The 130360-nt window shown below is 37.5% G+C and overlaps 5 protein-coding genes, 2 long non-coding RNA genes and 1 pseudogene across 11 annotated transcripts; 5 read left to right on the top strand and 3 right to left on the bottom strand.

Annotated features, from left to right (window-relative positions):
• Nucleotides 1-13754: 13754 nt before the first annotated feature.
• On the bottom strand, nt 13755-17281 carry LOC132132336 (HMG domain-containing protein 3-like; annotated as a pseudogene).
• A 2551-nt stretch (nt 17282-19832) lies between these two features.
• On the top strand, nt 19833-25713 carry LOC132132852 (uncharacterized). Its single transcript, XR_009429095.1, has 4 exons — nt 19833-19880; nt 20122-20240; nt 21155-21286; nt 25603-25713. It is a non-coding gene; the product is annotated as an uncharacterized LOC132132852 (long non-coding RNA).
• A 2987-nt stretch (nt 25714-28700) lies between these two features.
• On the top strand, nt 28701-45547 carry LOC132132851 (exosome RNA helicase MTR4-like). Of its 2 annotated transcripts, none has more exons than XM_059545379.1 (5): nt 28701-28756; nt 34237-34347; nt 35141-35329; nt 39241-39404; nt 45318-45547. In XM_059545379.1, exons 1-5 carry the CDS (start codon nt 28751-28753, stop codon nt 45337-45339), a joined length of 492 nt encoding a protein of 163 aa, XP_059401362.1. In that variant the 5' UTR covers nt 28701-28750; the 3' UTR covers nt 45340-45547. The 2 variants fall into 2 exon arrangements, with proteins under 2 accessions (XP_059401362.1, XP_059401361.1); XM_059545378.1 differs by lacking the exon at nt 45318-45547 and adding an exon at nt 39489-39591.
• A 4759-nt stretch (nt 45548-50306) lies between these two features.
• LOC132132850 (phospholipid phosphatase 1-like) lies at nt 50307-62974 on the bottom strand. 2 transcript variants are annotated; one of them, XM_059545375.1, is made up of 6 exons: nt 62621-62974; nt 59490-59644; nt 54173-54453; nt 52596-52653; nt 50851-51027; nt 50307-50658 (listed from the first exon to the last, which is right to left on the bottom strand). In XM_059545375.1, the coding sequence occupies exons 1-6, from the start codon at nt 62676-62678 to the stop codon at nt 50539-50541; spliced, it is 849 nt and encodes a 282-aa protein (XP_059401358.1). In that variant the 5' UTR covers nt 62679-62974; the 3' UTR covers nt 50307-50538. The 2 variants fall into 2 exon arrangements, with proteins under 2 accessions (XP_059401358.1, XP_059401359.1); XM_059545376.1 differs by lacking the exon at nt 59490-59644 and adding an exon at nt 56069-56220 and having other exon boundaries at nt 62621-62972.
• On the top strand, nt 56160-56705 carry LOC132132853 (uncharacterized). The gene is made up of 2 exons (XR_009429096.1): nt 56160-56299; nt 56657-56705. It is a non-coding gene; the product is annotated as an uncharacterized LOC132132853 (long non-coding RNA).
• A 7096-nt stretch (nt 62975-70070) lies between the features above and the next one.
• On the bottom strand, nt 70071-102815 carry LOC132132556 (chondroitin sulfate N-acetylgalactosaminyltransferase 1-like). Of its 2 annotated transcripts, none has more exons than XM_059544976.1 (9): nt 102494-102815; nt 89698-91161; nt 85025-85241; nt 83797-83898; nt 75861-76039; nt 73820-73914; nt 73222-73303; nt 70189-71913; nt 70071-70146 (listed from the first exon to the last, which is right to left on the bottom strand). In XM_059544976.1, exons 2-8 carry the CDS (start codon nt 90473-90475, stop codon nt 71624-71626), a joined length of 1743 nt encoding a protein of 580 aa, XP_059400959.1. In that variant the 5' UTR covers nt 90476-91161; nt 102494-102815; the 3' UTR covers nt 70071-70146; nt 70189-71623. The 2 variants fall into 2 exon arrangements, with proteins under 2 accessions (XP_059400959.1, XP_059400960.1); XM_059544977.1 differs by having other exon boundaries at nt 70078-70164; nt 70208-71913.
• A 3003-nt stretch (nt 102816-105818) lies between these two features.
• Nucleotides 105819-108960, top strand: LOC132132124 (voltage-gated hydrogen channel 1-like). 2 transcript variants are annotated; one of them, XM_059544403.1, is made up of 6 exons: nt 105819-105977; nt 107037-107241; nt 107330-107434; nt 107552-107783; nt 108077-108189; nt 108274-108960. In XM_059544403.1, the coding sequence occupies exons 2-6, from the start codon at nt 107065-107067 to the stop codon at nt 108328-108330; spliced, it is 684 nt and encodes a 227-aa protein (XP_059400386.1). In that variant the 5' UTR covers nt 105819-105977; nt 107037-107064; the 3' UTR covers nt 108331-108960. The 2 variants fall into 2 exon arrangements, with proteins under 2 accessions (XP_059400386.1, XP_059400387.1); XM_059544404.1 differs by lacking the exon at nt 107330-107434.
• A 9338-nt stretch (nt 108961-118298) lies between these two features.
• On the top strand, nt 118299-127547 carry LOC132132246 (protein phosphatase PTC7 homolog). Its single transcript, XM_059544592.1, has 6 exons — nt 118299-118801; nt 122419-122598; nt 123601-123799; nt 126109-126232; nt 126778-126907; nt 127020-127547. The coding sequence occupies exons 1-6, from the start codon at nt 118600-118602 to the stop codon at nt 127076-127078; spliced, it is 894 nt and encodes a 297-aa protein (XP_059400575.1). The 5' UTR covers nt 118299-118599; the 3' UTR covers nt 127079-127547.
• Nucleotides 127548-130360: the final 2813 nt, after the last annotated feature.

The raw sequence follows: 130360 nt of genomic DNA, 5'->3' as shown, positions 1-130360 counted from the left end.
ATAGGTTCTTTGGCCAGTTTATAATGATGACTTAGACAGACGTCACACTGATTGATGTATTTCTCAATGTGCACATTAATTCCTGGCCAAAAAACAGCTTGTCTAGCTCTTCTCTTGCATTTTTCGATACCAAGATGTCCCTCATGAATTCTACGAAGCATGTCGTGGCATATTGATACTGGAATGACAATTCTGTTAATTCTCAACAGCATGCCCTCAACCACATTCAGTTCTGCCCTTAAAGGAAGGTACTGTGGACACTTGCCTTTGATCCATCCATGTTGAAGGTAAGCAATAACCCTCTGTAATTCAGCGTCCTTTGCAGTTTCCTCTGCGATCAATTTTAACATCTCATCTGAAACTGGTAACGCTGAATACACCATACTCACATGTCTCTCAACTTCGTCCATTTTGCTGATCTCCGAAGATACTGGTGATCGAGACAGTGCATCAGCCACAATGATATACTTTCCAGGTGTATAGACTAGATTCAGATCATATCTTTGTAATTTCATCATCATGCGTTGAATTCGAGGTGACATATCATTTAAGTTCTTTTGAATGATGGAGATTAATGGTTTATGATCAGTCTCTACTGTAAAAGTATGTAATCCATAGACATATCCATGAAATTTTTCACAGCCAAATACTAAACCCAAAGTCTCCTTTTCTATTTGTGAATATCGTCTTTCAGTCTCTGTCATAGATCGAGAAGCATAGGCCACAGGTCTCCAGGAATCCTCAAAGGCCTGAAGAAGCACCGCCCCCAATCCATCCTGAGAGGCATCTGTAGAGATCTTAGTTGGTCGTGTGTGATCAAAAAAAAACAAGGACAGGTTCAGTAGTAAGAGTCTCCTTTAACTGCTTCCATTCTTGATCATGTACTGAAGTCCAGACAAATTCCTGATCATTTTGTAACAACTTTCTCATATGGGTAGTTTTAGCTGACAAATTTGGCAGAAATTTTCCCAGGAAGTTCACCATTCCCAAAGCACGCAGAATTCCCTTCTTATCCGTAGGTGGAGGCATATCAAGGAGGGCTTGCACTTTTGCTGAATGTGGCTCCACACCTTTTGCAGACAGCTTGTCCCCTAAGAACGTGATCTCTGTGACTCCAAATTGACACTTTTTCTGATTGAGCTTTAAATCATGTGCTCGAACTCTTTCCATAACTTTTACTAATCGCTGATTATGTTGTTGAATGGTGGACCCCCACACCACAATATCATCAATATATACTCGAACACCCTCTAGACTTTCAATAAGAGTTTCCATGGCTTGATGAAAAATCTCAGGAGCTGATTTGATTCCAAAAGGAATACTCCCAAAGGGAGTATTAAATGTACAATACTGGCTACTCTCAGAATCCAATCGGATCTGCCAGAATCCTTGAGATGCATCTAATTTGCTAAAAAACTTAGCTCCTGACATGTCACTAATGATCTCTTCACGGGTGGGTATCTGGTAATGTTCTCGTTTGATGCTATCATTTAGGTCTTTAGGATCTAAGCACACTCTTAAGTCACCATTAGGCTTCTTCACACAAGTTATAGAATTTACCCAATCTGTAGGTTGTTCAATCCGTTGTATTAATTCTAATTGGGTCATACGATCCAATCCCTTTTTCAAGGCCTCACGCAGAGGTGCAGGGATCCGCCGAGGAGCATGAATGACTAGAGAAGCATCATCTTTCAGTTGTGTTTTATAGGTAAATGGCAGTGTGCCTTGACCTTCAAACACATCTGGAAATTGTTTGACAATGTCAGTTATATTGTCACAGACAGGCTGTAAGACTACGGTTTCCTTGTTGACTTGATACACTCTTTTAACCAAATGAAGGTCTTCACACGCTTTATCTCCTAAAAGAGATTCATGACCATTGGGAACTACCACAAACATCAAACTCTTCATCTTTCCTTTTATTTGTATGTTTAGTCGGCATATTCCTCGCGTTTCAATTGGTTGTCCATTATAGGCTTTAAGGGGAACTGTACGTTTTTTAATGAGAGGTTTTTCTTTCAGTGCTTTTACATCTCTGATGTTAATTAAATTAACTTTTGCACCCGTATCTAATTTAAAGGGTACTACGGTCCCATTAGCCACAAGAGGAACAATCCACATCGAATACTTGACTGAATCATCACTTGACACACACGTTTCAGCATCCGGATTTACTTTCTCTTCAGAAACCATGTTCACATAAAATGAGTCGCTCAAATCACTGTAATCTGCCTCCTCCACTAAATTCACTTTATTTTTCCTCTTAATGTCTTTTGAAAAACACATTTTTGCAAAGTGGTTGGGGCCATTACACTTAGAACATCTTTTTCCGAAAGCTGGGCACTGTCTGAACTTATGTTTGGTCCCACAGCGCTTGCATGAGAATGTTTCATTGTCATTATCTCTGAAACCTCTTGTGTTACCTCTTCTCTTGTCTCTGAATGAAATGGCATCAACTTCTACACTGGGAAATGACATAGCGGCTGTGTTAGTCCCATCAAACTGCTTCACTTGCTGTCTCGCTACTTCACTGGATTGACACAATTTGACAGCATAATCCAAGGTGAGTTCTGATTCTCGTAACAATCTTTTTCTCAGTATCTTCTCATAGATACCAAAAACAATCTGATCACGAATCATTGAATCTCTCAATTCATTAAAGTTACAAGTCTTTGCCTTTATCTTGAGATCAGTCAGAAAGTAATCAAAAGCCTCTCCTTCATGCTGCACACGTGTTCTGAATACATATCGTTCATATGTCTCGTTCTTCCTTGACAAACAATGAGCATCACATTTTTCCAGTACCTTATCCAGTTTCTTCTTGTCTGCCTCGTCATCAAAATTAAAGGTGTTATAGACTTTCACGGCATCAGCTCCAGCAATGGTAAGTAACAGGGCGATTTTTCTTTCATCCACAGCCGCTTTTTGTCCAATAGCAACAACATACAACTCAAACTGCTGTTTGAAAGTCCTCCAATGTGCATCAACATTTCCACACAGCTTCAACGATCCCGGTGGTTTAATGGCATCCATTGGGCTTTTCAGACCCCACTCCTGGTACCATGTATTGTTCCAGAGACAACAAGTAAAGATATAAAGAATTGATGGTACTTGCGTCTTTATTCCGGGTGTTGTACAAAGCATGTCTCCATTACCAGCCTTTCCTCTAGGGAATGCACTTCATCTTATACAATACATTACTGCCACCTGCAGGCATCAATCAGTACTCATCACAATAAATACTCATTACAGGTGGGATTGACCGACTGCTCCGCCAATGACAAAAGCGCACAGGATACGCAAACAGGATGCACAGATTTCTGTCCACAAGGCGGTCCCGTCGCGGTCCAGTTCTAAAATAAAGGTTACCCACTTGTCGCTGAAATTCACCATACAATTGCCAGCACCCACTGAGTTTACCACTGATAGACCGGCGGTGCATCAGTGTACACACTCACCTCACTTTCCTCAGCTGGCGACTCACTTTCCTCAGATGGCGACTCACTTTCCTCAGCTGGCGACTCACTTTCCTCAAGCAGCGAACGACTCACTTTCCTCACGCAGTGGACCACTGACTCTCTCTTCATGTAGAGACCGAATATTACAATTAAAGTGACTTCAATAGTGCATCCAAAAGAATATTTAGATATTATATTAAAATATTCAGAAAGGTTTACAGTGTATTTTTTACTTTTATTAAAATATTTCAGTAAAATTATAAATAATTGCCTATTACAAATTTATGAATGCATGGTTAACCTTTTTCTGCAATCACTATAGGCTATATGTATTGAGACGTTTTAAAATCTATATTTTGTAAAAATAAACCTGAATTATAATCTAAGCATCTGTATTTTCATATATTATATATATATATATATATATATATATATATATATATATATATATATATATATATATATATATATAACATAAATAAGTAGGCTAATAAATATATAATGTTTAAAACATATGATAAACTATTTGTTCTCCACCACATGCTAAAATTGATACTGTGTGTGTGTGTGTGTGTGTGTGTGTGTGTGTGTGTGTGTGTGTGTGTGTGTGTGTGTGTGTGTGTGTGTGTGTGTGTGTGTGAAAGAGAGTGCTTTCTGCATTGAGGATATTCTGTAGTTTGGGTAAATCTTTACTGGATTGTCTGTACCCAATCCTTATCTTCAAGAATCGGCTTAAAACACATCTCTTCCAAATGTATTTGACCTTCTAACTTTAACACTCACTATTCTTAAAAAAAGAATAATATTAAGCTTTCTATTATTTTGTATTCTATCGGTTTTCTTTCATTATACAATTAACAAAGGCAAAAAAGACCTCTAACTCTAGCTTGCTCTATTCTTTTTCTATTCAATCTGTTATCAGTATTTCTTTATTATATTATTTAAAAGCCTTTGTTACGTGTAAGCTAACTGAGACTTGTTATAGCTAGGGATGGGCGTTTTCCACAAATATCACATTCGAATATTTGAGCTCACAAAAAACGAATATTCGAATATTCGTTTATTTAAATTAAGTTTAATGAGTCAGACGTTATTTTTCAGCAACATTTGTTTTTGCATTTTGAACAAGCTTACAATAAGCTTGAACATTACACATCGTGTTTTGTAGCTGAAAACCTTTAACAATGCATGCAAACAAAGAAAAGTACAGATTAAAAGCAAAAAAAAAAAAAAAAAGTGAACAAAGAAAAAACGTAAAGCAGCCTGTAGCAATTAGGCTATTGTACAGAATGTAGCTTACACTTAACTTTTAAACTGTCAGCAAATCTTTTTTGCTTTTTTTCTATTGTTTCAAATGTTCTTGTTAAGAAATACGGGCATGTAAACATGATTGGGGGAAAGTCGGCACCTTAGTCTGTTAACAATAAGGCCGGCCACGGAGAAAACGCGCTCTGACGGCACAGACGTTGTCGGGACTCACAAATAACGGTGTGCTAAGCGAATACGTTTTGTGAAGCGCTTCGTGTTTTCGTTTCACCACTGAATGGGATCCTCATCTGGTGGAATACATGGCTCCAGCAAGAACTGTTCCCACTCGTCTCGGCTGGACTCTCTGTAATAATCGCTGGAGAACTGGCTCAGCCTTTTCCGACAAGTGGGCATTGCATCTTCTTCATCGTGGCGACTGCATCCGCACCACTCGCATCGAGGAAAATGTTCTGATAATGTTCAAAAAAGTTTTTTTTTCTTACTTCTCTCATGTTTTCATCGAGAAACCTGAGATGTTTGTGCCGAGGGTCTAGGGCAGACGCGAGAAGAGGAGTTTTCACTGCATTCTCCAAGTTAGCGGTGTTTATTCGTTGCTTGAGAGATGCCGCAACAATGTTCTTGGATCACTTTCTGTGATTCTCCACGGCATACTTGAAGTACTGTAGAAGACCGCAGTTCTTTTAGGGGGCGTTCACATATCGCGTCTTTTGCATGCTCAAGTTCGTTATTTCCAATGTAGGCGCGCGGTATGCGGAAAGTAATGGAAGCGACGCGGTCGCGATGCGCACGCGGTGCGACGCGGTCCCGTTTTTTCCAGGCGCGTCCGCACAGCATCGAGTTAAAAACATCTCAACTTTCAGAATGCTGCAAGCGCACCGCGGGTCATGTGACAAGAACTAAACATTCAGCTTCATCCTTTCCTGTAACAACGTTGAAAGCTCAGCCAAGATGAAGGAACAGCTGATCATAGCTGTATATGGATTGCCATTTTGAAATAAATTTAGTAGCAGAGCTACTGAAAGCGATTTTTTTTGTGCTGCAAATCCATTTATCCTTTGCTGAAATTTCCGCGTCTTCATGGAGAGAACGCGTCGCCTCAGGAGCGCTTCTGCCCGAGCGCTTTGGAAGGAGAAAGCGGCGCGCATAGCCTTTTCCACGCCTTATTAGGCGCGATATGTGAATGGCCCCTTAATCATTCATTAATTATTTTTTGCTTACATACACCTTCAAATATGCGTGGAGAATCACAGAAAGTGACCAAATTAGGTTTTATTGTGAATTTTTTTTTTCTTTTTGCGAAATTCGAATATCATTTTTATTTATCGAATAATTAGAGCAGAACGAATATTCGAATGTTCGACTATCCGTGCACATTACTAGTTATAGCACTTGTATATTTGTTGTTTTTTATTGCTTCCATTGTCCTCATACGCTGTTTGTGACGGATTGAGAGGATAGAGCTGACATTTTGAGTCACCGACTTTGCAAAAACCCAACAAAAACACGTCCTAAGAGTCCAAAAGCATTCACTTCGCAATGAAGCCTGTTAGAATTAATAAATACAGTTAGAATGTCCTTATAATTTAAGTCATGAAAAAAAATGGTGTACGTTTTTATATTCATTGAACATTAATTATTGAGTATCAGCACGTGCGCGAGCACAAATGTGCTATTAATTGTATAGCTACAACAGCGCATAGGAGCGCAACTGCCCGAGCGCTTTGGAAAGAAGGAGAAAGCGACGCGTATTTAGGCGCGACATGTGAACGGCCCTTAACACAGTGTTTTGTTCCTTGAATCCATCAGATTTTCAACGAATCAAGTGAGCCAGTGATTCAACAGTCCATTCAAATGGACTCTTTTGTTTCCTTTCTAATAGAATCAGCCGTTTTGAAGGAAAAGTTTGATTTGAACGATTCAATAAATAGCCTACTTAAAACCATGGTTTTGCTGTCACCTACTGGCGTTTTTATTGTCATCATTATTTAACAATGACAGGCAGACAAGGTGCAAGTGTGTATACTGATGCACCGCCGGTCTATCAGTGGTAAACTCAGTGGGTGCTGGCAATTGTATGGTGAATTTCAGCGACAAGTGGGTAACCTTTATTTTAGAACTGGGCCGCGACGGGACCGCCTTGTGGACAGAAATCTGTGCATCCTGTTTGTGTATCCTGTGCGCTTTTGTCATTGGCGGAGCAGTAGGTCAATCCCACCTTTCCAGTAAATACGACTTGTGATTGGATTGTACGTCAGCAGACAGCAAAGCATTGGCCAAGAGCAGAAGGCCCTCCCTCCAGGCTTTTTTTTAGTTGCGAGGTTGCGAAGCTTCATTTTCGCTCAGTCTGAGTTTCAGAGTTTCAGAGCAGAGCTGCGTGACAACGCTGCCACAAATCACGTGAGATGCAAGCTCGCAACTGTGTGCAAGTATAGGTCTCTGCGGAACAAATAGGGGGCGTTTCCCCATTTAGGGGTGTTTTCATACAGGAATTAGGCGTTTTTAACAATCCAATCAAAAAAGTACGGAAGCCCTGAAAAGCCACACATCATTATTTTTTTTCTTTCGCGTTTTTCCGCGATCAATGATTTTTTTTTAAATAAAGAAATAAAAACTAATGCTGCATGTCATTTTGCAGACGTATTGAAACATTTTTCTCAATGATACAACATTTAATTTAGGAATACTTAGCTTAAAGGAAATGTGTGAGAATTTTAAACCAAGTCAAACCTCAAATCAGTAACCGCTGAAAGGGAACTACGTTTCAGTATTATTGTACTTTAGTCAGACAAATAAAACATGCAAAAGGCTTTAAACTATTTACTGTGACAAAATTACAAATAAATAAATATCATTCAGCATAGTCTATTCAAAGAAAACTATTAGCTTTAATTATTTATAACCATTTTTGGTCCATCATGCCTTAACAGTATATTGTTGCGCTTAAAAATATTTAAATGGCACAGAAAATGAGCAAAAGAGAGCGAGAGGATTATGTATTTAATTTTATTTACAAACAAATGTCAAATTGTATTTCCTCAGTGTAAAACTTTTTCATAAAAGCTATAAAAGTGTGACATGACTGCACTTATTAACATATGAGCACCATTAAAGCCTAAAATACCTTAAAATACCTTCCTGCAGAATAATTTAGACAGCATTTTACATTTGGTGTTTACTCAAGTTATTTATAATTAACTTAATTAAATGTTATTATATATTAGTATTATTATATATAAAAAAATCCTCAACATATACAAATATAGAAGCACATGATTGCATTTGAACTTGCCATATTTTTACAGAATAAGCTTTATATGCATTACTGATATTTAGCTGACCTTGTGAAATTGATTATAATAAAGAAAATGTTGACCTGAAATGATGACTCCAAAAACTTTAAACATTAGGATAATTTTATTGACCACGTAGCCACAAACTTATAACACTTAAAACAAATAATTATTTTAAATGCAATATTCTTAGTTGAGTGTAATAAAAACACACTAAAAAGTATATAAATTAATATTCAAGAAATAAAAACCTGTTAGTATCACTTTATTGATTGCATAGCTACAAAACTAAACTAATTCTTATTTTAAGAACAATATTTTCTAAAAGGAGAGTAATAACAAAAGAAAATAATTGAATCTAATCTGAAACATTAAATGTTTTCTCCAGCCTATGCTCCAGCCTCATAAAAACAGTCGCTTCCACAATATCCCTCGAAGTCATCAGAGGAGTAAAACCCCTGCAACACGCCTCTTTGTCCTCTCCCTCTGTAGCCTGCTCCATAATGCTTGTACAAGCTGTCACACTGTAGGTATCTGGATATTGAGTAAGGAATCCTGTACAGGGATCTGAAGTTCTCACTAAATGCCTTCCAGTTCACCACACCTGATAAATGTATAAAAAAAAAATTCTGCTGATCTCATTCACAGGCAACTGCCTTTAAAGTGCAACAATGTACTGACCACTGTTACATGTCAATTGTGAAAGAAACAAACAGAGCTTCCATTTACCTAACAATGATATCAAGAAAAATGGGAAGGGTAATAAGACAATAAAACCTACTGTCCAACCACCGAAAGTGAGCCTCTCGTCGGAAACTTTCCATGCACACGATGTTGTTGAAGCAACTGCATGTAAGGGCAAGGGTGCGGATTGCAACATCACCATCATGAACCACAACTTCCAGCAAGATTGCTCGAAGAACTAGCAGAGGAAGCTGTGGAAGAACAAAAGTTGTGGTCATAATAATCCAACTGCAGTTTAAAGATTGAATAAAATGGCAAATACATGCCTGCTGTATGTTCAGGGGTGTGTCACTGGTTGCAACTACAAAGAAGAGACAATATAGAACAGCAGTAATTTGGGGAAAACAAACAAACAAAAAACATTTGTAATCAATAATGGAGCCCCTCAAACAAAGTAAACAATACCAGTGTCTTGTCTCTTGTCAGCCCCGATTCGCCTCTTTTTTTTCTTTGCTGGCTTTTCGTGAATGATCTTGATGAATTTGTGACATAAAAATACATTATTCAATATCAAGACAAATAGCGAACAATATCAAGATTGACTGCATGCAGGTAAGACCAATTTAAAATATCACCAATTGTAAATACATTTGGCCATCCAACGGGATAAATCCGTGGTGACTTGACTTGGTTCCTGAGGATCAACTGTGATTTGAGTTAGTTCATGGAGGTTAATGGTGACTTGACTTTGCTCATGAAGATCAACGGTGACTTGACTTTGCTCATGAAGATCAACGGTGACTTGACTTTGCTCATGAAGATCAACGGTGACTTGATTTGGTTCCTGAGGATCAACGGTGACTTGACTTGGTTCCTGAGGATCAACTGTGACTTGACTTGGTTCCTGAGGATCAACGGTGACTTGACTTGGTTCCTGAGGATCAACTGTGACTTGACTTGGTTCCTGAGGATCAACTGTGACTTGACTTGGTTCCTGAGGATCAACTGTGACTTGACTTGGTTCCTGAGGATCAACTGTGACTTGACTTTGCTCAGGAAGATCGTTGGTGACTTGACTTGGTTCCTGAGGATCAACTGTGACTTGACTTTGCTCATGAAGATCGTTGGTGACTTGACTTGGTTCCTGAGGATCAACTGTGACTTGACTTTGCTCATGAAGATCGTTGGTGACTTGACTTGGTTCCTGAGGATCAACTGTGACTTGAGTTAGTTCATGGAGGTTAATGGTGACTTGACTTTGCTCATGAAGATCATTGATGACTAGACTTTGCTCATGAAGATCGTTGGTGACTTGACTTGGTTCCTGAGGATCAACTGTGATTTGAGTTAGTTCATGGAGGTTAATGGTGACTTGACTTTGCTCATGAAGATCAACGGTGACTTGACTTTGCTCATGAAGATCAACGGTGACTTGACTTGGTTCCTGAGGATCAACGGTGACTTGACTTGGTTCCTGAGGATCAACTGTGACTTGACTTGGTTCCTGAGGATCAACTGTGACTTGACTTTGCTCATGAAGATCGTTGGTGACTTGACTTTGCTCATGAAGATCACCGGTGACTTGACTTTGCTCATGAAGATCACCGGTGACTTGACTCGATCCTTGAAGATCACCGGTGACTAGCCCTGGCTCTGGAGAGTCCACTGGAACCTGACTCGACTCTGGAGAGTCCACTGGAACCTGACTCGGTTCCTGAGGATCAACTGTGACTTGACTTGGTTCCTGAGGATCAACTGTGACTTGACTTGGTTCCTGAGGATCAACTGTGACTTGACTTTGCTCATGAAGATCACCGGTGACTTGACTTTGCTCATGAAGATCACCGGTGACTTGACTCGATCCTTGAAGATCACCGGTGACTCGACTCGATCCTTGAAGATCACCGGTGACTAGCCCTGGCTCTGGAGAGTCCACTGGAACCTGACTCGACTCTGGAGAGTCCACTGGAACCTGACTCGGTTCCTGAGGATCAACTGTGACTTGACTTGGTTCCTGAGGATCAACTGTGACTTGACTTGGTTCCTGAGGATCAACTGTGACTTGACTTGGTTCCTGAGGATCAACTGTGACTTGACTTTGCTCATGAAGATCAACTGTGACTTGACTTTGCTCATGAAGATCACCGGTGACTTGACTCGATCCTTGAAGATCACCGGTGACTTGACTCGATCCTTGAAGATCACCGGTGACTTGACTCGATCATTGAAGATCACCGGTGACTAGCCCTGGCTCTGGAGAGTCCACTGGAACCTGACTCGACTCGATCCTTGAAGATCACCGGTGACTTGACTCGATCCTTGAAGATCACCGGTGACTTGACTCGATCATTGAAGATCACCGGTGACTAGCCCTGGCTCTGGAGAGTCCACTGGAACCTGACTCGACTCGATCCTTGAAGATCACCGGTGACTAGCCCTGGCTCTGGAGAGTCCACTGGAACCTGACTCGACTCTGGAGAGTCCACTGGAACCTGACTCGACTCTGGAGAGTCCACTGGAACCTGACTCGACTCTGGAGAGTCCGCTGGAACCTGACTCGACTCTGGAGAGTCCACTGGAACCTGACTCGACTCTGGAGAGTTCACTGGAACCTGACTAGACTCTGGAAATTCAACGGTCAACTGACTCGACTCTGGAAGGCCAACAGGAACTAACCCTGACTCTGGAAGGTCAGCAAAGACTTGACCTGATTAGACTCTGGGAAATCAACAGAGACCGGACTTGACTCATAAGGTTTAACTGTTGTTTCACTTGACTCTTGGGTGTTAATGGTGACCTGACCTTGTTCTGGACGGTCAGTGGAGACTTGACCTGACTCTGGAAAGTCGACGGGGACCTGACTTGACTCTGGAAATTCAACTGAGGCAGCCATCTTGTGCAGCGGCGCTGGGCTGGCGGCCATCTTGTGCAGCGGCGCTGGGCTGGTGGCCATCTTGTGCAGCGGTTTTGGGGCTTTAAAGTCCTCTGCCTCTCCCACCGTGAAAGGAGAACCACATAACAAGAGTGCATAGTCCATTGTGTCCCTTAAGCTGCAATTAAACTCCCCTCTAGGCAACCGTGATTTTACTGGTTCATTGAGTCCCAAACGGAATAAATCCTTAAACCAGACTTCATCGTCTAGAGGAACTCGATAAACCAATTCACAGAACTGTTGAACATAGTCCTCAATAGATCGATCTCCTTGCTTAAGATCTAACAGCAGGTCAACTGGATCTGTGGTTAGGCTGGATTGGTGATATGCTGACATTGAAACAGGAACCGATACCTCAGTGACAAGGGGATACCGGGCTGCTGGATCCTGGTAGGGCGAAGTCTTCTGTAACAAGGAGTCGGAGGCGTTCGGATCCATATGCAGCATTTATTCCACAGAATGGTAATACAGGCAGAGATCAGGAATGGCGTCAGGTGTGTCAGGGATAACCAGAATCGTAACCAAAAACAAGCAGAGATCGGGACAGGCAGCAGAGAATCAGAGTCAGAATACACAGTCCAAAGGTCAAAACACATGAATAACAAACACAGGGAAAAACGCTCGGAAATGTCAGACTGGCTAAACAAGACTTTGCATTGAGTGAGAGTGAGTGTGCTGATGAATGAGGTGCAGGTGTGGCAGGGTGATTGTGATGCAGTGACTCATGGGTAATGTAGTTCGGGTGTGGTGCAACAGTATGAGAGGTGCTAGTGTCCAAGTGACATCTGGTGGTTGATGGGTGGAATGGTCCTGAGTGGAGTGCCCTCTAATGAAGTTCATGGGCACTCCATCTAATAATCGTGATAGTCTGACTATAGTTTGGAAAAGCACAAGTTTATCAAAACAAATAAATTGCAAACTTACGGAATATATTTTAATATGGTTGGTAAACCCACCTCTGAGAAGTCAAACGTTCCACCCAGGGTAATATAGAGAGCATACTGTAAGATGAATGAAGTATTATTTACTGCACATGTGGGCTAAATTCTGACATGACATCTGCAGAACCAAAATAACTATTACTCCTACCATTAGTGTGAAGACAACTCTTGTCGAGGAACATCCTAGACATAGGTATACATGTGTGTACAATACAATGTATAAATTAAGGATTTGTAACCACAAAACAATCTGAAATAATTTCTTTATTCTACAACCTTTATCGCTAGACACTATATTACCTTTAGTGCAAAATACAACATACCTCAAGGTCCTCAGAGAAGAACTCAGTCCAAGGCCCAGGACAGAGGCTGAGAGCAATTTCTCTGTCAAAACACATTTGAAAGAAGAAGAAAAGAAAATAAGTTAAGATTTTTCCTACATACAGCTAAACAGTAAACAGGGTTTTAAAGAACTACCCTGCATAACTAAATTTGATAGGGAGAATTTTTTTTTAACAGAAAATAGTAGAGGCAGGTTTAACGGGAACTGTCCAACCTTTACTTTTTCCATGGCTTTCTTCTCATTGCAAATATGCACAACATTTTGGTAAATATTTTTTTAATTTTGCATTTCTTAAATTATATAGGATGAGAACAAAGTCAATAGAAATAGGAAAAAAAAGAACAGGACAGAAAAAAAAACAGAACTGAATGTAGAACCAGGCTGAACCATAGAACATAATTTTTTAGCATTCTAGGGAAAACCTGTATATGGCAATGTAAGTGCCATCACCAAAACCTGGGCTTCTCAGCGAATTGAGAACATACAATTCACTCAATTTTGGCTTCATGATCTGAAAAATTTTACCATGTGTTAAGTTGTTAGAGAATGCATATCATCAAGGAATAACATGCAAAATGTAGCTTTTTCCACTTTGTACGACAAATGGTTGGTTAAAGTAATGCAACATCTAAGCAGACTCACACACAGCATCCAGTGTCCTGGCACATAAGATGGAAAGACCACAGCATCCTTGCTGCTAATTTCAGGCTATATGTATAGTGAAAATATTTTACACAAAAGTGACTTAAATGTATGCAACATATTGAAGACATTCCAGACCTGCTTAAAACTTAAATCGTATATACAGGTAAGCTGTCCAGTGGATTTGCACAAATAGGAGGTAACCAGGTCACAATGACATGGCTGTTAACTGGATAGATGTCCACATTCTGGAAACAAAAAGGGAAAATGTTTGTTTTGAGTATTTTATCTAAATGCCTTTATTTTTGCTTTTTAGACTTAAACCTGTGAGAGGGCAATCCGTTGCAGAACACAAATGCAGGAATTCAGCACCTGTGGGGAGGGGGTGGATATCAATTCTACTTTAAATAGGACTTTCATGGTTTTAATATGGTTTGTTTAATATCTTTAATGCCAGCGTTTCTTACACTTCCTTCAACCTCAGAAAGTTCTGTCAGAGTTGTAAAGTCTTTCTGTTTTATTACTGTAGAGCCCACATATGCCACTTCATCATCCTTACTTAATGAAATAGCTTGAGTCACCTGTCATGAGATTAGAAATGTTAAATTATTGAAAAGTAACCTGTTCCTAGTGCAAATCTATCCAACTTTCTAATAGACCTGGCATTGCACACAATGAATATCGCTGGATCTTTGACATACTGTATTACTTGCGTTCCTCTATTGTAAGTTGCTTAGGATAAGAGTGTCTGATAAATGCATAAATGTAAGTTTAAATAAAAATGTCAAATTGAATCATAATGGAGGAGTGCAGTTAGATTACCAGTTTACGCTGTGATTGATTCAGTGGTTTTGCTCCAGCAAGCTTTAGTAGGTTTAATCAGGTGTAGTCTGGTTCTTTCAGGACCCCTGTTCTCCTTATCTAAAGACACAAAGACAAATTGACATATTTTAACTGTGCATAGCCATATAAAAATTTACGATTCAAAGTATACATATATTGAACTTGCCTACAACCAGACGTCCAAGCTAATCTTTTTGGAGATTCACAGTAGTTTTTGAGTGGCACTTTTGGATTTTTTTCAGCATTGATTTGTTTTTCTCCTCATTCTGAATGTGCAAAATATTTCTCACAAAAAACATGTGAGTGGTGGGAGACATCATATTCAGGAAGTAGTTATTCTTCCGCATTCCAGAAAAAGGCTGTTTTGCGGCTTGTGTGTTAACACGACCAGCCAACTCTGGAACAAGCTGGATCTTTCTGAGTGAGTCTCGCACATCCTTAGAATTAGATTCGTGGAATTTGTCATATAGGGCATAGTGATCTGAGGATCCAGTCACTGGATGGCAACTGACATCTTCATCCAACTTCTTTTCATTCAGTCAAGGTAGGCTAACAGTAAGGGTTCCACTCAGTGCAGCCCTCAGATTGTCTTCTGTATCCTCTGCAAGCCGCCCGTCAAATGGTGCAAATGGCATTGCTTCTGGTCTCCGAACATTGGCATGGGTGGCCAGACCTCTGGCAAAATCATAAATACAGATGTTTGGCATGTGTTTCTAAGAGAACAACATGTCAGAAAAGTCTCTAGGACTTTCAGCACGGATGAGACATTTCACACTGTAAGCCACACCACAAGGGCATAAAATGACTGCCCATCCACCTGAAAAGAATAGTTTATTTAGTAAATGGAATGGAACTTAATACCTTTCAGAATATGTGCTTTTTAACTCTGAGCACAACAAATACCTGATGCTCCCCAAACTTTCTGAAATATTTTGTCATATGCAGTTCTGGTTTGCATCTGTCCTCTCAGTCTGGATAGAAGATCAGTCTTTGATCCTTGAGTACCAACTCCACAGGCCTTGCAAAGTTCTCGAATGTCAGCAACCTGTTGTTGGATCACAAATATATTTGATACTAGCGTTACAATTATCATTGCCACTGTAAAACTAGTTATTTGTATGTCAGTGCTAGGCATGACTTGAAAGTAACAACTAATTTAGACCTGTGTGATAATGAATTTTTTTGTTTATCTTCTTGCCATCATTTTTAATTGCAAAATGTAAGTTGAGTTGTTTAAGGTGTAAAATACCTTTAGCTTCATTAATTCATCACTTAGTCTTACCTCGGTTATGTCCATTTCAGTGATGAGGTCTTGTGCACTTGTGCTGTGCACTTTTTGCCACTCTGTATTTAACACAATTGGTGCCTTGCGTGTGTATCTGCCGATCCAGGGGGCCCAGTATTCAAAATTGGGTTTTATATTGTAAGGATTTCTGTCCCCAGCTAAGATCATACAGGAAACAAAGAAACAATTCAAACTCATGAAATGGGACTTTTGCTTGGAAGGTTTTTTTTAGAAAAATAGTTCATGGTCATTTGCAATAAACTCTTTACCCTATTCTAAATAATGGCAACAGATATATTTTGCCTCACTCATCCAGCTGCACACAGCGGATCTGCATGATGTGAAGAACTCAAAAGTATTCATAAGAGACTGACTTATTTAGTTGTTTAAATTCTTGTTCATAATGTTTAATTAAAAAAGCTATAGTAATAAACTTACTTTTCAACAAGCCAGCGGCAATCCTCTCCATTGAAAGAGTCTCCCAGAAGTCTTCTGAATTCACCTCACCATTGTAGGTTTCATGTGGTTCACTTATGTCACTGACTGGATAAAGAAAATAAATTACATTTAAACAATTTAGCTGCAAACTAGAAAATGAAATAAATAAACGTGTGACTTTTTTACCTGGCATGCTGAACACTCCCTTTCTGTGTAAATCTATCACAACAACTGGAGGATGATGACCACATTTTAGACATGAAAAGTTATAATCATGGTGGGTCAGTGCCTCAAAATGTAAATATGCATGAAAAAACTCTGAGCCCTTGGGTAAGGCACATGTGACGTCCTTTGCAAAATGGAACGCACTCTTCCAACTGACACATGAGCCTTAGTGGGAATAAACATAAGAACATGTATCAGTGTTAGTTCAGGATAAAGTCTTAAGACTAAATGTCGTTTCCATTTAACAAACAACTAACTTAAGAAACAAAACCTGCACAGAATTCCTTATGAAAATGCACAGAAAGATGGTTAGCAGCAGTTGATCATTAAAATTGTGAAGCCCATGCATCCAGTCCTGGTATCAGTAAAACATACCACAATTACTGCATTTCTTGCAATATGTGGATATTCCTGATGAGGTAAAAAAAAAAAACAGACATTAATAGGACATGTAAAATGATCACATGGCAATTATAATGTACTGCATACTTTAACCTACACTGCCCCAAATACTGTAGCAAATGCAAACTAAATTAAAAAAAAAATACTGCACCGTAACAAGAACCAAGGTCTTAATGAATATTCACATATATATGTAACAACTGACAAACCAACAATGCCTACCAGTCACTACACCAGTGAGCATTGCAACTTTAGCATTTCTGGTGATGAGGATAGGAGCACTGAGGCGAACAGGTCCAGGGCACTGAGAGCAGAACTCCTCCTCAGGAATAAGATGTTTAGGAATATCTTCCTCCTTTACATCTTCGGTAGAAACATCTTATAGTGTCTCAGGAAGCTTTTTATTATGGTAAATATATTGTACCATCTGCTTCAGGCCTTCACCCTTTGGAGGATATTCCCACTGTTGGCCAGACATCATGACGTCCTCATGTTGTGATGGTTCACTCACTGCCTCAGCTTGTGGCATTGTTGTGAAGAGCTGCCGCTTCATTTGAAAGAGACACCATTTTCCAATACTCTTATGCAGGCATGATTTTCTACCTTTGAGACAAGGACAATGCCAAGTGTTTGTCAATCTACTGTAATGTGAAACCTTTGGCTCATATACGGATATATAATACTTGTAGTCAGGGCCTCCCAATAGTAACAAGGCTAGCAAAGGTGGCACCTTTACTTTTAGCCTGATCTCGCTGTTTAAGGCATTGGTTTTTCCTTGTGTCACCAAACCATTTTTGCTCAACCATCTCAGTTAACAAATCTTCTGATAAATCTTCATTAGGTGCAATAGCACTGGAGTAGTCTACTGACCTTAGATGAACACACGGTGTTACCAAAAGGTCACTCCTTTGTGCCATTTCAGCACATGTGTTGCAGACATCCATTTCACACATAACCTTCTGTGATGAGCCCCAAATTTTTTTTGCCACATGAATGGGGATACAGGGCCCACGAAACATTTTAGCCACTACATATATCCCATTCTTTTTATCAACACACTGTGCTGGTAGATGAGAAGTTGAAGTTATGGGATTTATGGCTTCATGTTTACGCTCAATGTGTTTTTTTTTATTTTTTTTAATTCAGACTTACTCCACAGTGAGGGCAACTCACAGTGATTTTCTTTCTCTTAATCACTAGTGGAGCCGCTGATTCTACTGGATGAGCGACTGGTTGCTGTAAAGATGTTTCTTGTGCTGGACGAGCGACTGGTTGCTGTAAAGATGTTTCTTGTGCTGGACGAGCGACTGGTTGCTGTAAAGATGTTTCTTGTGCTGGACGAGCGACTGGTTGCTGTAAAGATGTTTCTTGTGCTGGACGAGCGACTGGTTGCTGTAAAGATGTTTCTTGTGCTGGACGAGCGACTGGTTGCTGTAAAGATGTTTCTTGTGCTGGACGAGCGACTGGTTGTTGTAAAGATGTTTCTTGTGCTGGACGAGCGACTGGTTGTAGATCAGCAGTAAAAGCAGATATGGGGTGTTTTTTGCAAAGATGCTCTTTTAAGACACCTTTATTTATGTAGGTCTGTGGACACTGACAGCAGTGAAAATGTTTGGCCTTTTGACCACAGCCAAGGCCACAGCTGTATATAACATAATCTAAAATGGAGGTTAAAAAAATTTAATTGTTAATACACGTTTTAAACCTTTTACACGTTTAGATACATCTTTTATAGACATTTTTTGAAGCGGTGCTTACACACTTACCTCCATGTTCAACAGATCTTAGTTTATGTCCAGCTATATGGGTCATTATTTGATGATACTGGCATGGCTTGTATGTGTCACATGAGCAGAAAGGGCATGTGAATAACTTAGCATCTTCACGGCAGCGCTGTGGTTGAGGATCTTACCTCTCCGCTGAACTGTTATGTGCTGAAATAGCACAAAGATAAAATATCCACACATTACTATTTAAGACACATTCTTACCACAACATTTTACTAAAACAATTTATAGCATTCTAAACTGACAAGGTAACTACCTGGTTAAACTCGATTTACAATTGTGATTTAGTTAATTATTTAATTGAATTGATTCCTGAATTGACTAAAATGTGTGACAGGAAAGTTAAGCAAGCTATCATTATCTACACTGGACGGCTAAAGCAACACAGATAGGCCTATATCAGTGAGAATAGAACATGTAGGCTAATAATGCATGATCCTAGATTGTGACTAAAAGTAAATTGTTTGGAGCTTTTAATAACTTAGTGGGGTAGCAAGCTAGAAAAGTAACACAAATTAATCAAAAACAAATTGGCAACAATACACTTACAATCATATGTAGGCGATCTCTCATAGCAGACGGCGCTTGTGCTTAATTTCCGCGACACTTGCTACACTTGGGTTGATGGAAAAAGTGCATTTGGGAATCGCCCACTCAATTTGAGCAAATCAGAGAAAGAGAGTGGAAAAACCTATTTCAGTTTGAAGACGCCCAGAAATTGGGAAAAGCCTCTTTTTGTTCCGCAGAGACCTCCTTTTCACTGTGTGGGCGTATCTCCGCAAAGTGGGTGTTGTAAACTCAGCTCTGAAAAAATAGTCTGCAATAGGAGTGCAAATGTAATGTAATAAGTTTCGCCCTTTCGAACCTCAGTTTTCAGAGTTTCAAAACTTTTTTTCACCTATTCGCACACCAGTTTTCAGATCACTATTTACAAGGTTTCAAATCTTGAAAACAAACTATACACTGGGAGAACAGTGACAAATTCGAAACTCTGAAAAAATGATTGCACAACACAATCTAATACAGTGGGAGAACACTGACAAATTTGAAACTCTGAAAAATTATTTGCGCAACATCGTAAAAAAATGTTGCAGTTCTGAAGAAGGAAATCTCAAAAACAACATAATGTTTGCAGAGATTTTTTTTTTTTTTACATTTTGCAAGCTTGCAAATCTTATTTTTCGATCTTGCAAAACTTTTTTTTGTAAGATTTTGAGTTTTCGAACACTTATAGTTTCAACCTTTCAGACCTGTATTTTCAGTTTTGAATCATGGCAGGATTTAAATCCCATAGTATTCCGTCATCAGAAATGAAAGTTATGCACGCTCGTATGATCTCGGGTGTGTGCCGTCCTCTGTGTTACTGAATGGAATTTGTGTTCTATTATCTGTCATGGGTGTGGTATTGGAGCTGTCATTTCAAGAGTGGCGCCTAGATGTAATTCAACACTGATCCTGAAAGCTGGACTATCTGTGTGTGTGTGTGTTGCATAACTTAAAAGCCACAAACAGCAACAAGCTTAAGAAAATATGCCTATTACCATTGCAGTTATATAATCATATTTTTGTTTATCCTTGACAGGGAGAGTTCAGAGAAGACAATTTTAACACTGCAATGCAGGTCCTGAGGGACGCGGGGGACACGGAGGGGCAGTGTTGGAGGCAAATGGGACCCCAAAGGCAGGAAGGGTGGAACCAAAGGTTAGTATTCAACAGTCAACATCGTAATAAATCAGAAATAACAGTGATTTCCAAGGAGAAAAGTTGTTAACTCCAGCAACTGACACCCACTTTCAAGATCCAGTCCATTTCTGAGGATTAAAAGTAAATTTGACCTAGCATTTTGTTCTTTTAATTTAATATCCTGTTTTACATGAAAATATAATTTTATGTATGTAATCTGATATTATTCATGTTCATTTTAAGGTTGTATTGTGTATTATTGTGCAGTGAGGGGCCCCAAACCCTCAATTTGGACACTAGTTCAGATAAATAGTTATCCTCACATGAACTCCCATTGATTTGCTGTGAATCTTGCATATTGATTAAATGGTACTGTTTACACCAAATATTAACATCTGTTTTGCGTCATCTGGTCACAAATAGTCAGCTGAGACAGATTGTTGCTGACAGCTTGTGCTAAAATAAACAGCACAAATCAATCTGAAACATTACTCCCAAACTTCATCTCAACTCACCACAAATATGATGTTCTGAGCATAACCCTCATCATTTCAATTAATCTGAAGTTCAGCTTGATTAAAATTAACTTAACTTCCTGTCACTGCAATTTGAAGTTCAGCTTGATTTAACATGAACTTCCTCTTCTGGTCAGGCGTATCAACAAATCACAGTAGGTGTTTTAAGAAAACAACACACAAAATCATTAAATTAAATTTATTTTAAATGTAACATGAATTTATGAGCAGTATTTAAAATGAATATTCCTTTTGAGATCACATTTAACTGTTAATAAACTATTAGTGTTCAGTGTCAAACATTTATGCTTTTATTTTTGGCACTGTCCACTTGTGATCAAATTGCCTGATGGATATTAATATTGGGAACATGCAGGCTGATGTATTTCATAATTGTTTGTTTGTTTTTTCGCTCAGGTCCATCCAATGTCTTTAAGATTGTGAAGATGATCATTGAAAGGAACTTCCAGCCAGTGATCATCTTTAGCTTCAGTAAGAAAGAATGTGAGGCTTACGCACTGCAGGTGTCCAAACTGGATTTCAACACGGGTATTAATGATATAATAATTAATAATGCTTCTTGCTTAGACTATTACTGTTGTTCTTACTTAATTTAAGGTTCTAGATGATAGATATCTTTCAGTCACAGCTGCAAGGACTGATTCTTAGGTTAAACTAATCCTTGGAAAGAGGAGTAATGTCATTTTTGTTCTTTGAAGAAATATTTTTTTGTTTTTCATTTTAGAACTAGAAGGTTATCTCGCTCTTATTGCTCAAATATGGGAGCGATGATGATTTATCTCTCTATATAATTACAAAGAAAGAATGCAAATCATGGCCAAAAAACGTCCGTAAAATAGAAATGAGCTCAGCTTTGGGATGCTTTTTGGAGAATTTTTCATTTCTGAAACGGTTACCGGGAGTTCTTTATCGAGTACTCATTTGTTTGAAACAGAAGCCAAACACATGAACGTGGCCCTGTTGACGTGTCGGGTCTTCTGTTCTCTCTTGTGGGAAAACGGACAGCATGCACAACTATAAACAATCTTCAAAAGGGTCACCACTTCCCATACTGCTTCGATTTGCAAGACCTAATTGGATTTAGTTTTTAAGGTGACTGATGTGGTGCACATAGAAGTGTTGCGTGTTTTGAAATGGCGTGGATTTAAGACCTGACTTGGCTTTGATGGTGTATGGGTGAGCACTTCGGCCTTCTCTAGCAGTCATCCGCACAGCTGTTCCTGTTTTGCGAGTCTTGCTTGAGGTGGGGAGAGGGTTTTCATTGGCTCTATCGGAGCACATGTCATCATAAGAGCTTTCCGGCTCAAGTGTGATTTTATAGAGGGTTTCCAGAAAATTTTCATAATTTCCAGCATGCACAAGTGAAGTTGGGTTTCTAGTCTTTTGAGGAGTTGTTTATGCAGAGATATTGTGGTCTGTGGTATTGATCACATGTGATCACAAGAATTCGACGTAAATTGAGACATGTACATTTAATCAGTTTAGGAAAATATTATCCTTCATAAAATAAAAAATAAAAAAACAATCAATTAAAGGCAGATATCAAAAATATGCTGATAAAAGTAATATCTGATTAGAGCACTGATAAGACTGCTTCAGAATAAATTGCATTTGTGCCAAAAAAAACAACAACATTTTTTTCCCCAGACAAGTCCTTGTTAGTTAGTTAGACACATACAGCAGAGAATTGTAAGACGTTAAAAAGAGTTAAGTTCAATAAGTTGCAGAAACCATCTCTTTGTCGTCTCATCTTGTCTGACTCACACCTGAAGCATGTGCACACATGCATCTCGCACAGCGTCTCTTCACTTCTGCCGCACACATGCATCTCACACAGCGTCTCTTCAGTTCTGCCGCACACATGCATCTCGCACAGCGTCTCTTCAGTTCTGCCGCACACATGCATCTCGCACAGCGTCTCTTCAGTTCTGCCGCACACATGCATCTCGCACAGCGTCTATTCAGTTCTGCCGCACACATGCATCTCGCACAGCGGCTCTTCAGTTCTGCCGCACACATGCATCTCGCACAGCGGCTCTTCAGTTCTGCCGCACACATGCATCTCGCACAGCTGCTCTTCACTTCTGCCGCACACATGCATCTTGCACAGCGGCTCTTCACTTCTGCCGCACACATGCATCTCGCACAGCGGCTCTTCACTTCTGCCGCACACATGCATCTCGCACATCGGCTCTTCACTTCTGCCGCACACATGCATCTCGCACAGCGTCTCTTCACTTCTGCCGCACACATGCATCTCGCACAGCGTCTCTTCAGTTCTGCCGCACACATGCATCTCGCACAGCGTCTCTTCACTTCTGCCGCACACATGCATTCCGCACAGCGGCTCTTCACTTCTGCCGCACACATGCATCTCGCACAGCATCTCTTCAGTTCTGCCGCACACATGCATCTCGCACAGCGGCTCTTCAGTTCTGCCGCACACATGCATCTTGCACAGCGGCTCTTCAGTTCTGCCGCACACATGCATCTCGCACAGCGGCTCTTCAGTTCTGCCGCACACATGCATCTCGCACAGCGGCTCTTCAGTTCTGCCGCACACATGCATCTCGCACAGTGGCTCTTCAGTTCTGCCGCACACATGCATCTCGCACACCGGCTCTTCAGTTCTGCCGCACACATGCATCTCGCACACCGGCTCTTCAGTTCTGCCGCACACATGCATCTCGCACAGCGGCTCTTCAGTTCTGCCGCACACATGCATCTCGCACAGCGGCTCTTCAGTTCTGCCGCACACATGCATCTCGCACAGCGGCTCTTCAGTTCTGCCGCACACATGCATCTCGCACAGCGGCTCTTCAGTTCTGCCGCACACATGCATCTCGCACAGCGGCTCTTCAGTTCTGCCGCACACATGCATCTCGCACAGCGGCTCTTCAGTTCAGCCGCACACATGCAAAGCACACACACGCACAGAGAAAGTTTCAGACAGAGCATGTTTGTATGTTCACATTGATGTTAAAATTTTCTGATTTGTGACATTTACTTTTTATGTAATGCTAAACCAATGCTGGTCACTTTCAAAAGTTATAGTGATTATTCTCCAAGAAAGAGTATGAAACAAATTAGTTATAGAATTTTCACTTTTAAATATATTTAAATATAATTGACATTGATTTTATACACTTTAAGTTATATCGTATTGCATATCGAATATCGCATTTTTTAACAAGGTATCGCAAATCGCATTTTTCAATATTGCACAGCCCTAGTTTGTTTCCTCACGGGAACAGTTTGGGAGGAAATTATTCATGTCACTTGCTCACCAATGGATCCTCTGCAGTGAATGGGTGCCGTCAGAATGAGAATCCAAACTGATGTTTTAGCTGATAAAAACATCTCAGTAATCCACAAATAATCCACACCAATCCAGGCATTAAGATGTTTTGTTTAGGCATTAAGATGTTTAGTTGTCTCATCTGAATCCAGAGAGAAATATGCACAGGTCAAGCACATCTTACGAGTGAAAACAGTTCAGTTGTAAACAAATATGTGGGCAGATTTTGTCACCGTTTAAAGTTAAAATGCCTTGTTTTTTTCTTACCAACATTCAGCTTTAAAACAAGCTAACTTTAACAGCCCATGCTTTCCTTTTAAAATTAATTATGAAAATGTTCTAGTCTTTTAACAGCAGCACAGGGACACTGTGAAATGCAAGTCATTGTCCAGTGGGATGTATTTTAACAAGCCAGATATATTAATAAAAATTGAAATTTTTGGGAGACATTTTAAATAAAATGGTAGTAATTTACACCAAACACAAAATTGCTTATACATCTATTTTCATGTTTCTCACATGTACCACGTTAAGCTTTAAATATGTTAAAGGTTCTACCATTATTAACATCCAAATTTGTGAGGTTTACTCTTTTAACAAAATATTCACTTAAACTTGTAAGCGGTTGCTTTGTTAATTGATGGTCTGCTGCACAAACCACAGTAAAGTCAGGCAGAACGTGTTAAACTTGTTTGAGGTGTCTGGCTGTTTTAGCAAATCCCAAAATGGTTTCAAGAGGCTCGTAAAACGTTGCACTCTCTCTTTGGGTTCTCCTGTTACTCCTCCACTTCTACATCTCAACAGTGCTGTCATCCATTCCCACATTGCAGGACAGCAGTATTTGGCTCGTACTCATGCAGTAGAGGTGCTGGTCTCAGATCACGCTGCTCTGTCAGTGTGAAGATAAACCGATCCTCCATCAGAACTCCTGCTGTTGGAGGATGAGCGATCACAGAACTAGTTCAGATATGCTATTTGTTGCCTTTATGAGGAACAGCCCATCCTTCAACTTGACCCTTGTCTGTTTGTTCTCAATGACTTATTCTGACTTAAACAACAGAGCTGTGAATTACCATTCTCTCTCATTATATGGTAGAGATCGGCTCAGACTGTTTGTGTTCCATACAAGGAAGTAAGGGCGAGTAAACAGAGACCCGACGTTTCATTTTTAGGTGACCCATTGCTTGAAAATGTTGTACTTTTTGTTCCTGTCTTGAAAAATCGGGTCTTGGTGTTAATAGGGTTTAAGCTGGTCTTGATTAGCTACACTATGCTAATCTGCCTGAGCTGTGATTAAACGCAGTGCTAACGTGACCTGGAAGAGTCAGGTTCCTGGAGACCTGGAGAGACCCGGGTTCAAATCCACTGGGCAGGTGGACCAATGTGTCCCTGAGCAAGACACCAATGTGTCCCTGAGCAAGACACTTAACCCCTAGTTGCTCCAGAGGCGTGCGACCTCTGACATAATTAGCAATTGTAAGTCGCTTTGGATAAAAGCGTCAGCTAAATGAATAAATGTAAATGTAATGTAAATGTTTCCCAACAGGTGGAGCATGTTCTACCGTTGCTGAAGAGAGGAATTGGTATTCATCATGGCGGCCTGCTCCCGATCCTGAAAGAGACCATTGAGATCCTGTTCTCTGAGGGGCTGATAAAGATGAAATCCTTCAAGTGACTGGAAGCACCTTTGTGTAATGTTGGATGAACACGGAGTCATTCATAACTGACAACCTATTTCAATTTTTGCTTTGTTTTGATTGGTGTTGGGTTTTGTTTTTTTCGGTATTGTTTGGTTTGGTTTGGTTTTATTTTAATACATTCACTCTCCTTTGGTTTTTTATTTTTGTTTTGTTTAGTTAATTTTTATTCTCTCACCCTCATTCCGGTATAAATTGATTTAAGGTAAATGAGGAATGAAGCAGTCAAGCTCCAATAATGACACTGAAAACCAATAAATATAGTCCATACAACTCATGATCTATAGTCCAAGTCTTCTGACGTCACATGTCAGCTTTGTGTGAGGAACATGAAAATAAAGTCATTATTTACTCTGCAGAAGCTCCATGAAAAATGCTATTTTAACTGACCACCTAAGAGCGTCCAGGTGATTCTTAAAAAAAGTTGTTTTGTGTTTTATGGAAGAAAAAGTCATGGTTCTGGTTTTTGGGTGAACTGCCACTTTAAGACACCTCACTAGTATCTTTGCCAAAGTTTTCATCATCTTCAACATTTTCAACATCTATCTTTCTGTCCTTCTTTAGGCCTTGTTTGCAACAGAAACGTTTGCCATGGGAATCAACATGCCTGCAAGAACCGTGCTCTTCACCAGTGCACGCAAATTTGACGGCAAAGACTTCCGCTGGGTAAATCACGAATGTTATCCTCTGTCCTGCTTCTCACAGCAAACACTAATCAATTTTCCAAATGCATTTTCTTGCCTCTTCGTCCACCGTTGCACAGAGAGGACACGGGGTCGAGGAACAGTGCCGTCCAAGCTGCCACGTATTGTTTGCGTGAGTGTGAGGCAATGACTCAAGCTGTTGTGAATAAAAGAGGCCCTTGGCTTTTATACTTCGGCAGAGAGCGAGTGAGCGATGGAAGCTGCCATCAAAAACGTTTTGTAAGAAACATCTGGTATCCATGAGTCTGCCAGAAAACACACACTCGAGGTTTTGGTTAACTGTTCGCAGGCACTGAACCCCTCTCTGGGACGTTTAGCAGTTAATAGATGATGAAACTGATCTGGGGTCAGCATTGGGTTGCTGTAATATAGCAGAGGAAGGTTAGGAGGGGTTATCAGGCAAAAACAATGTTTGCAATGTTTGCAAAACGAATGTGCTGATACGTTACATTGTTTGAGGCTGGTGCCAGATTGATGTATCAGAGCCGTACCAGTAAGGAGCATTCAGATGGAAACCTTATCGTTTGGGCAACTGCAGTGTTTCCCCAGAGCAAAGTCTATTAACAACCATTATGTACATCAACAGAGCGCCCAACGTCCTGATCAATGGAAAACATGAAAATCAATACAGAGAAATGTAGAAGATGAAGTATACACTTGATGGTCAAAAGTTTAGGCTCAGGAAGATTTAAAAAAAAAAAATTAAAAAAAAATTCAGAAAGGATGTATTAAATCATTATCATTCTCAGAAATGATAGTAAATGCTTGTTGCAAAATAATTCTAGTTCAAATATGCCTTTCTTTTGAACTTTGTATTCATGAGTCAGCAAAAGGGTATCACAGTTTCCACAGAAATATGAAGCAGCACAACTGTTTTCAACAATGATGATAATTGAGCACCAAATCGACATATTTGAATGATTTCTGGAGGATCATGGGACACTGAAAACTGGAAAACTTGTAATTATATTTGTAATACTGTTGTAATGTATTTTTGATCCAATTGCAGTCAGGAGACTTTTTTTTTTATGTAGGGCAAGTGACTTGAAATAGATTTAGCGTGAAATAAAATAATCTCTTGTTTACTTAAAAAAATAAAAATAAAAAATAAAACTCATCCCTAGTTATTTTAGAGTTTCATAGCAATTTGTTTCATTAACTACAAGATTTATATAAACACTAAACATAAAATGGAACAAAACGGGAATAATCAATAAGAATAAGTGAATGTGATGCACCACACTTTTGGGTTTGTTCTTTTACAGTTGGTTTACTGAAAATAACTCAATTTTACTATTAACTGCATACATTGCCTTGTTCAGTATAATTTGATTTTGTAGATAATGTTCAAAAATAGTGTTTACCGTATTTTTCGGACATTAAGTCGCACCTAAGCATAAGTCGCATCAGTCCAAAAATACGTCATGATGAGGAAAAAAACATATAAGACGCACTGGACTATAAGTCGCATTTATTTAGAACCAAGAGCCAAGAGAAAACATTACCATCTACAGCCGGCAGAGGGCACTCTGTTTTCAGTGTAGGCTACAGGAGCACTGAGCAGCATAGAGCAGCATAGAGCACCCTCTCGCGGCTGTAGACTGTAATGTTTTCTCTTGGTTCATTTCTCTTGGTTCATGTCAAATTAATTTTGATAAGTCGCACCAGACTATAAGTCGCAGGACCAGCCAAACTATGAAAAAAAAGTGCGACTTATTGTCTGGAAAATACGGTACTGTAAAATTATGCATACTATACTGCTAAATAAAAAGAAAATCTGTATATGCTAAGGTATGTTTAATCAATTAGCATGTTTTTTTTTTTAAGTACAAACAGTTTTTCTTTATTTTTTCCCCCAAACACTGCAGTAAAGTGTTTTTGTTTTGTTTTGTTTTTTTCCACAAACCCTGCACATTAGAACACCTCTGAATAGTATATCCAGATGTCAGGACGTGCCGGCAGAAGAGGAATGGACGAGAGGGGAATAGTCATATTCATGGTGGATGAGAAGATGAGCCCAGCGGTGGGCAAACAGTTACTAAAGGTAACACACTGTAATGAAAATGATGACTGATTAAAATTTTGCGTGAGCTGCATGAGTAAAGCATTTCTCCAGACATTTTTGTTCAGGTGACAGCCAACACACTGACACAAAAACTCTCTGATCCTAAACCTATTATCCCCGTCGAAGCCTTGGCATCCTCTGTAACGGGCTGTTATTACAGCACTCTTTAACATGAAAAATGCAGCCACGGAGGCAGCCAAACCGGCAGGCCCAGGAGAAAAGGGCGAGATGCAGGTGAGAGAGTGACACTGGGAACTTGATAGGAAACGTGACCCTGAAATGCCACACCAGATTAGATTTTATGTAGAAACAAAGCTTACCTCAACCATGTACAGGAAGCCACCAAAGTAGACAGATCAGAGACCAGGGGCCGGATTCACGAAAATCTTAAGAAATTAAGAAATTTCTTAATATAAATTCCACAAAGTTCGTAAGAATGTTCTTAAGTGCAATTCTTGAAAAATTCTTAAGTTCTCAAATATATTCTAAAGAACATCTTAATTTTTTTCTTAAGAAGTAAATAACAGCCGTTATCAGAATGAATACATGATGCGCAGCTTAACTTACTCTTGTCTTTTTGCGCTTCTGGTAGATTACCCTAAAAATCATAATAAGCATGCACCATAGACTGTATATTTTTGTTGCGACTTTGACTGGCGCTCAGCTTCACGTTTTTAATGCGGGCTGTTTTTGAACAGATGTGCTCTCATCTGAGTGAACGCTTCTGGTATAGGAGTCCGCGCTTCTACAGCAAATGCATCATGCACATTCATATGCGCTACTGCCAAAGATTATGTATTTATAAGCTCAAATTAACGGCGTTCAATTAAAGCTCCCTATCTGACTCGTTTTAGACCTGCTAATGAGTTTTGAAGTCAGCAAAAAGCAGCGTCACACACAGGCTAATCATGAGCGATCATGTTTACATTTACAGTCATCGCTGTGCCATCAGAAAACTTGTGCACATCCCTAGTCCTCCTACATTATGTATTATATGTAGAATTAATTTGTAAATAATTTGTATTGTTTGGGATTTAAGACAAGTCTGGGGCTGTCCTAAATTTATAAAGTTATTTACGATGATTATTAAGAAGATTATTTTCAAGAATTTGAAGTCTTCTTAGGTTTTGTCTTAAGAACAATCTTAATAAAAAAATTAAAAACATTCTTGAGAAAAATTTTTGGGAAATAAAAAATATTATATAAAATATAATATATAAAAAAGTTAGAAAATAAGAAGAAATTGGTATATAAGAAGAATTTCATTCTTAAGAATGTTTTGTGAATCCAGCCCCAGAACTATAAAACCTGCCACCTGAACACATATACAGGTGCATCTCAATAAATTAGAATGTTGTGGAAAAGTTAATTTCATTAATTCAACTCAAATTGTGAAACTTGTGTATTAAATAAATTTAATGCACACAGACTGAAGTAGTTTAAGTCTTTGGTTCGTTTATGTAACGATATCAACTCTAATAATCATCGGGAAGAAGAAGGCGGGAACCGGCGGACAATCAAATAACATTTAATTTCAAAATAAACACAAAACACGCAAATAAAAACCAAAACACAACTAAAAGCCCAGGCCTGGTCCTCTCTCGTCCTTCACTGTCGTCGCTCCAGTTTTATATCCTTCCATCTCCTCCGTGGGCCTCGAGACCGGTGGGTCGAACAGGTGTAGTTCATCTCCAATCACTCCACCGGCCTCGCTCCCATGTCCCTCGGCCCCGCCCCACTCGTCACAGTTTAATTGTTGATTATGATTTTTGGCTCACATTTAACAAAAACCCACCCACGAATATTAACATTCATCTGGGAAAACAGTGTAACGTTATTAAACTAGATTTGTAATGTAAATCATTTAAAACCTTTGCCAACACAAGAGAATAAATCAACCTATTTCTAAATATGTCATGTATTGTACATCATGATTTCAAAATAAAAGTTTCTGCATGTGGCCAAATAATATTAAAATTAAATGAATTTAAACAGTTTAATCATGCTGGAAAGTGTCACATCCCTAGTTTCGATAAGCGGTGATATAACTCATAATTTTCCAAGTGTATGATACAGCTTTCATTCTTCAGGTCAATCATATATTCATGAAAATGAAAACCAATAACTCTGCCATAGTATCCTTTCAAATGTCAAAGTTGGTCACAGTCATTGCATGCCTGCCCCCGGGAGAAAGTTCAGGCTCAGGATTCTTGTTTGCTTTAACCCCTGGTTACATCCCTGTATGCTACTACTTTCTGCTGTTGTGTCAAAGTACAGTGTTGTTTAGATAATAGTCTAAGATAAAAATGTTTTTTTGTTTTTTGTTTTATTCTGGTGGTTAAATACATTTTGGTCTACCAAAATCTTAAAAATGCCTTCCTGAAGGACTACCAGGGAATATACATTTTTTTGTGAGCCCTGTAATCATGTTGACAGCCTTTGGGCTAATCCAGATTCTGCAGACTTGACCCTGTTTTGTGGAATATGGGGACTTTTTTTTTTTAAAAAGATGTCAGATGGCTGGAGCTCAAAATGCTGGTGCTGATCGCATTTTTACAGCATGATCTACTAGAGAAATTTGTCTGTCACAAAGCACCTTGTTACAACTCTGATTGCAGGGTTTTTGTCATTTTTCCTTTCCTCAAATATTAAAGGGATAGTTCACCCAAAAATCTAAATTATGTCATTAATAACTCACTCTCATGTCGTTCCAAACCCGAAAGACCTCTGTTTATCTTCGGAACGCATTTTAAGATATTTTAGATTTAGTCTGAGAGCTCTCAGTCCCTCCATTGATGATGTTTTTCTTACCTTTCTGGACATGGACCGTATACCGTACACACAGTTTCAAAGTAGTCCATGTGACATCAGAGGGTCAGTTAGAATATTTTGAAGCATCAAAAATACAATTTGGTCCAAAAAATAGCAAAAACTATGACTTTATTCAGCATTGTCTTCTCTTCCGTGTCTGTTGTTAGAGAGAGTTCAAAACAAAGCAGTTTGTCATATCCGGTTCGCGAACGAATCACTCAAAGTAACCGGATCTTTTAGAACCAGTCGATCAAATTGAACTGAATCGTTTTAAACGGTTCTCGTCTCCAATACGCATTAATCCACAAATGACTTAAGCTGTTAACTTTTTTAATGTGGCTGATACTCCCTCTGAGTTAAAACAAACCAATATCCCAGAGTAATTAATTTACTCAAACAGTACACTGACTGAACTGATGTGAAGAGAGAACTGAAGATGAACACCGAGCCGAGTCAGATAAGAAGAATCGAGGAGCTGATGATACTGCGCATGTGTGATTCAGCGTGAAGCAGACCGACACACAGAGCGTCTGAACCGAACTGATTCTTTTGGTGATTGATTCTGAACTGATTCTGTGCTAGTGTTATGAGCGCGGGTAAACCGAAGGCTTGAATCAAGGGCAATCATCGCAAATGACGCCATTATACGTCGAGCGCAAAAGAACCGGTGAACCATTTTCTTCAACTGGTTTATTGAATCGAACTGTCCGAAAGCACTACTGGTGATCCGAAAACCGATGCAACCGGTTCTTGACTCGTGAACGAGTAATTATCTGGCTCGGCTCGGTGTTCATCTTCAGTTCTCTCTTCACATCAGTTCAGTCAGTGTACTGTTTGAGTAAATGAATTACTCCGGGATATTGGTTTGTTTTAACTCCGAGGGAGTGTCAGCCACATTAAAAAAGTTCACAGCTTAAGTCATTTGTGGATTAATGTGTATTGGAGACGTGAACAGTTTAAAACGATTCAGTTCAATTTGGTGAACTGGTTCAAAAAGATCTGGTTACATCGAATGATTCGTTCGTGAACCGGATATGACAAACTGCTTTGTTTTGAACTCTCTCTCACAACAGACACGGAAGAGAAGACAATGCTGAATAAAGTCATAGTTTTTGCTAGTTTTGGACCAAAATGTATTTCCGATGCTTCAACAAGTTCTAACTGACCCTCTGATGTCACATGGACTACTTTGATGATGTTTTTATTACCTTTCTGGACATGAACAGTATACTGTACACACAGCTTCAATGGAGGGACTGAGAGCTCTCGGACTAAATCTAAAATATCTTAAACTGTGTGTAATGATAAAACCTTTCATATTCATCCGGAAGAAGGAGGCGGGAACCGGCGGACAATCAAATAACATTAATTATTCAAAATAAACACAACACAGCGCACCAGCCCCTCACGGACGACTGGTGCGCACAAAATAAAACCAAAACACAACTAAAAGTCCAGGCCTGGTCGTCTCTCGTCCTTCACTGTCGTCGCTCCAGTTTTATATCCTTCCATCTCCTCCATGGGCCTCGAGACCGGTGGGTCGAACAGGTGTAGCTCATCTCCAATCACTCCACCGGCCTCGCTCCCATGTCCCTCGGCCCCGCCCCACTCGTCACATACCCCCATCGCCCCTCGCAGGCCGGGGGGTACTCCCGAGACTGCGCTCTACTCCCCCCCCCCTCCCTCCGGGGGGGACCGCTCACGGGGACCTGCGGGAACCTGGGGGTAGGACAGGCGAGGCGAGAGAAAAGGAGATGGAAGGAGGAGCGACAGAGACGAGAGAGGGGAGAGAGGAGAAAAAAAAAAATCCGGTTCCCAGACGCACTGCTGCTCGGCCATCCACCAGCTGGGTGATCTCCTCCGCGGTGCCTGGCGGTGCCACTGGACTGCCCTCGGCGGACGGCACGACACTCCTCCGCCGCCCGGTGGACGGCGACGGCTCCTCCGGTTTTGGGCAGCCGGCAGGAGTCCCCTGTTCCCTGCTCCTCCCCGTTCTGGCGGATGGCAGCAGGCTCCGGCCACCTGGCGAACAGCGCCGACTCCTCCGCTCCCTCACGGACGGCAGCCGTCTCTCCACATCGTGGGCGGCCGGTAGCGAGCTCGCCCGTCCCCGGCAACTCGCTCCAGCCCACCGCCTCGAGCGTCCATGGCGGCATCCTCCTCGCCTGCTCGATGGCACCGCGGATTCCCCACAGCGGCGAGGTATCTTCAGCAGCGCGTCCCTCCTTCTCCCGGGCTTCGGCACCACTGTAATGATAAAACCTTTCATATTCATCCGGAAGAAGGAGGCGGGAACCGGCGGACAATCAAATAACATTTAATTATTCAAAATAAACACAAAACAGCGCACCAGCCCCTCACGGATGACTGGTGCGCACAAAATAAAACCAAAACACAACTAAAAGTCCAGGCCTGGTCCTCTCTCGTCCTTCACTGTCGTCGCTCCAGTTTTATATCCTTCCATCTCCTCCGTGGGCCTCGAGACCGGTGGGTCGAACAGGTGTAGCTCATCTCCAATCACTCCACCGGCCTCGCTCCCATGTCCCTCGGCCCCGCCCCACTCGTCACACTGTGTTCCAAAGATAAACTGAGGTCTTACAGGTTTGGAAAGACATGAGGGTGAGTTATTAATGACATAATTTAGATTTTTGGGTGAACTATTCCTTTAAGCGATTTAGCCGGAGCTACAGAGGCTTGAGGCTGGATGTCTTGTTTTTCTTCCTCATCTCCGTGGGCTTGTAAACTCTGCTTTATGTATCTGCCGGTGCTGCTAAATGCGTTTAGATTCAACCCTTTCAGCTTCTCACTGGGGTTTTGGTCAAATATGGCCATGGCATTAAGTCCTTCGTGCAGAGGCAGCCAAAGGAGGTTCGTCCAATCAGAACTGTTTGTTTGTCTTTCAGGTTGTTCCTGTGATTCTTCATCTCATCACCTCCATTAGCTCTGTGTGCCTCTACATCCCCAAAGACCTGCGGCCGTATGAAAACCGGCAGAGCATGCTCAAATCCATACAGGTCAGCACACACACACACATTTGGGTAGATATGTATTGATATACTATTCACACTATTCATTTAATTATTTTTTTTAAATGGTCATAGTTACATAAGTCAGTTAAAATGTAATCACCTCCCCAATATCGGTCTTCACAACCTTCCTGCTAGCGCTGATAGTCAGAAGACATTCTGCTTGAATGTGTATTACTGTCAGTCTGTTCCTTCACACCACCTGCCTTTCGTGTAAATCTGCCATCAAACCTTCTCAGTGACAAACTGTAATAAGTCTAAACATCTTATGTTGTTTGTGATTGTGGTTGCTGAATAAATGTTCTTACGCAACCTCTGTGCCACATGCTTTTTTTATTTATTTTATTAAAAAAAACTAAAATTAAATTAATAAATAAATAAAAAGACTAAGACAGGTATCCAAACCAAACATCCTTAAATTAAGATACATTCACTTGAAATGCAAACTGAACATACAAAGTCTTGTTTCCTGAGAAATTGAACAAATATAGGTGAATTTATGCTTAAACAAGAACAAATATCTGCTACTGTATACATATAAACATAGAGATACATTCATATAAACCCCTACCCCCACACATGTGCATTGTTACATCCCAGATAGATATATAGATAGATAGATAGATAGATGGATCGATATAGGAGCAGCCGTGTGAATTTCTTTTTCTGTTGGATCATCTCAGCCGTTCTCCTAATGGAAGGTGTTGACTGATGGTCATTATAATCATTTGAGAGGTTATAAAGATAAAAGCACATGACTGCTTATGTTTGTGGTTTCCAGGAGGTGCAGAAACGTTTCCCAGATGGCGTTCCTCTGCTAGATCCCATAGACGACATGGGCATCAAGGATCCAGCGCTGAAGAAGGTCATTCAGAAGGTGGAGGCGTTCGAGCACAGGCTGTACACGCACCCCCTGCACAGCGACCCCAATCTGGAGGCCGTTAACACTCTGTGTGAGAAGAAAGCACTGGTGAATCCACTATAAGATGAGTGAATGTGCAGGAGTTACGGTGGGACTGATATAAATGTCATTACTTTTCATGGATCCAACCTTTTTCTGGTCCGTGCTGGAGTCGCAAATGTCATTTAAAATATGGCTCTATTGTATAAAGGCTCACCAGAAGGGGTTGATGTCATTTCCTATGGCTTTAGTTTTAAAGGGTTGCATTCGCACTGACCGTGTGTACTTCGTACACGTATACGAAAAGCGACTGAAAGAACAGAAAGGAGGACTAATAGTATATTGTATTAAGAATCTCCAACGACAATGGCAGTGCTACATTTGCTACAAGTGCCTGCACTTCTGCGTCCGTCCATCTATTGTTGTTCATCATACTTGTGAAATAAGTTGACGAGATGTTTGGAAAAGAAAATGGACAAACCATGACAGTGTGCGCAGACAGATGAGACCTGAACAGCACACGTTGATATCTGTGTTTAAACTAAACTCATTTAAGCTTTGTCAGTTTAAACATTTAAGTGCCAAAGGACACAAGAAGATTTGTGCGTGGGCTCATCTGAAGCATGCAAATATTAAGCTCTCTCTGAAGTATTGTGTTTAAATGGACAAATTCACACAAAAATGGTCAATGTCCGTCTTGGTAAGTATCCTACAGAAGACATCCGAGTATCCGGCTGAACGTAGGCCGACTGGATCAGTGCATTCTCTTAAAGTGACAGTCTTTATATTAATCAAACAGCAACAACACAGAAATCACTCACTGCTCTTGATTAAAAAGCTTTTGTAACTTTAATAAAGAATAATCTTTAATTTATAAAGTCAAATATGCAATGGCGTTTTACATTTGATTACTTTAATTTCTGTACCTAAAAACTAATGCTAGACCTCCCTAAAAAAAACCAAACTGAAAATCACTGTTTACTTTATTTGTATCTTTACTCTAGTGTATTTATTTGTGCTGTTACTCGTAGTTAGATAGAATACTCTTTTTTTTTATCTTTTTTTTGTTTTTGTTTTTGTATAATTTTTCTATAAACATAGCACATACCGAACCGTTCCGACATAGTGACGCTGTGTTTTAAATCATGGCGGGTGAGGGCGTTTTCGAACGTCTGGCCAGTCAATGTCTACTTACATCACGCTTAGTACAAGTTGAGCTGGTTAGACCCTGCTCCGGAGTAGGAGCTAATTTGGTTCTCAGAAAAGGCAGTCCGGTACTAAAATCGCACCCAGTTCTGGTGGTGTGAAAATGCCCGAAAGTGGGTAGTTCCACAATTAGTTCTGGTACTTTGAAAGGCATTATTAGTGCAGGGTGAATGGGTGCTCAAATCGGATCACAAACAATCATATGGCCCCAAAGTCACTCACATTGTGCAACGGCATTAAGGGGATAAGTGTTTTTGTTTTAATACGTTCCCTGCAGACGTTGTGCGTGGCTTATATATTTGTTGTTGGTGTGCGTGTTATGGAAAAAAATGGTCAGATGCATTATGGGGACTTGGGGATATCTCTCCAAACCAGATAATACCTTTGGTTAGATCAACCCTGTCTTATAAAGATCTATAGGGATTAACCCAGAACTAAACCTTCAAAGCAGCCAAGAGATACTAGACATTGCCTAATGCAGACAAGATGGGCTTGCAAAGTATAAAATGTTTAATTAAATTTTTTATTGTGAGTAAATTAGTTTTTTTACATAATGTGAAGCTTTAATGTTTAAATACTGCAAAAATACTATGATACTTAAAATATATACTGTTTAAATTGTATTACTTATGAAATATTTAAATATACTTTGCTTGTAATTATTTGCAGTACAGACCAAAAGTTTGGACACACCTTCTTATTCAAAGAGTTTTCTTTATTTTCATGACTATGAAAATTGTAGAGTCACACTGAAGGCATCAAGGGCTATTTGACCAAGAAGGAGAGTGATGGGGTGCTGCGCCAGATGACCTGGCCTCCACAGTCACCGGACCTGAACCCAATCGAGTTGGTTTAGGGGTAAGCTGGACCACAGACAGAAGGCAAAAGGCCCAACAAGTGCTAAGCATCTCTCGGGGAACTCCTTTAAGACTGTTGGAAGACCATTTCAGGTGTCTACCTCTTGAAGCTCATCAAGAGAATGCCAAGAGTGTGCAAAGCAGTAATCAAAGCAAAAGGTGGCTACTTTGAAGAACCTTGAATATGACATATTTTCAGTTGTTTCACACTTTTTTGTTATGTATATAATTCCACATGTGTTAATTCATAGTTTTGATGTCTTCAGTGTGAATCTACAATTTTCATAGTCATGAAAATAAAGAAAACTCTTTGAATGAGAAGGTGTGTCCAAACCTTTGGTCTGTACTGTACATTATTTTTAGAAATTATTATTTATAATATTAATTTTACACTTATTTTTTAATACTTGAATATCGTAAAAAAAACTGTAATTCTGCACATTTACTGTGTATTTTACATTGCTTATTATATTTATCTTTTTATTTTAAATATTAGTAACACTTTACAATAAGGTTCATTAGTTAACAGTAGTTAGCTGTATTAGTTAACATGAACTAAGCATGAAAAATACTTCTATAGCATTTAATGATCTTAATGTTAATTTCAACATTTACCACTACATTATTAAAATCAACAGTTGTATTTAAGATTAGTTAATGCACTGTGAACTAACAAGAACAAACAATAACTGTATTTTCATTAACATTAACTTAATAGATTAATAAATACTAAATAAATAAATACAAATGTCTGGCTCATTGTTAGTTCATGTTAGTTAATACATTGACAAATGTTAACAAATGAGACCTTATTGTAAAGTGTTACCAAAATATTTTATGCTTTGATTATATACTGAATTATTAAATCATTTAAAATTACTTTTTTTTTTTTTCCGTCTATTGTAAACCTATGTTTTTGAATGCGTTTGAGTCTCTTGTAGAATAGGGAAATAGTTTCTGGTTATTGTGAAGTACAATCGCTCATTGAGCTCATGTCTTAGTTTGCATGAATGTAGGTCATGGCATTTAGACCACACATTAGCTTTAGTAATATACAGCACAGCATGATTAGTTAATGCTGAAGTATGTATTGTTGATCGTTGGATGTGGTTTTTGGAAGAGTGAGAGATTATTGCCTTTTTTAATGAAAACAATTCAGCTCTTCTCAGTGTCCTGTTTTCAGTCTGTGTCTGAATCACTTTAGAAAGATCTCAGATAAGCCTTAAAGTGGATAATGGCATTAGAGCCACTCACACGATGAGTCTTGTAAGGGCTGAATCAGCTGCAACATAGCGGACCAACACCATTAACCTTTCTGATTCAACTTTTAGTGAAATTATTTAATTTTAGCTAGCTAGTTTTTACATGATTTAGATATATAATCCTCTCTGTCAATACAGGTCGGTGATGTCATTCTGAATAATGCAATTGTCATTACTCTAGTTAAAGGAATGATAAAATATAGCACACCAATGATAATGGGATTAAGTAGTTCTGAAGAGGTTCTGAATAAATGCAGCATTTATAACTTTTGACTAGTACTGAGTTGCCAGTGCTGTTATACAATAAGACTAGTTACATTTTTTCTTTTAAAGAAAGAGTAGTAATTTCTCAGGAATCCACTCTAAATTACTTTAAGGATATTGAATGATCTTGAGTAAAAACAGTACTCTGCAGTTTATTATTCCTAAATTAGACTACTTTTTGCCATGTTTTGTGCTTTTTAGACAGATGGTGGAGCTCTGCATACACTGGCTTTGTAAGATGCTTTGACAGTGTAAATTCAGTGCATTAATACATTACACTTACATGTTTACACATGTCATTTGTTTGTGGAGACCTAAAAGGGTGTATGTGTGTGTGAAATTTAAAACAGGAAGTGTCTTTTCTCACTGTCAGTGTGCTCGTGTGATTCAGATTGCAGGCGACATTAAAGTAGCGAAGCATGACCTAAAGAAAGCATGTAGCGTGCTGCAGATGGATGAGCTGAAGTGCAGGAAGCGTGTGATACGGCGCCTGGGATTCGCCACTTCCTTTGATGTCATCGAGATGAAAGGCCGTGTGGCCTGTGAGATCAGCAGGTTGGTTACCAAAAAAATAAATAAATAAGCACGAAGGTTGTTCACTTAGATTTTGCGTTCATGACTCTTGTCCTTGTTCTATAGAATTCTAGGTCACAGACCTGCATTAAACAGGGTTCCCACGCTTCTTGAGAGCGCTTGAAAGTACTTGAATATCAGACACATGGCTTCAAGGCCTGGAAAGTACTTGAAAACAAATATAGGTCCTTGAAAGTGTTTGAAATGAATTTGAAATAAATTTTGTTCAGTAGAATGGTGCTATTTCAACATTTCCTATATGCTCTGTCAAAGACGAAACAAAACCGGTCTAATGATTGTGGTGGAGATGAAGTAACGGCAGAGAAAATGATGTGCAGCCCTGCATGAACCTATGGAGTTCAAGTGCATTTGCGACTGAAAACTACTGCGTGCCACTATGAAAAATATTTAGGAGCACTGGGGCTGTAATTTTTTTTTTTTTTTTTCGAATTTCGAATATTCCTTGAATTTAAAAGAAAAATCCACAATTTTAGGTGTGCATTAAGGAGGCAGCCTTTTCAGTGGTGCACAAGATGTGATGATGATGTAAGTGTCGTTGCATTATAATGTACTTGTTATCTTGTCCAGTTGTAGCTACTAGATGTGGAGCTGCTGCATTGATGATTGCAAATATCACAGGGAAAGAGAACATCAGTGCTGAGAAGATCTTGTTTATGTCAAAACTGAAACCAAGCTGTTCACACAGATTAATATTTCATGTATTTTCTAGAGGGAAATCTACTGTTTCACTTGCGTCTCGCACAAGAGATCCACATGTTTAAAAAGCCATGTAAAATTAATGCAAGTTCAACTTTTGAAAAAACATCTTGAGACTTAAATGCGCCCCACCCCACCCCATGGCAATTTGTTTTTTTAAATTAAAAATGTACTCTTCCTTCTAACAGTGGAAGCAACTTCTCCTTTTAGTCATTAAGATGATCAGAATTGTAAAAGATTTTCCTTTACTTGTGTACATTGACAATAAAAACAAATCTTTTTGCTTTTGCAATAGGCTATAAGCCTGAAGAAAAATAGGTTACCGCTTTCTGCCATCTGGTTTCCTTTCGTGGAGCACAAAAATGTTCATTCATTCATTTTCTTAATTTATTAAGTAAAAATATATTTCTCTCATAGGCCTGTTTATTCCTAATATATATATATATATATATATATATATATATATATATATATATAGCCTTTATTATGTATTTCTCCGCTTGCAGAAGCACTGCAGGTGTGTGATGTGATATGAAGATCATGTGAATCCTCATGTTCTGTTGCTTGCTGCTTTTTGCACATGTAAAATGAATTCCCAGGAAACTAATATTATTATTTGTAATGAGTCGCAGACTCTTATCCTTTCTAATTTGATTCAATTTTAATTTAAAATAATCTTGTCTTTTAATGGTTAATAATTGGTTAATGATCGTCGTAAAAACAGATTGTCGGTTTGGAAAATAACCGAAATGAACATCCCTAATTTTGACAGTACATGTTCTGCAAATACTTGCAACACAACCAAATACAAAAACAATGCAAATGCTTTTTTTATATATTATACATTTATTTATTATTTAACTTCATTAGTAAAACCATAGGCTATGGTTAGTTTTTGTAAGGTAAGTTGTAAAAGTTAGCCAGCTTATAGAATATTTTACAATTACAGTAACTGTGCATTTCGTCAGCTTATTTAGGCTAATAATATCCACAAAAAAAGAAAGAAGAAAAACAAATGTAAAAAAAAAATATTTTCAGAGCAAACATTCATAAATATGTCCCAGCCATGTTTGTCACTTTGCGGTTCACTTAAATATTTTCGATGTAGTGTAGGTTTCTGTTTTTTCAGCACATTTTCTTTATTTGTTTGTTACGTTTATTTGCAGCACGTTTCTTTTTTTTAAGTGCGTTTCTTGGTTTGTGTTTTGAGAATTTGCAGCGCATGTTGTCAGATTGATTGTTTTCTTAATTTGCAGGTGTTTTTTTTATATTTGCATGTGCTTTTTTTCATTTGCAGCGCATTGAGCTATCTCAGCCACCGTAGTTTTTGCTGTGAGTAATGTATCACAGACATATCTGTTGATTCCTTGTTAATCAGAATCCACTCAAAACGGCATTTTGTTCAGTGCTGAATTCAGCAAGATCACGAATCCTCTCATTATAACTAACAAAGTGTGTAAATAAGTGATTCACTGTACAGTGTAGGGAGCTGTGTTGATTTGTAATGGAACTTTGTGAGATCATGTTGAGCGAAGGATACAGCTTTTAATGATTAAGGGAGTTTGCAAATAATATTGATTTAATACAAAAGTTAATTAAACAAGTTAATATTAAGTGACTTGCATTGTCTGAACACTATTGCCTGTATTTGCTCCATTTCTTAAACGAAAATAGTTTCAAACAAAGTAACAGCTGCACATCTCCACTCAAACAGCGGGGTTTTATGTATGTATGAATGGCTGTTTTTAAATTAATCTGATTCAAGTACCCATTCATAAAGTCATTTGCTTTATCCTGAATGAATCGGCCATTTGAGCGAATCAATTGAATGAATGATTCAGTGATAAAATCAGAGACTTGCTGCCACCTACTGGCAGGTTTACTTTAATTTAAAAGTATATTTTCTGTTATTTAAATTTAATATATCTATATTCAAAATGTTATATTGAAAACATTAAACTCAAAATGAAGTTATGTATTTAACCGCTGAGTCTAAAAATACGCCTACAATCCACTTTTGTGTTCTTTTCCACATCTGTGGTACAAATATTTCATTTTATTGGTAACTTATTCTACTTGTTTTATACTCTTGTTTTGATTAGAAATTTTCCAGAGCTCTTATTTTCAGCACTCTGGCTCGTTTCTAAACCATGTGGTGGTGTTGTGTTTACAGTGCAGATGAGCTGCTGAAATGTCTGAAATGTGGTCGGGATATAATATGAGAGAAGTCAATGGCTTATGACAGTTATGGGCCCAAATAACCTTGAAATGGTCATGAACGCAGGGAATGAGGTCATTCAGAGGCCCAGCTTCTATTTAAGACTTGTGACGCATGTGCCATGGTCATTGAATAATGCAAAATGGATATCAGTAATATGCCATACATTTGATACTATAAATCTTAAAAGCAATTTTCGAAGACAAGTTTCGTTAATTTGGACATTTTCCAATTTCATGTGGAGTCATAATCAAATGTTAAACAATGCTGTGGTGTAAAAATATCTGAATGCTTTTGAGAAATAAATATATATATATATATACATAGACAGACAAAATACACATAATTTGCTGTAAATAATTGTTCAATTATATTGTTTTCATTTGAGAATGTTTTTTGACGTTTTTCATTTTGTTTGACGTTTTATGAATTCATGTGATTAAACACCGTTTTAGATGATTCATTTTTATTTTATTTTTAAAACGCACAATCCAGAAAAATAAATACATTAAAAACATAATATAGGGGGGAAAAAAGGAGCCCTAAATTATTATTAGGTACGATTAAACACGAGTTTGTGAACGAACAAGTTGTTGACATTCACTTTTTAAGCTTTAACAAACGTGTAGAAATAATTTTTCCCCATTAATGGAAAATGAATATCGTAATAAATATATTGTACGATATAGAAACAATATGATCATTTTTAGCCATATTGCCAAATGGTATGTTTGGGTGAGACTGTTATGATTAATAGCATTTAGCATTTCTTACACTTTTTGGTGGCACAGGTGTTATATTCTTCACCTTAGTGAAGAATATTTTGTGCAAACAGACCATTTGTTGACCCAGTGTTAAGTCTGACTGTTGTGACATTTGCCGCGCATGCTGTTTGAGATGCGTGTGGATGGTGATTGTCAAAGTTAAACTGTTTCTTGTCTTTAGTCAACTGTCAGTATAGAGCCATTAAACTTTACCCCCCGAAAAGATTAAAAACAGACACTTTCACAATCCAAAATCATAAAAATATGGATGTTAAAAGAATGGTAGTGGAAAGAGTGGTTTGTACAAAACTATAACAAATGCGGTTTTCAAACTATTAGAGATTTAGCTTGTAGAAATAGAGAGATGATGATTGAAATAACTAGTTTAATCCTTTTATGGTCACCAACAATGTCAATAATTATGCATCATTACCAGAAAATACTGGTTGCACTTTTGTTCAGAAGTCGGTCCACATTTTTAAGTTATTTGACGTCATCCAACCAATGTTCACAACTTAAAGCCTCTTCCACGAAGCCTGCCAGATCTTATTCCCTTTACGCATGGTTTAGAGATGTGCAATTTTGTATGTTCAGTTGTAGAGGTGGGTAGTAACGAGTTACATTTACTTCGTTACATTTACTTGAGTAATCTTTTGGGGTAACTAATACTTTTCGGAGTCTATTTAAAGATGGGTACTTTTTTCTTACTTGAGTAAATTTTGGGGGAAAAATCTGTACTTTTACTTCGTTACTGTGGGCGACGCTCCTCTCGTTACTTTATCTTAATGCAATAAATGTTATAAATGCTTCAGTTTATTCCAAACGCGCCGTCTACTTTTCTCTGGGCAATGAGCGATGCCCATTCGCGAATGATTCATTCTTTTGAGCCAATTCTGTTCAAAGGCTCGATCAAACCAATTGGCAAACGAGTGAATTGGTTCATGAATCAGTTTGAATGAGTCGTTCAGTTCCCTGCCGCACGCGCTGAGCGTCTGAAGTGGTTCACTCAGAGTTGTAGCGTTTAAGAACAGAAAGAGCGTTGAAAACGTGGCTGGAACTGCACTGAATTGAAAGCAAATCTTCAAAGGATATTATTTGCTAGCGATGGAGATCCTTATTAGATGAACACCGCGTGTGCTGTCTACTGTTTAACAGGTAATAACTTGGGCTACATTCGATTACAGTACACGATACCACTGTGACATTAGTTTGTTGTACGTGTGTGGCTTATAACAGAGGGGAGTCAAGTTGAATGCAGCTTCCAAAAGACAAAAAATAGCCGATTAAGATTTTATTAATTTTAATACAATCACACCGGTGCGAGTACGTTCAGCAAGTCATAGCAACAGCTGCTGAATTCAGATCTGTGATCGCTGGCTGGCGCTGAGCCAGAGATAGATGCGTTTTTACAGCGCTGCGCATTATACCAATCACACATGATTCTATTGAGCTTATTAAAGCATTGGCCAATCAGAGGCGTTCAGATGAGTCATCGCTAAAATCCCGGTGCTTCCTTAACTCGCTCACTGACTGAATACCTCTTTCTGGCGAATTCTCTCGCAGGAACAACAAAGTGCAGATGTGTGTACGAATCTTTAATTAAGATATTGATTTCACAGTGTTAACAGTTTCAGTGATTTTAATGGGAGTTTCTGAGAGTGATTGAAATCTAGACTGTCAGTGAAAATGATCTTTAATAATGTAAATGTTATTTGCTCTCTTTCTGAACAATGAAAGATTAGTAGCAATATTTATATCACATTAACTTTTAATGTTAAATTCACATTTAATATAAAGTCAGTCGTATTAAAAATATGTTATGGCATGACACCTATATCTGTTACTTAAGTAAACAGACAGGGTTTTATAATAAATTACATAAATTGGAGTAAAGGCTGATGAAATATATACATTTATACACACACACATACATTACATACATTTTATCTATATATCTAAATAAAAATAGGCTCAGTATATATGACCCAAAGTAACTAGTAACTAACTACTTGAGTAGATTTTTTATCCGATACTCTTTTACTCTTACTCAAGTAACTATTCAAGACTAGTACTTTTACTTTTACTTGAGTAAATATTTCTAGAAGTACTTTTACTTTTACTTGAGTACAGTTTTTGGGTACTCTACCCACCTCTGTTCAGTTGTGTGTTGTTTTATTAGCTTCTCTCCATCCACAGGCTAACGAGATGCCCAAACTGACGGAGCAGCTGGCCGGACCGCTGCGACAGATGCAGGTACTGTGTTCGGGAGGAAGACTTACTCAGCCACCTTGAAATTCTTTACATTACATGCTCACTATCACACGCACTGTTTACCAAACAACACTTAAACTGCTGCCTCTGTTTGCATTAAAGGGTTAAGCAGATAGGTCAGTCTGATCCACCTAAGATGTGGTTTGACCGGGTTTTAACTACACTAAGTAGACATTCAAAAGGCCCTTTTTACCGGCGGCGGTATAAAGTGCATTTGCAGCTTTTGACCGCTGAGTGGCGCTTTAACCACAAGTTATCAAACAAGCGCATCAAAGCACATTTTCGCTAATAGACGTCAGTTTTGCCTCACTGATGTGTTAGATTTGATGGCTTCAGTCAGGGAAAATGAAAGAAAAACACTGTAGTTAAAATATTTAATATATTTAATATCCACAGACGAAAAAGTTTGGTACTTATGAAGTTATGTGCATTTCTTAGAACGAATTCAAGCAGGATAAATGTCAAGCCTGTGCCTGAGTCTGTGCTTATATTTTCTCTAAGCTACATGGTATTAAACCATATTTTAGATTTGACACATTTAAAAGGTGTGCAGTATTATTTATATTATATTAATTATGCGTTATATTATTCAAAAGAAATTGTGGTTTACTTTGCATCGGAGCATTAAAAGTGGTAGCCTATTTTAGGGGGGTAGGCTACATGGATTAATATGCAAAATGTCAATATTTTCATATATTATGCCTATACTTTAATTTATATTTTCAATATAAATATATTTTTTCCTTTAATAAAACAACATGCATTTTTGTTATTCGTTACCTGTCCTTTAACTTATTGGGGAAAAAAACATTTGTCTGTAAACTGATTAAGAAATTGTTGCATGTTTAAACATGAAGCACTGTATAATTTTGTTCCCATTATTTAGGCCTAATTAGCCTAAAACAAGAAACAAATAAAATTAAACCTGCACGATTAAATCTTTGAAAATCTAATAAATGGACGGATTAATAAACTGTACTCACGATTAAACTCAAGTTCTCTCATTATAATCAACAAAATACACAAGATGTAAAAAATAACTTTAGTAATTGACAACTTAAGTGATTTTAAAGGGAGCCTTCTTTACTTGCTTTTAAAGTTGGACAATAGTAAATGGCCTAAAAAAATAATAAAAAAATCCCAGATTTTAGTTTTTATTTTAGAACAAAAAAATCTGATTTATGATTTAAATCGATTTTTAAATCAATATTCAAATGACAAGGACATTTTACAAAACAAGTTTTAACATAGTTCTTTATCATTAATTTAGCAGTCAAATTTATAACTGCAACAAGATGATTAAAAAAACAGTAATGTTATTACCTTAATGCTGGAAAGACCTTTATTTTTCTTTATTGCATCTAACCATCCACTCGGCGTTAAGATTAAAACCGGCAGCTCAGCAGTGAGTCAGTGTCATGGACGGAGGACCTGTTAATATATTTTCTAGTCTATATTTCCATCTCATTAAGCCGCTGGTTTAGTTTTTTTTTTTCTTCTTATAGAACTTATTTGTAAATAGAGCAGACACTTTCTGTGTGTCTACACCAGACACGAGAGTTGTCATCCGTGCCCCACAGCGAAAAGTGTGTCTAAACTTGATGACATCACACTATAGTGTCAAATCATCTGAATGCAGTGTCAGAACATTTCATCATAAACAGAACGAGCATCACTGATGGGGATCGAGTCCAGTGCATCCATCACTGGGCTCTGTTGTCTTTTGTTGGATCGTTCCACTCGTGTCCAGTGTAGACCTGGCATGCGTTTTTTATTGTTTTATTTTACAGCCCTGCTTGTTTTAATGTTTTTATTAAATATCTGTATTGACTGCATGGTCATATTATCGAATTATTTACTGCCATGTGACCTACAAAAGTAAAGCTTGGCGAGTGGATGAACGAGCATTGCTGCAGGTTGATTTTCGGCGGATGTGCTGTGCTTGTGCAGCCGCGGTCGTCTTCATTTCGTCGGGTGAAACATCTCTCTCACTCGCAGCAGAGTCTATGAGCAGCAACAACTTCCCCTCCATGCGCTCTGATACCAGAAACACGCTCCGCCTTCACTCCATGGATAAAGTATTTCAGTATGTTTGAAATGTTATGTTCATAACGTAGCATATAAAATAATAATAATAATAAAAAAAAATAACAGGAGAGTTTCAAAGTGGCTTAAGCTATTTTGTGTAAACTTTTTTCCCTATATAACATGCCAAACTAATAACGTTGTAAGCATTAAAACTTTAATTGCTGCTTTCTGCTGTGAACATTTTGTTTGTGATGAAAATAACAGTACATTTTTGTCAGTTTTTTTATCTAAACAGATCGATTTTTCTTCAAGATTTCAAAATCAGATAGCATGCTGATAATGTAGTAGCACTGTAAGATTACATTTGTTTGAATGCATTGTGAAAACAATTGCGTCTGAATCTGTTTAAATCATGCTTTAAACCGAAAATAAATAAGTAAATACAATAAATTGATATACAGTATATCCACTTAGCTTACCTGTTGGGTTTACCTCTCTCATTCTGGACACATCCAAATGTTTCCATATTCCAAATTTGACAATCTCTTTTCCGAATTGAAATTGTCAATAACTGGTCTAGTGGTGTTAATGTTGAAAGCTGTTCTGTGAAAGAGTTGGTTGGTTGGTTATCTTGCTTCTGACTTGTGGCACTAGGAATGATTTACAACATCCTGTTGCCGAGGAATTCGGCTCATGTTTCAACCATGGTCCTGGTCGACTCTTTAATTTGTCTGGTTCGGGTCCGATACGCTACAATCTAGAATCTAACTTTAACTGATCCCGTATCGTCACGAATGACTCGCGCTCTGCGGAGGCCAAGCTGGACGTGGATGAGGACACTTACCTGAACCAGTTCCGCCTGCACCTGATGGATGTGGTCTACACCTGGGCCAACGGCTCCTCCTTCTCTCAGATATGCAAAATGACAGACGTGTTTGAATGTACTAGTTCTCGCGCAATAAATACCATATAGATAGATGGATGATTGATGTTTTTTTCCTTTATCTCCCAGCCCTAATTCCTGACAATGGCTTCTTTTTAATTCTACTAGAAAAAAACTATTTTCATATCATTACTGTTTCCCAGAAATGAGCGAATGTAATTAGTTTGTGAAACTATCAGGAATTAGTGATGTTGTATTTGGTCCTGACTTCAGAAGTGCAGCATGGGGCCTGTTGTGAAAAAATAAAATGATTTAAAATGTATTTTCAGCACATCTTCTCCCAGAAGCCTCTGCTCTTAAGATTTGGCCTTGTCTGCAGTATGACATGTGTTTTGGAAACACAGATCTCATGTCTTATGTCAAGAAAATCCCCCATCTGCCCGTGCTCTGGCTCCTGAGTGAGATTTTGGCTGCGTTCATGTGCATTAGCAAACAGCAAAGCACTTGCAGTGATAAATTGGAGTGAGGGAGAGATGTTATATGAAAAATGGAGATAAAAGTTCCCCTATTCTCTTTCACCTAATACTGAATTGGTCTATGTGGAAAACATAATGCCAGTGAAAACCAATGTGCCAAGAAAAGTTTCATAAACATCACTAATACAACTGGACATTGAAACTAAGGGTTACAAGCATTGAAAATGACCGTATGTGGTAAGTGTGAGGAGGACTAACACACACACACTCTCTCTCTCTCTCTCTCTCTCAAGCAGTATTATCCGCTGCATGCGCAGATTGGAGGAGCTCTTGAGGCAGATGTGCCAGGCAGCCAAGGCCATTGGAAACACAGAGCTGGAGAATAAGTTTGCCACGGGTAAGACCTGCTCTAGACTCGTGGTGTGACTCATTCGGCTGAATAGAGCCACGTGCAAAGAGTATCCAGTTTATTGTGGGAAGCTCTGAGCACTTGACTGGTAAAAATTCTGAGAAGCTGTGGATGAGCGACATAAGATAACAAACAAATCCAGTATCCCAATATCTTAATCTCAGTGGTTTTGTATTTTGACTCTAGAATTATTTAATTTTCAGTAAAAAAAAAAAAACTTAGGTTTTTCCCTTTAAAACCCTAGTAAGCTGGTTTCTTAGACCAGAAAGAAGTATGTGGTCTTGAACAAGCTGAATGACTGCCTTTTTCATTATTGTTGCTATAACAGACCTCCGTACTCATGGGGGCGCTATAGTTCCGTTCAAATGTCTGTTCCATTAAATCAGGTGTGGTGTTTTTTTCAAGTAACTAGTTTCAAAATGTGCGTTTCAACAAAATTGCTCATAGTTACCACAGGGGAAAAACCATAGATTTACGTTTGTCTCATTCCATCGTACACTTGTAACATATTAATTAAGATTTGCCAGCTAACGCTTTTTGTAATGAAACAACGCATGGAACAAAGCTTGTGAACTCTTTAGCATGTTGCTAAGCTAATAACATGGTGTTTTAATAAGCATAAACATACATTGATCAAAACTGATTCCAACAGACTTCAATCTAATTGCACCGTATTCGATTAGCTAACAAACACGAAAATCGTTTCCGATGGATGTCGGCATTTTGCTGAGCTCCTTATACAGTATTTGATTCGCTAACAAATACATGGATCTAGAGCAAGGCAGCACACTAGATTTTGGAACACAGCTTTGAGGTTGACAGGGTTTTGTTTACCATTCAAACTCATTTTCCTGTTTTTCGCAGGTATAACGAAGATTAAGAGGGATATCGTGTTTGCTGCCAGTCTTTACCTATGAATCCAGAGGTTTATTTATTTGTTTTTTATTTTTTTGCATCAAAACACTGAAGGACAAAATTTAAATGAAACATAATTGTTTTATTTGTTTGTCAACGAGCATAATAGGTTTTTTAATAAACAATTTTAATAAATTTTAATAATTTTTTTTTTTTTTTTTAAGAAGTCTGTATAGCAATTTTTTTTTTTTATACAGATAAAAACATTTTTTCTTTTGTGGCTTAATAGAGGTACACTTATATACGTTTTTGGAGATACAGAGGAAGCTGTGGTAGCAGCAGAAGCAGTCCAGCCAAGGCAACGTGGGACTGCATCCATAGAGAGTCTGGAGAACATAGAAAGCAGGTTACATTCACAGGTTTCCACCGTAGTGGTCTGCCCTCATAGTGGGTGCACGCTGAAACCCCTTCCCACCCACAGAGGCTCATGAAAGTTCAGTTTGGGTTTTCATAATGATTTCCATTCGTAGGCATCTCTTGTAAGGTGGTGTGTGGGATCTCTGCCTCTCTCTGTGGTTCAACTTTCTTTTTGAAGAAATCCGACACACAGAAAACCTGTAGGAAGTGAGGAGGAGATATATTAGAGGTTTATAGTCACAGAGGCCAGCCTGAAATGTCAGAGTGTTTTATATTTAGCAACTTTAGTGTTCATACTGTACAGAAGAAAATATGTCCCTGCCTCATTCTTATGTGGAACATGAACATACGAGCATACATGATCTGTGTGCTATTGAATGCATAACTCACCACTAGTAAAGCCATGATGGCTCCTTGTATTAGTCCTGTGAGAACATCACTCCAGTGGTGTTTATAGTCTGAGACACGTGACAGTCCTGTATAAATGGAGGCAGCGATCAGGAAGAACTGGAGCATGGGGCGAAGGAGCCTTGCCCATTCAGCTTGCATTCTTGCTTGAAGATAAAGCTTTGAGAAAGGAAAAACCTGTTTAAACTCAATGTATGTGAGAGAGGTTTAAAATATGCTGCCTGCTGAATTTGTACCGCACATGTGACTCAGCTGATCCTCAGGTGATGATCTCACGAACACACGTCATGTTGACTTCAGTACACTCTAAATGTGGCTACAGGGTTTAATATTACTACAGATCCCATGCTACCTAATTCTTCCTGTTTATAAAGTGGCTCGTTTTTCTTATCTCATGCTTGAGGAAATGCACCAAATATATGAAATGAAAGTTCTGGCTTGATGCGTCAAAGCCACCACAAGCAACCGCTCCACATTCCCAACAATGTAGAGACTTCCTTTTACAGCAACCAACTGAAGTGCATTTAGTTGACACTCTGCTGGGCCTCTGAAAAAACTAAATTATGCTTTAATATTAATCATCATGCTATCACCTTACAGGTCTTGTTGTCAAAATCATTACTTAGGTTTAATGAAGTGAGACCAGGAGAAGGATAGTTCGCAACAGGGAATCAATGTGGGCAAAACAAGTTCTGTTTAACATCCACTACGTGTTAGACGTGCGTTTGTGCAACAGTATGAAACCCTAAAATCAAAGCTGACATTTGTTTTGAATTTTTGTAAACACAAAGAATTACTTTGGCAAGCTGATGGGAAGAAATCCTAACACTCAAACCCACGCTGGGCAAAGATTCCCAGAAACCATTGGAAGTCCCTCAAAATACCCACTCTCTAAAAGCACACAAACACAAGAATCGTGACTTGGTTATATTTATCTGGTTAATGCTTCGAACAAGTTATTTCAGAATCAGGAGTCAAATAAATTTGATAGGATAGCAGTTTAAAAAAAATCTGTGTTATCAGAGTTTGTTGAACACTGACTCCAGCTCTGATGTGTTTATTTCAGGGTCCAAATGTGCTGTGAACTTTAGCCGCATGTCTTTAAAGCTTGTGCCCTCGTGATAAGATTATGGTAGGTTGTGTTTGCTAACAAGGCTGGAATGACATTAGACTCCTTAAGAGTACTCTGCTGCTGAGTCAATATACCTCACAGATAATGGGTATTTTCCAGTAGAAAAATCAATGTAGTAAAGTGTATAAATCTACAGTTATTTATCCCATTTCCTTATCACTTAGAAACATTGATTGTATTCACCAGATCAGTTTGCTTACGGCGTGTTATTAGTTTATGGAATGCTGATTGTAGTTACTTTGTTAACTGATTATTGAAGAACATCTGTAGCTACTGTATACAGTACACAATTACCTTAAATACAAAGGGATAGTACATTTCAAAATTAAGTGTCTTATCATTTACTCTCCCTCATGACCATAACTGAAAAATCAGTTCTTCCAAAAATCAACTGTTTGTTCATAAAATAAAAGTCAATAAGGTCCAAAACAACATTGGTCCCCAATGACTTTCAATGTAAGAAAAAAATTTCTTTCCACAAACAAGTATGTCAGGTTTGGGACGTAAGGGTAAGTAAATGGCAAAAATATTGTATTTTATGTGGGCTGTCCCCTTAACAAATGGGGTAAAGCAAGCATAAATAAAACCCACTTACTGCCAGGAACAGCATACAGTACATGGAGAATGACGAGTGTCCCGAGTAGAATGAGAGTCTGCAACAAAAACAATCGAAGAATCAATGTGGGCATCACAGAAGGGCTGCGTAATTACTTACTACATGCAGACGTGCACTTAAGCCTTCAGTTAAAGCTGACATTTGTTTTGCAAATCTGGAAACAAACTTGGACAAATTGGCACTGAACCCCACACTAGGCAAATATTTGCATTGTGTGTTCCTGTTTACTTAAGCTTAGGCCACTTGTTGACTATTAGCATACGCCTAGTGTTTAACGCCAAATAAAACTTGAATCATTCAAGCAGCACAACTGCCAAGCACTCAAGCACTGCGAACATGCTCCTTTCATATCAATCTACTTAAAAGCAGAGTTTAACCAGATCTGGGCAGTGTGTAAATTATAATGAGGCCTAGATCTTCATGTTCTTGTTTGCTGACTGAATTACAGATCCGGTCATGATACAAGAGACAAAACAGAGCAGAAGTGAATTAACTGCGAGGTAGAGAAGCTCAAATGAAGCACTGCAGATGCATATTCTGAATGTGCCTGAACTACATAAGGATAAAACCAATGAAAAGCCATCACGGACTCAAAGAATTGAAGACCTACTACAGATGTTTATTTATGACTGGACTGTTTGAACTAGACCTGGATGACTCTCTCACCCTTAAACAAGCAAATACACTTGCTTACCTATCAAAAAGATTAAATTTTCCTGAGGAGAACACTTGTGTGAAAGGTTATCTGGGTTATTCTGGGCTCAAACCCCCACCTGCTCTTTATTTGTTCTATAAATGGCATCGTCTCCTAGGCAAACACAAGACCACCACCAAAGAGGTGCTCTTCTGAGAGAAAGAGACTGGAACCACACCTATGTTAAATGAGAGCATTCTGAGAGGGCCTGGGATACTGCTGGCCTTGAGTCTGGCTCAAGAACCCAAACGGCTAACCACAGGATTAGAGACAATTACTGCATGTGAACCACAGATTGCCACCAAGAGCTTGGGTGGCCAAGTGTGGACAACTGATCCAAAAAAGGGTTTACATTGGAAGAATCCATCATTGTAATGTTAATTAGGGAGTTTCCTGTGTCAGTGCCAGATATACAGTATTTATGACTCACTTTAGGTCAAAATAAAACTGGTTCTGTTAATTGGACACCTTCCAGTAAATCACTAGAACTATATGAAAAGTTTCCGAAGCAAAGTTATTTCGAGGGACAAGCTTGTCTAATAATGAATGCAGATGGAGGCTAGACTGGGTAGGAAGTTTCCAGGATGGAACCACATTTAAGAACAAATTTGAGGGATTCCTACTTCCACCTCCATCCATCCAGAGCAGGACACCCAGTAGTGCAGGGGTGTCCAATTCTGATCCTTGAGCACCTGCAGAGTTCAGCACCACACCAACCTAGAAGTTTTGAGTGGCCCTGAGAGCCCTGATTTAGGGCTAGAGCTAAACTCTGCAGGACAGTGGCCCTTTAGGAGCTAGTTTGGGCACCCATGTGTTATGGTAAAGAGTAACAACTAGTGACCTATAAGGGAGTTTTACCTACCTTGCCTCATTGACCTTGTCTGGATCCCCAGTGCAGATGATGTCCTCAATGTAAGCCCCTCCTGTGCAGTTGATCCGAGTCCAGTCCGGTTTGCACACATTCAGGAAGTGTGGACGCAGCCGGCCGATGGAATACTTGGCGATGTCAGTTAGTGATTGACTCATGGTGGCACCAAACAAGAAGGTGCCAATGGCCTTATAGACACAGGCCACATAACTGTTACAGAAAGACTTTGATTTGATGCGGTTTAGATAAACTGAAAGGCACTCCCCTATGATCATCTGTGATGGAAGAGAAAGCATAGAAAAATAATGGTCAAAATATTTGTTACAGCCAGTCATGTGTTTGTGATATGAAAATATCTGAGGACTGTTTCTGAATCTAATAAGGATGTCCACAAGTACAAAAGACAAGATCAAACAGTAGAAGCACTTGACAATGCAGCCATCACAAGGATTTCCCTGAAATATCCCAAACATCACAGTTACCCATGTTTGCATTACCTCCTTTAGAGTATATCCCTAATGGCTCCATATTTTGACATCAACTACATATCATGCCATAAGTCGTAGGATCCCAGGTTTATGTCAAGTTTCAACAAGCTTTTTTTTTTACTTGGTTTGTTTTCCTTCTGATGACTTTTTATTTCAACTGAACATTTGAGAATGAAGAACACACCAGTACAACTTACTGAATGGACTGTACTTCCATTTCTAATCTCATTATGTGTCTACAGTGACTAGTAGTGACTACAATCCTGTACTACCTTCTCTCTCTCAATGATCAATTATAGAGCTTGGGTAATGTATATTAAAATTGCATAAAACGCTGCAGTTTTTAAATATACATTAGCAGTAACCTAAATCAAGCATCTTAACATTTAGGCAGAGGTATATGTGCTTCGAGCACACATGGGTGACTGTGAGGTTATATAGCTGTGTATGTCTGTGTGTATGTATATATATATATATATATATATATATATATATATATATATATATATATATATATAGGAAATGTTATCCATAATGGGTAAGCTCACTTTAAACATTTGAAATCAAATGATGTTTCTTATACTCTTGAAAGGATAGTGCTGAATTGTAGATGCTATCACACAAGATAAAAAGCCAGCATTAAAGAAACAGTAACGAGATGTAACCACAAAGAGAGACTCCTACTTTAGTCTAAACGTCTCACCACAAGACTGTCTGTGGTATATGGGCTTTTATGGGAAAATATATATGGGTAGAAGACCAGAAGACATTGTTTCCACTCCATTGGTTGGCTTTGTCTCTTGAAAGGTCTAAAGAGCTGACTGGTGTTCAAATTAGTTCAAAGACTGGCAAAATGTAAATTTTTAAAGAATAGTTCACCCCCCCCCCCCCCCCAAAAAAAAAATTTCTGTCATTTCAACACAACTGACTTCTTTTCTTCTCTTTAAAAATGTTTTTAAAAAGTACCATAAAAGTAGTCCACAAGACTCTATATTCCAAGATTTTAATTTGTGCATAAATTAACAACAACTCATTACAAATGTGTCCAATTGTTGGAATATGTGGAAGTTCAAAAGAGACTTGAAAGTAATGACAGTATGATTTTTTTTTCCAAGGCATTTCCTTTTGTGTTTAACAGAAGAACGTACATCTGAAACAGCATAACGGAGCATAAATAATTACAGAACGTTCAGATTTGATTTGAGTGAACTATCCCTTTAAACATCTATCTACAGGACTGTATCTCTTTGAACTGTGGTTAGATCTCAAAGTCCTGTTTCTCAAGCTGGCACGAGAACAGACGTACTGAGCAGAGAAGCACGTGACAAGGCATAATGAGAGAAGGAAAGAGATACAGGAAGGGGGTGAGAGCTGCTAGTGTAACAAACGGACGGGCACTTACAGTAAGCACAGTGATAGGAATCATTACTCCTCCTAATAATGGATAAGAAATGGTGTCTTCTTTATATGGGTAGTTGATAGAGTCATCATTACAGAAAAATCCTCGTTTGAATGATTTGTGTTGTATTGTGAGTATTGCAAATGGGAGTCCAACTAGCAAAAAAAGTGTGAGGAAAAAAAACAGAGGTTAACAAAGTGTCTCGTACCCTATTCTCCCCCAATTCAAGTAAAAGTGAAAGTGAAAAGTGAAAGTGAAGTGACATTCAGCCAAGTATGGTGACCCATACTCAGAATTTGTACTCTGCATTTAACCCATCCGAAATGCACACACACAGAGCAGTGAACACACACACACACTGTGAGCACACACCCGGAGCAGTGGGCAGCCATTTATGCTGCGGCGCCCGGGGAGCAGTTGGGGGTTCGATGCCTTGCTCAAGGGCACCTAAGTCATGGTATTGAAGGTGGAGAGAGAACTGTACATGCACTCCCCCCACCCACAATTCCTGCCGGCCCGGGACTCGAACTCACAACCTTTCGATTGGGAGTCCGACTCTCTAACCATTAGGCCACGACTTCCCCCTTAAAGGTTGTTCTCCTCTGGGAGGTGCTCATACAGAAAGAAAAGCTATGAGATAGACATTTAAATCTTTTTCTTTAACACATAATGAACAAAGAGTTAGCAATTAGGTGGTGTGGCACACAGGGCTTAATTTAGCTAAAAGTTACATAGTGGATATTCTTGTTGAAGTGCATTTTATTGCTTTATTTTCGTTCTCCAGTGGTTTTGAGGTCAACATGGGAAGATGGTGTGACCCCCCCCCACCCCCCTCTTTCAAGTCCTGTTCACAACTGTCAATGATTTTATTGCTGACATGGTTTACCATCATTTTTTCCATCTGGTTTTGCGTCATCTTATTATATCATTATATCTGGGAATCATATAGAACCCTGTAAACACTCCCAGTAACATTAACTTTTCAGGAAACACCACATTTGCTGAACACATCCTTATTGGATAGTCAACTGTCATCGATTTTGGTCTGTGTGAACAAGGCTTTACAGTAAAAAAAAAAATGCATTTTCCCTTTTTTTTTTTTTACAACGTTGTTATAAAATAGCTCTTCACCACACTTAGAAACATTAAAGTGGCAATATAAACATCACAAAGGTGCAGGAAAGGTAACTATTGTAAGCTGCCACCAGTAAAAACTTCTCAAGCCTGTTGGGGACAAGAAGGTTACTCAAGCGAGGCAGCAAAGCATGTGGTAGGGATTACCCAAGGCTTTACCCAACATGCAGTGAAAATGGTCTGCTGAGATGTTTGTGTTTGTGTAAAGTCCATGAACCGCTCAATCCACTAAGAGCTGATGTCAGCCATGTGGACCAAAGCAGGTTACCCAGCGCCAACCGAAAAAAGCGAAAGCTGCATTGTCATGGTCTGTGATGTGCTGACTGAACGTATGGGATTTCAGAGTCATCGGGAACACTAGTGTAACACGATCATCACTTGCACGAGGCCTGGACTGGACAGGCAAGTGGAAGCTAAGGGGTCGCTTACATAGAGGTCAAACTCAAATTTTGCACTGTGGTAAGTTTGAGGTTTTGTCAGGCCTGTAGGTTATGGGATAGAAATCATATAGGGTTATTCATGTAAAGGAATGTTAAAACTTTTGGAAAGATGTCTAAGATTAGAGTGTATGCCATCTGTGCTCCAGAAGATATCAACTATCCACAATATCCTAGATATGCCTTCCATCAGGTCTGCCAAATTTTGTGTTAAAACCATTTTGACACAAATATTTATGCAATTAACTATGCTAATAAGCAGGCCGCCTGAACATGGGTACTTGATATGTGACATATGTGAAGTGTACGGTGTCTGTTGACAGTTTTACAATGGGCCCATGAGTGTCCGTGATTAAGAGAAGGGAAAATCTAGTTTAAAACGTGTCAAGTTCTTAGAAACGTACTCTTTGTTTTAATGTTGCTTTTATGTGATTTTGAAGACCCCTGAAAATGACTCATGTGGCATAATCATAAGGTAAAATAACATTTTAAAATGAACATGGGTACTTGATATGTGACCAAACAGTAAATCTTCCTTAACATATTCAGGAAGTTTCTGTGGTATAGTTGGTAAACCCAAGAATCCTCTCATGATGAAAACCACAAACTTTGCCTAATTTGCAGTTGCTTAAAAAAAAAAAAGCAGCAGGAGTAGATTGAAGGTGGGTGCTTTTAAATACATTCCCAGCATGAAATACCTAAAATCTGAGCTGATCTAAAGCAGCTATTAAGGACGTTTCTTGTACTTGGTGGACATCCTTGCCGAAGAAGTCAATGAAAATCAACATGCCCAGAGTATCCCTACACAAAGAAACAAAAACACTGCCCTGGTGCAACAGAGCTGCCGAAATCAAACAGATGCAGTGCATCACCATCTGCACAACTAGATTGGGGTCTATAATGGAACTTGTCACATTTTTAGTCGAGGGATGGTTTCTATTTTTGGCATGCCACAGAGCTATATACGTGTGTGTGTGTGTGTGTGTGTGTGTGTGTGTACCTCACGGTTCAGACCAATAAGCAGCATCGGATCATTTTTCGGATCTAAAATCTAAAAATATATATTTTATATCAGTGTAACTTTGCTTTCCATTTATTACTTAAAGCACACTTTACGTACTTCTTCAAACACAAAGCAAAAACTGCTAGCTTAAGTTCAAACAAAGTCAAGAGCAGTGAGTAAGAAAACAAGAACTAATACACAAGGACTGAACTCTGTGTTCTCGAGCTGTCAGAAACGCACCTCTGTGTGCGCGCAGGAAACTGCACGGAAGTTATTTAACCTCTTCTCGCGATGGAATCGAATGTCGAATTAATGTGTAAACTTGCAAGACTAAACACGTATAAATTACAAACTTTCACTCCATGATGGTTAAACTTTGCACATGCGTGCCGAACCGTGGGGCCTGATCCATAAGGATCAACTGTGATCCGTTGAACCCCTAGTATGCGTTTAATTATTTAAATAACTTCTGACTGTTACATCAAAGACAGCTTGATCTTTGGTCTCTGACGACAGTGGTCTCTTCCAGTGTAGACAATGTCAGACAGCCTAATGTGATCCCAGATGAAGTGACTTGGACAGCTGCTTTCAGTCCGCCTAATAAAGCTCTTTTGAAATTGCATCTTGCACCTGTTCAGTGGTCAGGAGTCATGTTAAAACAGCTGCTCTTCTGTGTCTATTTGTCTGTTCATTCATTCAAAATAAAGGTTCACTTCCTGTGACTGCAACAGACCATTAAACTCTCAAGATGAATTGCTAAATAGCCTTAAAAACAAGTTTGAGCGCACTAGAGACTTGTGAGGGAAGACGCTGGGCATGTCTTGTGTGGATGCTATCTAGGATTACTTACACTACATATGGGAAGTGTGAAGCCCACTGTGTAGAGCACAGTGGAGGTGATTGTGCTGGTGTGGAAGGGATAGCTGATGCTCTCATCATTACAGAAAAAGCCCCGCTGATACGGTTTGATTTTACCCAGGTTAAACACTGCAAGCGGGAGGCCAGCTGTAAGTGAAGAAGGGTTAACAACAGGTTAACAACTTGATAAAGGGTCTACCAACTAATCAAATGCAAGGGCTGGTTTCCAATGTTGATGAATGGCTGCTGCCACCTAAGAGAAAAAAATGACATAACGGCTGTGGGTTTATAATGGCAATGCATGTTCAGAAAGGACACCTGACAGGTGCTGCCACATAATTATACCATTAACTGTTACTTTAAAGTGACATATGTGAAGTGTACGGTGTCTGTTGACAGTTTTACAATGGGCCCATGAGTGTCCGTGATTAAGAGAAGGGAAAATCTAGTTTAAAACGTGTCAAGTTCTTAGAAACGTACTCTTTGTTTTAATGTTGCTTTTATGTGATTTTGAAGACCCCTGAAAATGACTCATGTGGCATAATCATAAGGTAAAATAACATTTTAAAATGATATATATATATATATATATATATATATATATATATATATATATAAATATATATATATATATAATAACAATAAAAGGTTACAAAAATATTACAAAATATTGTAATTATTATTATGTAGTTTCCTGTTCCTGTTTTTCAAATATTAAAAAGCAGTGAAGCAGTTTTGTCAAAATCTTTCCAAACAAAAAAACAAAAAAAACTTTATTATAAATTATTAAAGATTATTATTTTTATTAATACTTTTTAAATTATTATTATGATATCAAAACAGTTCACTTTTTTACTTTTTTCTTCTTCATGCCATTTAAAAAAAATATCAAAATGAATTTTGATTCAGAAGGGGTGTCTTCAAATCATTGTATGTATGAATGCTGTTTTAATATATTTTTTAATTACCCAATAAATAGGACTAAAGAAATAAGCACCATATCATCATCCATCTCCCCAAATCAAGGGCTAATTTAATCACGCTTAAAAACATTTCATTATAGTCATCCTTTCTTAGTGCTTTTGCCTTTTTTAATGTAGCTGACACTTATGTATCTTTCTCTATCCCGTATTGCACTTATGCGACCTGATGGTTTCAAGTCTAAAATGAGAGCTTGTATGTAAACTTTGAATTCTCTATAGCCTCATCCTATTGTTGCTGATGTTGCAAAGCATTATGGAAAAACAACACAAACCCTCATTCATAGAGCCTGAGGCTCTTTTCCCAGGAAAAGACTACGGGTCTGTTACTCACGCCGAGTGCATGTGACATACACACACATATAGTTAAAGCTGGTTGCTCAAGCCTGAAAGAAGGAAGAGCTGTGCTGAGGTGATGCTGAATCGCTCTTTGCTCCAATGAAGCCCCATGTAATTCAAATGGAAAAACAAACACAAAACACTCTTTTGGGTTCAGAACATCAGTATGGCTCTACTCCTCTGTGTATTCTCATTGTTTGACTTTAGGTGGTAACAGTGGTATGTAAATATGCATTTGTAAATGAAAATCAAGGATGGCCTCCCAGTAAAACACAGAAAGGCACGTGACATATGAGTATCAGCTTGACAGTCATGGTTGTGAACTACTTTTGAAAATGAGAGAAATGACCAGCATGTGTGTTACATTGTCAATACTACCACGTTACAAACTCTAGTTAGGGTGTTATACTTCATTACATTTAAAGTACGTCTAAAACGCTAGAAACGTACTAAAATAATTCCTCCATCTTGGCGCATTTATCAAAGAACAAGAACAAATAGCCAAGTGACTCAGATGGTAACTTTGTGGAAAGTCCAATCTGTTTGTTCCCCGTGTAAAAACATGAAAACATTAAAAACATTCCCCCAGTGCACGGAAAATTCCGAGATGAATACAGATCCAAACGTTCATCATAAGTGATGTAGGACAGAGCAGGGATCACTGGGGAGCGACTAGATTCTGAATATAACCCTTAATTAAACTACAGGATTCCCACATACTTTGTCAAAAGAATTTCCTTGACTTCTAAAATCATTTCTGATGATTTGGATAAGGATTTTATAATAATAATTATTATTATTTCATAGGAATAAATCACATTATGCATTATAAAGGAGAGTGGGGCTAGTTGTCACATTGGGATATTTTTGTAAATGCCATAAGGAAGTTGTCACATGTATTTTTAATGTTATAAATTCATACAACAGACTAATATCAGTGAGCTGAAACAATTATGTCATCATTTTGTTACCTTTTAATTTTTTTTCAGACAGGTTGCATTGTGACAACTTACCCCATGTCGTGTGACAACAAGCTCCGCTGTTGGGGCATGTTGTCACAGCAGGTGTGTTCAATGAACTGTATCTTTGTTCTTTAACAAAGATACAATTCTTTAATGTATGATATTATACAGAAACACACATTTTAAATTAAATTAATCAATCCTAAAAAGAATTGCTGGGTTAAAACTGTGACAACTAGCCCCACGTACTATATATATTTACAAATGAGGACAATGAAAGATATCTAAATCAGCAAAAGAGAAATGATATGCAAGTGCTATAACAAGTATCAGTTAGCTCAATGCAGTACACGTAACAAGTTATTTGTAAATCACATAATAAATAAAAAAACAACGAGATATATATATATATAGAATGTATGTATTGGCTATATGTGTGTGTGTTTCTTGTGGGATTTTTAAAGATTTTCCCTTAAACCCTGACTCACTGTTTTGTCTTAAAATCTCTCTGCATAAAGGTTACGCCCTGTAATTACGGAAATTTTGATAACGCATAATGAATTCAAAGTCGGCTCCAGTACGCACTATGTGACGCACACTATGGGTGTATGAGGTTCATATGTGAGTCCCATTGTGGCAACTTTGAATACCATACAATTAAATAACGTGCATGGCAACATACATCTAAAAACGTTTAGGTTTACATATTAATATCTTTCCGTATATATTAACGCCTGCGTTAAAATTAGTCTCCCTTCGTTTTAAGACTCATTACAATCAAGGTAATATCTATTTATATCAATTCATAAAATCCTAGCGAGACTATTTAAAATAATGCTTACCGAGTATTAGGCACGCGAGGTCAAGCAATATAAAGGGGAATCCTCTGTTTTCAAACATCGTGCCAGTGTCCTTCTGAGGCTCGGTAATGGAGATAAAGGCTTTATTTCAGGCGTCCTCACAGTCTGACGGAGCGTCCGCCTCTAGTGCTCTACACGGAGAGAAATGAGCTGCGGGGACGCGCACCAACGCGAGCGCAAACACTCTTTCTAACATTGACCGCGTAAAGGCAACTTATCATCAGCCGGAGAGGAGACGGAGCGAGCCGCTGGGTTGTAGCTCCTTGGATAAAATCACCATTTCCATGCACGAGGTTAAGAATAAGCGATCCGGTGTTACTAGATTTTCTGTATCAGTGGGCGGGGCATATATGAATATTCATGAGTTTCCCGGACGTGCGCGTGGAACCGGGAGGAACTGAGAATTTCAGTTTACGCTTCTTGTGTCTCAGCAGCTTTAATGGAATATTTTTTATAAAGGTAAATATATTCACAGCGTTTCACAAAACTGTGCCTAAACTACATTTGTTCATGATTTTGTAAAAGGTTATAATGTTTTATTAGTTTTGTGCAGTCGTCACTGACTGAACGAGACATCCAGCACACTTAAGCTAACGTTGTATAAATTACTTTGATTTCATTTCGTTGTGCTGTAGCTTGCAATGCTTTAAAACCATGTCTGTTGTTAGTTGTTATCATTTGAGTACAACAGCTGACATAAAAGTGTATTTGTGGACTAATCGTTTTTCATCTGCTGGTGTGATTGTTATTAAACTGTTGGGTTTAAGCTATATTTACACATTGAACAGAAATCTAAGGCCACACTCTCAGTCTCAAGCATGGAAGTGTTCCTTTAATAAGTACATTTTGGATTAGACAAAAGTGTATGGACAAAAGTTGAAAAATAGCCTATCTTTATGTCATATTTTTATACTACAGATTCTACAAGGACATTACACTCTCGTCTCTCATCTTGTCTTGTTTTGTTGCATAAATCTTTTAGTTTGTAGGATTCAGTAGTGATTCATGCTTAAAATTCAGGAATACTTCACTTTATTAATTGCATCCTCCATGAGTATCATTTTCCTGGAAAAGAAAACAAGTAGTTGGAAAACGAAAGTGTTAGGGGGTCAAGTCAACAAACAGATAAAATATAATAATATATGCCTATATATAGCCTATACACGTTTATATAGGTCTATTTGATTTGTTGCAGGCAGAGATGTATTCGTTCATTCATATTTATTAATTAACAGACAGTTTTCAAACATCACAAGCTACAAATGAAGAGCACAAAGAACTGAAATCAATGTATTCAACTAGCTGAAGTTTGCTGTGATTTATCCTAACATTACACCAATAATTTCTTCAGTCATTTACTTTAGGCTAAACTAATAAAAACATTATAAATGGTTGCGAAATGATAAAAAAAAATAGTTTGTGCAACGTTGGAGTTGGAAATGTATTAACTTTGTTGTTGTTTTAATAACCCATTTAACCTGCTGAGACACAAGGAGCGTGAACTGAAATTCTCAGTTCCACCTGGTTACACGCGCACGTCCGGGAAACTCATGAATATTCATGTACGATCTGAAACCGAAAACCTCGTAATACCGGTGTCCTGACATTTTATCCTACCTGTCAGATTTTCCTACAAGGGCTTACAGCGCATGCGCACATCGATATTGCGTCATTTTGTCAAGCTGAATAAAAACACGCCCATAATTTTTTACTACTCGCGCGTGGATTTCTTCATGTAATGTACGTTTTTGACTATTTCTGTTAGTATTGATTATACCAAGACAGCTAGTAGTAATGAGAACTGATTAATGTCACATTATGTAACCAGCTAGCACCAGGGATCATCTTTGTTATCATTTGTCATTGAAAGTTTGGCTATAGGTTATATGATAATCTGATTAGTAAACCATTTAAAAAATGTTTGATGCAAAAAATAATTTCTCCATTATAGTTAAACTGCAAAATCAAACAAACAGTTGACCTAACATAAATAAATAAATAGACAACCTACTGAACTCGATCAACTTAAATTAACTTAACTATCAAACGAAATATATAAATATAATCTGAACAAAAGTCAATCTACTTAATTTTTAAAAAGGTGTTAAAAAACAACCAAAGACACTTAGAATTTTGCACTGCTTAACATCGATAATAATCCTTTTTATATATATAGACAAAATTAAAGTATATTGTTCAAAGCCTTCTACATAGTACTACAGTCGTGGCCAAAAGTTTTGAGAGTTAAATAAATATTAGGTTTCAAAAAGTTTGCTGCTAAACTGCTTTTAGATCTTTGTTTCAGTTGTTTCTGTGATGTACTGAAATATAATTACAAGCACTTCATAAGTTTCAAAGGCTTTTATCGACAGTTACATGACATTTATGCAAAGAGTAAGTATTTGCAGTGTTGGCCCTTCTTTTTCAGGACCTCTGCAATTCGACTGTGCATGCTCTCAATCAACTTCTGGGCCAAATCCTGACTGATAGCAACCCATTCTTTCATAATCACTTCTTGGAGTTTGTCAGAATTAGTGGGTTTTTGTTTGTCCACCCGCCTCTTGAGGATTGACCACAAGTTCTCAATGGGATTAAGATCTGGGGAGTTTCCAGTCCATGGACCCAAAATTTCAACATTCTGGTGCCTGAGCCACTTAATTATCACGTTTGTCTTATGGCACGGTGCTCCATCGTGCTGGAAAATGCATTGTTCTTCACCAAACTGTTGTTGGATTGTTGGAAGAAGTTGCTGTTGGAGGGTGTTTTGGTACCATTCTTTATTCATGGCTGTGTTTTTGGGCAGAATTGTGAGTGAGCCCACTCCCTTGGATGAGAAGCAACCCCACACATGAATGGTGTCAGGATGCTTTACTGTTGGCATGACACAGGACTGATGGTAGCGCTCACCTTTTCTTCTCCGGACAAGCCTTTTTCCAGATGCCCCAAACAATCGGAAAGGGGCTTCATCGGAGAATATGACTTTGCCCCAGTCCTCAGCAGTCCATTCACTATACTTTCTGCAGAAGATCAATCTGTCCCTGATGTTTTTTTTTGGAGAGAAGTGGCTTCTTTGCTGCCCTTCTTGACACCAGGCCATCTTCCAAAAGTCTTGGCCTCACTGTGCGTGCAGATGCGCTCACACCTGACTGCTGCCATTCCTGAGCAAGCTCTGCACTGGTGGCACTACGATCCCGCAGCTGAATCCTCTTTAGGAGACGATCCTGGCGCTTGCTGGACTTTCTTGGACGCCCTGAAGCCTTCTTTACAAGAATTGAACCTCTTTCCTTGAAGTTCTTGAAATTGTTGATTTAGGTGCAATCTAAGTAGCCACAATATCCTTGCCTGTTCAGCCATTTTTATGCAACGCAATGATGGCTGCATGCATTTCAAGCATCACCCTCCTTTTAACATGTCAAGTCTGCCGTTTTAACCCAATCAGCCTGACATAATGATCTCCAGCCTTGTGCTCGTCAACATTCTCACCTGAGTTAACAAGACGATTACTGAAATGATCTCAGCAGGTCCTTTAATGACAGCAATGAAATGCAGTGGAAAGGTTTTTTTGGGATTAAGTTAATTTTCATGGCAAAGAAGGACTATGCAATTCATCTGATCACTCTTCATAACATTCTGGAGTATATGCAAATTGCTATTATAAAAACTTAAGCAGCAACTTTTCCAATTTCCAATATTTATGTAATTCTCAAAACTTTTGGCCACGACGAAGTTTCTTGTAAATGAAGACAAGCATTTATACTTATAGACAACAAGCAATAATGTTATTGCAATGAGATCCACATACCTCAGCACACGATTCTCAACCATGGTGAGGATCAATCAATTTTAAATCAGTAAAAATATGAACTCTGATCCACATGACAGCTAACTGACATTGACAACAGCAGCAGCATAAATTAAGATAGTAAAATTTAAAACAATTCTAATATTTTAATAATGAACACAAAATGTTTTCAAGCAGCAATGCATGCTGGGAACTTGTGCAATATTGTTCCATGTACAATTGTTTATTCAGATGACTCAATTTGAAAAGCCTAGAGATTGTTGTGAACAAATACTTGAGTATCTAAGCAAGTTAAACAAAACAGCTTATGCTAGTGACAAGGTTTTTTTCTCACACAAAACATTAAACTGACTTCTACTAAACATTCTTTTTTCAGGCTACTTTTTTCCATTGGTTAGTAGGACTTTTTGAAAGTTTGATTTTTTTTTTGTGTATATAGTTCTCCGTTTATTTGTGCTTTTTTAATTTTTTATACAGGTGTGGAAGAGAAGTGAATCACTGTGTACTCTCCTGTCAGTGGGATCGTACCCATCAGGGTATGATAGATCCAAAAGGCAGAACCTTCGTAGATTTGCACTCAAATTCAACCTAAAGGGTTATTACAAACCCGATTCCAAAGAAGTTGGGACACTGTACAAATTGTGAATAAAAACAGAATGCAATGATGTGAAAGTTTAAAATTTCAATATTATATTCAGAATACAACATAGATGACATATATTAAATGTTTAAACTGAGGAAATTTATAATTTTAAGGGAAAAATCTGTTGATTTTAAATTTCATGGCATCAACACATCTCCAAAAAGTTGGGACAAGGCCATCTTTACCACTGTGTGGCATCCCCTCTTCTTTTTATAACAGTCTGCAAACGTCTGGGGACTGAGGAGACAAGTTGCTCAAGTTTAGGAATAGGAATGTTGTCCCATTCTTGTCTAATCCAGCTTTTAGTTGCTCAACTGTCTTAGGTCTTCTTTGTCGCATCTTCTTCTTTATGATGCGCCAAATGTTTTCTATGGGTGAAAGATCTGGACTGCAGGCTGGTCATTTCAGTACCCGGATCCTTCTTCTACGCAGCCATGATGTTGTAATTGATGCAGTATGTGGTCTGGCATTGTCATGTTGGAAAATGCAAGGTCTTCCCTGAAAGAGACGACTTCTGGATAAGAGCATATGTTGTTCTACAATGGAATATTATTTCACCCACATTTTGATATTTTATTTTCCCAACATATTTAAAATTTTTAAAGTTGAAACTTTACTTTCATTTAATGTGCTTTCTATGTATATAAGACCACTTTTGTAAATTTATTTTGATGCGGACACTTAAATGTCTTTGACCTAGTAACTTTTTGATATATACAGTATACACACACACACACACACATATAAATACATACACAGACACACTAAACTTACTTTGCATTTTATAGGTTTCTGTGGTTTGGGAGCTTGTTGGAATTGATTTAACTGGTCCATTACCCAAAACTGCAGAAGGCTTTCAATATATCCAGCTACAGACTACTTCTCAAAGTGGATTGAGGCCTTTCCTTTAAAATCAAAGACAGCAGCTGAAGTTTTAAGACATCTCTGTTCCCTTATTTTTAGAAATGACTGTCCCCAGAGAACTCTCTCAGATCAGGGAAGAGAATTTGTAAATGAAGTAAGTCCATTGAATTTTTTTTTAAATAATTTGGGTTAGGTTTATTTTAATAAATATTGTTTAGCTGTAAAATCACCCTACATGATTATTTTATAGTGGTAGGAGAATCTGAAGAGGTATTTTGCGCTGTAAAATCATCCTGTTTATTTTAATAAGGTATTTTGCACTGTAAAATCATCGTACATGTTTATTTTATAGTGGCAGGACAATCTGATGAGGTATTTTGCGCTGTAAAATCATCCTACGTGTTTATTTCATAGTGGTAGGACAATCTGATGATGTTCTTGGCGCTGTAAATAGCCTATACCATTGCCTAATAAGAATCTTCGATAAAGTTACTTTACGTATAGTCACAGGAGCGAAGCAGTAGGATTTTTCGATGAGGTAGGATATATCGATAGATATAGCTAAAATTTTGCGCTACGGTAGGAAAATCTGACGATGTAGGACAAATCGACAGAACACCGGAATAGCATTCGATGTTTCAGGCGACGCGATTAAACAGACTCGAGTGTCTACGGACTACACACACCTCTGAGCTCCTGCTGGCTGTCATGAAGGACAACATCTGAGGCGCATTACAGCCAATCGCGTGTCTTTCTGCATAAGCCACGCCCAAGCCCATGCTTATATAATTGGCTCATTAAATAGACAATGACTTCCTGAGAAAAAAAAAACCTTCTAAAACAAATAGTTATGGATAAACAGTTTGTTTTTGTCGTGAATCTATAAAAAAATATGGGGTGGAAAGTATTTAATTTTAGCATGTATCATATATTTGTAATATATAGGCTACTTATTTATACTTATACTTGTATTAGCATTTTTCTTTCTTTATCTTTCTATTCAATGGAATCGGCCACTGAAAAATCCACTAATAATAATAATAATTACAACAACAATAATAATAGTTTATTGTAACGAGTGTAAAAGTTTGAAATAAGTATAAATAGAGAACAGTAAGATCTTATGTTTACAATGTGTAAAGTAGTTTATGTAACAATAAATAATGTAGCAATGATTTAATAACAGGAAAAGTAGTTTATATATTGAGAATATGTAATTTCTGAACACTCAAATAGCATTCATAAAACAACTTGAGTGTGCTATCAAAATGATGCATCAATGTATCCTTACTCTTTAAGTCTTATTCTAAAATCAGATTTTAGTTTTTTGAGCCATTAAGTGGTGTCCTACACAAACAATGTCATATAAAATCAATAAACAAGATTACATACACAATCACAATAAACTTCATCATATGGCAAGCCAAATAGATACAAAATATTAAGTTCATGATGGTTTAAATTAATTATGCAATACTGCCATCTAGAGGTAATATCGGGACATAATTTTCAATGGAGTTCTTAACAAATAACGATGTATGAAAATCAGTGACTTTTTACCTTTCATTTTATTCTGCTTTGTCCTCAAAAAATCGGCATGACGTTTCATTTACAATAGATTTTTTTTACATCAGAGCGAATTCGTGCCTAAACAAAATATTTAAAGAACATATAACATATATATTATGGGGTGAAAAAGGTCATACTTAAAAATCAAATAAAAATCTTGTCCGCCAGTAAATAATAATTTTCAACTACTGTAAACAGCACTAGGAGAAAAACAGAGTCCGTTGCACCCTGAAGTCTTTGATATACCTGACAGACTTGTATTCTGCCTGAACTTCAATCAAATTCAGCTAAATCTGAAGATTATAAATTGTGCACAAACATAAGTATTTGGAATGGTCACTTAAATAAACCTTCTATCAAATACGGTTAATCTTCAGCACTCACAATACTCTTTACAAACAAACATTTTTATAATAGAAAATATCACTAAGATATGACAATTCTTGTTGTCTTTGAAATCAAAATTAGAGTTTGATTTTCTTTTAAAATGAATACATTTGTTTTGTTCGAGTATATAATGAAGTTCCTCTGTAAAACCCATAGACAGTAAAAGAAAAACCATAAGCTCACTGGCCATTTTAATAAATGGCACCACAAGGCGGCACCACAACATTAATAAATCAAAATAAGCTGAACTGAATTGCAGTTCTTTGAAACACTCGTCAAATGAACTTTCAGCACAGCTGTCTACATAACATACATTAGCCCTCAGTCTTCTTCTCACTCATCGCATCACTATTTAGAATTGATGTACCCACATTATACATTAATAGCAATAAAGCATTTTTCTCACTTGCATTCTAAAAAAAAAAAAGTTGAAACAAAGTGTCTCATCTAAATGTCATCTGCATAACCCATTGACTGCATTACAGACACATCATGTGCTGCATCTCTAATACTGTGATCATATTGTATCACTCTCCAAAGAGACTTGAAGGTCCTTTACAGCGCCCCCACACATGACTATCTCGTCTTAAGGGAATGTCTGTCTGTTATCTCAGTGTTTGCATGTGTGTGTGCGTCCGTTTGGCTAAAACCGGCTCTTCACTGAAGGCAGTACTGTATAATTTCTTCACTTCCCCTCTCATGCTTAACATAATTCTGTTTTCATTTACTCGCCCTCGTGTCATGTTGAACCAAATGATTGCTTCCTCTGTGGAACATAAAAGGAGAACTTCTGAAAAATGGACAGGATGCTCTTTTTCATGCAATTTACAATCAAACATTTGGGAATAATTAACATATAAAAATTATGCTCAACAAGGCTGAATTTGTTAGATCAAAAATACAGTAAAAATTTTAATATTGTGAAATATTTTATTGTAAAATTCAGAATACCTGTTTTCTTTTTTAATATATTTTAAAATGTAATTTATTTCTGTGATCAAAGCTGAATTTTCAGCATCATTACTCCAGTCTTCAGTGTCACAGGATCCTTCAGAATTCATTCTGATATGATGATTTGGTTTTCAGTTTTTAGCAATTATTATTGGTGCTCAATTATTAATAATGTGTCTTATTATTATTCATGTTGAAAGCAGTTTTTGCTGCTTAATATATTTTTATGTGGATTTTTTTCCAGGATTTTAAATGAATAAAAAGTTCAATGACCAGCATTTATTTGAAATATAAATCTTTTGTAGCCTTACAAATGTATTTTACTGTATTTTTATCAAATAAATTGAGCCTTGATGAGCACAAAAGTATTCTTTCAAAAACATTAAAAATCTAAATTATTTCAAACATTTGGATGGCAGTGTAATTATTTTTATACTACATTTCAAGACTTCTAAAGCAATACAACAAGAAACAGGAGAAAAAAAAATTACAGATCATTCTGAATAATGAGTAAATCATACAAACTGGTTCTGCGATGTGATTCAATAAAAAGATTCAATTCTTTAAAATTTGTATCATAAACATAATTTTGGGCTTCACGTAGCTCACTTTTAAAATGATTTTATAAGCTTCAGTCAGTATTCACTGTAAAAACAGCAAAAAGACCAACCAGAGCTCTGCTTCCACAGACCAAACGTCACAAGGCTTAGTAAATAAGGACAGAACATTCCTGTCTCTTTAAGAGCATGTATACATGCGATAACGTCCATCAAGATTTTTTAGCTCCGCTCCGCTGCTTCTGTTTGCGGAGGTGTGCCTCGATCTCGTGTCTGAAGAGCAGCATGCCCAGCTGGCCGTGCGAGGCCTCGTTCATGGCTTTGGACTGCATGCACATCTTGTACTGGTCTGGAGGCAGTTCGTCAGCGCAGTGCTTCTCATGCCACAGGTGGAAGAGACCTCGTGACGGGGCACGCACCACCAGCAGGTTACTGTGGAGGTACTTCCTGTACAGGTGGACGTCCTCACCGCCCCAGCCTTTAATGTCTACATCGAAACCACCTGTAAGAGGAGGAGACAGTCAAAATGTGTGCAATGACCAAGAGCATTAGGAAATTTCATGGAAGTGGAGCTTAAGCATTTAATGCAAATTTTTCTTAAGATACTGAAATCATTATATGTTTTCCTGAAAGAAAGTCTTACCGGTTTGGAACAACATGAGGTTGAGTAAATGATTTCTCATTCTGGAGCGAACTACCCCTTTAAAAATATTTTATGAATCCAGCACCATATAGTGCAAAAATAGCTCCTATTTATTTAAAGCAACAACAGCACATTTAAAATTTGACCACTGTATTTTTAATGTGACCCGTTTACACACATCTTCTTTTGTTGTTAAAGGACAAACAGCTGTTCCTCTAGATTTGTCCAGGAAGGTGTGTATCTGTGTATTTTATATTTCCTTTGCACCTACACTACTGGCCAAAAGTCAGTAGCATTTTTTTTTTTTTTACAAATAAACTAATTAATATTTATATTCAGCAGGGATGCATTAAATTGATCGTAAAGACATTTATCAAAAACTTTCTTTTTTTTATGTAACAGTTTCACAGTTTCCATAAAAGTATGAAGCAGCACAACAATAATCAGAAAAGTTTATTGATCAGCAAATCAGCATATTTTAATGATTTCTGAAGGATCACATGACACTGAAGTCTGGATCACAGGAATAAATTACATTTTACAACATTTTCAAAAAGAAAAGAGTTTAAATTGCGATATTACTTCACAATATTACTGTCTTTACTGCATTTCTGATCAAATAAATACAGCCCGGGTGATCATAAGAGACAAAAATCTTACTGATGCCAAGCATGATATAGCTTTCTAAATGGAGCTTTGTTTAATTGTCTAAGTGAAGTATTGACTTTTCTTAATGGAGCATATTGAGCATATGGATTTTTGCCATCTGTCTGCTGAAATGTCTATGGTCATGTGTTTCCTGAAATGCAGATACTCTCCTAAACTAATCTACTCTATTGAAGTATCAGTATCAGGCTTTGTTGTAGAATCGCGTGACGTTACACATGTCTAGACAGGTGATCGGTTAAGTCATGGGAACTGCTCGATTCTCACAGGTGGGACTGCACTAGCATTTAATTATGATTCTTGCTAGTCAAGTGTTTTACATTCGAAATTACCTTAAGCTGGATATTTAGATTTGACTATAGATCCAATTCAGAATGCATGAGCAACTAGGTCCTTTATTTCTAAAACAATGCTACCAATGGCTGCCCACATCTAAATCAGTTTGTAAAGCTGTATAAATTCATGTAAATTCAGTCAACAGCTGCTAGAGAGGAGGTGTACCTATACTGATGAAATCTGATCTGTACTGGCAGGTCATTCCAAAGCCAAAGTCCCTCCAAAAGCCTGTGTCTTTCTTAATGGTCTGTAAAAGAATGAATCCTGATTAATAACACAAACATCCTCTTTTATAGTCTTTTCAGGGTTCAGAATTAACACTTGCCAAGCACCAAATGTGTGTGAAATTGCTTTTGGCGAGTAAATAAAACTGCTAGTTGCTAGTGACTACATAACAAACTGAAAAAAAAAGAATACTGATGTGATAAAAGCATTTAAAATTAGTGTTCTTATCATTATCATTTACTCAAATGATAAAAACGAACACAACTGGAAAAACTGTTTTTGTAATACAAATATTGCTTAATATATTGTCATGACCAGTAAGACATCTTTCTCAGTTCAGTTAGCATTGGCAGGTGTGGCCCCTGGTTTCATATCAGCTTTCCGCTTTATCAGTATTTAATTAGGTTCTTTATTATCTATGCATTCAGAATATTAATGCCAAATGACTGAGATGAGTTTGTTCCATCACAATGCGGCAACTAATCACATCAAACTTGATGAAGCATTTTAATCTCCTCATGAAAATGAGTTGCATTACCAGCTGCTGTTCCACAGGGGGGATGTGATCATGACTGCCGTAGATTACAGCTGGGTTGTACTGGCTGAAGAGAATGGGGTAAAACACTTTCCTTCCTAAAACAGGGTCAGATCACATAGCTGCGTATGATATGAGCACAGCATATATCCCTCATTTAAACACTTCATTAGATGGTCATTCAAAAGTTTGGGGTCGGTAAGATTTTTATGTTTTTGAGATAAGTCTTTTATGTTACAAGGCTGCATTCATTTGATCAAAAATACAGTCAAAACTGTAATATTGTGAAATTTATTACAGTTTAAAAACAGATTTGTATTTAAATATGTTTTGAATAGAGCTGTTAATTTATTTTGGTGAGATTAACTTTGGGAAAAATAACAATGATAAAATGATTAATGCATTTAATGCCCCCTGCCCAGACCTGTATCTTATTGCATGCAACTGCTGACGGACATCAAGAGGTGCAACAACGTAGCATGATGTTTCATCAGTTTCCTTCTCTTTGTGGTTTTTGAGCCCTGGACTGTTTCCTTGTTTTCTGATTGTTTGCTGCCTGTCCTGACCTTTGCCAGTTTATTGGATTACTCTTTCGTCTCTTGTACCTGGATTGTACCTGACCCTGCCTGTTTGACCACTGAATAATTCACTAAATTTTGAATAAAGCCTGCACTTGGATCCACTACTGTGTTTACATGCCCAAGAATTAAATATTTGAAGGCAAAAAATGTATCTGAACTGATATCATATGATATAGCAATGTCACATTTGCTAGAGTGCTGGTTTTGCCCTGAAAAGCATGAATGCAAATGATATGCTTATAAATATTATATTTCATAAATAAGAAGTTAATACTGTGTGACATTTTAGACACAATATTGTTTTATTTTTGCTCAATTTTGCCAAACAAAGCCTCAGCAGAACTGAATGACAGTGACACATTACTGAATGAATCCACATTTTTGAACAAATCAAGTGAATCAGTGATTCAGTGAGCAGTTCATAAAGAAAGTCTCTTGCTGAATTTCTGAATGAATCAGCAGTTCGAATGAATCGGTTGAATGAATGAATGACTCTCTCATTAAGATGGTGACTAGTCTTCAACTAGTGGCGGTTTTAGTTTTTTTTACTGAAAACACTGTAGCCTTAAAAGTTTGTTTAATAAATTCAATGTTCAATCAACATTTTTTTTCTTAAGCTATTTTTTAAATGTTTTTTCAATGCTTTTCTCATTTACTACAACAATGACTTTAAAGTATCTTTTGGGGAGAAATTTCTCAGCCGATTCTGATGTGTGATTAATATGCAAATATTTGATTAATTGATCAGAGATCATGTAATTGATTAGATTAAACACTGTAATAACTCGACAGCCCTAGTTTTAAAATGTAATTTATTTCTGTGATTCAAAGCTAAATTTCCAACATCATTTTTCAGTGTAACATGATACTTCAGAAACCATTCTAATTATAAATAAAAAGAAATGTCACTTTTGATCAATTTAATGTGCCCTTACTGAATAAAAGTGTTCATTACTTTAAAAAAAATTCTTACAGACCACAAACTTTTGAATGGCAGCACATACGATGGTGGTAACAAAAAATAACTGGACATTTAAGCCACACTTAATGTATTATATAACAAATTATTTAAGCAAGTGTCATTTATTTAAAATAATATTAGCACAAGTGCACTATTCAAGCAAAAATGTCACAATGAGAAGGTTTTTAATCATAGAACAGAGTATTTGAACACCTTGTGATGATGTTGATAGTTAATGTGATTATCTACATCTGTGGTTAGTCTATTAGGCCACACTTGGAGAAGTAACTTCATATGTCTACTGTACAAAAAACTGTTTAAATGTCACTGCAGAAGTGGTTCAGAAAAAGTGAGTTCTTTCTGTGAAACACTAGCAGCATTTGAGTCAGATGCCAATTGGTTCAATATTTTTTTCTAATGCAAAGCCATTTTTGAAGTGTGCAAATGGCCAAATTGGCTCAGCTGTGTATGGATATATATAGCGACTCCTCTCTTTTCTCACCTGGCTGGGCATTCAGACGGCAAGTGTTCAGGAAGTCAGCCGTGAAGAAGATGTCCACGTCACAGAAGAAGAGCAGCACATTGCCTCCCTTCCAGGCACGAGCGCCCACATCCAGCCCTCGACCCCGAGAAAACTCCTCATTCAGCTGAATCAGAGTGAAGTTACGGAAACTCACCTCCCTGAAACCAGATACAAGAAAAATCACAGGCGTCCTCTCTCATCAAAAACAATTAAGAACGGAACAAAATTATACATTACTCATCAAACACATCTGTGAGATATAACTGCTGTAATCATAATGCAGAAAAAAATAGTTAAATAGTTTAGCATAGTTCTTTATTATTATGAATTTAAAAAATGGTTATGGAATTACTGCATAATGCAATGTGTAATTAAAAACAAACAAACCAGATAAAACACCTGTAAAAAATCAATATGGAAAAATATATATATATTAAAACAGCTTAGAAACTTCTGTTTCCATTTTCCATTCTTCTTACCTTCCCCTGCCCTGTAGGAAATACAAAAAAAAAAAAAACTCTATGGAAATATTAATCATTTTTGACAGCAGTGTAAGATGTGCTGTGATTGATGGTGGGTGCAGATTTTACAGCATGACCCACATCAGTTCTCATGGATAGAGAAGATAACAGGCATCCTCAGACAGAGCTGAGTGTATGTGACTATGAATACAATCAGCCACACACACACACATATAAAAAGATGATTAAAGTGTAATGTGCTGGTCTGGAGCCAAGCTGCTATATGAAAGCACAATGCAATCACACACAGTGCAGATAATACCTGCTACTGAAGCCATACAGCTTTTTTAGCAGGAACAGGCAGAGCCGCTTCCTTTAAATTAGTGAATCACTAACAAAGCAGCACCACACTCTTACACACTCATACATGATGTACGGAACTCTCCATAAGGTTGCTGTTATTTATATTTAGGCATATATATATATATATATATATATATATATATATATATATATATATATATATATATATATACATACATACATACATACATACACACACACACACACACACACACACACACACACACATATATGTATATAGCGGATAGTACACAAAAATGAAAGAAACATGAAATACCGGAGCCAGAAGCATTCTCTCACTGCTCTTATTGGCCCAATACAAAATATAGGCCAGAATGTATGACAGAAATAAAAAAAGCACCTACTTTCTCTGACCGAGATTCATAAACCACTATAACATTGCTGCAACCCATGGGAGTTTTATCACACTGAATAAATACATTCAAAAGCAGACATTGTTAAAATATCCAGCCCAAAAAATGTGCGAGAGCCACTAGTCGGTGCTGATTTAGAGCAGTTACAAATAGAAGGCAAACATGATTTGATTTAAGACACATTAGCGGAACGGATTTGGAACAGAGGCTGAAGTGTTTCATCACGCTTGCATGTGATATTCAGTTTGCCATCGGCCAGAAAAACATCCTAAATATTTCTTTCTGTGATACAGACTTTGTTTTCAAAGCCTGGCAAACATTCCAGCAGTCGAGTCATTGCAGTTTTCCAGTTTTCTTCAGCATTTCATATTAGGCTAACTATAATCAGACTATAGAAGTAACCCCACTTTTGCAAATCTAGAATGAATATGATATATATATATATGTGTGTGTGTGTGTTTGTTTTTGTACTTTTACAAACTATATTTCTATATATACTTTGCATGTCCCAAAAATATTATATGGAGATAAATTTGTCCCCAAGATATATATCTACATTAATCCACACAGAGTTACAGGCATGTCTGATCAGATCAGATCAGTGTGATGTTTAATGGTGGTTATATCATAAGGACTGCTAAATGTATGCAAGGCGTCATCATCAATATTAATGTCAACCAGGTTTGTATAATGCAGTGTTACTTACACTCTCTTCTCTTCCCCTTCTCAAATGAACACAAATTATTCATGTGCATCGATTGACTTTGCCCAGCAGATATGGATATCACATACTTTGCTCTGTGAGGACTGACACTGATGGTCTTGCAGTGAAGCATCTAAGGATTTTTGAAGAAGTAGTTCACACAACATTGAAAACCGGCTGAACTCTCATGACAACCATTATGTAGATGAGTTTATTCCTTCATGAGAAAAGATTTGGGGAAATTATGTAACTTGTAAACTAATTTTCACTGTATAAGGTATCTGTACTTTTACTCAAGTATGGTTTTCAGGAACTTTTCACACCTCTGTTTCATGGCTTCCTTAGTCAAACTCTCACATAATCATGATAACAACTAAAAGAGAATTTAAACAACATATAAGCAGAAGTAGTAATACTTGATGTATAGTTGATTAACGGTTGCTAAATATAATATCGCAGCGCAGAAAGCTGATCTCAGGTAACAAAGTGACATCAGAAACAAATTAAGAGGCTAAAAGTTCCTTTTAGTTTAGTTGAACCTAAGGCTAAAGTATTTAATCTTTACAAAACATTTTAAAAGACTTTATTCAACATCAATAGTCTAGCAGCTGTGAGGATGTCCCTAAAACTATTCAAGAGCTGAGATTTTGCAGCTTTAAACTATTTGTTTCATTTTGTTAAAAGAGCTGTTAATGACTGGACTAAAAATAGTTTTTCAGGAATTGAAATGGGTAGCACTTGATTTAGGTTTATGAGACTACTGGGAAAATATTTTGCATTGGTTACTGGACATCACAATAAACCACAAGTAATCCACATCAATCCAGTCTATTAATTTATGTCCCGTGAAGCCAAAAAGTGCATGTTTGTAAAATAAAAAAATAAAATACATTATTAACTTCAGACTTTGACGTTTGAAGCTTCCAGCTACAATAAAAATCCATTATAATCCATAATGCTACAGTGCAGAAGTCATCTCATCTGAATCGGGAGAGAAATCTGCACAGATCAAGCACCATTTATGAGCAAAAAGAATCCAATACAGATCTAGACAAATATGTGGGGATGGACTTTTTCACTGGAGAAAATGTTATTATGGACTGGTATTGTAGACAGAAGTAATGGTTTAAATTTAAAACACCTTGATGGATTTGCTTATTACAAACTTGCAGCTTTTCGCTTCACAAGATGTTGTTGGAGTCACAGAGATGTGCGGGTTACCTGTGGATTATTGTGATATTTTTATCAGCTGTTTGGACTCTCATTCTGACGGCACCCATTCACTCCAGAGGGTCCACTGGTGAGAAAATGATGTAATGCTACATTTCCCAAATCTGTTCCAAAGGAGAAACACACTCGTCTACATATTGGATGGCCTGGGGGTGATTAAATCATGCAAATCAATGAAACAAATGTTCTAGTAGAAATAACTCAACACAACAGCACTTTTTAATTGTTTGCAGTGATTAAGAGACACTGACACACTGACAGTGATTTGCAGTGACACATCAATCTGTTGTTGATGCTGGTGATTCGAGGCTACAAAAGAAAAAGCAACTTTTGGACCCTTGATTGTTCAGCTATTGTTTAGCAAACTCAAGCTCAACTTTATGCAAATGAACAGTCGGCCAAATCAGCATTAAGTTTCAGCCACTGTCAGATTCAGCAGGGTAGTGTGTGCAAAATGATGTTAATAGCAACTGTGAGCAATTTTCTTCTTCTCATTAATTTTTCCCTGCCTACATACAGGGACATAAATCACAAAAATGATGTGTGGAAAACTGTTTCAAAACTTGTGGGCATTCCAAGTGGGTTTGATTCATGATAATTCAACAAGATAATTCATCTTATTTATGATGTGATGCATAATCTACTGCAGCAATACATTTACAAATGATTTTCCTATTTAGATTGAACCTTTTTTCTAAAAGAAACTGATTAATTGACAAAACAAAATGTAATTATTAACCACCAAACTGAATATGCTTGGTCAGATGCTTGATGGCTTTTACTAGTTGTGAAACTCACCAATATAAATACTCAGTGTGGATGAAATCAGGTAAAGGTTAACCTGGTGGTACAGAAAATTAGTGGAGAAACATTCACCGGGTTATCATAGTTAACTAAAACTAAAGCTAAAAGGAAAACAATTAAAACACATTTTTGTTACTTTAACTGAAACTATATGTATGCAATATAACTATATAACTATAACTATATATGCAATATAACTATATACACACTGAACAAAATTATAAATGCAACACATTTGTTTTTGCCCCCAATTTTCATGAGCTGAACTCAGACTTTTTCTATGTACACAAAAGGCCTATTTCTCTCAAATATTGTTCACAAATCTGTCTAAATCTGTGTTAGTGAGCACTTCTCCTTTGCCGAGATAATCCATCCACCTCACAGGTGTGACATATCAAGATGTTGATTAGACAGCATGATTATTGCACAGGTGTGCCTTAGGCTGGCCACAATAACAGGCCACTCTAAAATGTGCAGTTTTACTGTATTGGGGGTCCGAAAACCAGTCAGTATCTGGTGTGACCATCATTTGCCTCACGCAGTGCAAAGCATCTCCTTCACAGAACTGGAACACACGCCGATCCAGAGCATCCCAAACATGCTCAATGGGTGACATGTCTGGTGAGTATGCTGGCCATGCAAGAACTGGGATGTTTTCAGCTTCCAGGAATTGTGTACAGATCCTTGCAACATATGGCTGTGCATTATCATGCTGCAACATGAGGTGATGGTCGTGGATGAATGGCACAACAATGGGCCTCAGGATCTTATCACAGTATCTCTGTGCATTCAAAATGCCATCAATAAAATGCACCTGTGTTCGTTGTCCATAACATACGCCTGTCCATACCATAACCCATACCATCACCGACACAACGCCTTACACACCGTCTGCCATCTGCCCTGTACAGTGAAATCTGGGATTCATCCGTGAAGAAAACACCTCTCCAAAGTGCCAGACACATCGAAGGTGAGCATTTGCCCACTCAAGTCTGTTACGACAACAAACTGCAGTCAGGTCGAGACCCTGATGAGGAAGACAACCATGCAGATGAGCTTTCCCTGAGACGGTTTCTGACAGAAATTGTTTGTGCAGAAATTCTTTGGTTATGCAAACCGATTGTTGCAGCAGCTGTCTGTGTGGCTGGTCTCAGACGAACTTGGAGGTGAAGATGCTGGATGTGGAGGTCCTGGGCTGGTGTTGGTTACACGTGGTCTGCAGTTGTGAGGCCGGATGGATGTACTGCCAAATTCTCTGAAACACCTTTGGAGACGGCTCATGGTAGAGAAATGAACATTAAATTCACAGGCAACAGCTCTAATGGACATTCCTGCAGTCAGCATGACAACTGCACGCTCCCTCAAAACTTGCGACATCTGTGACATTGTGCTGTGTGATAAAACTGCACATTTTAGAGTGGCCTTTTATTGTGGCCAGCCTAAGACACACCTGTGCAATAATCATGCTGTCTAATCAACATCTTGATATGCCACACCTGTGAGGTGGATAGATTATCTTCAGCAAAGGAGAAGTGCTCACTAACACAGATTTAGACAGATTTGTATATATATTATATTTTATATATATTTTTTTTATACAAACACACACACACACACACACACGTATATCTACACCTATATCTATCTATCTATCTATCTATCTATCTATCTATCTATCTATCTATCTATCTATCTATCTATCTATCTATATATATATATATATGTTATATAACTACTAAAACTGACAAAAACTAAATGACTAAACCTTTAACTAAAACGTAAATAAAAACAGAAAATATAAAATCAAAAACTGATTCAAAATATGAATAAAAATAGTATATATTGCAATAGTATATAGTATAGTATAATAATATATCAACGATACAAAAATTACACTGTTTGTCACGTGTTGGTTTCTGTTCAGTTCCCATCTGTCCTCATTTGGTTAATTTCCTGTTCTAATCAGTTGATCTTCCTTCATTAGTTTCCACCTGTGTTATATTAATCATCTCGTTTATAAGCCCTCAGTTTCTGTTTCTTCTTTGTCTTGAATTGATGTTAAGTTTAAATTGTCGTGTGTTTAAGTTCATTAAGAGTCCTTTATCTCCACTCCTTCGTGTGCGTTACTAAAACCACGACCGCCTGACACCGTTCACAGCCAGATTTTATTGTTAATATTAAATCATGGTTACAGTATCATAAAATGGACGGCAATGACATGTGAAGCTTTTATTTTTGTTAAAGCACTTAAAATAAATATATATATATATATATATAAATATATATATAAATGTTGAAATAATTTTATTTTATGGTAATTATGGAATAATTGAAATAGAACTTAACTTGACCTAAATTTAAGAAATAAAGATACAAGCATTCAGGACCATTGGAAAAATCACACAATTAGCTCTCGACATTCAGAAGAGATCTGAAATGAATATTCAGGAAATTGTGGAGAATCCACTTAGTGAAGTAGTACAGAACGAATTAAGCTCCCTTGACTTTTGGTCCACAGAGAAACCACTTTTCTCCAAAAGTGTCCCTCAGTGTGGGAACAACCTGCTCAGGCAAGACAGATCTGACAACCACTGAATCCAGTCACATCTGAATGTCTCTGCGTAAGGGAAAAGGCATTTTCTCCCTGTGAATTGAGAGATATGATATCCGCTGCAATGCAGGGAGGTTTCCAGCATGACCATGGCTGGATTCCACACAATCTACTGCTCCACTGATTTCATCTGCCTCCGAGCCGCATCCGAAGTGACCTGTTATTTTCACACTGGCTGGAGGTCAGAGTCACTGCAGTCTAACAGTGCAGATTCACTGACCTCCAATCAGAAATCACGAGAGCGCAGCTCAGCTTACTGTGTGCCAGTGAGACTGATGAGGACCAACACTCACACAGTATTTGTCTGAGTATAGACAAAATAAAAAAATTAAAATAAAATTATATATATATATATATATATATATATATATATATATATATATATATATATATATATATATATATATATATATATATATATATATATATATTTATATGCTAATATATATACATTAATATAATATAACATGAGTTATTTACTTCTTGTTTTATTATTATTATATATTATTTTATCTATATATTATTTTTTATTTTTATTAAAGAATTGCACATTTTACTGTTCTACACACACACACACACACACACATACATACATTTGTATACTTTCTATATACATTTTTCTATTACTAATTTATTATCATTAGTCTATCATTAGTTATATTTAAGTAATATTTCATATTATTTTTATATAATATAATATAATATAATATAATATAATATAATATAATATAATATAATATAATATAATATAATATAATATAATATAATAACATTTAGTTTAACACAGCAGTTATTAACTTCTTGTTTATTGAATTCCTGATATTACAGGACTGCTATTAATTACTTATTAATTTAATATATTTATTTTACATCTCTTTATTTATATATTTATTACAATATATTATATATTACATACATTTAACATCACTCACAAATGTATGCATATATCTCATTTATGCATGTAACTCATTAGAAATTCAAGTTGCCTCTGTGCATTTGATTATTGCTCAGTATATCACCATCATCTTTTATTAATAAAACTCATTCAGCATTTTAATATATTCATGAAGATATGCATTTTAAGTTTGCTTGATCTATACATTAAAGGAATTATTAATGCTGGCTGGTTTAAACTGGTTTCTGTCTATGTACTGAAGAGTTTCTGATAGCGTGTCCAGTTTGAAAACCCACAGTTTGGACAAAACCCATAATGCACTGGGAAAGAGATCACTGGAAGGAACTTAAGACACCCCTTTGGTTCCTTTTTGTTTAACTGTGAATTTCTCAGTCTTAACCTCAGCCTTCTGTTCCTTTGTGTGGGTGCACACACACACATACACACACACACACACATATAAACGTGCCATACCTCGATGTGTTCTCCAAGGTTCCTTTGACCTCATTCATCTGGTCCTTTCCAAAGTAAACCACGGTAAGGTGCACCCGGCCGTCCTGCTTCACACACACCTCTCTGCAGACATGCACAGTGACAGAAACACACACACACACACACACACACACACACACACACACACAGAGCTTAGCACTCTCCAGCTGCAGTACCTCAAAAGAAACATTTGTGAACAATTTTTACAGTCTGTAAACTGAGAAAGAGAACAAACATGCAAAACGTGCAAAATGGATATATTTTATCTTTAGATATCCAAGGCACGTTCTCGTTAAAACCAATTCATTAACCTTAACATTTCTACTATGATGCAAATCAAAATAGTTTGCATTACTGCAACAAAAACTGCAAAGCATTGTGGGGCATCATAAAACTACAGGGTAGCATCATTATGACCATTATAACTCCCAGAATAATGGTCTAGTGGTTGAAGAAAGACTGGCAGATTTAGATTTATGCATTTTTGGTTATTTATTTATTTATTTGTTATTTTTGCTAGTACTAAAATCCTGATTTGTGTAATTTTGTTATTGTCTAGCAATATAAACATTTAAATTAAATATACAAAATATACAATATACTACAGACTCAGTAGGGACAAGCTAGTCTGGGACTAGATGATAATGGTAAATTCATATTTTCCATAAATCGAAGAAAAAAAAGGGTCCAAACTTGTTGATGCTTTACATTTTTTATAATGAGGTAAATCATGCGATAACAGGATTGCATGCAAAATGCAAACTCTGTACGAAAATGAACTAAATATAGCAAATAAAGATGACAATTGCTACATGATTTTAATTGACATTGATGACTGAAGTATTGATGCCGAAAATTCCGCTTTGCCATCACAGGAAAAAATTACATTTTGAAATATATTAGCATGGAACACAGTTATTATAAATTTCACAATATTACTGTTTTTACTGTATTTTTGATCAAATAAATGCAGGCTTTGAGTTACAAATACTGCAATATACTATAAAATACAATACTGATATTTTCATAACATATTCCATAACTTAACATATATAAACCGAGACCAATTTTATCATGACTGGGCCAGAAAAGCACATGAAAAACTCTGTCATAGAAGACAGAGAGTTTGAATTGTGGAAAAGGAAAACAAGTAAGCGTTCAGAGAACTATAAACAACAGATAATAAGAAGAAGAATGACAGTGGAGTCACCTGAAGTTGTGCATGAACTGTCTGAATTTGTCGGCTCTCTGGGACAGAGGCAGCACGATGTTAATGGCGATGTTGGCCGACTCCACCAGCTCACTCTTCACTTTCACGAGGGGGCCGAAGGGGCGGAAGAGGAGCAGTCGGCGAAACTCCTGCTTCTGCTCTCCACGGAAGGTCAGCTCGTACAGCGTGCCCTTGTCCTTCTCGGTGCGCGCTATGCCTGCCGTGATCAGAAGACATTGAGAACAGTGAAGAAAAGAAACAGTTTACCAAAACACCCACATGGACACGCACAAGCAAAGCAACATTTCTAAGAAATCTAAAGCTCAAGGCAAACACTACAAAGATAAACACATAAACGTACAAAAACACACACACATCAAGACTAAGAAGGCAGGCATTCAAAAGCCTGTCACAAATATCTCGATGGAAAAACCAAGAGGAAAGTAACATTTTATTGCTCAGTGGTTAATGAGACGTGGAGTTCTCAGTTAGGCTGACATACAATAAGAGTAAAGTGTGATCAAATGAACGTGAATACTACAGCTCAAAATGAAAAATAGTTGAGTTATATTCAAATCTCTGACTTTAGATTGTAAACTTTGTTTTTTTGGCAATTTTTGGAAATTTTGTGTATGTGTGGTTTCAGTTACTACATTTTAGCATAGACTTAGAACAAATTTTAGTACGAAAGGTACTGGTGAATCGAGATTTGTTCATAAAAATGTTCATATTCAGATTTCACACACAAATTTGTGCATACAAATGCTCAAAACTAACTAAGTTAGCAACTTTGTTGGTTGCAATACAATTTCCCATTGCCAACCAACTAAGTTGCTAACAGGTTAGCAACTATGCTTTTGGGAAATGCACCCCTGGTTAATTTAATATTTTCTTCATTTTTTCTTTCCTATTATATTATACGAAAATTCATCATTTATAACCATCATACAAAATCAAATGTTGGCATTAAGGGTTAAATAGAACTAACTAGACTGATATGATATAACGTTAAACTGACAATCATGGTTATTGTCAAAACATTATAACTGTGGCAATTGTTTTCATTTCTTTTTACATTTCATCAGAATTATTGAACTTTCATGTAAGCAAAATCAAAATCAACTCATGTTTTATTTGACCTCAACTTTCCTTATTTTTATATTTATCATATACATTAACATACTCTCTGAGGACTTATAAAACCTTAAGAGTCTTCCCTCAAAAGTTAAAGAAGTGAAATTCCTAATATTAGTTCCAATAATAATTCCAAATTATGTTAAGAACTGCAAGATAAAGAAATTATCAAACGGGAAAAAAATTAGGATACATAACCACAAGGCCATGTCACGGATAATAATGCTTAATTAATCCAGAAAAGCAGAAAATGTGATCACAATTAAAATACAACGAATAGTGTAGCCTTAATCTTAGTTGTCTCTCTCAGACAGCAATGGATTGAATGAAGAACATACAGAACAGTCTCCTGCATCTCATATTTCTCAAAATCTGCAATACAAAACTCAGATTTCAATTTGAACACATTTCTCATGTAATTCTTTGAAGATCATATGATCTAAGTTATGCTGAGACATGGAAGTATGATAAGGGATTTAATATCAAAATATACTAAAAGTATCTGGAAGTTGTTCAGTACTTTCATGCTTCTGAAAAAAAAGAGAGATCTGTACTGTACAGCATCAAATGTGTATTGTTCAGGTCCCATATCAGTGTTTTGCTGGTGTTACAAAGGCGCAAAGATAATATCATGCAGGAAAAACATTCTCACGCACGAAACACTGGCATTTGCTTAAGGTTCATGATGAGGATACAAAAGAAAAACATACTTCACAGCTTCATACTTCATTAGCTTTGGTAGCACAGTGTGGAAACACTGCACCATGATCTACACTAGGAAATATGTGCATCTAATTTCTCAGAAATTTATGAGAATGTTGCCATGGTGTTCTATGCAGTTTTTACAATGTTTCTGTAGAAGTTAGTCCAAATCCCTAACCCTGAGCAGAAACAGAAGTGATGCTTGCCTTCACTAACTAGCAAACTGCTATTATTCTCATGTCCAGCCCTTTCCACCCCACACATAAAATGCATTCATGGGGGAAGCAGGGCCATTAGGGAAGCCATCTGAATCAATACAAGCTACTAACGGCAAAGACATCAAAGCATAACCCGCAGGCTCGACTAGCTACGGTAAATTAGACGCAACAGTTCTGCGCACAACAAAAGACGTGAGTTACTGAACACTGGCCACATTAGCTCAGGGTAAAATTTCCTCTCTAAATTTAATTGTGTCACCACAAAATTGGTCTGGTAAAGAAGCACTACATACAGTTAGCCAACAGAGATAGGTTATTACAGACATGGCCTTGGCTTTTTTTGAATTCTTCACAAGCTCTCCACTGTTGATGTGAAGTAGAGTAGGCTTTTTTGGTTATACGGTTAAAAAAGAGCTCAAAGGAGGCTTGAATTGAGAAGAAATGGTCTTCTATTTAAAGATGCACCAAACAACAACTAACCCAGGACGATTAGTGTATCAGACAGTGAGAAATACATATAACTTAGCACTCCTCCAAATGTATTCCTGCTCAAAAGATCAAGATTTCTGTCCAAAGGTTTATGTTGTGTTTTGGAAGCTTTTTTTTGCTAGTAAACACCAGCTAAACCAGCAACAACAAGGTTTGATATGTCGAGAGTTATAAATATCTTGAGACAACTATTGATAATAGATTGTGTTTTGATGTGAATAAAGAGGTATTGTGTAAAAGGGGATGGGAACACCTATATTGCTTAAGAAAATCAAGATCAATTCAATACAGGACATTGATGAAATTGCTCTTTAAGTCCTATGCTGTCCTTTTCCATTGGCTGCCGGTTTGGAAATCTCAGTGTGAACCTTACAAACTTACAAGTTTGTCATTTTTGTTGAACAGAAAAGTTTTGAGTCGGGCTCGATCTGTGCTCTTAGACAGTGATCCTGTTTTGTATCCAGAGCGCTCCTTTCAGGTTCTCGCTATAGACTACCAAACATGAAAAGTGGCCGATATAAATATTTGTTTCTATGTTATATGAATATATTGTATGTGTCTCTTTTGATGTATCCAAATTGCCTGTAAGTGATCTTAATAAAACCTGACAAAACCAGCATAAGTTCAGCATAAGTAGCATGAAAATTCAGCAGTTGTTTGTAACATTTAGATAAATATGTCCTTTTTTTCAGCTTAGCTAACTGTATCATTGCCGGCACCCATTGTTGGGAAATTTTTAAATGCAAATTTCACCATAGCTAATTTCTAACATTTCAGTTTCTGGTGCTGGTAACAGTTATTAATGACTAAACAAGGTGCATAACAACAGGAATAATGTATATCCTGTAATGCCTATAACCACTGAGATGTGCCACTTTCTCTCCTGAAGAAACGCTAGAGATGAGGCAACTCTGAACATGAAACAGCTGTGTACTGTCCGTCACAGGATATCCTGGCTTTAGAGTGTTAACATACGGCTACAGGATGCTCTATTGTTGGTTCTGAGGATTGTATAACTCTTTCCATGTGCCTCAGAGATTATTTTGAGAGATTTTCTCTAAAAGTGTCAGACAAACTCCAGACTAAAGACTTGGGCTTTATTGATGGTCCAGAGAGGTGCAGAGGAGTTTTCCTGTGGTCCCATAGAGGAGAAGTGTGTCACCTCTGCACTAGCAGCACTAAATGGAATAGCAAAAAATAATGTCTCCAAACAGGCTACCAGAAAACTCCTACCATCCTTTAGAACCCACTCTTAACTTACATCATTTAAGCAGTCACACTACATTCATGTTAACACATAATATTAACACCTTGTGGCTATAGAGGGTAGCACTTTACTTGACGTGTCCCTGTTACACGTTGCATTTAGATGCTATAGTAATAACAATAAACTCTATTCCAATCCCTCATCCTAACCCTAACCATATAAGCACATGGAGTTAATTATTGTTACTCAGTACATAAATGTATAATAACACTGTAACAAAGACACCGCAAAATGTCATTTCTATTGAAACAGTGAGTATATCAATATTACATTTACATAACATTTAGTCATTTAGCAGACGCTTTTATCCAAAGCGACTTACAAATAAGGACAATGTAAGCAATCAAAAACAACAAAAGAGCAATGATAGCTATTCAAGTGCTATAACAAGTCTCAGTTAGCTTAAACGCAGAACACATAGCAAAGGCTTTTATATAATATAATAAATAAATAAAAAGAAAACAGATAGAATATAAAAAGAATAGAGCAAGCTAATGTTATATTGACAGATTGGCTGTATACAGTATAGACCTAGTCATGTTAGTGGATGAAAACGAGACTAAGAGGGTTAGACTTACAGTCTTTACAATGGCATGTATACCTACAATTTTGCATGACCATATTTTAGATCTCTAAATCCTACCACATATCTAAAATTAACAACTGCTTTATTAATTATTAATAAGAAGCAAACTAGGGGTTTACTGCAGCTAACGTCATAGTTAATAGCGAGTTAATAGTGAGAATAGGACCTTAAAATAACATGTGACTGTAGTTTCTGCATGGTCTTACACTGGGTAGCACCAATTTTTTGCAGAATAGATGAAGAAAACACAAGCTAACTGCATTATTGTTAATCTTACCTTCTATGAAGTCTGATGGTGTGTAGACTTTGCTAGCTTTTGTTTTGTCTCCACCTTGATTTGGTGCATTGAGGGCGTGCAGTGCACTCTCCACCACCTCCCCCAGCTCATCCCTGCGGTCCTTCCTCACCGGCTTCTCCTCAGGGTGACGGGTCAACCCCATTTCCAGCTGGTAGACACGTTGTAAGGTGAAACTCTCAAAGGGCACTACAGCGTACTCGCTTGGAAGTCGAACGCCAGAGTGCACCTCTGCCCGGCTCAGCTGGCTGCGTAGGAACTCCTGCAGGTCGCTGTGACTGTGGTCGTCAGCCACGTCACCCACCGTCCCCTTCCCAGCTGTCTTCTCCACAGAGTCCTGCATGCCTTTAAGTTGTTTGCTCCGTTCCTGGAGAGCTTCTTTAAGTTGAGCAATTTGTTTTTTCAAGCTGGTAATATGCTGCCGGTGCTGCTCTTCACGCTCTTGGAGAAGGGCTTGGAACCTTTCCAGTCCAGCAGGGCCTACAGCGGCACCTCCAACCCCACCTGGCCTGCTTGGTCCTCCTGGCATAGCCATCCCTCCAGCCCTGGGCAAGGGCTGCCCAGCCATGAGCTCATCAGCATGGGGGCTGCAGGTGATGGCATAAAGGAGGGAAAGACAACAACACACCACCACTAACACAACACCCACACGTGAGAGCCAGGCCAGCAGACCCCTGCGCAGCATCACAGCTGACAACCTCAACAACAAGTTGGGTAGGATGACGTAGTTCAATAAAGTTGGGACATCTCTGCGTACCATCAAAAACAAGACATAAAGATCAGCCAAAGGCCGCCCATGCCAGAACCACTTGTTGAAGTCACTAGGGTATGTCTTTGATTAAAATGAAGAAGAACTGTTTGTGTTTTGTTCGTCAACTAAAGTCTCATATTTCCCAGTTGTAGACCACAAAGCAAGTTTTGTTTAAAACTTTACTGTTGAGTCCCATTTCACCCACTCTTTTAACTTCAGCCTGGCTCTTCATGCACATACTTTGTCATGGGTCAAGTTACGGCCACTTCCTCTTCTTTAGGTTCCTATTAGTTCTCTGTCCAGACAAATGAACCATTGGACCAGTTCAGTAGCAACATGTGCTTATCTCCATCTGGTGAAAATTGCTCATTCTTCTTTGAGGTAGCATGACAGACCCTTGAGAGAATTTCTGGAATGGATCCTCCATTCTTCAGTGCTCACAGTGACCCAAAAGACAAAACCATTCATTGAAGGTTTAGCCATTAGACGTTCATGGCTACGGTCCATAAAAAAAAGTCTGGAAGCTGGTCATTTGCCATCCGTTTCTTTTAACTTCATACAACAGTCCGGTGTTGTTGAAAAGCCCAGTATGTTATTTCCCAAAGAGTTTCCAGGCCTTCTGTATGACTTCCTTAATCTATTCAGAGTCCTCTACATGTTTCATCATGTGTTGCTTCTGATCTTCACAGGTCTACCTAGAAAATGAGATTAAACTGATTATGTTCTGTAGAACCAGATCTAGAGGCGTATGAAGGTCTCCTATATGTTAATAAGTCAGACGTCAAAGTACTTCAGTACTGATAGCTTGGTGTTATCATACCATTAAAAAGACAAAATAGAGCTTTTACAAGATGATGAGGTGAGGGCATAGGGTTCAAGGCAGTCTATCTAGTTTGCAAACACACTGTGTTTCATTTAAAGTGACCTACAGGTCTAAATTCAGGACCTACGCAGCCAAGCAAAGCATTTTGGGATGGCTCCAGTGCAGGAGAACAGTGCTGTCACTGATGTGTGAAAATAAGAGATGTGTGTTAAAAGCAGTCTAATGGCATGACAACTTACACTGGGGATGAACAGCAGCACTGTAAGTTCGAGCAAACACACGAGAGGCCGAGCATTCATTAGCGCACAGTACACACATGCAAACACGCACATATGCACACAGTCACAAACACATGTGTATCTGTGAACGAGGGAAAACACAGGAACACTGTGTTAGCAAGCTGGAAAGCTGCGGTGCTAAAATATACTAGGTGGAAAAAAAGAGCGTAAAGACATTCTCAAAATAAGTGTCTGTGTGTGTGTGTGTGTGTGTGTGTGTGTGTGTGTGTGTGTGTGTGTGTGTGTGTGTGTGTGTGCTAACTCACAATTAGTTCTTTGTAGGTTAGTGGGAGGGTTGATTTAATGAAAGGATTAGTTATGTTAGTGGTGAATACTGGACTGTATCAAGGAGAGTTGGCCATGGACCAGCACTGAGGAGGGGGATGTCTATTTATCTGAGACTGGCACTCAAATATGTACTGACTCAATTATTAAAACACTCCATCCATCCATCTATCTATCCATCCATCCATCTGCTCACTCACCTATTCATCCAATCACTTTTGCATTCATTCACTCACCCAATAATTCATCCATTCATTCACTTTCTCCTTCAATCATTCATTCCCTTACTCACTGATTCTTGGAACCATTAAATCTTTCACTCATTATTTTACCAATTTACTAAATTAGTTAGGAGATGTTCCTTTCCATGCTTAGTGCCCTGTGCAGTGGACTATAATGGGTATTCCTTCATCTTAAGGGGAGATTCCAATCTGATGGGTGCATACATGTTCAGAGGGAAGAGAGGGAAGAGGGAAATTGACTGACTGATTCATTCCAGTGTTAATTTTGTTAACGAAGAAAAATATAGATGAAGAAAAAAATATTCATTAATGCACTTTTTTTTCTGTGATGAAAACGAGAGGTTGACGAGCTAAAACTTATATCTGATGATAAAAACTATGATGAAATATATGCCGCGTCTTTGTTAACATGACGAGACGGGACCTCATAATGTTATATGAGGACTACCAGACATTCAAAATACATCCTATAGGCTACTGTCTTGTCCTTAAAAATGTGTGCCCCTGTCATTGGATTGCAATCGGATAAGGGGCGTTCACATATCTAATCTCAGTATGGCAGCCGCAGTGGACTAGCAAAACGTGAATTTGTGATCTGAAACAATGGCCTTAGCACCCGAAATGGTAGGAATAAGGTGTCCAAATGTCCATGTTTTATCTGGGAGTCCAGTTCATTGTCAATTAACTTAAAGTTAGTGAAGTCCAAATGTCTTTCGTGTAGAATATCTCACGTATATAAATACAGTTATGGATTAATTGAACTTGAACAAATGGGTGAAAACTGAACATGTGTCGGTATTACATGCATGCCTTCCGTTTTAAAGGGACAGCATTCCTACCTATCCATGTCATTATAATGTTAACCAACAAAAGATGTTAAATAAATATTTTAAGTAAACATACTGCATCTGAAAAATAATTTTAATTTGTATCTCTTTAGTATTTTTGTCTTATTGTCTTATTCTGCTTCTTTTTCAAAAATGATAAATTCTATATATTAAATATATTATATATGAAAGGGATAGTTCACCCCAAAATAAAAATTGTCATCATTAATTCAAGTTTTTCCAAATTCAATCCTTGATTCAAATTTATCATAAGCTTAACTGATTTGATCTAAAGAGAGAAGAATTAATTAAATACATGTTGGTAACTGCAGCTTGACTAAAAGTAATGACTAAAAGTTGACAAAAATGCAATTACTTTTCATCAACTAAAACTAGAGTAACACTATATAAGATTCATATGACTAAAATGTGACTTAGACTATTAAGCATTTTCATCTCAAGATAAAGACAAAGACTAATCAAAAATCCCTGTCAAAATTTACACTGATTCATTCAATTACTGATTCATTCATTCTTTCACTCACTGACTGATTCATTCAATTACTGATTCATTCATTCTTTCACTCACTGACAGATTAATTTAATTACTGATTCGTTCATTATTTCACTCGCTCACTGATTCATTCAATTACTGATTCATTCATTATTTCACTCACTGACAGATTAATTCAATTACTGATTCATTCATTCTTTCACTCGCTGACAGGTTAATTTAATTACTGATTCATTCATTATTTCACTCACTGACTGATTCATTCAATTACTGATTCATTCATTCTTTCACTCACTGACAGATTAATTTAATTACTGATTCGTTCATTATTTCACTCACTGACTTATTCATTCAATTACTGATTCATTCATTCTTTCACTCACTGACTGATTCATTCAATTACTTAATTTATTCTTTCACTCACTGATAAATTCACTCCACCACTCAATCATCCATCCATCCAATCAACAATTTTAATCATTTGTTCACTCGCTCACTAAATTATTCACACATTTATTCAGTACTTTCCTGACTTATTCACTCATTTACCCAGTCTCTCTTTCGATCACTCATGCGTTTACACCCCTATTCACTTTCATTTAATTATCCACTTACTTATTAATTAATTTAGTCACATGCTCATTGATTCATTCATTCAAACCCTTTCTCATCACTTTAAATTTGTATTAATTTCCTCTTCCAACCTATTAGATATTGTATATGACAGCAAGCAGCCATCTTTTACTGCATAACAAGAGTAGATGACACTCAGCGACTAAATCTCTCTCAATGTGGTTATACAAAATGACTAATCTTTTTCTTCTCATCTCATTTAAGAGCTTACACATGACTGAGAGAAAAGATGCCTCACACCGTGTTACGTTATTCCAGCTCACTCATAAAGCTGCCAGGACGAGCACAGCACGAGTCTGCCAGCTATTCATTCTCCCTGCTGTGACTACGCCATACAGCACCAGAGCCAAGACCACGGACCAAACACACGGCTGAACAACACTGAGGAAAGTTACAACCTTAAACAAATCAGAAAGAGATACTTCAATTTTCTCTTCTGAAACAGAGTGTTGTTGTTTAGCTGTGATTAGCCTTCTTGTGAAGGGCTGTTCTTTAGATGTCTATTCTGTGTTTATGCCAGTAAAATGTTATCATCACCGATGGAAAATCCAGCTGTGTTTTGGAACATGCTAGCTGGTTTCTAACTGGTCTACGCTGGTCATTAGTTGACTTACCAGCCACCATGCTCCAAAAACCAGCCTGAACTCCTTGAGCTAATATGATAACTTGTTCCAAAACACACCAACCAGCTAAACATGGATTTCCTAGCAGAAACAGAGTTTTAACACTATTACATAAACAGTATTTTTGCTGTTAATGCCTTGATGAAACTTCAGAATCAGGTCACTTTAACTTCCTGACAACTTCCTCAAAGATCTTAATCAGAGTAAAAGCTCTTGTGTGGGAATGAGCAATGGCTGGTTTATGAACCAAACGCATTTACATTAGTTCAGTTACTTTCACAAATCCTGATCTGCAGGCTCAGCTGCAGTTATACAATCTGGCTGTGGTGGGCAGTCAGGAAATGGTGAGTGTGTTTTTCCTCCTTTTGCAATTCTCATTTTTGGAGGCTTTTGCTGACCCTTGTGCCTGGCTGCAGTTAGAGTGTCACACCCATCTAATATAGAAATATTTCAGACTTTAACACAGAGACTCTTAGCATGCCTGTGTCTCACATATTCACATACGTATATGATATTCCTGAATTAATTTTAAGACTTTTGAGGGGATATGAAAGAGATCCGCACTCATCCAAATTCAGCCAAAATGGCTTATTACATTTATTGCTCAGAGGTCACAAAAAAATAAAATAAATAAAACATACAAAAATGTGCACAGGTGCAGAACATTTTCAGTTATTAACCCTTCCTCAGTGCCATGTTAATACCCAAAAACATTCTGGACCTTTGCACATTTGCACTTTTTTGTACATATTTTTGTGACCTCTGACTAATAAATGAAATAAGCCTTTTTGGCTGAATTTGGACGAGTGTGGATGTCTTTAATCTCTATATTTTTGTATAAGTTGGATCTATGTACCTTATGTTATTTGCCTACTGGATTTTTGGATGAGTGTTTGGCGCTACAGCCTTTTCTAATTGTGGATAATATTTTGGGGGGTGCATAAAGTCAAAAATCACAGTGTGATACAACTGTCAAAATATCACAAATTGGGGCGGGGGGGCTTCATTAAATGAATGAAATAACAAACCGTCTTAGTAGTATTTGAAAAACATTTGACTGAAAAATCTAAGTCACATGATGTGTGTTTGTCAAGGTCAATAAGTTTCACAACTATCAGATTTGGCCTTTTTATTACAAGGCAAAATTAACTCACGTCATGTGGTGTGACTCCCCAAAAATAAATTATATTGATGAATTAATCATTTACATTATCCGTTAAAAAATACTTTTTTTTTAAAATAATAATCAAGATGTGTATACATGCATTCAAGGCATAAGGAAAATATTTTACTGTTTTTTACTTGATGGTTACACCACATGACATTTTTAGAGTCAATTAAATGAAAATGACTTGATACCATACATACACACATTACATTTCTAATACACATGTAACATTTCTAAGAACTTGACACTTTTTAACTAGTTTCTGCTGAAATTAAAAGACTACAATATCTGCACTACTTTCCTAAAATGATGGTATGAAAATAGACTCTGCTGTCAGACAAAAAGATGAAAGATGAAAGACAGTGAAGGAAATAAAGAAAACCCTCAACATCCCTTCTCACGGTTGCCATTCATTACAGCAACTTCTCTTGTAATCAAACCACTTCCTGATTCCACAGGGCATGGGTGCCTGACATGGGCTTCCTGTGGGGCTCTCATTAAATTAGACAGAACCAGCTGCATGTCCACATCCCTGTGCAAGTACAGCTCCCACCATCAAAGACAAGGCTTATGCAAAAAAAGAATAAAAAAAACAGGATGAACATAAAAGAGCTTCACATTTTTTCTTAATAAATGAATGATCTAAAATCCTGATCCACCACTTTTCTTTAAACTGTCAATGCTTATATAAATAATCGATGCTTCGGATTGTTTAACATTTTCATGATTCTTGTATCTGCTGTCCTCTTCTTCACCAGTGAAAGAAGTCATCAGCATTCCCCGGAGGGTTGCAGACATGTCTTTGAAGAGGAACTGTCTGAACCGGCTAATTTAACACTGCGGGACAACCAAGTTGAGAAAAAGAGAGTCCACAGATGTACAAGCCAAGTCCTGCAGTATCACTGCTGAGTTAGAGGGACAACTCCAGAAAAAGCAATTCCAGGTGTTGCTCGTGTTCGGAGAATAACGTGGAGAAACAGGAAATGTGGGAGAGTTAGAGAGAGAAACATCAGAAGAGAGAGAAAAGCCTCATTGATGTCCTTCTGGGCCTCAGGTGATTCTCATTCACCTTAATTAAGCTGCGACCCAAATCATACCTACCATATGGCCTGCCTTTAAAATCATCAGGAAACAGTTTTCACAACCCATTTTATGACTGTTTGTGACACATTTCTGAGCAAAACCGTATGTTTAATGAGATAAAATTGTGTGGGGTTTTTTGATCAGGAATTGATTCCTTTGGACAATAAAGATTCAATTGGACGATACTGATTTATAGCTTGCATAGCTGCCAACTTTTGAGTTTTGCTTGGAGTGAGATTTATGGCGGGGGGGGGGGGGGGGGGGGGGGTGATTGGGGGATGTAAAAAAAATATTAAAATATTAGTGACAACATGTTACAATGTTTTTAGTACAATTTCTGGTAAGCTAAGCTTTTTTATTATTTCAATTCGATTCAGTTTGATTTGTTTTAATATTGACTCATTTGGATAAATAGGCTACACAAGATATACACAAGGCATAGATTTTTCTCAATAAAAAAACAACTCACCTAATGCTGTAAACATACAGAGAGCCCTATCAGCTGGCAGTATTATTTAAGATTAAAAATAATTCAAATTAATTTTTTATTATAATAACAACTTTATTTAAAGATGCCATATGTAAAAATTGAGGTAAAAATATCCAAAAAATGACCTACATGCATCAAAAGATTGAGAAGAAATAAGGGCGACGATGTCATTAAAAAAATGTCAAGTTATAGTGCTGCAGAGATATCAACCTTAATTAGCATTAGCATTACTAGCCACGGCCCGACAGGTGTCGTAATACCCGACAGGTGTTACGTAATAGAAATGTATCGAAGGCTGTTAGATAAACGTGCTAATGTTAGCGATGGCTAACCGTAGCTGCGTTTGTTACTATAGTAGAGATGATCGGTTCACGTGCGCTAGGGATCTGCCGTGTAACATTTACAAGTGCCAAAACGGTATTGTTTGAATTGCTTAATAAAATTGACAGAATCTGATATTTTTTTATATCATAACTAACCTGCTCTGTCTAGTCTGTTGGTCTCCGTGTCCTCTTTGCTTCGTGGTTTTTCTGTGCGTGAGAAAATTGATGTGTGGCGTGAAAGCGTGTGAAAAGAGTCAATTGCGTGTGTCTCACGGTGAATGCGTGAGAGTTGGCAGCTCTGAGCTTGTTCCAATGGTTAAAATAGCAAAAACAGCTAACACTGTTATCTGTGTAGTACCCAAATGTGTTTTTATAGGCTAGTTAAATTGTGTCGTTAGCTTAGCAACATATTAATTCTAAACATGAGTCAAATAATTCCATTGCTTTCGAAGATACAGCATTTTGTCATAGTCTAATTATTGTCAGGGATATTGTCATATAATTCTGTTTTTTTTTCCCAGTTAGTGAGTATCTCATTATTAGCTTAGCAACATGCTAACTCCGAACTCAGTCTGAACTGAATTATTCCACCTTCTAACATACCACATTTTGGCTTGTAATTAGTGACTAAAATTATTTTTTGCACAGGGTTAAGTGTGTCCACTTTGCTGACAAGCTTACCTGTTTTTGTTTATTCATGTTGTGTGAATGTAATATGTGCTAAAACTGATTAAACATCACTATTTCAGTTCATGATTTTGTCCCTCCAAAACTATTTCTTACAAATATTTTCGAATGAATTACCATTCATTACTTCTCATGACACTTAAGCTACTTGTCCTTTAAAACCATAGAAATAAAATAGTTCTAATCAAGAATCTAACTACTGACTATTTTATCCAACATTTGTCAGTTTGGAGGTTTAATTTTACCAAGGATGCTGTCTTAATAGGCGGCTATATATGCAATAGAAAGAAAGCACTAATGAATCATTGACAATAAGACCAGGAATTTGAGTTAGGAATATAAATTTAGATTTAATTTTGAGTTAAACACAACCCTGTCCCTTCATACACAAGCATCATTCATACGCCTTCTGTGACCAACACACAACAAATCACATCTCAAATTATGTCAGCACTTTAAAAACACACCACGGCCTCTCATTATATATCAAAATATCTGCACCTCCTTCAATTAAAGGTTTCCGGGATCCAGCTCCAGCTGCCTCTTAATTCAAGCCACTTCATATTTACTGTGTCAACCTCAGACAGAAAAAAATATGAACAATATGCCCTCAAGTTACTTACAGAGGAGGAAAATTAGAGGACACCTGTCTTCATTCCATGCAGTCTTAGAAGGACAAAGTTATAGATCAGTCATTCAGCTCTCGTTTCCAAACAAGTGTTTAAATACAGCATATAATGGGTTGCGATATACATAACCGATTTGGTGTATGGAAGAATGCATTGTAAAAATATGTATTTAAAAGTGTAGAATGAGTGCCGACAGATTGTGGTTATGGTAGCCAGTAGCCACACACCATGCTTCCCACATTTGAGCCACAATTGGAGGGCACTTGTTCACAAAAAAATGTTCTCAACTCAGAAATCTTATAAAAACAAAAACAAATATGCTCTTGAACAGATCTAGAAAAGCAAATCCTGCCCATTTGTCCAAGAAGTGGTCCTTGTTCCAGCCAGAGGACAGATCTGGCAATGGATCAATCCAGTCTAGCACTAGAGTCTAGATGTTCATAGAATTTACAATATAAACAACGGCTGTGTTCACAGTTGCATATTGTTTTCTCATTTCTGCTGAACTAAGTATGGTTATTGTGCACCATCTGCAAATTTTTGATATGTATTGAATACTTGAATGGCCACAATGTGCAGTATACAACTGTGAGGAATACTGTATCCCACAATGCATTGCTCTTGACTTGATCCTCCATTACCTGCATGATGAATGAACATAATATATTTTGTGATTTTATTATATTTCACTACTTGATAAGAATGCCAAATGTTAAGATTTACTTGGATTAACATGTCATATTAATTTCCAAGATGACTCATTATGCCACGTGATGTCATGTGACAAAAATTAACTTGTAGGAATTTAGAGGGACAGTTCACCCAATAAAAAAAGAAAAACCTGACATTGAATAACCTGCATATAATTACAAACCTGTATGACTTTCTTTCTTCTGAGGAAAATAAAAGATTTTCTGAGAAATGTTTATTTATCTTTTTATATATATATATATATATATATATATATATATATATATGTGTGTGTGTGTGTGTGTGTGTGTGTGTGTATATATATATATTTAAGAAATTCTACAGTATAAATTAAATTATTATTATTTTATTTTATTGTTTTTATTTTACAGTGTTTATTTGAAAGTATTATTACAATATTCTCTCTTTTATCACAATATCACAGATGCACTCTGCAAAGGAAGCTCATACCCACTAACTCTAGAATTATTAATTATTTAAAGATAGCTATTCAGGTATTCTGGTGAGCATTCCTGGATTATTTCATTTCGCAATATAAATTGTAAAAAATAATCTCTGTTTGAACAAGTTACAGATACTCTGCCTGTGGAAAAACAGGCATTTCTTCCCCAAACTCACACTACTGGCTGAGCCAGTCTTGTTATGTATGATTTCCTGGTGCTAAGTGCTGCAGAAATCGCACTCTTTCACCTTCAGTCTCCATTTAGATTAGAAGATATGTATAAGCCTTTTGAATATGCATGCCAGTATTGTCAGAGAATCAGCACTGATTTGTTTCAGTGCCGCATACTGTATAATAAACACCTACAGACTGCTGCAAACGCTCCGGATATTCCAAGCCCAGGATAGACCAGGAAATTCTTGAACATATTAATAAGCTTGAGTGTGTGTGTGTGTGTGTGTGTGTGTGTGTGTGTGTGTGTGTGTGTGTGTGTGTGTGTGTGTGTGTGTGTGTGTGTGTGTGTGTGTGTGTGTGTGTGTGTGTGTGTGTGTGTGTGAGAGAAAGTGGCATTAGAGCACAGAAAAAATGAAATAATCAAAGAGCAGACATTACTATTACAAACTCATCATCAGTAAGGTAAAGTGAGCAGAGACTGAAATTAAAATTGAGGTTTGATTTAAAGCTGCAATTTTCCAAAGAGTCTGAGGTCTACATGAAGTTACTGAACTCACCCAGTATCTATTACGAATGAAATTACTACTTTAACTAATGTTACATGCCATGCTTTGAGCAATACCCATTATTCTGTTAGTGTAGACTAGAGGAAGCAGATTCGGTTTGGCAGACAGCCCAACTGTGAAAATGAAAACGGTGTTTACATTCCGGGGAAGTTTTAAAAGGTGTCTTAAGTTGCATTTCCTTTTTCAGAACAACTGATATAATCAAATTTGATTTAATCAGCTACTGTACTTTTAAGTGTGCGAAAATCAGGTTTGGCAAAAATAAAAGGCACTCAGTAACATAGTTTTCCCTGCACACACACACACACACACATACTACAGTACAAAAGTTTGAGGTCTGTATGATTTTATGTGTGGTTTTGTTTTTATGAAACTATTCATTTTATAGCATAATGATGCATTAAATTATTTAAAAGTGTCCTTAAAGATATTAATAATGTTGTTTTGATTCTGTTTGATTTTTCTATTCTTCAAAGAATTCTGAATTCTGAGTATAACAGTTTCCACTAATTATGCTTTTCAGCATTCATAATCATCGGAAATGTTTCTTGAGCAGCAAATCAGCATATTAGAATAATTTCTGTAGGGTCATTTGAGACTGGAGGAGTTATGCTGAATACTCAGCTTTGCATCACAGGAATAAATTACATTTTAAAATATATTATCATAGAAAACATTTTTTTTTTTGTCAAATAAATGAAGTATTGGTAAGCATTAAGGACTCCAAAAACATTACAAAAAATATTCCTGAGACCACACCTTTGAACAGATACTATATGCAGAACCTGATTTTACCAAGTGAGACATGTTCCTGGGACAACATCTTTGTTGACCCTGGAATAACATTGTGATTAACCAATCAGATTTGAAGAACAAGTTTATAGATTAAGGTTAGGTTTAGGTGTGGGGATATGGTCAAGACTACATTTTTTGAGTAAAATGTTGTTCCAGGGTCAACAAAATATGTTGACCTAGGAAAACATCTAACTCAGCAATATCAGGACGTGCGATACTGTAGGCTATATACTTCACTAAGGTAAGTTCCTGAGAATGACCTTCCAACACTTTTCACATTTCTCTCTTTATCACTCAGTTAACTCGCCTAAACAAACTGATATTATACAAGTGCACATTCAATTTTAGAAAGTCAGTTTCTGTTTAGTCAGCAAAAAAAAAATAACTTTTCTTCATTTACATAGGCTAGCTGACTTGTCTGAACGTTGATTTAACTGAATAATTAACTGAATAATTTTTATTTCGGAGGACAGAATTACAACAATAAATGCCAATGTAAGATGGTTTACATCAACTATTGAAACTAAAGCGTTTGTTTACCTAGACTTTGACTCAAATATCTTAAGATACAATCCTTTTAACGACTTCATCATGTGACAACTAGCCCCAAGTGTTCTCTCTCATATAGGCTACCATTCAATAACTGTTAATAGCAGTATTCCAGAATGCCTGAAAGGATGATTATATGCATTTAGTCAGCATCTGATGCCATGAGTGTGAGGAACATGGCTTACCAGCATCACAGAGCAGAAGAGATGTCCCAGCGTGTCTCAGGGTCCAGAGTCTCCAGGACAGCGCGCTCTGTGCTGCAGCAGCATGCGGTGGCCAGTGAGAGGAGAAGCACGGTGTTTCTCTCCGGGCGCAACCGGATCCTCCGGTCCACCCCGCCCCAGAGCTGCCTCCGCCTCCAGCGCGCGCATAAAGACTGCGTTGTTACCTGCAGCCGAATCCGAGACACTCCTGACGCCACGCAAGCGTCTCCGGGAGGAGAAACTTAGTTATCTGAAGGATTTGTTCCGTGGAACGACGGTATTTGTCGTTTTGGCTGTATCGGTTTATTCATTTCTGCCCTGCACTCTTTTATAAAGTCTGGTTATAAAGCAAACCCAGATAGCCCACGCGCAATTATGCCGAATCACACGCGCGAGAGCGCTGTTGCACTGAATATAATCGTAATTGCAGCCTTGCTGGTATTCAGTGATGTGTTTTTATAGAGCAGTTGTATAAAAAGTACTCTATTTGTCAACTGGTGATATGTAGAACCATAATAGGAACCCCATTCTCCCCCTTAGATTTTACATATGTTACTCCACTCTCATAAAGCATGTTGCTATATATGGGAATTTGCTACAATGGCAAAAGCTGTTTTGAAGGTCAGAAAGTCTCATGTAGGGGGCCATGGAATATTTCTATACGGGGACCTTGGGGGGCAGAAAGTTTGAGAACCACATTATCTTCAGGAAATACACTGTATGTTGTTTTCAATCCTTTCCTCAATTAGACTAAGAGAAAGTTAGAGAACCTTTAAAGAGCTAAACAGAGGATTAACGGGTTCTGTGTATGGCAGTGGGGCTGAAGAACCAAATTTGTGTGTGCGTGTTTTCCTTTCCTTACCCCAGGTGTGCTCACGTTTACCGATCTTTGGCAAGTTTTTGTGGCCAAAATCCATTCATTTCAATAGCAATCCATGCAATAAGGAATTTTAAGTGAAGGAAAAAAACAATTCTTCACTCAGATTTCGCAACGAGTTAATCAAAAGAAAGCTTCTTTGTTTGAAATTGACTTTTGTACAAGCTGTGCATCATACATTGCCATGCTACTGACCAGGGGCGTCGGACTGGAGGTAAAACCAGTACTGATTACCAGGGCCCCAAAGGAAGAGAGGGCCCTTGAAAAGTCTGGAATATATATTTTTAAGGGGAGGGGGGGCCATTAGGACTGCCTATAGGGCCCGGGATCTTGTGCAGCGCCCCTGCTATACTGACAACAAACAATGGATTTTTTTCCACTAATGTAACCATAACTTAAAGGGACAGTCCACACAAAAATCTTCAGATATACAGAGATGGAGATTTTTTGAAAAATAATCCATCTCTGTGAGCACATATGATTCCCACATTGTGAATTGTAACATAAGCACATTGTGAAAACTGACAGTCTGAGTTTCCACATCGCTTCTCACATAAATTTCACAACATGCTTAGGCCTACATCATGCTTTACAATGTGCTGACATTTGGTGTGCTAACAGTTTGCCAGAAGTGAGGATTATAGTTTAAAAAGTGTCAAGTTCTCATACACACATATTGTTTCGCCTTAAAATATCTTATGAACTGGAGTCGTATGTATCCTTATTCTATTAAGTAGCCAAGTAAGTAACAGTTTTCTTTATATTAACAGATTCCCTGAGTTCAGGTGTCTGGACTGCTCTGTATGCGCCCCATTTATACCAGTTAGCGAACAGTTGAAGCTATTCATCCCATAGGCTACTGTTGAGGTCTATTTTGGGTTTAACCCTGTTTGGATTAAGTTGCTAGTGGTTTTTCTTGGACTAATAGATATAGATCTGTAGATAGACCTGTATTTATAAAGCAAATAGTTGGCAGTAAAATGTGTATGACCTTTTGTTTTTGAAAATGCTACACTGATTAAACTGGAAACAATTCACAATTTTTATCAAACCAATAGCTAAACAGCGCCTCCTACTGGCCAGCAAATGTGACACATCCTTAAATATTTTCAAACCATAAACTTTGAAAATAAAAATAGACTGTAAACGTGGTCTGTTAAAGGGATTATTTGAGTTGGTTGGTTATTGTAATGAGTTTCTGTTCAAATATTACTTGACTGACATTGTTGCGCACCCAGTAATATACAACCAAACTAACAACAAAAGTATTTATGCTCAATATGGTGTGCAAATCAAGTGCACAATGCTTTTCTCATCCTGGAGATACAGAGGGAACTCAGATTGAAGCTGAAAAAAAAAATTGTTGACAGGCTTTAAAGGGTTTCAAAGGTCAACCACAGAATTGGCTAATTTATGTTACTTGATCTCCGGCCGGTGTGTTTGTAACAGAATGTGAGCTATGGGAGCCGTGGCATTTTCAGAGGCAAACACTAGTTGGTTCATTTGGTTAGTGTTGTAACTTGGTAGCAAGCATGCTTAAACAGGGAACACAGGCCAGTTAAGTCTGAATCAAAGTTACAATATTGGACCCCACTGACTTTCATTGTATGGACAAAAACAATACAGAACAACAGTGAGGCCTTTTTCAAAGCATTTTCTTTGAGTTCAGTGGAATAAAACTGCATACAGGTTTGAAACAAACAAAGATGTGCTTTAAATTAAATGAAGAATGCCCGTGGACTATTTTTACGTCATACCACAAATGTCACTTTGGATTTAAGCCATTTTCTCTCTATATTTGGTGCTTTGGGTCATCGTCCTGCTGGCCTCTACATCATTTCTTCTAAAATAACACCTTTTTGTTGCTCAATTTTTTTGGGACGACCTGATCTCAGCATGTTGTTTAATGTATTTCACAAACCCTATATCTATCCATCTATATCTCTGTCTATCTATCTAGATATCTGCCCAGGGATTCAGTGCCTTGCTCAAGGGCACTTCAGCCATGGGTATTGAGGGTGGATGAGAGTGCTGTTCATTCACTATCTATCTATATACCAACTTGAAGCCTTTCCATTTAGCTATTTAATTTCCATTAAATCATCCTGCATGTTAAAATAATAGGGAAAAAAGTGAATCTTTTGATTGCTTCTTCGATTTATCTGGTCCCGTGCACATTCCTGTTTTATGTCCAAGGATTTGGGAAAGATCTTCCATGTCACCTCCTTCAGGCTGCATCCTGTGCGGAGGATCACGTCCTTGACTGTAGAGGCGGAGTCTAGCACTCACTGCAGAGCAGAAGATCCAGGGGGCGTGGTTAGATCCTTATCTAGGGGGAGGAGATTGGTGGGATTGGGGGTGGGCTCTAGGAAAGGGTGGGTTTAGGAATCAAGGGGTGCATACGGGTAGGTTTAGGAATGCGTAAGGTGGGAGGAGTTTATTCTGGATCCAACCACGCCCCGTAGATCTTCTGTTCTGCAGTGAGGACCACAGGGTCAAAGTTTTTCACAGAAATCGCATTGTGTCTCCCAAAAACTGCGAACAAATGCTGCGTTAGCCGTTAGCAACATTGTTTCAGCAACACAACAGGTAAATATCCATTTTGCGTCATTACAACTTTTCATTTCTTTTAGCGCGCATTAAGTAGATTCACTGAATAAAGTGAAAAATTTAAATGCACTGTCGAATGTCAATAGAATTAAAACTACCAGATGCATTAGCAGTTTGCTTTAAAGTCAGTCAGTTGTCTTATTCATATAGACGTCTATATTCGGAAAAGTATGTGTAAAATTGCTGACATTTGAATGTTCAAATGCAGGAAATCACGAGTTTAGCTCAAGTCTCGGATGAAGAGTCAATGTTTTATGATGCATGTCGACACTGTCGCACAAAAGACAGAAAAAAAACGCTTTATACTGGAGTATTGTGTCGTGATGCTGCACTTATGTTGTTTTAATTGTTTTGCGTTGTTTCCTAAAGTAAGATCTCCGTGTAGGATTTTTTTTTTTTTTTTTTTTTTGTAGCACGCAAAACTTTTTCTACAAGGTCAAGATTTGAATATTACGCCGTTTTAAAGTGGCGACTATTGTATTGAATTGTCTTTTCATACAACACATTTTAGATTTGATTAACTAACATATTTCTTTGCCTCTTCATTTTTATGAATTATGTAATTTATAATTCTATATATTTAAAAAAAAATGACAAATCATTTATTTTTGATTGATTATTTGATATTTCTGAATATAACCGTTTACATTTTTCCTTAACTGATTTGTAAAATACTGTTTAATACTGCGTTTTGCTGTTTAAATATTCAAAATGAACTGGATCTTTAATAGCTGGTTCTATATTAGGCTACAACAATAGTCTTATCCATGCCCTTCCGTGAGTTGTATGTTATAGTGTTATACAGTGTTAACACTAATAAGAACGTTTTATATATTTTTGGTACAAGGTTGCAGGGCATGTGTATATAGGCTACATAAATCACTTTTTATAAAACGCCCTGAGAAATATTCACTCGAGTAAAAGTGTGACAGCTATCGGTCTTCATTATGCAAAATCATATTTAATGTAACACAGACACAAATTCGAATACTTTTTGTATGATTCCAATACAAATTAAAATCTTTAATTTTCTGTTAGTGTTCAACTCATGTGAACCCCGAGAAAAATGTCCCGTTTTCTGAAGCATTTCACAGCGGTGGGTGATGAGCAAAACACCGCCGCCCAGTGGCAGGACACGGAACTGCACGATGCCAGTGAAGACCTGGAGCTGGCCACAGGACAGCTGGGACAGGTCAACTTCAGGAACTCCGTACGACGCCTCTACAGTACAGAGAGGTTCCAGGTAAATGTTTAAACTCTTATACGTATGCATATATGAAATGTTGTTTACATGTCTGAAAATAACCTTGGACTGTTATTTCATTGATTAGATTGTTGTTGTTTGCTTGGTCGTCTTGGATGCCATTTTTGTTCTGTGTGAGTTGCTTATTGACTTGTCTATCATCAAAGCAGATCACCATGGAATTGCTCCGCAAGTGAGTCTGCTTCAGATGCCTAGTCAGCAAAAAAACATGAATGTCATATTTCTGTTGACAGATGACACATTATTTCTGAAGTTATCCTCTATCCAAATGTTCCTGCAATTATTCCAGGTATTCCATTATCTCAGCCTCGCCCTTCTCACATTCTTCATGGTGGAGTTGTTTGGAAAAATCTACGCGTATCGTCTAGAACTCCTCCACCATAAGTTTGAGGTGTTTGATGGGATTGTGGTGGTGGTATCCTTCATCCTGGACATTGTATATATCTCAAAGGAAGATGCATTTGATGCCATGGGGCTTCTGATCTTGCTCAGGTTGTGGAGAGTGGCCAGGATCATAAATGGTATGGGAATTATTTTGACCCAGCAACTAAGTATTGGAAAAATGTACCAAAACTTACCAAACTGCTGGTGTTAGGAATTATTGTTTCCATGACAATCACAATCTAACCTTGGGGGTTCACCAAGGTTCTATACCTGGCCCATTTGACTTAAGTAACCACCTTTTTATGTACATTATCACTAAATATCTCTTGAAAAATAATGCAAGTTTTACTTCTTGGACCTGGCTGTTGCATTATACTCTAATGTCTAGTCTAATAATTTTATTTTCCTTTCTTACTTTGCTCTCTTATAGGTATCATTATGTCTGTGAAAAATCGTGCCCATCACAAAGTTCAGAAATTAAAAGAGATAAATGAAAACCTTGTTCATCAAGTCAGTGAACTTCAAGAGCGAAACACAAAAATGGTGAGTAGCTCTTCTTAAAAAATAGTCATGATTAATTAAATTAGTTATTAAACTGATAGTGGTTTTAATTTAATCTTTCAACAGGACCAAGAAAATGCCAAGCTTCGTGCACTCTTAAAACAGCACGACATTGAGTTTTGATGCTCCAAGGTTATTCATTAAACACATCACAACATGAGACTGAGTTTAAGACTAATTATATCTATTCATTCCAAATGAAATGTGAAGAAGGTCAGATTACAGTGTGATGTGTTTATTGTCACTCAAAGCCAAGCTGATCTCGATCTCTGTCCCCTGGCAGATCTTTAACAGCACACATAAAGGGAGATGGTTTTAAAACCAGTGAGTCATGTAGGTCAAATAAAAAAAAAATGGAAATCTATAAACAAGTTAAATATACTGGAATTTTAAATTTGCTTCAGTAGATTATAAAATGATTGATTTTTATTCTAAATCACTATTTTCCAAAATCATTATCAGTGTTGTTGTTTTATAAATGAATTGTACATTTAATGTTTTCTCATTATAAATGTGAAAGTGTTTGGGCAACTGAAAGCTATGGAATAAATACTATTTTGTAAATGAGATATGAAATATTAATAGACCAACATATCTGCCTGGCTGATAAATTGGCTTATTAAGATTAGTGGCATTTTACTCATTTAACAGATCCAAAATTAACAACAGATTTTACAATGGATAGTGCACATTTTCTGTTCTTATGTGTTTTAGTAAGTTTTGAGTAAATATTATTAAAAACAGTTATTATTTTACATTTTGTGCATGTCTTTGTATTGAAATTGAATTAAGTTGTATACACATACATGCATACATACGTTGTATATATGACTATTGTTCCACATTAGTCCACTAGTATGACAATATTTTTTATTTTAAAAAAATATTCATCAAAGAATTATATACAAAATGATCTGTACTTGGTCCATTTTACTTCAAAATGGTAAGACAGTGGTATGCTACAAGCCTGTGTGCCCTTGGTAAACCATAAAAAGAGTGAAGCAAGACATTTGTTAAAAGAATAAACAGTGCTTTACAAATCAGCTTTGCATCATCATGGTGACCACCAGCCAAGTTTACATGACAACATTTCCTCTAACTTAAACATTTCTCTTTCACTTTGCTTCAGCATCAGATCTCCACTCCACACATAGAGAAAATGATGAGTAGGCTGTTAACCAACACTATGGTTTGGTTCTGTATTGACATCCAGTCCAGGGGGTTCTGAAGCAAGCAATTCCCAAATGAGGGAAGCTCTGGCCTTTTAGCACCACAAAATGACTTCAAATACCAGAGAACAATTAATTCCATTAGACAACCTACAGGAAGGAAGGACATTAATGCACATAAAATAGTAATGATGATGAATATTACACACAAATCATTATAACAACAGCCTCTTACTTCAAAGTGCAGCCTGATACCATGCCAATCCCAATCAGGACAGGGGAGTGCCGAGATGAGTTTTGGAGGATAGTAAGGATCTTTTTGGGTCAGCAGACTGAACTATCCCAGTAAAACAGAGGTCATGGACTTTGCCACAAAGGTGGATATTTGGATACATTACAGGCTTTCAATTTTTTTTATTAAATTCCATCATGATAATGAAAACACCAGCACACTTATGAAATACTCATATTTTTTATATAGGGGATCAAACTACGGTAAATAATACTAAGAGAGTTATCCCTATCATCACATTTGTTTTAAACAGGGTGCCAACTTTTTTCAAATATTTTTCCAACATGACATTTATTATTAACATTCTACCATACACACAACATATGGGGTATTTTAGAAACATGAGACAATATTAATAATTAATGTTTGAAATTCCACCAATATACATACATGTTATATCTTTATTTAGTTAATTAACTAACCTTGACATATTCACTAAATATATTTTAATTAATAGATTCAAATTCTGATATTTGTATTTAGTTTAATAAATATCCTAAACATTGTGTTGGACAGTTTGTGATGCTGTATGGCAAAATTGTAATTCTGCTTTGGTGTTCGTGTTAATTGTTTTAGTTATCCTGAAGTTAGTTAAGAAAAATGTCTAAGCAGCGGAGGAAAAACTGTATTGTACATATCAGGGAATAAATATTTGATGTTCAGTGCTAATGAAAAATTAATGATGCAATTGGTTATGTTTCATCACAAAGGAGCCATCTGACTTAAGAGTTCATAGTAAAGGATGTTCTGCTGTTCTTGTCCCAGCCATCAGGGGCTGTCCCATCACAAGACTGCGACTAAATAACAACACTGGTGTAGTACATATCTCCTTTCAATGGATTTACATTAACTTTAAATAAAAGAATAAATTTTATAATTACAATTATTTCAAGAAAATATGTAAAGGGTATAATTAAGTACCTGTAGGAATGTAATCTGAAACTCTTGCTGAATGGACACTGTGACGCTTTTAAAGGCTCCCAGCAAAACTGATGCAATCCTATTCAGGATTTCAGTTTATGATTCCTGATACTTTTCAGATTTCTTATTAGTAGCATATACATTATGTTGCACACCTGCTGTACAACATTACTGCAGAGTGCAGACGTCACCAGACTCCAGAAGCACAGGAAAATAGGACACAAGGTCAGCTGGGTCCACCGGTGTCTGTGTGCTCTCTAAAGACTGCCACCTCCACACCAATGACCTCCGGTGAAAAACAGCAAGCATGTAAAATTAATATGCAGGGTCAATGTCTTTAATGCAAATAGTACATCAAATGACATTCTATTGAAAAATTGCTTACTTCGTCTTCCTGGATCTTTCCCTAGAGAAAAAAAACAAGGGTTGTAAACCTATTTCAGACTTTGGTTTGAAGACTGAGATGTGACGAGGAACAAATTAATATAAATCTCCAAGCGCAGAGCTTTAGTGTTTCATAATCTCATGCCAAATCAAAGCTCTTCATACATTTGCTAGTCTGGTCCTTCAGGAAACCTGTAAAACAACAGGGTAATCTATGATTAGCAACATATTAGAACATCTAGTCAGGTGCAAGTGACTCAATCTCAACAGGAAAACATCTCAAACATTATATGAACATACCACTAACCCTACAAATCACACTGCTGCAGATGGGAATGTCGCTTCAAACCATGAAGCTTGTTGTTGCTATTAAAATGGGTGAAAATACAATCATCATTGTATTGCATTGCATTATATGTTTAGCCCCACAGTAAAACCTACAGAGCTTTGGTTATAAAACTAGGCATTTAAATATTATATTACTAAACCTATTATTGGTTGATATCGATTGATAGCTCCAGCTCATAATTTACTGTGCTGTTATTAAGATCTCATTGATTTACTAGCTATCAGAATTTTTAAAAGCTATCATTTTTAGGCCTCTGAATAAAACTAGACTGTTTTTTTCTCCTCCAGTTAGAGCCCCATATTCTTATTATGAGTCATAAAATCCTGATGTTATCTAATGATACTTAAAAAAAACATATACAACCTTTTTTTAAATTATGTGTTCAATTAACTGTTCCATTTAAAAAAATAAAAATAAAATTCGGACTAAGGTTTCATATGTAAGGCTTTACAGGGTTAAACAGTGAAAACAAGGGAGATTCAAATAGCGTTTTCAGGAGAATATTTTCACTTCTGCAGAAAAACAACCATCCTGACATCTAAGAAATCAATATGGTTTTTAATAAAGGTAAAACATAGACAGAGAGAGCAAAATATTACATCAGTACAGGCACTGAGGGGTTACAATCATATTTAATGTGAACATGTGCTGTTTCCTATGAAGCCTGATGCGAATGCAAGTCAGAACAAACTCTATGCCACAGAAGAAAGAAAGTCATGCAGTCATTTTTCATTAACTATCAAATATTCAAAAACTTAACCTGATATCCAGATGAGTTTCGCACATCAGGACAAAGCTCATATTCTTTCCCCATAATCAGCGAAATCACATTTCTAGAATTAAAATTGTGGTCCCTTTAATGCTGAATAAATCCAATAACGTCAGAACTCAATTTAACTGCGCAAACTCCAAATACAAAAAAAAGTACTAAATATAAACTAAACAATGTAGAGCAAATAATGTCAATATATTTTAAGTTTTTTTTTTTTTTTTTTTTTAATAGAACATATATCAGGAATACATTCCTTGGCTATGGATCATATTAAATAGTTCACCCAAAATGATCGCATTCAGCCTAACATTGTCTTTAGTGTACCACTGATAAAAGAAAATAATACAGTGTTGTTTTTGAGTGAAATATTTATTTAATTGATACAGCTTTCATCTTATTTGTTATGAGATATTAATATGGTATGAGTTAAACCTTCTTCCAGAGGATTTCATCTACTATCCCAGTTTCTTCTTGACACAAAGCTGACTTGCCTCTTTTTAGTGCAGTCTGGATCCCAGCAGCAGTTCTGTCACACAGCTGAGAGACTGAGAGAGGAAAGAGGAAACAAGCTCTCTTTAGTCGAATCATTAAGACGTTATGTACAGATGACTGTCTGCATTCTCACCTTCAGTAAACGGGTGGGAAGAACACAAGCAGAAGGCAGAAGCTGACTCCCAGATCGGTGAAATGAAGCAGTTCGTGTCTCGGAGTGTGATATTAAGATTTCCTGTAGCGGTCGTGTCTTTATGGCAAAGCGCGCTTTCTAAATAGGTAAAGAAATGACATTTCTACAACGCCATGCTTGGAAACAGCGTGTTGTCATTGGTATCCAGGAAGTGAAATGCATTGTGGGATTGTGAGTGAAGGTTGCAGATCCCTTTAAACTCCAAAAACAGCAGATTTATTTTGATTTATTTGTTTTACAACCACATCAGATCTTTTGAATTAATACCATACAAGAATATATATATATATACAGGTGCTTCTCAATGAATTAGAATGTTGTGAGAAAGATCATTTTGTTTCAGTAAATCAACTCAAATTGTGAACATTTAAATAAATTCTATGCACACAAACTGAAGTAGTTTAAGTCTTTGGTTCTTTTAATTGCGATGATTTTGGCTCACATTTAACAAAAACCCACCAATTCACTATCTCAGCAAATTAGAATACTCCATAAGACCTTCTGGAAAGTATGTTCATTTACTGTACTGTCCATGTACTCGATACTAGGGGCTCCTTTTGCTTTAATTACCGTCTCAATTCAGCGTGTCATGGAGATGATCAGTTTGTGGCACAGACTGTGGAAACTTAACATTGGATTTCAAGCAAACTTGTGCTTTGAGCTTCTCCACCCTTCCTCCAGACTCTAGGACCTTGGTTTCCAAATGAAATACAAAACTTGCTCTCATCTGAAAAGAGGACTTTGGACCACTGGGCAACAGTCCAGTTCTTCTTCTCCTTAGTCCAGGTAAGAGCCATATAGAGAGAGAGTTGCGACAACAGTCATATATATAAAAAAAAAAACAGAAGTCCGAAATGTTTGGTTGTCACGTGATTCATGTAGACTTCAGATAGTTCCAGGAAGTGCGTTGGCGGCCATTCAAACTGATAGAGTGACAGAACTGCGATTTCTGGTAATAAGGAGTCAATAAATGCATTTATTTTATATATTTATACAACACACCGACATGTGTATGTAGCATGAGTATGTAGTTACAGTGATGTTGTTTTTAAAATATCAAATCAGGTCATTTTTGAGGATTAGTGTTCAATTACCCTTATTTAAAAAACTTATTTCAGGCTAACGTTAAGTTGTATAAACACGGGTTGCTGTTGCCTTTTTACGTTACATATTGTTCTTTTTTTTCACTTATCTCATGTTAACTAATGTCATATTGATGACTTTCAGATAGTACAGAGACAGGCTGGTGACAGGTGATTTTCAGCTTGCAACGCACAATGGGTCAATTAACTGTTAGCAGCAGTAATTAACATGTTAAGTAAATGTAAAATTAAGCTTATTGTTTACATTTCTTACAATTACATATAGTAATTATGTATTATAGATATTATATCTAATGTATAATTCTTACAATACTTATTCATATACACAATATATTCAGGTTTAAAACAACTTACGCATACTCATATATAAACAGGTACACTGCCATTCAAAAGTAATGATGCTGAAAATTCAGCTTGGCATCACAGGAGTATATTACATTTTAAAATAGAAAACAGTAATTTTAAATTGTAATTATATATTACGAGATTACTTTTTCTTTGCATTTTTATTCAATTAAATGCAATTCATACAGCAATTAATGAATACATTTCTAATAAATTTAATAGCATGCCAAGCATTTTGTATGTGTCCTTTCTTTAATGTTGTCCTTGCATAGTCTCCACCATGGTTTACTGTGCTGCATGGGAATGCTTCACTCGGTCAGAGAAAGGTGTGCAGATGTATGGCTTCCTCGCTGACATGGAGAGGAGAAAATAATGGTTGGCTCAAGTCAGCAGGAGCAATTTAAATATAAATAAAAATTACAACAACAAAAAAATTGTTAGGCAATTATACTTATATTTATTTGCATTCATGGTAAGACATTGCAGGGATTCATCAGTTACCTATAACATGCATTTAACCACCATGTAATATGTACCGTATGTGGGTAGACAAAAAGAAAAAAAAAAGTTATGTGTGGAAACTAAACTCAAGTCACTCTGCAGGCACATTTTGAGGCAAACCAATTTGTCATGGCTAAAAAAATTCAAGAGTAGGCTGAGACCAGATGCTATTCCTACAATCTTTGTGAATCATCCTGTGGTCAAAACTAGGGGGGCCCTGCAAGATGCACCACTAGACCTGTAAACATACAGCAAATCGCTGCTGATCACAGCTGTAGTATTACAGGTGATACATATAAGTACAAACTCGTACTAGTTGAAGTAATATTTCTAATTTTGAAGTGATGTGACATTTTCAATATTTAAAATTAGCAATACCATGTATTCTGCCTCTATCAGTTTCAAAGGTTGAGGAAAAAAAGAATGAGGACACTCAGGGAAGGGAAAGTGACAGTGAAGAAATAGAGGACATGGCTAGAGGAGAGACAGGGACAGGTGACACTACCCAGTCAGTCAGCAGCAAGTGACTGTGAGAGCAGTTCTGGAGATGTTATTCATGTGTTCATGTCTTTATTTAGTAAGACAGCAGACGCTGAAATTACTGCAAGCGTCACGCGCGCTTCAGTGTGTGTGTGTTAATAAAGGAGGACGCGCTTCTGCTCCATTCATTAACAGAGACACGCAGAACATGCAGGATTCATATTTAAATAGACTGTTCCGGCTTAATATTTACAGATATAAGTCCATATCAAGAGAGTCAAGAGGCATTTATTTGTCATTTGCATAGTTAACACTGGGGAAAACTGGGCATTGAAATGCTTGTGACGAGGCTCAGACATACAGTGACAATAACAAGACATAAGACATAAGACACAGACGTACATAGAGAGCACTGAGATTTTTGAGTGACTACGGTGCCCTTAGACAGAAAGACATGGACAGAGCATTATATACAAATAAGTGGAAGTAACAGGTACAATAAAGGTAATCAGTGTTTAGAGTTATGGTGTACATAAGAAGTCCTGAGGTAATATTGTGATTACTGGGGTAGAACGGTGTCTAAAATGTCATTGCAGAGTGACATAGAGCTACATGGAGGAAAATTAAAGTGGCAGTGCAGATGCAATAAATAAACTTAAGAGCAGCACACATTCAGATGTATTCCTGAGTAGAGCAATCTCCAAAAGTCATTGTAGAGTGTCACAGAGTAACAGGAAGGAATATTAAAAAAAGTGGCAGTGCAAGTACAATGAAGTAAACATAAGAGCAGCATGTATTCCGTTTTTAGATGGAGGACAGCTGATTATTAAGTAGTCTTATGGCTTGAAGATAGAAGCTGTTCTTAAGTCTGGTTGTCCGTGAACGGATGGATCGGAAACGTCTGCCAGACGGCAGTGTGGCAAACAGGTGATGGGCAGGGTAAGTGCTGTCCTTAATGATGCTGCGAGCCTTTCTCAAGCAGCGAGTTTGATAGATTTCCTGTAAGGCTGGGAGTTTATGTCCAATGATGAGCTCTGCTGTTCTCACCAATCGCTGAAGAGCTTTGCGGTCCAAGGAAGAGCAGTTGCCGTACCATACAGTGATGCAGCTGGTCAGAATGCTCTCTATAGTGCAGCGGTAGAAGTTTGACATGATGTTAGAGGAGATGCCAAACCTCTTCAGTCTCCGCAGGAAGTAAAGACGCTGACGGGCTGTTCTCACTATGGTCTCTGAGTGTAGGCTCCAGGAAAGATCCTCAGAGATGTGAATGCCAAGGAACTTGTAGCTCTTAACTGTCTCTACTATCTCTCCGTTGATATGAAGGGGAACGTGACCCTCTCTCTGTGACTTCCTGTAGTCCACAATCATCTCATTAGCCTTGCTGACTTTTAGAGAGAGATTGTTATCAGCACACCATGTAATGAGTGCATTAACCTCATCTCTGTAGGATGTCTCATCGCCATAAGTGATGAGTCCTAGGATAGTAGTATCGTCAGCAAATTTTGATGATGGTGTTGGAGCTATGCTTAGCAGAGCAGTCATATGTGAACAGGGAGTACAAGAGAGGACGGAGTACACATGTAAGTGCAATGCGTTAAACTTGATGTAAGTGCAATGCGTTAAACTGTAAATTCTGTTTTTATGACTGGATCCCACGATTTCCTCCGCGTTTTCTGCATCGCAGAAATCATAGGGCCCTAGTTGTGGTGTGCCAGCTCTATCTTGCAATGGAGACACGCCACGACGTTCTCTTTACGTTTGCACGCACCCTTGTGTCTCCTTCCGCTTTGTGGGTGACGCAAATGCGTTGTGTCACATAAAAAAATAATTGCGGAAGAACTTGACGTGAGATTTAAAATAAATTAAACGAGGCTTCGAGGCAGAGGAATTTGCCTCGATCATCTTTTGTAATCGTGTTACTTGAGGAATCGTTTCAGCCCTAATATATATATATATATTATTATTATTTATTTATTTTTATTAAGATTATTTTGAAAAATCACATACACTTTAAAATTATAAGCAGTATCGGTATCGGAATCGTTAAAATTTCAACAAAAAGTATCGGTATCGTATCGCATGGAAAAAAATGTGGTATCGCCCATCCCTAGTGTCAGTGATTGTCTGCGACCATTTTGAAGGCTCAGGAAACCTTTGCAGGTGTTTTGAGTTGATAAGCTGATTGGCATGTCACCATATTCTAATTTGTTGTATATATATATATATATATCAAGATCAGTAAGGACTCATTAAATTGAACAAAAGATTTCAAAGAATCCTTAAAAAAATAAATCACTTTTTGCAGAAAAATATTACGATATTAAGAAGCAAAAACTATTTTTAACACTTATAATAACAATTGCATTATTAATAATTGAGCACCAATAATGTTTCACAATAACTGAACACCAAATTGACATACCGATGATTTCTGAACGACATAAACTTGTATACAAAATATTTAATATGAAAATAAATTCAAATGCAAATTAAATTGTAATAAAAAATAAGTACATTTAACAATTTTTAATTGTAATGATGTTTCACAATATTTCTGCTTTTACTATATTTATAATTAAACAAATATAGCCTTGATGAGCATTAATATATATATATATATATTTATATATATAAAATTATATATATATATATATATATATATATATATATATTATATTTATTTATATATATAAAATTATATATATATTTATATATATAAAATCTTAAATTATTTTAATATTTATATATAAAATCTTTAATTATTTCTTATTTATAAAATTGTAAATTAATTAAATTTTAAATTATAAATTATTAAATTATTCTCAGACCATTTCATGTTTTCAGTCTGAAGGTTTCTTATTAAAATGAACTGTAAAGCAACGTTTCTACTTAAATACTCCACATCCAAACAAAATAGTTTAGTATTGTATGCAATGGAAAAATAAACGAGGATGGTTTTCTTGTCACCACCACAGAAGTCAGAAGAGCGATCAATATTTTAGTGCTCCAGCACGTGTTCTTCCACTACGTCAAACGTCCTTGGGTTTCCACTAGGTTCTACGTCACCGCAGCCGGTCATGTGAGCTCAGGACCCGTATGTGCTTGTCTCCGGAGCACGGGCGCTAGTGAGCGAGTGGCTTACGCGAGAGGATGTCGGATGGGATGGAGTGTACTGGAGGAACTTTGTCTGATAAATCCGCTAAAGAATAAAACAGCTCAGGCTTCTGGTATTCACTGAAGAAGAAAGGTCTTGCATCACTTGTAAAGCGGCTTGCTTCGGCTCGTGTGGTTGGTCCGCGGTGCGCGGAGCCGGATGTCGGCGCACGGAGGCGGACGCTAGAGAGACGGGAGACGGGCTCGGCAGCTACACGCTCACCGCACACCGTCGGGGATGTTATCGGTACTCTCCTATGGCAGGATCGTGGCTAGGGCTGTCCTGGGCGGACTCTCGCAGACGGACAGCAGAGATTACAGCCTGGTCACGGCCAGCTGCGGCTTCGGGAAGGACTTTCGGAAGGGGATCCTGAAGAAGGGCATGTGTTACGGAGACGATGCCTGCTTCATCGCCCGGCACAAGTCCGCAGATGTCTTAGGTGAGAGCCACCAGTGTGAATAGAGTGTGTTATATATCACCTGGACCATGTTGTTTCGGCACGAAAATGCACGGCGAGCAGCTTGCTAAGGACTTTTAACTATGAAGATGACCTTCACGGCTCGAGTGAAGCCTGCGCTCATCTCGTGCGGGACGATTAGTCCAGCCCTCACCTGAGATAACCTCCCTCTTTCTGAATCTCTGGGATATAACGTAACTTTTTCCCGCCTGTAGATTTAACACGCGTTCCTTACATATGGAGCAACCGGTAATAAATATTATAACGTTACATCATATAACGCATATAAAATACACATTTAATGCACTGTGAGCTTGGGGTAATCCAGGTTGACCTTTCACCCAGAAAGACGCCGGGCTGAACTCCCAAAGTGGAAACTAGAAGGATTTCTCCGTCAAACCTTTCCATCATGGCAACACGGGTGTAAATAACACGTTGTTAAAGTCAGGCGTGCTTATCATAAATATATTTCTCCGATCGCGTGTGCTTTCACTCTGTACGCCGCGAATATTTAAGTAATTCGACCGGTTTAAAGAATGCAATGGGCTTCATGCATAACACGTGTATACATATTACATGAACTCTTTTATGTGTGAGTCGTAAGGGCTCGCTTGTAAGTGTTGCAGGAGCTCGTGTAAAGGTCAGAATGGTTGAGTATGGAGGCGGCCATGTTTAGTCACCTACACGTTCCTGCGACACACACCCGAGGCTTCAACTGACCACAGAGACATTCTCTGTCATATTTACAACCTATGATGAGAATAATCCTCATATTATAGTATCGGATAGTTTTAACAGGAAGAGCTCCGAATAATGTGCAATGTTCTTAAGTTAACAAGGAAACAAAGGGATCCCTGTTACATGCATGTGCTGCAATCAATGTTCGTCTTTTGTTCTAGCCTCAGCAGCACGTGAGTATCAGAGCAGCTGTTCAGCACGAGATACTATAGCTCTGCGTAACGTGCGTCAGAATACCTGCATGTATTGACTACTGTTAAACAAGCCTTTTGCATTTTCTAAAGTGGTGCTTGTGCTATTCTCGGTGACTATTCATGGACATTGCAGTGTGTGGCTGTTAAGTGGATAGAGAGTGCAGTAATCAGGTTCCAGAAGTAAAAATCCTATTGAAGTTTCTTAACCGGGATTTCATTTTTAAAGTATTAACAGATAAGACCTGCTGAGAGCTGCAAGATTGTTAAACAATGGGAAATGGCTTTGTTGAAGCCATCAGCCCATTTATTTTTAACTTAGTTTAACAGCTAAAAGACTACATTACCCATGATTCTGCAGCGAAGACTACACCAATCTGAGAATCAAAACTAATTGAGTCAGTCTCACTGCACTTGCAATTAACTTACATTTGTATAAATATGCATATTTTGCAATCAATGTAAAATATACAACTTTTGTATGTAAAATCAGCGTATTTAAATCAATATTTTTAAATGTATTATGTCGCAGAAGAGGTTTCATGGGATTGTAGTTCGTTCCCTCATTAAAGCTTTTAAGTATAGACTTAATTTTACCGATACTTTTTTGCTTAAAATCAAACTGGTTGGTTTGTTTGCATCATCTCCCATTATAAATTTGATTTATTTTTAAATGTGAGATTGCCTCTGTCCACGGAGTCTAGTGAATCCTCTATTTACTGTTACATGTCTTTAAAGATCAGTAGATGATTTTAAATTCTGCTCCAATTAGCTTAATGAACTGGTCTTATAAAACAGGAAGAAACCACTCAGGGGTTTATTTGGTTCCCTTATTAATTCAGTGGTCTGTTTTCTCAGTGGTTCCCGTTGAAGTTTCAGGAGGGTGTAATCACATTGGCAGTGGATGTGAGGTGTTCAGTGAAACACTTTTCCAGGAGATGTTTGCAGAGATGTGCTCAGTCACAGCCAGAAACAGACCTAAATCCAGCAGTCATTGCAGCTGAACATTGGCACAAATCACGCATGTAGCTTTTTATTGTCTCAGTTTTTGTAGACATATGATATTCCATTTAAAAGCAATACGAAATGATCATATAAGACTAAAGAACAGTTTGCTTGGAGGTTTCAGTTTTGTAGCCATGCCAACTGAAAGTAATGTTATTTTCACTCATCTTGATGGTATGCCCAAAGTCTATAAATATAGTAACTAGTGGTGGACCGATATATCGGCAAGGCCGATACATTGGCCAATATTTGCCATTTTTCAAATATCTGCATCGGCCGATAAGTTTATCTGCTTGGCCAATGTGTTCGAAGTGTTTAGACAGTGCTAAAAGCGGCAGTGCCTGAGCCTACACAGTACTTACACTCTCTCTCTCTTGTTCGTCGTCGTCGTTAACAGTTCTGTCTAATACAGATAGAAGTCTGTCTAATAATCAGATAGAACGGTTAAACAAAGGAATTAAAGTATACAAAAAGTATTATACTGATTGCTTTTATATTAAGCCTATTAGTAATAGAAAGGCAAACAGTATAATACTTTCCCCGTTTGCCGTCATCATTAAGCAAATATGCATTTACATAATTTAAACAAATCTTTGAATGACTAGTGAACATCTAATTTCACAAACCTTGCATCTAACTTCAGATGTGCAATCAATCAAAAGAAGACTAGAAAAGATTTTCAAAATGTATTTCTTCTAGAAATCTTAGAACCATATTCGGATTGATTAAAAACTTTTTCAAAAGTATCACCAGAATAAAAAAGGTTTCTCACAGGGGCAGATGTAATACAATCTAGAAGGATATGTTTAATGGACAATGAATTCTGACAAGATGAACATTTTTGGAGGATTTTCTCCTGAGAGTAAAAATTGATGTGTAATTTTTGAATGTCCTATTCTGCATCTTGTATAGAGTACTTGATTCCAATGATTCTTTTTTCCACGCATCAGGATTTATTTCATGCAACTTATTGTGTAGACATTGATCCCATTCTGATTGCCATTTAATTCTGATGTTTTCTGCTGAACTATGTGGTCATGATTTGCATGTTGGAAGTCTATGTGGCATTATAAAAAACATTTCTTCCCTGCAAAGTGTTATGATACAGTATGCACCAGGTTACATTTTCACATTCTCTTTAAGTCTTTTTTTTCGTGTTGTGATGAACAGTTGGTCTTGTTTGCAAAGCTCCACTGAAATGTTAATGGTAGCTCAATTTGTGCTGCTCTAAAAAGTGTTTAACAGTGATAAGCCGCCCCTCATTCCTCTTGAGCCCGGATCTCTCTCTGAGCCCATGCAATCTCTTGATTCTCGACAAGCGTGTGTGGTAACAATGTGAAGTCAGAGTGAGAGGTCTCAGTATTGGTGATAGGGAGTGACTAACTAGAAGTAGAGACGCTACTAATGACAGCTTTCAGCAGTGTGACAGTAGCTCAGCTGGTTTCAAACCGTGAAACCTTACCAGTAATAAGGCAAGTGGTAGTATAGTGTGTTAAAATGCTGCATTATAGTATTTATTATTGCAGTGTTATATCGTAGGGTCACATTAGGAACAACCATCTCTTCCTTCCTTTTCATCCAATTGTCAGAAGTTAGGTGTTATAGCTATTAGGGTTGAGGAAATGAGGGGTTTACAGTATCTCTTTGCTTGTGTTTTCCTCTCAGGTGTTGCGGATGGTGTCGGGGGCTGGAGGGATTACGGCGTGGACCCGTCCCAATTCTCTGCCACCCTGATGAGGACGTGTGAACGGCTCGTGAAGGAGGGCCGCTTCACTCCCAGCAGCCCCGTGGGCATCCTGACCTCCGGCTACTATGAACTCCTGCAGAACAAAGTACCGCTGCTGGGTAAGATCTTATCCACACACACACACACACCAAACCATACAGAGAGTCACACACTCACTGCCGCTTTTACAGGATAAATAAATCAAACCGCTGCAGGATGAGGATGACTCACAGTCCTTGAATCATGATGTACAGTATTGATTCTTTTCAATTTAATGTCCATATAAAAAAGATTGACTGTTATGAGTCACAAATTTCAGATATCTCAGTGCTATTTTAGTATTATTTATTTTCTAAAAAAAAAGGTTCTATGTAGCTTTTTTTGTTGTTGTAGTTTTAGTATTAGTAACTTTTTTCATCTAATATTTATCCAATATTTTATTTCAATTAACTCATTTTTTTATCATTTAGTTAACAATATTTACACATTAGTGATTGATTTTGAATGCTCTATATAGGCAACAACTAAACTCTCTTACATTTCCTCGATTCAATTTGATTACTCGATTTTAAAAAATCCTCAGTTGCATTTTGCCTGTCGTGATTAACCAGCCAAATACAGAAAGTGGAGCATTCCACGGACGAAAATCCAAGAAAAACATTATGAGATCGTCTTCCAAGGCTGCATGAAGTATTAAAGCCATTTAAAAATCATGAGAAAGAATAGTGCTATTGTGAATTCAATTAAATAAATATATGCGCTGCAAAATGCAACCATTTGGTCCCAGTCTGGAGCCCTGATGTTTCCCTGAGGTTAACACATTTTTTTTTTAATGTTAATTAATGTTTGGTGTCATGAACTCACAATAAACAATACTTTTACAGCATTTCTAAATTTTAATTTTCTACATACACTACTGTTCAATAGTTAGGTCAGTAATATTTTTGCTCAGTATGTAGGTTACATGATTATGCTATGGGGACAAAAGGAATTGTTTTTATAAGTGAATATTAAAATTAGCATTACATTTGAATATAAAAAAAGTTTGTATTATAGCGCCAATTAAAAAAAACTCAGTATATGTGATTTGTTACTTCATTGTTTGTCTCTGTCTCTTCTAGGGAGTAGCACAGCTTGTATAGTCATTCTGGATCGTCGGAGTCACAGGGTACACACCTGTAATCTGGGAGACTCGGGCTTCTTGGTGGTCCGGGGTGGAGAGGTGGTCCATCGGTCAGACGAACAGCAACACTACTTCAACACACCCTTCCAGCTGTCCATAGCCCCGCCGGGAGCAGAGGGCCTGTTGTTGAGTGACAGGTGGGTCAGTGACACTCGCTGATAGCGGATACACTCACTGCAGTATCACAGATGGCTGTGTGTCACAGATCAGTGTCACAGACGTCTGCTTGTGGGCCGTGTGACTTTTACATCAATTAATAGTGTAAGATGCACCTACTGTAGGAGCCGACAAGATCTGATTTTCAAACATTTCAGAATTTCTCAGAATATTGAATATGCATTATTTTTCATTTTTAAGTTATAGTAGGTATTAGTTAAGATTCTCCTGATACCTGTAGAAGTGAGACAAGTCAAAGCGTTCTGCCTAAAGCACCGTGTTTGAGTGTTTGCCCAAATCTTTAATGTCAAGACCATGTGATTCTAGTCCCTCTCTGCCACAGTCTGTCCAGAGGCACACATCCAAACGCATGCGCAAATACCCAAAACCTCCAATCAAAGAGAGAGGGCGGGGAAGCAAACCCATTCCTTTCAGCCACTCAGCATTGTACTGAACACTTGTTTACATTTTTTTTCAAGTGCTAGTAGAGGGCGGGATTATTTTAAGCACCTCATGTCCTGCTAAATTTATGTGGGACCTTTAGTTTATGTCGTCTGGAGTCTGTTATAGCAGACCTCCGCACAAAACTCTCATCTAACTTTCTCATGTGCAGCAGGGAATCTGACTTGAGTGTTCGGTTCTAAGTGTGCACTAAAATATCCATTTACCTGTAGTTTTACATGAATTTATATATCCATTTTAGAGCCTGTTTTGAGTTTCATGTTAACAGTTTTCTGCAATGAAAACTGTTAACCTGGAACTCAAAAATGTATATGTTGAATTTTGGAATCAAGACAGTGTTCAGGTGTTGCAAGACTTCTGAGATCGAAATGATTTTCATCATTTTAGTGATTTAGCAAAGGCATTTATCCAAAGAAAATTAATCTGAGAAATAATTTATCATAAAGAGGCAAAATTAATCTTAGTACCAAGTTTCTAGATTTCCTTTGACTTACAATTTACAAGTTCCTCAATGCTGTCTATGTTGCTTAGCAACTTATAAGAGATTTAAAAAAAAAAAAAATCATACCGTGTAATTCAAACCGGTTTACCATTTGAACCAATATATCAAGTTATATCCATTTGAACCAATATATCGCTAGGGATGGGATGGTATGAAAATTTAATATCACGATTATAGTGACTAAAATTATCACGATTATCAATATTATCACGGTTTTGTTGAAACGAGATGACAGTGTTCAAAAATAGTTTATGCTCACACTGAAAACATTTCAGCAAGTTTTATATTTAATAATCAACAAACAACTAATAAAACAAGCAACTCTATGCACTTAATTTAAAGAAAGATTAAATTCTGTGGCATTTCCTTCCTTACAATGAAAAGTGTAGAAGCATAGAAAAGCATATAAAAGTCACTGACTCGCCATTCCTTCTCGAAAAAAAAACAAAAAAACATTGTGCGCTGCGCTTGCGTCAGACTGTTGCTGGCTGGATATGATTTAATAGCGAGTTATTAAAACCGCGATAATCAAACACGGTTTTAATGATAATTCATTTTTAAACGATATTACTAACCTTCAGCACATTTTATCACGGTTATCGATAAAACCGGTTATCGTCCCATCCCTATATATCGCCCAGCAGTATTTAGATCCAGTGCAATATCTGTGTAGGGAAATGTTTTGCCTTGTGTGCCTTTTGAGATGACTGTAGTTCATCTTTGCACCTTTAGTAAAAAAAAAATATTTCCCCTTTTTGCCGCCTTAAATGTGACCTATAATTGGAGCGCAGATTAAGACAGATTAAACTAAAACTCAAAAGGATTTGGAGTTTGAAGAGGCCAGTCTGGTTTCTAAGAAAACAACCTGACTGTTGGATTAGGTCCTGAGGTCATGTTGGGTCTGGACAAGTTCTAACCCCAAGTGTCCATTACCCGCCGTTTAGGTCAAGCTGATCTCTGCCCTGTTACCCTCTTTGTGCTACTGCTTGAGTTTCAACCCTGATCAAGTGTCTTAGTCTAATTTAGTGGACTAGATCATTGTTTTCCCATTAGCATTTATAAAAAATGGCTGGATTGTTGCCCATAGACATTAATCTGAGAACTGTGTGTCCTTTGTGCTTAACATATTGGATGGTTTTGTGTGTTATTTATCAGTGTAATTTAGAAGGTTGTTTATTTTTCATAGCAATGTTCAAGACTTTGCATCAGTCATGGGTATGTGGGTGCCATAGTAATTAAAATACACCGGCATTGTGGAGCATTGGCATATGCCATGTAGGTCTTATATTTGATTTAACTTTGTGTCTTTCCATCTGTATCTTTCAGTCCTGAGGTGGCAGATAGCACCTCCTTTGATGTCCAGTTAGGGGACATTATCTTAACAGCTACTGATGGCCTCTTTGACAACATGCCTGACTACATGATCCTGCAAGAACTCAAGAATCTCAAGGTACGTGAAGTACAACTGATTTGGTTTTTGGCTTATACCAATAATATAGAGAGTAGCGTGGCCATTGCATTACCAATTTTTATATGATAGTGTTATGATAGCATAATGATACCTTATGATAATTACATATGTATATATGATAGTGTATTAATAGCAAATACGATGAAATTGGACCCAAGGGGACGAGTTCTAAGTTAAATGACGCATTTGGAGTACTTTTTGTCATTAAACCTGAAACTTTTGATAACTCAATGATACATTTTGGTAATATTAAGTTTTTTTTTGCAAACATGGGATATCAACTCATCATTTAAGATACAGGACTGTTATCGACTGATACCGATAATCTTGAAATAAAATTGTCCGATATATCTGTTTAACACTACTGGGTTATTAGTATGATTTCGTCCTTTTTCATTTTATTTATCTTCCAGTTAGCTGCCCATACTGACACTCAAAATAGCCATGTAATAAATATCCCTGGCTGATATCTTGGTATAATATCGGTGGATACTCTCCACGTTTTTCATTTTATTTATCTCTAGAACACCAATTATGATAGTATCCAGCAGACTGCCCGCAGCATCGCTGAACAGGCCCATGAGTTGGCCTATGACCCCAACTACATGTCCCCTTTCGCCCAGTTTGCCTGTGACAATGGGTTGAATGTAAGAGGTGAGTCTTCAAAAAGAGGTTCTTGATTTCCATTACCTTTCATATCCCCAAACCAGTTTGAATATCCATAATCAGTGGTACTGACCATGTAATTGGTCTGTTTTCATTTCAGGGGGGAAGCCTGATGACATCACAGTGCTTCTGTCCATCGTGGCAGAATATACAGACTGAGCGTGCCCAGTGGAGCTCGCTCTTCTCTTACACCTGTGTCTTCCACCACTGCCCTCTTGCACTGCTCCCCATCTCAGATCTCCTAGAACCCTTTTCCATTCTTCCACTTCTCGAGTAGATCTCCAGTCAACCCAGGGAGGAGAATAGTGTGAACTCGTTGGCCCGGGTGGTGATGCAAGCGGTACAAACAATCCAAAATTGATGTCCTCACTTGTGTCCAAAAGGGTTTGGGGAATCTTCAACCTGTGTTGTGAATTTGAGTCATTTCTAGTTTTCCAAGGGGAAGGAGAGCCATGCATTACCCTCAAAAAGTGGTTTCTTTTTGAAGAAGCTGTTATATTCACTCGTGTTTGTGCAAATGAAAAGTTGTTGTTAAATGCTTGGTTGTCTATGTCTTGAGAGAGAATCTAAAGTCTCTAAAGTCTATATGAGCTGGAGTGCCTCTGTGTTTGTGTGTGTACGTGTATAACGTGTCCCGTTTGGTTATCGGTTAACTTTGGTTAAGCTGTAACAGAAAGGTAGGTTAAAGTTCAGAAGGAGGCCTGGCTAGATTTAAAACTGTTGGGAAATGCAAGTGCTTTAAAATGTGCTGGCTAGTTCTGTTCTAGTTAGACAACCTTCACCTACACTGTCACTTTGTGAGGTCTCGGATGATGGATTGCAGGTTCAAAGGCATGAAGGAGATTGGTTATAAATGCATAGCTTGTGTTTTGTTATATACGATCGAAACTAAACTGCACAGACATCACAGACTTAGTCAGGGTCGTGCCATATTTAAGTTTTCACATGAATGAAAATAAGGCTGTGAGGGACCGTAGTACAGCCCTTTTAGGTTTGTAACGTTTAACTGCATATTGATGAAAAGTCTTTCTGAAAAACATTCAATAGACTGCAAAAACTCCATAAACAGTTTTCAAAGTTGGGATTTGGTGAAAATGACCTACCGTATTTTCCGGACTATAAGTCGCACTTTTTTTCATAGTTTGGCTGGTCCTGTGACATATAGTCAGGTGAGACTTATTTATCAAAATTAATTTGACATGAACCAAGACTGATGCGACTTATAGTCCGAAAAATACGGTAATCTAGGACCTTTATATATTGCATGCCATTGTAAAATCTATTCTTCACATCCTCGTTTTCAACATGGCGTCAAACCTGACGAAGGTCTGTACCAGAGAATGTCACAATCCGTTGATAGACAGATACACTTGCTCACGGGGATGGTGGATGTTGACTTTGAATGCGTGTTGGATGTATATTTACATGACTTCACCTCTCGACCCTTAGAGTTTGAAAGTCTACACGCACAACTGGCTAGCATCTGCCAATGCTTTTCATGAATTGAAAGGTCAGGTATATAAATGTTTTATTTTTATAAATATTTAGTGGACAAGATTAAACAGAATGCAGAAGTTAGGGAATGCTGGTCTTTACGGATCGAACATAAGGCCTTTTGGCGTTTTCTGTGCTGCCTAGCGAGGCTTGGGTTATTTTTTTAACTGATTGAAGGGTATCTAACGCTTTTTTTATTTAGATTGGTCCTAGAGAACTTTCACATTCATGTGCTGCTTTAATTTTGTAAATTATAAACGTGTGAGTGACTACATTATTTATATGAATGTTTTTACCTGTACAATAAAAAAAATGGGTGAGCTGAAGGGGATTTTATTTTTACGAAAGTGACAATTCCTGCAGACCATTAAGTGTGATTGGCTTGCAGTCTTTGAAAAAAATGAAACACAGATTCTATGAAAAACATCCAACTATACATAATAGTAATATTTTTGTCCAGTTTATCGAGATAAAATCTAAGAAATACAGATATCTTTTTAGTTTTGTTTCTCCAATATCTGTGAAATATTGTGCATGCCCAGGATGGCAAACCTTAGTCAAGTATGCATTCAATTGGGTTAAAATTACTCATATGTGTGTAGCCCATGAATAAATGTGACTTCATATTTGAAATACTGTGTAACTAAACATGGAACTTGATGTTTTGTGAGGTTTGCCATCCTTATGTCCCACAAAGGCATGGCATTACAGACAGAGAGGACCATAATAAAGTCGTCAGTTGTGCCTGCAACACAATTTGACCAGAACTGAGGTCTCTTATTTTATGTAATGTCTTGTGGGTTGTGGTCATGTTGGAATCACCATCTCGATTCACATTGTGTAATCGGTAAAGAAAACCAAAGCGCGAAAGCCATAAGACAGTTATGACCAATGTTTTCTCACTGTCATCTACAAAGACCACAGATGAATCGATAAATGTTGAGAGTATCTGCCAGAATCACCATCGTGTCCCATGTCTGCTTTTCTTTATAAATAATGGAATGGAAATCAACTAAGCCAGTCATGTGTAATGGTTGAGATTGACAGTTGTGTACTTGATAGTTAAAAATGTGATCTAGGTCGAAAATGTTTTAGCGGTCTTTTTATTTTAGTCAGTGGTGATGTGTGTGATATCAGCGCCTCTAGAGGCACCAAATGGAATTGCCATTTCCCCCTTTTTTTAATGGTTTGTTTGAGTAATGACAGTGTTTGGCTTTGTTCAGGTGGGCAATAAGAATTGGGCTTATTTATTTTGGATCAGGAAAGTCATAAATAAAATAAATAATAATAATAATAAACAGTTATTAGGAACACCCAAACATGTATATGATAAATAGATAATTAAAAATAAAACTGATCTAAACAAGTCATTTTTGGATTTGTTTGAATACGTCTCAGTGTGAACGTAACACATGAAACATCATACAAAAGACAAATGTGATGTCCAAAAAAAAACCAACATCTGTACTGTTCAATCTGCCTGAATATACACATTTTGTTCACTTTTTCCCCGAGGCAAGTTTTCGAATTTATTTCTTCTCTTTACATTGACAGCTACTCTCAATTGTCGTATTTGAAGTTATTTTGGTATTGCAAGTGATAACACTGGATATTGATTGTTTGTATACACTGATATGACTTCTTCATTTACAGAATGCTGGTGCAAAAAAAAAAAAAAACAGAGATAGAAAATGGAAAACAAACCAATTTGTTTACAGTGTGAACAAAGCCAAAAAAAAAAAAAAACTTTCTTGAACCCGTTATTTTTGCAATTCTGTTTGGTGTTGCTGGTGGTGCATAAATGACACGTTTCACCAATAGTGAGTGTCATTGCATGAGATGATATGGTGACTGAAACTTTTTGTATCTGGAGTTTTGCCACTTTGTTTGCCACACACACAAACTCACATTTTTCCACATTTTCTTATGGTAGGTGTGCTTTTATAA

The sequence above is a fragment of the Carassius carassius genome, chromosome 49 (assembly GCF_963082965.1).
Source record: "Carassius carassius chromosome 49, fCarCar2.1, whole genome shotgun sequence".
Classification (NCBI taxonomy): domain Eukaryota; kingdom Metazoa; phylum Chordata; class Actinopteri; order Cypriniformes; family Cyprinidae; genus Carassius; species Carassius carassius.
This window is presented reverse-complemented; position numbering and strand designations above follow the sequence as displayed.

Coding starts and splice junctions, on each gene's coding strand:
- LOC132132851 (XM_059545378.1), top strand. Junction 35,330..39,240: donor TGTGTGAGAAGAAAGCACTG/GTGAATCCACTA, acceptor CGTGTGATTCAG/ATTGCAGGCGACATTAAAGT. Junction 39,405..39,488: donor GTGGCCTGTGAGATCAGCAG/GTTGGTTACCAA, acceptor CTTGTTCTATAG/AATTCTAGGTCACAGACCTG.
- LOC132132850 (XM_059545375.1), bottom strand. CDS start 62,678: ATGTTTGAAAACAGAGGATTCCCCTTTATATTGCTTGACCTCGCGTGC. Junction 52,654..54,172: donor GACAAGGTCAATGAGGCAAG/GTAGGTAAAACT, acceptor TTTTTGTTGCAG/ACTCTCATTCTACTCGGGAC. Junction 50,659..50,850: donor CCATCATGGCTTTACTAGTG/GTGAGTTATGCA, acceptor CACTTCCTACAG/GTTTTCTGTGTGTCGGATTT.
- LOC132132556 (XM_059544976.1), bottom strand. CDS start 90,475: ATGGTACGCAGAGATGTCCCAACTTTATTGAACTACGTCATCCTACCC. Junction 83,899..85,024: donor CAGTTCATGCACAACTTCAG/GTGACTCCACTG, acceptor GCATGTCTGCAG/AGAGGTGTGTGTGAAGCAGG. Junction 73,915..75,860: donor CCGTCTGAATGCCCAGCCAG/GTGAGAAAAGAG, acceptor ACCCTGTTTTAG/GAAGGAAAGTGTTTTACCCC.
- LOC132132124 (XM_059544403.1), top strand. CDS start 107,065: ATGTCCCGTTTTCTGAAGCATTTCACAGCGGTGGGTGATGAGCAAAAC. Junction 107,435..107,551: donor ACCATGGAATTGCTCCGCAA/GTGAGTCTGCTT, acceptor CAATTATTCCAG/GTATTCCATTATCTCAGCCT. Junction 108,190..108,273: donor AAGAGCGAAACACAAAAATG/GTGAGTAGCTCT, acceptor ATCTTTCAACAG/GACCAAGAAAATGCCAAGCT.
- LOC132132246 (XM_059544592.1), top strand. CDS start 118,600: ATGTTATCGGTACTCTCCTATGGCAGGATCGTGGCTAGGGCTGTCCTG. Junction 118,802..122,418: donor CAAGTCCGCAGATGTCTTAG/GTGAGAGCCACC, acceptor TTTTCCTCTCAG/GTGTTGCGGATGGTGTCGGG. Junction 123,800..126,108: donor GGCCTGTTGTTGAGTGACAG/GTGGGTCAGTGA, acceptor TGTATCTTTCAG/TCCTGAGGTGGCAGATAGCA.